Below are 144,179 nucleotides of genomic sequence, written 5' to 3' on the forward strand. Positions count from 1 at the left end.
TTGCGTGCACCAGATCACATTTACATCCTGTTCCTTTGGACCCTTCTTAATTTCATGCCCTCATCACAATTTCATGCCCTGCTTTGTTCCATTCCGAGCGTAACCGTGACTAACGTCACACTTTTGCCTTTTTAACAGCTTCAGTCTAGTGACTTAACAAGCAACAAACACACTGACTGACATTGACTGTAAGCCCAAATCACCTTTGTTTACTCATTGACAAATGCCATATAGTTATCATGAGACCCATGTGACCTGTGTGCTGACTTGGCCTGTGTCCACAGTTCTGTCTGTCTTTACTGATGCTTTACTACGGTACGTGTGGCTACGTGAGCAACATGTTCCACTGAACAGGCTAAATATGTTTTTGAATGCGGAAGCACTGCCGCATCCAGCAGGTCAAGATGTTCCTAATGTAGCCGAGACGTCCTGAGAGACAGTGTGTAGTTAAAACACTTCTCCTACACGAGTCTGCAATGTAGGCCTGATTAAATTAGGTATCAAAAGATTCTCCACATTTAAAAGGTGAAATTCCTTTTAAAAGCATGTGAATTTTATTTTATATTTTATTTGAAATCTTCAAATACCTAGGGCTATAACACATGACACTTCGGCCTAGATGGTTTAGGCCTAAGAATATAATATAAATATGTATGTATGTATGTCTATGTATAATTGAAAAATAAAAAAGAAGAAGAAATATAAAAAACACATATTATAATTTCATTTAAATGACCTATTTCCTATTTTCTATTTAAGTATTTTATTTTCCCAAAATATTTTTTTTAAAATTACTCATATCGTTTTTATCCAAAACATACTATTGTAATTCCAGATTATATTTTTTTTGTTTCACCAAAAAAGCATAAAATAAATAATTATTATATATAGTTTATACATAGTATATTATATATGCAATAGGCTACTAGACAAATGCGTGTGTGTCTGTGTGTGTGTGTGTGTGTGTGTGTGTGTCTAATATATATATATATATATATATATATATATATATATATATATATATATATATATATATATATATATATATATATATATATATATATATATATATATAAGATTAAATAATTTTTTGGGCGTGTTCAAAAATCCCATTCATTTTCTTTAAACCTGCCAACTAAGAGGCGAGCGCAGTCATTGATAACACTGTGACACATTCCTGTGGAACATAAAGCATTGCATAACACTGCGCAACAATATCAACACAAACTTTCCCCCGATTCCTTCTAATGATGGGTGGGTGTGTCCACCACGCCACTGCCTCGCAGCGATTGGCTGCGCCACCTGTCAATCAGTGGGCGTGTGCGCTCGTGTTTTCACATACTTCTTCCTTACCTCAAGACTCGAGCGTCAAAATAAAGCACTAACACACAAAACGAGGACAATGAGGGGCGCCGACCGGTCCAAAAACACACCGAATCTGGATAAGAGGGGTAAGGAGCACGAGGTTATGGCTGTTCTCTGGCGCTAGCAGCTGGTGTTTTGTGCGCGAGGAGGAAGAAGTAAACAAAACTGTCACGTAGGCGCGTGTGCCTTGGACTCAAGAGTCCACGAGCCGTTTATTTGAACCGTTCATTATACATATGGCCTGTTAATAATACACTCGCATATATGCTTATACATTGCTGTAAACCATGCATGTGTTCTAACGCTGAGTTCGGTGTAATGCACTGAATGAATTAAATCAGCACAGTGTTTGGGGTGATGTACTGCATGCACTGAAATGCACAGGGGGTTTATGTGGTCGATTTTAACTGTGTTGTGAATCGTTTTATGTCATTTCTCAGTATTGTTTGTGTTGTGCATGTCATTCATGCAGTACAGGAGTGTTTGAGGAGTTGAGGTCAAATCATGGCCATGTTTGTTGGATCACTGATATGGAGGTAAACTGCAGCTTGTCAGGTTGTAAAAATAGAATATATGACCTAGAGAAAGAAGACAAGAATCGGAGAGATTGCGTTGTTTCTTCTTCTTCTCCTCCAGATTTGTTTAAATGACGGGAAAATAAGGAGGTTGGTGAGTAGTAATTGCTAACAATCTGGGCTGGTAATTAGATGGCTGTAGTTTTGTACCCCATAAATGCACATTGTGATGAGAATGACAGTTTTATAGTAGTACTAAAACCAGTATAATTTAATATCAGTGATTTTATGACAATTTATCAAATGTTGTATACCAATATGAGACAAGATGAGCAGTATTTTCCAGATAGGATTATGAATTGTTTGTAGAATGATATCAGCGTATTCCACACCCATTTTCCCACTTAGCCACACCAGACCTAGTTTTCTTTGGAAATCTGAATGCTGAGTAATGAGTTCAAAATGACTAACTGTGATTTGATAAAAATCTAGAATGAATGTATGATGATCGAGGTTCTGTGGTTTACTAGTTCCTCATGTACAACATCTCAATCTCAGTTGCAAGATTTACTTTTAATTTTTTCATTAAATAAGGACATTAATCAGAAATGTTTAGGATTTCAGGAGAACAAATGTTGCAGTTAAGTAGAATACATTTGGCAAATGTGTAATTGCCCTTAATTTAAGATGTAGATGTTTAGATTTGCTGTAAAAAGCAATCTAACATTGTGTAGCCTCATAACCTTGGAGGATATTTGAACCCTATATTAGTGCAGGCTGTACACTTATATTAATATACGCTGTTTCTCACATATCACTGTTATTATCAAGCTCAAGTCAAATCCCCTACCCACAATCCACAGGGTCTCTAGCCATGAAAATATCTCTTTCTTGCCATCTAGTGGTTGACGTGTGATATGTGCATCATGTCTTTGGCTTCGCTTTCACTTCGAAAATGTAAGAAAGAAAAGATTCTGCCATTTTTTTTATCCTTATAAAGTGTTTTATTATAACTGTCTGCAATAACATTGTTTTCTTTAAGTGCACTGTTGTAATGTTTAAGTTTAGGCGGGGTCTATGATCTGTTACACTGCTCGTTTTAAAGGTGAACTTTGACCTAATTGGCGTTCTTTTGTATTTTGTTACGGTTTTATTAAAAGTGTTCTCTGTAAATCCAAATGTTATTGTTAAAACAGGTTTAACGAGATAGAGAGCAGTGACTCACAGTACCACATCTGGTAAAATCAGACTGTCCAAGTTACAACTTGCAGGTATTGAAGATGTCCAGGATTGGTGTGGCCAGTATTGATTTGTTTGAACAGTTTAATTGTACACTTAATTTAATTTAGAATCCAAGTCTCAAACACGTGTTTAAAATGTAGTATAATCGATTCAAAATAAATACTAAAGTATTCAAATAATACAAAAATAATAATATATAAAATGTCCAGTACTACAATGTTTTAGAAACAATAGAGTAACTTTAACCCCACAAAACCTGCTGTATCATATGTGATGCATCAATTTCTAGTGCAAAACCTTGCTGGGAAAATATGTTGTTGTAATTAATAATAATAATAATAATAATAATTCTGTATATTTATATAGTGTTTTTCGAAGCACTCAAAGCACTTCACATTGTCAGGGGGTACCTCCTCATCCACCACCATTGGCCTTTTATTACATTTATATTATACTGTAATTATACTAATATCCAGCTTCTGGTTTTGGTACACATGCAAAATCTTTAAGAGTTTGTATAAAGTAAGCCAAATAATCATACAACCTCAGGCCTTTTTTTTTTTTTTTTTTTTTTTTTTGAGACATTTGTTCTCTTACAATAATTGAATAATGACAAAAAAAAAACTTACCAAAAAAAAAAACAAATCTTTGGAGATGCAGCAACCTTGAACGACTATTATTTATTCATCTAAAATAACAAGACAAAAAAAAAACTTTACACCAGTTATGTTTGAAATAGTATATATTATAATTTAGACTGTTGTATAGACCAAGCCGCTCAAACACTTATTTTTGTATCATTATGTATGTCCTAATCACCGTATATTCGTCTGTGTTAATCAGTCACTATGTAAAAATACACCAGGTATTACGGTAAAGTGTAAGGAGTGCGCATCTTCCGCTGCTGTTACGGTAGTGTTGTTGTCTATCAGTTCAGCGCTGTCTTTAGTGCGCACTGATTGTTATGGACGCTTGTGTGGAGAGACGACGGATATAATGAATGTAACAAAGGATAGTCTAACCCGAGAGCTCACACAGAATCCTTTAAAGAAAATCTGGGTGCCATCCTCCACTAACGGCCTTCCAGACAGACACATCAGTCAAAGGAAGGGTGAGTGTGGATGAAAGGATGACAACCGGACACTGAAGCTGCAGTCAGATGCGGGTTAAAGAGGCTTTCTGATGCAATGATTATATGATGATACAATTTAACGAGGGTTTGAGCTGGACTTAAATCATTCTAGAAGCGGTTTGTTAATTGCATTTTATATTTTTTTATCAAACGTGTCAAATAGACTACATTTAATATGAATTAAAATGAATGATTACGAGTTATATTTATATTAGTAGCCTCTAAAGGGTTCAGTAATAACAATTTAAATTGTTTAAATATTAAAATAAACTATAAAAAAAGTATAATATTATTTATTTATTATTTATTAATAATAAAAATATATAGTTTAATATATATATATATATATATATATATATATATATATATATATATATATATATATAAGCATTCCCATGATTATGGAAAAACTGTAAATATGATGGAATTTTTAAGCTCTACATTATCTCTGTTATGCTGTCTCTAAAATATTTCAGCAGCCAAATAATGCTTTTGTAAAATTGCTCTGTTCTTGATTTGTTAAAGAAATGTTTTGCCTCTAAAAAGTTTTTTTTTTTTTTTTTTTTAAGTATTTTTGTGTACAGATCAGAAACACCATATCATTTTCACCTCTTTTTAAATTGCAGGATTATATGGAAGTTGATATGATAATATGCGGTTTGATGAAGAGATACCGAAATGACTTATGCTCTACAATGACAACTCACAGACTTTATTAAAGCAATAAAAAGGGTCACCTTAACTGCACATAGATTAAAACATTTCCGTTCTTTACACCATGCGATGTGATAATCGACAGTTCACCTGCAGTATATAGAAAGAATATTATTGTTAAACATCTCTGTTTTTTGTCTTTCAGTATGCATGACCAACTGCCCCACACTTATAGTAACTGTTGGCCTACCAGCCAGAGGAAAGACATACATCTCCAAGAAACTGACACGCTACCTCAACTGGATTGATGTTCCAACAAAAGGTAAAATGCATAAAATGTAAAATATTTGTGACTTGAAATGCTGGACATGATTTTGTTGTTACAGATGTTTTGCTCATGCTGAAATTGGCCTGTCTTGGTGTTTTAACTTCGCAGAGTTTAACGTTGGGCAGTACAGACGTGAATGTGTGAAGATCTATAAATCCTTTGAGTTCTTTCGGCCAGACAATGAAGAGGGGCTTAAAATCAGGAAGTAAGACATTGATTTTTATAAGCGGCAACCATTCAAAATGTGAAATGAAACTGCTAGTTTAAAAGAAAAAATCTAAAACTGCTTAGAAGCTCATGTGATTTCTTGTGTTTTCTAGGCAGTGTGCGTTGGCAGCTCTCAATGATGTACGGCAGTTCCTCACAGAAGAAGGCGGCCAGGTGGCGGTAAGAAAAACAACACGCGTATAGAATATATAATCTTATATTCAGTTGCAGTGTAACAGTTCCTTTTTGTATGCATGTAACCATTCTCCTTTAAAATCTTTAGGTTTTTGATGCCACAAACACAACAAGAGAAAGGAGGGAGACGATCCTCAGATTTGCCGAGCGGAATGGTTTCAAGGTGCTGGATATGGGATCATTCATCTAAGCTGTGTTCCTCATCTGTTCGCTCTTTTAACGCACTCTTTTCACACCCCTCAGGTTTTCTTTGTGGAATCTGTGTGTGAAGACCCAGATGTTATTGCAGAGAACATTGTGGTAAGTCTCAGATCTGCTGAATATCTTCAATACCTTTATCTTACGTCGTTTTTTCGACTAAATTTGTGGTCTTGGTGTTCAGCAAGTCAAGTCCGGCAGTCCAGACTACACGCACTGTAACACAGAAGAGGCCGTCGCAGACTTTATGAAGAGGATCAAATGTTATGAGAACTCTTATCAGCCACTGGATGAGGAACTGGACCGGTAAATGCCATGTCGGTGCTGCTGAATCCAAATCTATCAATCTATGAATCTCACACTGTTTTTTTGGTGTGTACAGGGACCTTTCGTTTATTAAGATCATTGATGTGGGGCGGCGGTACCTGGTGAACCGGGTCCAGGACCACATACAGAGCCGAATAGTGTACTACCTCATGAATATCCACATCACGCCCCGCTCCATCTACTTGTGCCGGCATGGAGAGAGTGATCTGAACATCAAAGGTCGTATCGGTGGAGACTCAGGGCTCTCGGCCAAGGGAAAGGAGGTCTGTTTGCATTGACTGATCCGTTTGAGTGAAACTAACAAACACAAAAATGGCTTGACAGTTTTAATATAAAATCAGGACAGAAAATATTATTGTATCATAATAAGATTCTAATGTTATTGTATACAACTGTTTAAAAGTTCGGATTTTTTATTTTTATTACTTTTGAAAAGGTTCCCACTGTCCTTCTGACTGCTGCGCCATTTCTTTCGTTTCTTTTTTTATTTTTACTTTATGTGTTTTCCTGCCTGTTATATAGGTTGCATTTATATTTCTGTGTTCGGTTTTCAATTGTGGCCAGTGGATTTGAAAAATAGTGAAGTGAAGTGAAGTGACATTCAGCCAAGTATGGTGACCCATACTCAGAATTTGTGCTCTGCATTTAACCCATCCGAAATGCACACACACAGAGCAGTGAACACACACACACACACTGTGAGCACACACCCGGAGCAGTGGGCAGCCATTTATGCTGCGGCGCCCGGGGAGCAGTTGGGGGTTCAGTGCCTTGCTCAAGGGCACCTAAATCGTGGTATTGAAGGTGGAGAGAGACACCCACAATTCCATCCGGCCCGAGACTAGAACTCACAACCCTTCGATTGGGAGTCCAACCCTCTAACCATTAGGCCACGACTTCCCCATAATAAACGTCATAGTTTGATCAAAATTAAATCGATAGCCTAATAAATCATGGATTTAACAACATCATTTACCTCATCTCCAATGAAGGCTTCTGGACATAAAAAGAAAAGCCCCGCATGAACAAAATAACCACTAAGTAAAGATGTCAAACAAAATGTCTAGACATATGGCAAATAATAATAATAAAAAAATAAAAATAAAACCCGTGTTCAGGGATTTATTTTTTATTGATTTTATTGCCATGCAATGGTCATAGAGCTCACTGTAGCGGTGCCTCAGGTGTTATATGTTTTGCCCAATATATTTATTGCCCAAGGTTCACACGTACTCTGTCTGCAGTGCGTATACAGTAAGTTATATGTACGCGGTTCAGAAGCAGCAACGAGAGCGCATTATTGTAAGGCGAAAGCACATAAAAATCATGCGCGATCGCGAATCTTTCCGCTCGCACGCAGATTTTCTTTGCTCTTTTAAAAAAACCAGATGCGCGTGCTCAGATCATATTAAATCTGTTCGCACCTTTCTATTTCTAACGTTTTCTGTTCTCATCTTTTTACCGCGTGCAGTGTGAACGTTCTGTTCCGTAAAAAAAAAAAAAGGCTACACATCACAGTGTGTTAACCTGGAGTTTGGCATATGCCCAGTCTGCTCTGTTCTCGCGCTTCACTTAGGTGGGCTGCATCCTGATTGGTTCAGTTAACATACTGTGGGAGGCCGAGGCCACGGAAAAATATCGCTATAAAGCGATTTAGAAATTACGCACACTCAAGTCACGATTTTATGTCGATTTTGATTAATTGCACAGCCCTACTCTACACTAAAGACTAGTAATGATGCCTTGCCATCACAGGAATAAATTATATTCCAATAGAAAACTAGATATTTTAACTAGATATATTTTAATGTGTAATTATATTTCACAATATTAAACCTTTTAATGGGAGTGTAGAAAAATGAACATAAGGATAAGCATTAGATATTATAGTCCTTTATGATTCAAATGCCCTTGGTCCAGAAATGAATGGTGAATTTTAAATGGCGTTAAAATTATTTATCGGTATCGGCTGTTATCGGCCATAACAATGGTTATCTGCTTATTATAATCAGTACCACCTTAAATTTAAAGTTGTATTGTTAAAAATTAGGGGTGCTCCGATCACGATCGGCCGATCGTTAATGCGCATCTCTTCAGTAAAGCCGGTTTTCTAATCAGCGGTTAATTCCAATGGCTCTGTGTAGTAACAGCTGCTCTATGTGAAATCACGCACCTGATGGAATTAACCGCTGATTAGAGAACCGGCTTTATTGACGAGATGCGCATTAACGATCGGCCGATCGTGATCGGAGCACCCCTACTAAAAATTAGTTTTGGACAGAATGAACTGATGCAGAGACAAGTTCCCTGAAAAGTCCTGCTTCAGGTCAGATCTGGTTTCTTAAACCTTTTCAAAGAATCTATGTTTCTTTTGTGTTAGTTAATCATTTAAACCTCAGTTTTTTTTTTTCACTGTCCGTCTCAGTTTGCGAAGTCTTTGGGCCAGTTTATCCAGTCGCAGAACATCCATGATTTGAAGGTGTGGACGAGTCAGATGAAGAGGACCATACAGACGGCAGAAGCTGTGGGTGTGACGTACGAACAGTGGAAAGCTCTCAATGAGATTGATGCCGTAAGTCTCTTATTCCTGAACCTTAAACATGCTTTGTCTTTATTTTACGGATATTGTGTAACTTGACTCTTCAATCTGTGTGTGTTTAGGGTGTTTGTGAGGAGCTCATGTATGAGGAGATCCAGGAGAGATATCCACTGGAGTTTGCATTACGAGACCAGGACAAATATCGCTATCGCTATCCCAAAGGAGAGGTCCGTTTTTCTATCAGATCAGTTTTCTTTCAGTCGGTTGATTTTCATTTGAATTGATATCACAAGGGTTAATAGCCTTACTCATGATAGCGAGATGTATTTCATTATATTTTTATCATTTAGTGCTCTTTTATGTCCCAAACCTTTTATTACACTTAAACAACCATCACATAAATGTTGCTGGTTGCTAGGCGCTCTGTTAGCCATTATCCTCAGGATTACTCACCAGCTAAATTCTCAGAAATGGAGTAAACAAGTGTGCATTGACATTGACATTGTTCCAAAAAGGCCTAATTGACGTTATTTGACTTGTTTTCGCGAGCTGTTATTACTCTGACCGAGCACATCACACACCATAACCCTCAGCCCGCACATACTCACTTCTATTTGCTCCTCTCATCTGTCAGGTCGTGAGTGTGTCCGTTCTTCAGAGCAAGCAGTTCTCATTTAGATCAGTATCTCAAACCTGTTTACTCACAGAGCATTAAAGGACCACAATGTTCTCACTATATTAGATAAAGACTGAGTGCAAGGTCCTTGCGTCGTGTTTAAGTTTGCATGCATCTTTTTCAGTACTGTACGTAAAGGTGCGTGTGTTAGGACTGTGCATCATTCTTATATCAGTTTTGATTCATTATCATTTCGGTTTGGAGCATTTCAGCTGCTTGTCAATTTTAGTTATTAGAAAGGTGGTTGCACTTTATTTTACAGTACCTGTTCATTCAGTGTACTTACCTAAGAATGTACTCGGTAAGATAAAGTAACTATATTGGTTAAGTTTAGGTTTAGGTGTAAGATAAGGGTTAGTAATTAATTATTAACCAGTTATTGTAATTACTGTAAGTACATAGTATACACGTGGAACAGGAGTATAAAATGAAGTTCTACCAGAAAGGATTCTGTGAGCATATGATTTGAACTATTGGGAAAATTTAAACTGTGCATGATCAAAACAGGGATGTTTAATAGTAGGTCTCAAACTACTTACTATATAAATAGCTTCTTTTTTTTTTATAATGTTCAATATTTGGTAAAAAAAATATATATATATATATATATATTTAAAGATTTTATAACTTTATGTGCTTTTGTAATTTTATTAGTAAACATTTTTTATTTGTCTTAATTTTAGTAGATTTAGTACTTCATCTTCATTTTGCATTATTTTGTTTCAATTAGTTTATTTTCTTCTATTTGTATTCTGAGCGTTTCTATTCTATAATGATATATTATGTGTAATAATTGTATCTTTTCAATATTTTAATCACCTCCTAGCTTTTCTGCATTTCACTTCAAGGGTTATATATGACAAATTAAGTTTTAAAAGTACAAATGGTCAGTGTAGTATCACATATAGTGTATAGCACATGGAGCAGTGTCGTAATCGAGTCTTCTCCTCACAGTCTTATGAAGACTTGGTCCAGCGGCTGGAACCTGTGATCATGGAGTTAGAGCGGCAGGAGAACGTTCTGGTCATCTGTCATCAAGCCGTCATGAGATGCCTTCTGGCCTACTTTCTGGACAAGACTGCAGGTAATAACCACCACGACACCACCCATGAAGAGCTTGCAACTTTTCAAAACACAGTTCACTTGCTCTGATGATTTATGCATTTAAAATCTAATCTAAATCTATTTTTTTGGTGTGTTTTTTTAATTTCCTGCAGAAGAACTGCCTTACCTGAAATGCCCTCTACACACAGTATTGAAGTTAACACCAATGGCCTATGGTAAGACACCCTTCCCTAAGTTAACTAACCTGGACATTATTCTTCAAATACCGCTATTCCGGTCTTGATAGTGAATCTTTCTGGGTCTTCAGGTTGTAAGGTGGAGTCAGTGTGTTTGAACGTGGATGCTGTGAACACACACCGAGACAGACCATCGGTAAGACTCACAAACACACAGACTCGGAGCGTGTCAGTCAGTCTGGTAGTTAAAAAGCCTCTCCACCTGTTTTGGCTTAAGGGAAAGTGTGCAGTCAGTCTGTAGTTATGCTTGAGAGCTCTTCTGTATAGTAAAGTGATTAAGCTTTGAGGTCTCCTGAGCCTCAGCTGTCACATGAAAGATGTAGTGTTGGGCTCACCGATGATTTTAGTTACTAGCATTATTATCACATCATGTAACAATTCACCTTTTTGGGGGGTTCACATATTTTCTCTGTACTGATGCTTTTTCATTTTTCTTCCCCCTGTCTTTAAAACTGATTATATAAAATTGGGGAACACTTTATTTTAAGGTGTCCTTGTTACAAATGACATGTACTAACTATTATAATAATAATAAATAATGCATAATTACATGCAAGTAACCCTAATCCTAACCCTAACCATATAGTAAGGAGTGTACATGTAATTAATGAATAATACTCAGTGCATAAATGTGTAATTACACCATAACAGTGACACATAAAAATAAAGTGTAAGCACTCATTGTTTCAGTCTTGTTGTCATCTTGAGACGTGTGTGAATCGATGCAGGTTTTTCGTGGTTCTGTTACATCGTCGTCACCTACTTCCCTCATCATCTATCAATGTGTGACGTCATTCCCTGTGTTTGCTTCAAACAGAACGTAGATGTGTCACGGCAGCCAGAAGAGGCTTTGTTAACAGTGCCAGATCATCACTGACAATTCCCCATTCCGCTCTCTCTCTCTCTCTCTCTCACACACCATTATCTTTCTTAGGAATGTAGACATGCTTCCATTCCTAAAAGCATCTACTGTATTCCCGAAAATCAGGAGACATTTTTTACAGCCCAGTAAATGCATTTTGAATTACAACTCCGAAGTGAAGAACTCTGATTATGTATGGAATACACCTTTTTTGTTGTTGTTTTTTATGACAACGTGTCAGTACTAAATTGCACTTTATCATAAATGCGCACTGATGATTTTCAGTCCCTGCTGCACATGAATGTAACCGCTGCTATGAAAACACCAGTCACTCCAGTAGCATGTGATATTTATTTATAGTGCACATATTAACGCATATCCACATTTGATAGGGTTTTGGTTGGTTAATATGACATTATTTCTTAAAAGTAATAATCCATCACTTAATAGAATGTGTAGCATGTATATAACAATGGTCAAATTTGGTTGAAGCAGAGCCTTATCTTGGAAATAAATTTTAGGTAATTTTAGAATTTTTACACAACAATAGTACACTTTTCAGCTTTTTAAACACTAAGGAATGTTATGATGTATAACTCTTCTTCTGGTAACTGAGAAGGAGAAATCTCTACTGTAATGCCTATTTGCATTGCTAATAAAATGTATTTGAATAGTGAAATCCTGTCTCTCTTTACATTCACCCACAATGCTGTGTCACTGAAGGGCAAAGACAGAACAGCTTGTAAAACATAACTGCACCACACTGCAAAATTTGCAAACCATAAATGATGTAACATGAACATGACAAAAAAAAAACAAGAAGATATTACAGAGAGAAAAGGCAGTGATGTGATTTATGTCAATGGACTTTGACCTGAAGTCAAAGGTCAGTATTAAGATGGAGAGATAGTTAATCATATCACCTCACCTTTGGTCACATGACCTTTGACCTCCATGCTGATTTATTGGTTTACACGTGTGTATGTGTGTGTGCACTGTTTAAAACAAGTTTGTCAGTACCAGTTTAAAAAAAAAAACATTTAAATATAATAGTTTTCTGTTGATTTTCTGTTCTCTTCCTAGAATGTTAATGTGCACCGTACTGCTGAGGACGCCCTACAGACCGTCCCGCCTCACCTCTGACCTACAATCTCTCTTCACTACACCGAGCTCGGGTTTACCGTTACAAAAGTTCAACCCTGCCTTCAGACGGACCCCCGGTCAAGTTCTGGTCTGTCACATTAATCGGTTAATTCGTTGCTGTGAGATTTCTACTGGTGGTATATAGTATATGGTTTCTCACTCCATGTTTTAAAAGAGCCATAATCAGTTTACATGGCATGAGAGACACGTAGCCTGGGAGATTTTGTTTTTGCACTTAAGGGGTTTGGGGAAATATGCGTTTGGATGGATGATACTATGGCTCTTATATGTATTTGATTTATACATATATTGATGTCATTTCTACATATGGTGTGTGCAGGTATGTTATTTTGCTGCTCCTCCAATAGTGCTCTCTTTTTGTCAGTTCTAGAAGGTTTTCTCTCAGTTTTTTGAGGGATGGATGACAAAATTTGTTTGTGTGTGCATGTGTACTTACAGATCAGAGAAAACACTCATTGTGTCAAAAACTGTATTATGTTTTTTATTTAGGTTCTTTAAGAGTTTAGATATAAATATCAACCTGGCATTTAAATTCAAACACTGATTATTGATTCAAGTGCTAGTTATTTGAAATCAACACTGACAGATATTCAGACAGGTCTTTTTTATATCATGTACATTTTAACTGTATTTAAGAATATTCTGACTTTCCAACAGTGATTTTAACTGCATGTTTCTGAGAAAATGGAGTGCTTTGTGAGAGAAACATAAGCTGTTTGTTACATTAACAAATTTGGGAACAAGATAAAAGTCTCAGTATTTGTATTACCATTCATTCATTTCCATATTTATGTCAAGGTTAGAATGGATTATGAGACCCTTTATAAGTTTATACGGGTCTGTCCGGTGTTATCTGTAATGTCCAGTAAACCATGACTGAATTGTTGCCTCAAACCATGTCCAAAGAGTGCTGTGATATATACTGTGCAATTGAAACAGATCTTGACTATTTAAATGAGATTTTCTGGAGTGTGACTAGTAGTATTGTTATGACTATTTTGGTGTCAGTATCACACTAAATTAAGAAATTAATGTTTTGATGTAGTAGTGCATCGATAGTAAATAGTCACAGATTTTAATTCGTTGAATGGACTCAATGGACAAATTATTTTCATACACCATGTTGACACGACAAAGAGACAAATATTATGAAATTGTATCTCATCCTTGAATAAACCTTTTGTTGTGATCTTGGCTATATGTTGTAATGTTTTTGTGGTGCTGCTACAGAAACAGCACAGTGATTTTAATATTGAAGGTTTTGAATGATTATGATTTTTTTTTTTTTTGCTATATATATTCCATCTCAAATGATGTTTTTGATCTAATCCAGTTCACAATTAATAAAAAAAAACGCTGCCTTCGATATTAACACGCCACTCAGCAACTTGCAATTGTTGATTAGAAGGAAAACCTGGAATGGATCTAAAGAGAAGAAATGGAACGCTTTGACCGGAGAAGGAGGAATCTCTGTCGCTCCGCTCCACTATTATATATTCTGTACTCCAGACCGTGTTTTCATCTTTTACTGTCTATGTTTTCATCTACGCCTTGCTTGGTCACATTCTTATTCAGGCTTGATGCTTTGGCTTCTTTGAAAATTGGAAGTATTTTATTTGGCTGGCAAGAAACATGCGAACTAACCCATTTAGCCCGAAACCGTGCCTAATGACAAAAACACAGCTGATATTGCTTGTTTCCATATAAAGTAGGTTAGTTATAAATATTTAGCTGCCATTTTTTGCAACGTTTTATCCTTTATACTATTAATAATTATACCAGGAAAATCATCTCATTCCTCGCATACTCACAAAAACAGCTGCGTAGCACCTGAAACAGACAAAATGCAGTTCATTTAAATATTTGGGTAGCGTTACTTATAAGCTATCACGAGATGGCGCTATTGCTTTGGAAAGCTGTGGAAAGTGTGTGCGTGTGTGTGTGTGTGTGCCTGAGTGAAAATAATAGTATATTTAATATTTTAAAAAATGTCTGATTATGTTATTTTACTGTAAAAAAAATGCAGATGCACGTTATATCAAAAAATTCATACATCTCTAATATATATTATTTCAAAAGAGGCACAATCAGAAAACAATATTATTTGACTAAACCAGCACCCACAACACCAAGATCCAAGAGAAAATAAGGGTGTCTTTCGGGTTCAGTTGTTGACTGTTAGCAGGACAAAAACAAGTCATCCTCTTTATGAACTGCCAAATGGTTTTGGCCCTGTGTTGTCGGAAATATCTGTCCTCTCGCAGAGTGATACATTCCTGTCATTTCTCACTGACTGCTGCTCTTGCTGTAAGCTGCTGTATGACCACAGGTTTTCTTAGGAAGAGTGAGACTGCTGTCCTAAGAGATGTGTCCGCAGTAAATGACTCTTTTGGCCTCGTGGTGTGTTTGAGATTTAGGAAGAGGGCCACAGTAATAGATGATCACTAGAAATGTGCAGAGAAAAACAGAATAAAAAAAAAGTCAAAACAAACAAATAGTAAATGTATTCAATTTATTCAAATAGCCTAAGTAATAAGGGAAATACAAATTAACATAAATGCAAAACAATGGAGCGCTATGGGATCGTTGGAAATGTTTAAAGAAAAGGGTGCACATGGTTAATGTTAATGAACATTCATTTAAGATAAATTTGATCTACTGTGTATTTTTTAGATAAAGTAGAAATTAAATATGCTTCGTAATTATAGGACATGTTTCAAAGCAATACCTTTTAATTATAATCATAAGTGTTGTGATATTTCTGTTCGTTGTGTGCTGATGGTGAAACAGAGGAAGGACATGGGCGTTCTTCTTCCTGAAATCAATAAGCCTCTCCACAACTGTTTGTGTTTTTAGCTCCAAGTCTTCGACTGCACACACAGACCTATTTCCTCTCCGTGAGGACTGTTAACAGATCATGAGAGAGAATACACAGTTTCCCATTGGTTAGGAAATCATGAATCTCATAACAGACAGGATGAGGGTCCTACAGCTGATATAAGACATCAGAACTAAAAGCAACAAATACACTATCATTCAAAGGTCCATATAATTCAAAAAGAGGTTCTTATGGTCACCAAGACACATAGTTGTCTTTTTATATTAAGGTTGAAAAGAAATGATTTTACCAATAAAAAATGATGCACACCATCTTTAACTGTTGTGACCGAAACAGCACAACAGTGTTTAGAAAGAAAAACACTTTTATTAGAATCGGAGCCCTTCACATCTGTTCGTCTCAGCTGATGACACTGGAATCCCCAGCCTTACTGTTCCCTGCAGCTGTCACTTATCCCACAGGGCCTTAGACATGCACACCATAAAAACACAGGACACAAGTTTGTCAGTTGACTTTGCCCTGTACAATGCATCCCACTTATTTCAGCATGACTGCAGTCCTAAAGACTTATGGGTGGGGTGAGCAAACAGCAGAGCACTTAAGAATGTCATTATTCGAGCTGAGAAACCATGTTGTGTTCTCCTTAAACAAATCACTGGAGTGAAAGATGGCTCATAAGAGCTTATTTGAGTCATGACTAGATTTGCATATTAAATGCTAAGCAGTACCTAATATAGTAGGCCTAGTTGTGAAGTCAAATAGCCTATCGTATAAAAGATTGGATTTGGGTTGTGCATTTCTGCATAAATGAAATGCCACACATCATAACACTGTATTTAAAGTTTTCAAATCTATGGTTAAAATGATACAAGAGGGAAAAAAATGCAAATTACAATTCAGTATGCAAAAACATATATAATAGATACCGATTGTAATTATGCAAATATTACAGTGACCTCATTGCTGTCAGTTGAATTAATGCTAAACCCTCTAGCAATGCAAACAATATAAGATTCTTTAAAAAATCTCAAAAGTAAGTTTACAAAATATATAAAGGTATATATATATATATATATATATATATATATATATATATATATATATATATATATATAATAACCCATTCATAGAGAGCCACTTGCCTTGTTTCTGAATGAATCAGCCATTTGAACGAATCAGTTGAATCAATGACTAAATTACTCTTTTGCCGCCACCTACTGGTGGTTAGGTTTCATAATTAAAGTGTCATTGCGTTTCACCAAAATTTCTTATTTGTATGTTCAAAATGTATTATTTAAAACATTAATCTTATAAAATTATTTATGCATTTGAAATGCATTTTTTTGCACCTCAGTCTGTGTAAATACATCTAATTACACTTCAGATGCAGCTTCTGTTTCCTCTGCAGTGGAAAGATGAAGTTTGAATTCATTTGATTGGTAACAAAAACTAGTTTCTCATCTTAACTGACATAATTGAAACAATGTAAATATTTGTGAAAGATCACACATAAAGTTAGGGGGGAAACTATAAACTCTTAATTGTCCAGGAAAACTGCAATCAGCAATTGTGTCATCTCTAATAAAAAGCCAGTTTAATGGCTGCATATCAAGCCAGGTAATGAACTAATATGTCCACGAGAACGACACATTTTATTACTATATTACAAACACACCCAGTATGCTGACAAAGTACCGAAAAACTTGTTCAATTAAATTTATTAATACATTATATTGCATTCAAAATTTGAGTGCCAGGACGGTTTACAATAAAGTTAAAATGTTATTTCATCTGTACTGTACATTCAAGACACTGAACCATTGTTTAATAGGGAAAAAAAGGAAGAAGTCAGATAAACATCACATCGTCTGTATTGCACTCAGACCTGAAAAGGCAACCACTATATAAGAGAATGTCCAAAGATGTACCTCAAAATAAAATGCTTCTGCTAATCCTCCAGAAAACATTTGTGAAATACTACTCTCAGTGTAAATTAAAACAGAGGTATTTATTGATGGGAAAAAAATCATGATTGGCTTGAAGGGAATTCTCCCTTGGGGAGATCCCAGTGTCCCAGTCCCTGCTGGTGTCCTTTGGGAAGGTCTGTTTCCAGATAGGGTCACAACTTCCTGACTGCACAAAACACAAAACAGGATATGGCTTGCCTCTGGTGAACCTCTGGGAGCAAATACAGCGGCTACCAGTAGAAAACACCACCACAGTTTTTATTTTAGCTATAGTGGGATAATGCAGGTTCTAGTCCAGCCTGCAACATGTTCCCTCTCTCTAACCATTCCTCTTACCTTTCTGCTGTATTTGTCCACTTTTATGGAATAATCTGCACTATGAACATGTTAGATGAATATTTAACATGTTTAAAATGCAAAGTCATCGTTTTAAATGTCTATCAATATATACATATGAAACATCTCACCACATTTATATAAAAAGAGCTTGACATAAATGGTCAATATTTTGAATTTGGATCATATTCAAAGCAGAACAACATGAAATGTTCAACATCACAGTTGAGTAGGCTTTATACTCAGAGGCACATTTAAGATGACTTCACCGCTCCACTGAGTCCATTAGTCCGTCAAGCGCTCCCGTAAGTCCCTTGTGATGATTCCAACTGTAAACATTTGATTTGAATGAACATAGATGCCTGTGTAATAATATATAGCATGACTTGACTTATTACAATACTGTCTTTTCCATTTCTTAAGTGCAATTCAGTTCTGCAATGGTCCTTTTCTTGCAGTGCAGTCATCCTCTTAATCTGTACAAGCAGCAATAATTTCATGCAGAAATAATACTAAATCTGTAAAGAATTACAATTTCAAACATTTAGTGACAATGGACTTCAACTCTGAAGAGTGGTTTTATAGCTTATTTAAGGAGTTATTGAGGGCAACAAAACAAACATCCAGAGTAAAACTGGGTCGCTTACTCTGTTCATAACATTATAAATGTCTTTGATAAAATATTTATAGCCTTTTAAGTGATAAAATCAGGGAAGGGTGATGTTTATGCATAAAATCATGCAGCCATGAACAAACAACATAAAGCATCTAGAATTTTTAACAGCTCCTAATTGTCCCGATGTAACTTTAAGAAACAGTTCACCGAAAAATTATAATTTGCTGAAAATTTACTCCCTCTCGGGATATGCAAGATATAGATGAGTTTGTTTCTTCTTCTGAATAATTTTTATGAAATGTAGCATTACATCACTCGCTAACCAATGGATCTTTTGCAGTGAATGGGTGCCGTCAGAATGACACAGCTGATAAAAGCATCACAATAATTCACAATTCATATGACTCTGGTCCATATATTACCATTTTGTGAAGTGAAAAGCTGTGTGTTTGTAATAAACAAATCCATTATTAAGATATTTTCAAATTTATTTATAGCTAAATATGAGTCTCTATCCATAATGTAGCTTTTTCTAATAAAAAAAAATTGTTTTGTCTGAGAAATAAGCTCCTTTAACAAGCAGAAACGGAACACATTATAGATGTAAAATTGTGTCAGGGCAACAGGGGATGGATTTTTTTTCATTGTAGTAAACATTATGGATTATGGACTCATATTTTGGCCGGAACCAATGGTTTTGAGTAAAAATTCTTTAATTGTTTATTTCTTACAAGCATGCAGCTTTTCACTTCACAAGACATTAACTGATGGACTGGAGTGATGTGGATTACTTGTGGATTATTGAGATGTTTTTATCAGCTGTTTGGACTCTCATTCTGACGGCACCCATTCACTGCAGAGGATCCATTGGTGAGCAAGTGATGCAATCCTACATTTCTCCAAATCTGTTCTGATGAAGACCCATTTCATCTACAATTGAGCTAAATATTTGAAAATGTTCATCTTGGATGAACTATTCATCCAAGATAGTCATGGTTTCCTCAATAAATATTGGAGATAAAATATTAAAATAGATAAGCTTTTCTCAGATAAGCTTTGGTAGGCCAACGTTTCAGAGGGTTGTGACTGAGGTAGGGTCTTGGTCAGCACAGACCTTATTAAAAATAGCCATGCTTTCCATTTCTCCCTTCAATGTGGGGAGAGATTCTCTGGGGATAATCCAAGATGAAAATAAACAACAATCACCCAAATAATTTCACACTGAAGTGTGCTGGTTAACAATCTCAGATGTACACCCCGAAATAGACCAAATCTCCCACTACATCTAGTAAACATGTGCAAAGCCAGACGGACGTAGATCTATTGTCATCGCTTTCATAGTACATTCAGCAGGCACGCTGTGGATTCTCCTGGGAATGCAGTCTCTAATCTGATGGGCAGAACGACGGCGTGCGTTCTCTAGCTCCTGAAGAAACACAGTGAATCTACGGCTCAGAGTGAGTAGGATTGCCACTTATGCTTGTTTAGAAAACTGATTGCTGCTAGATTTGTCCCTTTTTGAGGCATCAACTTCACGCAAAGACAGCTGAGAAAAAATACGTACACTTATTACCTCTCCAAAGCAAGTCAGAGGTGATGTTAGACATTAAAATTAAATAAATTATTCAAAAATTCTAGACATATACATAAATACTGAAAGTATAATCCAGAGCAGTATATTATAATATCTGTGTACTTGCTCATAAGATGATTTAGGTGAAGTATTGAGTACTTTCATGTTAATTATGAATTATAATTATTTGCCAGTTGATCCTTAATCTGCATTTATGAGCGTTTGAAACTTTCTGTTAGATATCTCTCATATTCCAAAGTTTCCTAAAACATCCATGCCACCAATTAACAGTCTATCTGGCACAAAATAAACCTTTTCAGTGTGCTCATTATATCAAAATTCCTAACGTCATCTTTCATTTTAAAACAAAAGTGGCTACTTCAAGAATTGCAAGATTATTTGTCCAGGTTCTGGGAAGCGCTGATCACTTTGGTTGCTTCTTAAGTGTATCCCAGATTCTCCATCTCGCTACGGTAGCGTTGCTCGGACACTCTGCTTTTGTGCTGCTTGCTCTCCAGGTGCAGGCGAAACTCTGCTTCCTCACTGGCACCTGAGTTACACATGGAGCAGTAGAACTGCCCGCTGGGTGTGACGCACATTGCTAGGTCTCGCGGGATACGCTGCCTCGGCCGTGGGTTGTAGTAAGGGCCTGAAACAGCATGGGAAACATGTCAGGTCGTGTGAATGAATGAAACTTCAAATAAATGGCTGCATGACTAAGCTTATATTACAAGGTGATGAAATACACATTGAAATGCAAAGTCACGCTGACTGGGGTTTAAGTACAAAAATTTTTTCCAAAATAATTAATTTACATTTTTAGAAGAAGTTCATACTTTTTGTTCAGCAAAGATCAGTTTTCAATATTTTTTTTTAATGCAAGTAAGTGACAGTTTGGATTGCAAGCTTTTAACAAGAATAATAAAAAAGAAGCATGTTTCAATATTACAAAACCTATTAAGTTGGAAAATCACCATACTTACCTAATTAATACACGCATAATTCAGAACTGAGGAATTTTTTATTTCCAGTTCACTCTGTGAATCTCAATTCAACTGAAGTAAGCAAGATGCAAATTAAAATTTAAGTACATTTTAAGATGTTTATGTAACTCCAAGAACCACCTATAGAAATGTATATTATTTAATTGATATATCTCAGCTAATTTATTTTTTAACTCTGGCACACACACTTTGAGGCTCATCATGTGTTTATTATAAGAGCAGATGTCCTTCACCAGAGGGAAACATCAGTGCATCTCCGGGAAGAGCGATGCACTTGGTTTACAAATGCACAGTTTCCAGTCAGAGTCTAAAAAGTATTTTTTAACTAATACACATATTATTTTGAAAAAGCATATATTTAGTTCTTTTTTCCATTGATAAAATAATATGACATGCAAAGCTAACGGCTTCACTGATAGAATGCTATAGCATGTGTTTTTGTGCGTATGTGAGGACAGGAGTGCGGGGCAATGGGGGCAAGCGTGTGACTGAGATCTGTCATCGTGTGGGTGACGTTCTTGAGCCTGGGCTGACGTGGGGTGGAGTATCGGCTTACATAGACCAAAGCCTTGGCGTCTGGCCTGCATTTAGCGAGACTAGCACATTGTGCTACATTAGCACAGGCTGGCAAACTAACACGCACAGCTGCTGCCAAGGCACTGATCGCAAATGGAGGTTTTGCCCCAGAGCCTGGACCACTGAGCAGAAAACAGAACCCGAGGGATCGTCTCAGGGCAAGATCAACATGATGGCAAAAATCTGTCTCTCCTAAACTATCGGTTGAGATCAGACAGAGTACCTGGCAGGGCAGTGTTGATATGACCCCTACGGTTCTTCATTAATCTGTACTCGTATCCTTCTTTCCGTGGCCGTCTCTGAGCATTGGACAAGTCTCTGGAAAACACATGATAAGAAAACACAATTTACCATTTAGTATGGCTAAGAAATAAAGCTTATGTTTTTCAGCCTTTTGATGATATTATATGCCTTTATATTTATGTAATTGCTATTATGTAATTTCTTACATAAACATTTATTTTTCTGAGATGAATCCAAATATTTTAGTGAAATAATCTAAGCAAGAATAATAGGTATATATACATATATATATATATATATATATATATATATATATATATATATATATATATATATATATATATATATATATATATATATATATATATATATATATATGTATGTATATATATATATATATATATATATATATATAAATAAATAATAAATTCATAAATCTGTAATAATATTTCACAACATTAAAGAATATTCTATTTGAGCAACACAAAGAAGATGTAGGAACCCTTTTCATGTATATTCTCAAATATAACAATACAATTTGAGAATACTGCATCAAAACCTACAAAAATATTTACTTAAATATTTGAATATATGAACAAATTACATGTATATTCACAAATAAGTGCATCGTTCATTCATTCAGATATAACAGTGCAATTAACAATATTGCTGCAAAACAGTAATATTTACCTGTAAAAATATTTTCTACACATTTCAAAAATGGAATCAATCGAAACATGCTATGAAGAGGTTCTGTGACCAATTAAATGATCATTCAAATAAATTGATGAATCATAGTTTTGAATAAAAAAAAAATCTTTTTTTTTTCTTTTTTTTTATCAATAAATAAGCTAATTTGCTTTGTTTTGAAGGGAAGGATTTAAACCTAGCTTAACTAGCCATAGACATGTTAGCTCAGATACAATCAGACGTTTGGAGTATCTTCCTGTGGTTGTTATCAGGACAACCCAACAGTACTATTAAAATGCGTGCCCCACTTATCAATGCAAAAACAGCCTGAAGATAAAGTTAACAGGAAAAACGTCTTCCCTTATGCAAAACGTCCTACTAGTTGATGTAAAATGTGTACAAGGATTTTCTTTTTGTCAAGATTTGAGGTTGATATTCATACAAGTGCATAAGTTATGCAGTCTGCATAACTGATGTCTCATTAAAAACACCACCCTCAAACATGGAAAGATTTCCCACGTTTAACGGCTGTCTTATCTGGGAGCGTGTGGGAGTGACAGACTCACAAGGACGTGGCGTTCTGCTGTGCCTCGGCCAGCCGCAGTCTTTTGGCGTGGTTCTTGCCCTGATAGTGTGCCTGGGCCACAGCAGGGGAGCTGAAGGAAGCGTCGCACAGCTTGCAGTAGTCATTTTCCGTGGCCAGTATGACTCTGCTAGCACCCTTAGAGAGTGGCTGCAGACGGGACAATGACAGTACAGCTTTCAGAAAGAGTAGAGCGTTGAAAGGTGTGCGTCTACACCGGGACGTCTCTGATTACGATCTGAGTGAATGGATGCTTGCAGAGTGACACCGCATGATCAAACTGCACTTAAAGATATTCCCAGATATCCAAGATAAACAATTGTTTTAAATCGTAACGATAGTTCACAATATCACTGTTTTATTGTATTTTAATCAAATAAATGCAACCTTGGTGAGCATTAGAGACTTCTTTCAAAACATTGAAACATTTTACAGACCCCAAATTTTTCTGAGTGATGATGCAAATTAATCGCTGAATATGTTCATCAAAATGGACAGGTTAAAGTCTAATGGAAATAATCAAATTTACGAACTCTAAAGTCACTTTTGTGGTGTTTATTTTAAAGATGTGACTACGACAAAACAACAAGAACAATCAAAAACTTACGTTTCAAAAACTCTTCATCTGCCATTGGTCAGAAAAACAGGCACAGTGTAGTTCCTCCCCCAAAATTCATTCAGTCATTAATTGACTGAGCCTGTGTTATTATGGCTCCATTTTCCCTTTGCTAGCTTCCCCCCTCACCCCGTTCACTCAAATATGCATCATTGCTTCCGTTGCACTAGTGCCCACTGCTGGCGAAACCCAGCATTCTGTTTGTATACAGGTGTGCTTGGGCTGTTTCAAATATTTTTTTTAATAATAATATATCGCAGGGTTGTTTGGAGTGGGGGTAAATTAAACATGATCTGCAATGTTGTCAGTCACATTGCATTGTGGTCTATGGAGCAGCCTGGGGTGTACATATGAATTAGACTCACTTCCTCACTCAAAACCGAGGTCTTGAGGGTCTGTCCATAAAAACTTCACAAGAAGTAAAGCATTTGGTGACACATATTGTCCAGCCCTATTTGCAGACAGCCTGTAAAAAAAACACACTTGCTTGGACAAAAATGCACCAGATAAGAGTCATAAGTACCTGGTTGGCAGTCACATTTGCAGAATCTGTGGGTGGAGTGGCTGAGGGTTGCTGGGAAACAGGCTCTACCTCTGGTATTCTAATTGGAGGTGGCTGCTGGCTACCAGCATAAAAATTGCGCAGCTTCTTACTGTGGTTTTTCCCCTTTAGACAAAACAAAGGACTGATTACATGCTTTCTTCTTCATTGCAACAAAGATTTAAACCAGTATTTAGGCTCTCAAGAAAAACAACTAACTGAAAGAAACAGAAAGTGAAAGTAAAATTTCCTAAACACAATATAAATCAAGACAAACTATTATTTTGGTGTCATCAGGCATTGTGCAGTCTAAAACCACTTTGTTGACATTAACAGAATGTAAAACCGTTCACTATTCTCTTATCATATTTACATAACTCATGGACCATTACAGGAATTTTCGATTACCTGATAATGTGCCTGAGCCTGCTGGGCAGAGTTGAGAGTGACGTTACAAAGCTTACAGTACAGAGGCTTGCAGAGCTCTTCCAGAGTGGCTTCCTGGTCAGCACCCACTGCCTGAGCATCTTCTTCAGGGGGCTTGGGACTGAGGACGGGGGGCACTGGGATGGGTGGGTTAGGCGGCAACTGGAGATGAGGGGGCGGCTTTATGGCTAGAGGAGAGCAGTGTGGGAACCGCAAGGGGTCCGGCGACATCATCACCGGTGGAGGACTGAGGTTCTGGGCCGGGGTCATGACCTGGAATTGCTGAGGTGGCGGCTGACATATCAAACTAAGAGGTGGCTTTAGAACGGGGTCTGGACCTGGAAAGTCAAATTAAAGCAAAATTAATTTAAGTGTCAGAGTGGGTAATACACTTTTAAGGGCCTTTCACACAGAACGCATTTTTGTTCCAAAGCTCTGCCTCTGATTGTTTTTAAATACTAAAATGCATTGAGCTCTTAAAGGTGACAAATCATCTAACTTTTTCTGTGTTTAAGTGCTATAATTGGGTCCCTGGTGCATCTACCAACTCAGAAAACATGAAAACATTTTTTTTGGTAAGCCTTTCTTTGCAAGTGCAAAAAAAATGAGCTGCTGAGATTTTGCTTCCCTTGTGACGTTGAAAGGGGATCTTATTATTTTTGCCTCTTAATATGCAAGTTTCTACCCACGGCCCCACCATTGTGTTTTCACAAGCGACAACGGTGTACCAGTTCTGATGCAATGGTGAAAGTTCGAGCACAGCATGCTGCTAACGGTTCTGTCTTTGGCTGCACTGATGAGCCCAGAACATTATTCGGAGTACCAGCCTCAGAGCAGACAAGAGAGCAGTGGTTTATTGATTTATTTAATGCATATTACGCTGCTGTCTGTCAAATAGATCTAATATAAACATGTGATTTCTTTCCCAGCCGTTTACCTTCAAAGATATAACTGACTATTTTTGTAACTTGTGTGTTTTTAACAAACTTGTGTGTATTTGACAGTTTAAGTTCAATAAGACATGAAAGAGAACTCAGTTTAGTACTCACAGAGAGACATGCATGGAAACAGTGTTTCTGCTTCCACTCAAAATAGGTATGTTCAAAATGATATAATAAATTATATTTTGAGCTGAAACATTAGACACATTTTGGGGACACCTGAGACTTATATTACATATTGTCTTTATTGACTTTTACATAGATCTCCTTTAAGAAATACAGTTTCTAAAAGGGAACTGTGCCATAGGAGATTCCTTCTGTGCAGTGGAAAGTTTCCATGGATGTAAAAGTATCATTCATGGAGCAATAGAGGCCAATAGAGAAACATTATTTTTGTGAAGAATGAAGGATGAAATCTTGCTAATATCTAAATTTTTTCTCACAGCAGTGAGATTAAATGTAGAGAAAACAAAAGGCTTTCTCCTGCTTCTTAAGTGATTCTTCTGAGAAAAAGACTCCAGTACTCTCACGTGTCTCTTCTAGTGTTTCAGAAGAGGTCTCAGTGTTTTCAAGATAGCAAAGTCTGAAATCAAAAGTCAGATATTTTAATATGAACTCAAACAAATACCAACACATTCCTTCAAAACCAAATGTTCATATTGTTTGTTTGTTCACATCTACATTCCTAAATATTTAAGTGAAACATAGCAGAGTTCCTCTGCTACATAAAACAGAGATGTAAAAGCCACAAATTAGTACTGCAAATGATTCATTTTAGTAATAGAGCGGATATATGAGTGAAAGAGTGAATCTTTGCCATATAGCGTCCTGCAGATGTGATTAGGGCTGACTCCTGCCTCGTGAACTCAGCGCATGTCTGGTGCTTCGGCAGATCTGAGGCTGAGCGAGAGGGGGGTTGGAGAGTCAGCTGTTTCGTGGCTGTGTGATATTTCCAGTGTATCAGTTCTGACGGGATCATGACAACAATGATTCAGCCGACTAAAATAGACATGAGAATGTGCCAAATGGTTCTGTTTCCGGTTGCTTGGACAGTGGCAGCATCTTGGAATTCTTAAATACCCCAGTGTTTATATCCATAAATGGAGCTGTTAATATATTTCCATTTTAAATGTTTATTTTCAATAATAAAAAAAAATCTATCAGGTGATTATTTGAATGATCTTTGTCTGGTGCAATTGTGCTAAGATATATTTTGCTCACACTCTTGCAAGTCAAGATATAGATGAAGATGATATTTTCTTTAAAGAAACTGCTTTGGAAAAATTTAGCATTAAATCACTTGCTCACCAAATGATCCTCTGCAGTGAATGGGTGCCGTCAGAATGAGAGTCCAAACAGCTGATAAATGCATCACAATAATCCACACCACTCCAGTCCATCAATAAAAGTCTTGTGAAGTCAAAAAGTCTTGTGTTTGTAAAAAAAACGAAATCATCAGAAAAAAATTAAAAAGGTACAATTTCAAGCTTCTGGCCAAAATTCCAGTCCTAATCCATAATGATGCTTCCTCCGATTAAAAAAAAAGTCAATCAATTGTTGTGCTTTCACATGAAAATCCACCCATGTATTTGTTTACAACTGTTTTGGGTAATAAAGGATCAAGGATCACAGGAAAAAGAGGATCCATTCGTGAGTAAGTGATGTTATACAAAATGAATGAAGAAACAAAGTCATCTTCATCTTTTTAATGGTCAGAAAGTAAGTTAATTTAGGGCATATTTTCATTTTGGGGTGACCTATACCATTAGAAAACTGGACTATGGTTGCTTTTTGTGGGTCATGCATTGGTCTAACTATGAAAGAATAAACTATGAACTTTTAGTCTTACTTGTAGTTGTCTCTGCATAATCATTTCACTATTACATAAAATCCAGTGGCCTACCCTTTTATATTTCTCTTTTTTTGACCTGAAAACAAACCTGATATCTCTTGGTCATCAGAGAATACAAGCCCAGAAATAGGTCTAAGTAGAACCTACAGTCCCAACTCAAGGTCAGCCACAAATTCCTGCTCTCTCCATTCGGATTAAATCCACTGATTTTGGAAGCAATGCGACGTTTAGTTGGAACACGACAACAAACATCTGGTCTTTCATCAGGACAAGGAACAAAGATTTTTAGATTTAGGGAGGATTGTTCTCGTTGGGCATCTATAATGCAAGGTACGCAGGGCACATGAGAAGGTACAGCAGTACTATCACTTGATGCTCCAGGTTGTTTTACACCACTCACTGCTGCAAAACACTACTAAGCTGTTCGTGCATTGTACAATTGTTCTTTGACAACATCAATTATTGAGAGCAGAATAAATGCATTACATGCATGGTTGCTCTCTGTGCACATTTGCAATGATTATTACGATTACACATTTCATCCTTCTGTTTTGGCAGATGCTTTTCAGTACTTTTATCAGAGCTGTACGGTGTCTACTTCATCCAAACAGTGCTATCATGTAAAATAAATAAAAATTTACCATTTTTATTTCCTCTATGGCCTTTTTAATTAGATGTCACATGAATCCACTGCCAAGGACTCCTCTTAAATAAAACCCACAGTAGTAACCTTGTGTTTTCTGAGGACATGGATTGCAAATTGTGACGCTATGGACTAAACTGGGACGTTAGCCAAAAATCTTCAATTACCTTAAATGTCCCTTCATATATGTATTGGTTTCATATGTAATCTAGACTAAAGTGTGACAATGAACATGGGCAGAAGCTACCAGATACCTTTCTCAACTTGCCTCATACTCTATTCTGCATAATTTCCCATTTAACAACAAAACAAAAAAAGTATAAATCCATGTTCAGTGAAATTTTTTTTTAATCTTATATGCATTATTATTATTATTACTTTTACTTGATCTAATGCAACCACATATCATTCATGCAGAGTTTACGCAATATATCAACATATAATAGAAATAGAATGGCATAAAATATAAAACGTGTACCTGATGAATTTCAGTGAGATTTGAAATATGTTAGTCATGTACATAGTGTTCCATTAACATTTGATGTGCCATGGTCATGTGGCAATGCAGATAGGGATTTTCATTCTCAAACTGTCAGTGGTTAGTCTGACATCAAGGCTCTTCTTCTCATAAATCTTTCCATTATTTAAAAATAAAGATAGGTCCCTAATTAAGTCCTATTTCAAACCAATGCAGTGCATAGCAAATTTGATGCAGAGCATCAGTTATAACGCAATGCAAGGAAAATCATTTCGGAAAAATTGTCCGATCTTACCTGTCATCCGAGGGAAATAATGGCTGCAGTCTCCATAGTTTACAGGCTGGGAGGTGTAGATATCGCAATAGTCAGTACTTGGATAAAAAGCATCCCTGTTCTTTACATTCATCGCCATCTTCCCTGCATCCTTCCTAGCTCTCTCTGCTGCTCAACTTCTTCAGACGTGCGTCGCATGCTTCAATCGTCCAGCAGGGGGGTGTTTTCAATCGCTAAACAATAGAAATACGTCGGAAATGTTGTATAAATGAGACAGAGGGAGATTTGAATTATAATTCATGCATTGAAAAACGGTATCCGTAATCATACTTCCACTGGTCGCAAATATAGTGCAATTTGCATTAATGTTTCCCTCAGCCTAGTTGGTACAGTCCATCTCCTATCGAAGTGAGAATCTGATTGACGATTCAGCAGCACGCGCAAAGAGAGGATGTGCGAGCCAGTGACTTTAACGGTGTGTTAAGTTGTCAACTCGAGGTACTGTACTTCATTACAATTAAATTTATTACTTAAATACATTTGTACTTTCCGCGAGTAGTACTGAACATGATTAGTTGCATTTTACTTATTTTATTGCATTTACTCAATTTCCAAGGCTACTTTATGCTCATTTCGACGTTCAAACTACAAAGTAAATATTTATTTGGAATAATCAACAACAAATTTAAATGACATATTAAAATTAATTGGGAAAACTTATTAAAGTATGTCACAGTTTTATTTAAGGATGTTTTAGCAAGGTCCTTGACTACGACTTTTAACTAGTCAGTCATTCATAATAATAATAATAATAATAATAATAATACAGAGGATAATTTATTTGTATTTTTACACTAAATAAATAAAAGCATAGTACTGTCAATAAACAAACTATCTATTGTAATTATAAATATTTTATTAAATATGCAAGTATCCATCCTAAAATAGCACAGATTAAATAAAAACAAACAAACAAATAAACTATATTTATATAAAGACAACGATGAAAAAAATTGCTTATGCAGTCTAATTTATTAATATTGTAATATTTTTAAACATTTTTCTATTCATTTTCATTCTTTAATACATTCAACATTTATTATTATTTATGCAATCGCAGTTCTTGTGTGCCTATAGCATCAAGCAGTCTGTTTTTGTGTATATGCAGCTACATCAGCATACATTTGAAGTCTGAAGATGGCATAAAATATCATATTTACGATTTCTAGGGATTCCTGACAAAGATTCACACGTTATTTCGGTTGTTTAGTACGTGTTTGATGAACATATGGCTAGATACCACAGTGGGATGATCGATTTGAAAAAAGGGAGTTCACAGGGTTTGTCGTCCTCGTTCGTGTCCCTCTCCCTCTTCAGCAGCCAGTCACTGATCCCTCGCACCTATCCGGACACTTTGGTGCTCGTTTATTCACAGGACCTCCCTTATACCATCGTGACAGCGTTCCTGACGACTTTTATTCAATCCATCGGATATTGGACATCATGTAATTCGTCTTTCTCCCTCAGTTATGAATGCTTTGTGTGAAAACACTGCTCGCGATCCTCCTCCGCCGCCGCTGCTGCTTCTGCTGTTGTGATGATGGAGAGGCGGTGCGTGTCAGAGCGGGGCGGCTAGAGGCCCAGCAAAGCCCCGCGCTGGATTTACTACCCTGACCGAGCGACTGAACACCAACAGCGGATTACCTCACAACAACTCATCGGTACATACCCACATTAGCTATACCCATGAACGTGAGATATCTGTTAATTAATTCATTGTTTGAATAACAACTCTGGTGGTCTTTATAAAATATATGCGTCGTTTCAGAGTACAATCGAATGAAGCGTAATTGGCGAGATATTACAGCATATTTGATCTGAAAGTTATCGGGTTAGCTATAGCGGATTAGCCTAGCGGCTAGGGGGGCTAAATGAATCAATATCTTATTGTTTAAATAAATAAGCTGTCTTTAATGACTTAATTACACGTCAACCGATACTTTGTCTTATTTTGGAGTTTGTAAACTCTTTGACAAATATAAATGGCAGGTTTTTTTGTCTGGGTTTGCTAGCTGGCTAATTATGTCAGGTAAGTTATATGAGCTTTCCAAATGTGTTGTTTGCTTTAATAAGTTATATTATGTTTATAATATGTGTTTTAATGGATTTAAATACTTCAATCGTTTCTTATTATACATTTCAGTTTGTTTGTTGTTTATGAAACTCTTGTTTAGCGGTGTAGCAGTAAGCCGGTTTGTAGTAATGTTTCTGCTCTGTCATGATTCAGGTGTGTTTGTTTTGACTAGTAGTTTCAAACTAATAAACCTAATATAATATTAAGCTATTGTAATAAACGTGTGTATCTATAAATAGTTAATTTTAGCAAGTGGTTCTTTGTCATTGTGGCTTAGTCTATTCATATGCAAGAATGATAAACCTCTTAATCATATTATCTTCCCATCTCTGTCACTCTGAACACTGCTGGAGGTTTGTTGTTGTTGTTGGTAGTGTTGGCATGGGCATCGGTTGAGCTGTTTTTGCTAAACTGAGCAAGCTAGTCCACTTTTTCCACTAGACACTGAATGTTTGTCCTTCTTGCTGTTGTCAGTATAATTTAGTGGATCTGACGAGAAGTTATAAAGCAAACGGATCAGATGGAGGTCTGAGCTATGATGGACATTTACTTTTACAAGTGCCCCTAACATCACAATAAGGTAAGCAGAAATACCAAATCTTATGAAAATAATGATTCCTCAGTTTTTTCTTTCTTTCTTTTTTTTTTTTTTTTTTACTGTGAAGAGAGAAAAATGAAGCAATCAAAAGTGTGAGAGCATGAAGTGGTTACAACCGTGGCGGTACTAAGATTCACAAAGCTCTGTAATAAACATTTGCATGGTGTTTTACATGAACAAACTGGAAGAACTGCATAGGAGCATAGTCAGGACAAAGATCTGACGTGTTCATCTTGCATGGCCTAGTTTTAAAATCCAATAATTTCAGATCACACATTAACATGGTGAGAGGTGCTGTTTGTCAGACGAGTGAATGGCTTTCAGCAGTCTTACACCCAGGAGATGCATAAGTGTGTCTTTTTGTTGGCACATGTTTTCAAGGAAAAACAAGTCATCCTCTTCAGTAAGAACTGCCAAATGTTTTTGGCTCTATGTTGTTTGGAAATATCGCTCCTCTCTCACAGAGTGATACATTTCTGTCATTGCTCAGTGATGTTGGATTGTACTGAACTTCCTGTAAGCATGTTTTTTTAATTAAGACTGATGTAAGCGATGTGACTGCATTAAATGACTCGGTTGTCTTCATGGTTTAGTACTAGTGTGTGTGTGTCTTTAAGGTACCATTCAAAAGTTTGGGGCTGGTAAGATATTTTACGAGATATTTTAAGATATTTTAAGACATTCTAAGATGTTTTTTTTTTTTTTTTTTTTTTAAGAAGTCTCTTATGCTCACAAAGTCTGCTTTTACTTGATACAAAATACAGTGAAAACACCTGGTTATTTGTTGTTGTAATATATTTGTAGTGTATTTCTGTGATGTAAAGCTGAATTTTTTCAGCATCATTATGCCAGTCTTCAGTTTCACATGATCCTTCAGAAATCATTCTTATACGTCGATTTACTGCTCAAATGTATTTTCAATATTGAAAACAGTTGTGCTGCTTGATATGTTTGTGGAAACATCTTACAGACCCCAAACTAGAGTATAACACAGGTTAATGAGTAGCATCACCATTGTTATGTTCAAGTTTATTATGCTTGTTTGTGATCAGTGTCCCTGTTTGTAACTGACTTTGTCTCTCTAGACCTAATTTGTTTGTTGGACATGCTGACTTGTTTATCTGAGGTGTAGTTTGCAATGCTGAACATTGTGTCTTATCTGTTGAGTTTATTAAAAACAGTGCATGATGTTAGACATGTTGCCAAAACAAACTTTATTTGTCCTGTTCCCCTTCAGGAGAAACAGCGGTTGGAGATTTTTCTTCCCCTATTAAAGACTGTGAGGACTTCACATCATGCCTCCAAGACCCTCCTCGGGAGAACTATGGGGCATCCATTTGATGCCCCCCAGGATTCTGGTGGACTGTCTACTGCCCAATGGCATGATCCTGACACTAGAATGCCTCCGGGAGGCCACTCTCATCACAATCAAACATGAACTGTTTAAGGAGGCTAGGAAGTACCCCCTCCACCACCTGCTGCAGGAGGAGACCTCCTATATTTTCGTCAGTGTGACGCAAGAGGCAGAGCGTGAGGAGTTCTACGATGAGACGAGAAGACTTTGCGACCTTCGGCTATTCCAGCCCTTCCTAAAGGTCATAGAACCTGTAGGGAACAGAGAGGAAAAAATCCTCAACAGAGAAATCGGTAAGACCACACATGGGCTGCTTTTTCCTTTATTTACTTTATGCATAAGTTGAAACAACTTAAAAAGCATTTTACTAATGACAGATGTAGCAAATTTCCCTAAATCCCTTTTTCTGAAAAATGTGCACTACCATTCAAAAGTTTAGACTTGGCAACATTAAACTGATCAAATTGACAGTAAAGACAATTATAATATTGCACATTTAAAATGAATTCTGTTCTTTTGAACTGTCCTTTCATCAAACAATAAAAAACGTGTTGTGGTTTCAACAAAAATATTAAGCAGCACAGCTGTTTGCAAAATTGATAGTAAGAAGAAATGTTTCTTTTTTGAGAAGTATATCAGCATATTAGAATGATTTCTGAAGGATCATGTGACACTGAAGACCGCTGATGCTGATAATTCAGCTTTGTGTCACAGCAATAAATTGCTTTTTAAAATTCTTAAAATTTCTATAAAGAACAGTTATTAGTTATTGTAAATTTTAATGCTATTCACGATGTTACGGTTTTACTGTATTTTTACTGACCCTAAACTTTGAATAGTAGCGTTATTTGATTCAGGAAGTTATTCTCTCTTCTCTTCTGATGCTGTTCTAAGATGGTGGTTTTTTTCTGTGTGTGTGTGTGTTTCAGGTTTTGCCATTGGCATGCCGGTGTGCGAGTTTGATTTAGTGAAGGATCCTGAGGTGCAAGATTTTAGGAGAAATATTCTTAATGTCTGCAAAGACTCAGTAGAGCTGCGAGATGCCAGTGGGCCACACAGTCGAGCGCTGTACGTTTACCCTCCGAACGTGGAGTCTTCACCAGAGCTTCCAAAGCATATATATGGCAAATTAGACAAAGGTAGGCTTGTACTATTATTGGAATGTTTCTGGTTATTTCAAGTTGTGGCATGTTGTCAGTTACAGAATACTGAGTGATGCCTGATCATGTAAATTAAAAAAGTCTTTTTTTGAGCTATGACGTTCTTAGTTCTTTCGAAGTGAGAACTTTCTAGGCACTTCTGCTTATGAATTACCAGTGTGATTTCTGTGGGCAGAGATTGCAGAACTCAACTGCAGAACAGTGCATTCCGATTCTAGGTCCCTTCCTGGTATTATATATAAATTTACAATACAAAATGTATACATTAATCAGTGTTTTCCCCCCTTTTTTTTTTTTTTTTTTTTTTTTTTTTTTTGACCAGTATTGTGTTGTGTCATGACTTGTATGTGAGCATAGAAAATAAGAGCTATTTGAATATACTGCCTAATGGAAAATTGACTTATTTTGAACCAATATATATAAAAAAAATAAATGTTTTGAATTCGTTTTTTTTTTTTTTTTCATTATTTTTCAGTGGATTAAAATGCATTAGAATAAAGTAATTAAATATAATTTTAAGAAAATATAGTATAAGTATAATCAATGATTTTATATTTTATATAAATTTTTTGTTACCATGCTAGTCTTATGCTAGCACATTATTGAAGAGGTACTTTAAAAATATTTGTGCATGCTGCATGTACATTGTTTAATTGTGCTGCCCAACGGCTTGCTATGCTTTGATTGTGTGTTTATTATTACACACTGACGGACCAGTCGACACTATTGACTGTGGTAATAGACAGCATGCCACAAATGCTGCACATTGATTCTGGGGTTGGAAAGGACATGGAATGTTTCTTTTTATGGGTTGTAGCCAATAGTTAAGACTTTCCTGGAATTTTTGTGTTGCAGCCATTCTGTTTTCTTTCTTACGTGGACGGGCTTGTGTTGTAGTTGGAGTAGTCATGAAGCATGTGATGCTTGTTTTTGATTTTGCCCTCTGTTTCCTCTTAGCCCGGAGGAATGTATGCACAACTACTCCATTACATTAATTCCCTGACAACTTCATCGGGATGTGTTCAGCCTTCAGCTTTGCTTTTTTACACACTCGGTTGCCATGTGGGATTAATTGTTTGTTCTCACATGCTTGATGCCCGAAGGAATCAATTCAATAATGCTGTTCCTGTTAACGCTCCAATCTTCTTATTTGTGCGCTAGGTCAAATCATCGTGGTTATCTGGGTGATTGTTTCTCCCAACAACGACAAGCAGAAGTACACACTTAAGATCAATCACGACTGCGTACCTGAGCAGGTGATCGCCGAAGCCATCAGGAAGAAGACAAGGAGCATGCTGCTGTCAGCCGAACAGCTAAAGATGTGCGTGCAAGAATATCAGGGCAAATACATCCTGAAAGTCTGTGGCTGTGACGAGTATCTGTTGGAAAAGTACCCCATCAGTCAGTACAAGGTATTTAGACAATTTCAGCCTCACTAAAGTACCTCAAACGCCAACTATTGCATACGTGTTTTTGAATAATAATCTGTTATTCAGTGAATGAATGCAGCTTTTGCATTACTTTTTTTTTAGTTCTCATGCTGCTTTTATCCAATACATATTTATGGTTTGGGCACTGATTATTTAGCCATCTGAAATGTCTGGTCGTCTCAGATTTTTCAAGGTTTTGGCACTGGCCATTTGTTTGTTTCAGGCTTTCATTATCTCAAAACCTGCCAGTACGCAGAATGCTAATGAATAGTCTCAGTATCCGGCTGCATTTGAAGTTTTGTATTATCCCAACAAAAACCACTGCCAAAATTAGAGTTGAGGACACTAAAATAGCTCTGGACATTTTGGCTGACTTAACGGTAAATGAGATGTGCTGATTATGTGGCTTTATGAACGAAATCTCTCTCTGTTTATCTCTTTCTCATTCTTTCAGTATGTACGGAGTTGCATTATGCTGGCTCGGTTGCCGAACCTCATGCTTATGTCCAAGGACAGCCTTTACTCTCAGCTGCCTATGGATAACTTCACCATGCCCTCCTACGCCCGCCGGATCTCCACCGCCACGCCTTACATGAACGGAGAGGCCTCCACCAAATCACTCTGGACCATTAACAGTACTCTGAGGATACGGGTCCTCTGCGCCACATACGTTAATGTGAATATTCGGGACATTGACAAGGTGCTTAGCTGATGTCTTTTTGTATTCTGAAAGTCTTTTATTATACAAAGAGCTTGGGAAGTGTTTGGTAAGATAGCAGAAGTTTGACATTGTGAAAGAACAGGAAGCTGTTGGTGTGTTTCTTTTAATAATTGTTTGACCTTTCTGCTCTAGCGTTTTCTTGAGGCTGTTTGCTCATAGGTTTTCACCTTTTTGTATCAGATTTATGTGCGGACAGGGATCTACCATGGTGGAGAACAGTTGTGTGATAACGTCAACACACAGCGCGTGCCGTGTTCAAACCCAAGGTACTATGTGATCACTTGTCCTATCTGATACAACTGTTGAGTCATTACTGAGAGAAAGTGTCTGCAAAACTGAAATAGGCTTCCATACGTCTTTGTAATGTAGTAAAAACCAAAAACACCCCACCTTGTCTCATTTCAAAATATCCCCCTCATTTATGCTAAATTCACTGCAGAATGTGTGAGTGGCATTGTACCACTCATGTAAACCAATAGGTCCATGCTGTCAGTGGGTAAATAGATTTACTTCAGTCTTGTAGGACCTGGCCTTATGATAATTAGTCATATTCATTTCTCCCGTATGCCAGTGATTGCCCTCAGTGCACCAGAGGTTGCCAGACCCCTGATGTCATGCTTTATATTATGACTTCTAAAAGTGTTAGACATTTGAAATACAGAATGATACATTTAAAAAATGTACAACATGCTGACATTATCTCTGTTTCCAGGTGGAACGAGTGGCTGACCTATGACATGTACATTCCCGACATCCCCCGGGCGGCTCGCCTCTGTCTCTCCATCTGCTCGGTGAAAGGAAGGAAGGGGGCAAAAGAGGTAATGACTTACTTTTCTGTAAAGGCAAGTCAAACGCTGCGGCTTGTTTGCAAGTAGACGAATGCACACGCATGAAATGGGTGTCAAAGACTGAGATGGAAGAAAAGGAATTGTTAAATACTATAATGACTACAAGTAAAACTAAAAGGTATATAAGTAAATAGAAATGACAAAAAGCCCATCACAAAATAACTACTGGAAAAAATTCAGAAAGCAAAAAAAAAAAAAAGCCAAGTCAGAATAGTAATAGTATATAAATTACACTCAAATAACTGCAGTTCAGAATGGTTATTTACAGTGTTTTAATAGTGCTTGCTTCAGAAATGAATGTTTAAATATTCTTCTACAGGAGCACTGTCCACTGGCTTGGGGAAATGTCAACCTGTTTGACTATACACACACACTGGTCTCAGGAAAGATGGCACTGAACCTGTGGCCAGTACCACACGGCCTAGAAGACCTCCTCAACCCTATTGGGGTCACGGGCTCCAACCCTAATAAGGTTTCCTCTCTTGCTTAACCTCTTTGAGCACTAAACCAGTTTAATAAGCTTTAATACGATTCATCTGTGTCGTCTCATCTGAGGTGACATGGTTAATCAAGAGCGTACCGTCTAAATCTGTTTAATCAGTGTTGTGTTTATTATTTGAATTGGTTATTTTTTTACTTCCAAGGAAAATCTTAGTCTAATGGCCTTAATACAGAATTCAGTAGTGTAATGGGTTAGATTCTAAAACTGTATTTAGTTGTTAGTAAAGTGTTATTTAGTTACTAGAGTTTGGCTGTATTTTTCATTTATGTATTTATTTATTTTTGCTCTAGGAAACCCCATGTCTAGAGCTGGAGTTTGACCACTTCAGCTCACCAGTTAAGTACCCTGACATGGCCACGATTGAGGATCACGCTAACTGGATAATATCCAGGGAGATGGGATACAATTACTGCCAGTCTGGACAGGTGAGCTTACAGACACGCATCCTAATTAATTAATTATAGTGACACACTTCCCGCTGCTATTAATACCTTTTACAAGCCTGTGGAGCATGAGAAACATCTCTGCCATTGTCTACAGCACCTCATGAGTCATTATTTCAATTATTAATGATCATTTTTGTAATTTTGTAATATAGCTCAGCAGTGACCATAATTTATTATTATTTCTTTTATTTTTGTATATGAAGTATTTGTCCTGGACATTTATTTACTTTCTCAAAAAATGTTGTTGTTTCATCTCTGATTCATCATTTTGAACTACTGCTTTCTTGTTAAAAATAACTGATGCATCACTTCTACAGAACCAGACCGTGTTGTTTAATTATAACAGAGGTCTGATCAAAATAGTCAAAATAATATTAGTGTGAAATATAAAAATAACTGTCAGCTGAATTTTCAGTCTTCATTGACACATGATATAAAATAAAATGGGGAAGAACATGTCAGACATTTGTAAATATTGGGATATTTTAAATATTAATTAGTAATTGTTAACCTTTGATTCCTTGGGTAATTTGGGTTCCTTTCCATTCGTTCTCTGTTTATTAATTGGGTTTCTCGTCTGACTAACAGAGCAGCAGACTGGCCCGAGACCATGCCATGACGGAGGCAGATATAGAGCAACTTCGTCAGCTGAGCAACAGGGACCCACTTTCTGAGATCACGGAGCAGGAAAAAGACTTCTTATGGAGACACAGGTAGTCCAACGCCCTCTCCTCATAAGTTCTCCTCATTTTGTTGTTCATTGGGACAAAAGTAAATGTATTTTTATTTTAAAGTTATTTAAAACAGTATTTGTGTTTTCTACTCTAGGCAGTATTGTGTAAATATTCCAGAAATCCTGCCAAAGATTCTCCTGGCAGTGAAATGGAATTCCAGGGATGAAGTTGCACAGATGTATTGTCTTCTTAAAGACTGGCCCGCAATAAAGCCGGAACAAGCCATGGAGTTGCTTGACTGTAACTATCCTGATCCAATGATCCGAGACTTTGCAGTCCGGTGCCTTGAGAAGTATCTGACTGATGACAAACTCTCGCAGTACCTCATTCAGCTGGTCCAGGTAAGACCATTTAATATATTTAGTTATGATTATAAATTTACTTATTGTGTTTACTTTAGGGCTGCCCTCGACTCAGGATTTTTCTGGTCGACTAGTAGTCGTTCATTTTAAGCATTAGTCGACTAACTGCAGGTTTATTAATAAACCATTTAAATCATTATAATTAGCCTTTAATTGACTCCATAGCCTAATAAGCGCTCAAGCACATGCATAAAGCTTGCCACAGCACACCGGCAGAAGTATCATTTAAGAATGTGTCAGGGAAAAACAGTAAGAAGACTGCAGTAACATTTTAATAATTTGATAAACTTGTGCTTTCTTTGTTTTCTGTTTAAGAGATGAAGCTGGCGACACTGACTCGTCATCTTCACAGTAGTGGATGCGCATGTATGCATGTTTCATACAGATAAATAATTTAAGAATATTTGTTTTACATTTTAATTGGTTCATTTGAAAGTAGTCGTTTCACTCTCTATAGATAGGCTTTATTTTTTTATGTTTGTAAGGCAAAGATACACTCAGAGTTTCATTTTCAAGTTCAAAGACCGAGACTGCAGAAAGCTTTGCTTTCATTAATTTACAAAAGCACAATATTTTTCTGAAGAGTCTTTACAGATTTTAAAGATGTGTTACTCTTATCTGTATGAACAAAAATGACAGCGTAATTTAAGAGTAAGTGTGCCTCTGTCTGTCCTGTAGTGAGCGCTCTTCTACACTCCACACAGACAATTCAATAGCGCACATTACTCTCGGTTAACATTAGACTGAGCGGCTCTCTAAAGTTGCTAATACTTGCATATTTCAGACGATAAGCCATATTTGAGGTTGATGAATGAAAGGCGTTTGGATGTCCTGCCTGATGTACTGTATTACCGTAGTCTAGCTGTTAAAGATCTGTTCATCACGGACTGCGAGACTTCGCCTGTGGAGTTTTAATTACTTTTTTTTCTGTGACTTAGCAACTTAATAAAACTTAAATAGAATCTAAAGATTAGTCGGCTATTATGGGGCAGCCCTAGTTTACTTGTTTTTTTTTTTTTTTTTATGTTTTACTTTTCATTTGTTTAAGGTTTTAAAGTATGAGCAGTATCTTGATAATCCACTGGTGCGATTTCTGCTGAAAAAAGCTCTTACCAACCAGAGGATTGGGCACTTCTTCTTTTGGCATTTGAAGTAAGCAGTTTCCTCTTTCTGTTCTCTTTTCTGTCAGGTTTTTCCATATGCTGACCTAAATATCCTGATGTTTTTGAAGCTCCAAATTAAGTTAAACTGTAACCTATCTTGTTGGGTTGCAGGTCAGAAATGCACAATAAAACAGTAAGTCAACGGTTTGGTCTGCTGCTGGAGTCGTACTGTCGGGCATGTGGCATGTACCTGAAGCACCTGAGCAGACAGGTGGAAGCCATGGAGAAGCTCATCAACCTCACAGACATTCTCAAACAGGAGAAGAAGGATGAAACTCAGAAGGTAAACTCAGCCTTTGACCTTCTCGCCTCACCCATAAGTAGACCGGTGAATGGGCACGTGAGGTTATATTAGGAGACTCCTTACGCACACTGCAAATGAAACCGTAGCTGTTGGATTAGATTTACAGAGGATACTACATCCACTCTGTGAGGTGATCCTTTAAAAGCACTCAGGCATTACCTTAAACCTCCCACTCAATGTTGTTAACGTAATGTACTTGAGCTTAAAGTTTATTGGCCAATTAAGTTGTTTTACGTTTGCTGGAAAAAACCTGGATCAGGTTTGAGGAGGCCAGTGGCTTGTCTGTGCTTCAGTGTGAGAAACTCCTCATTATGGGGGCTAAAATGTGATACTCATTATTTGATGATCGAAAAATCATTTAAAGAATTAGTAAATCACTTTGGGAAGTACTATAGACAAATAAAAAAAATGATTGAAATTAATTAAAAAAACAAAATAAGCAGCTGTTAGCATGTTGATAAATGGATTTAAAAAATCTGCAGTTTGATGATAATTATTTGCAGAGATAAGTAAATGAGAAATAAACATCAATGGAAATACAACTTAACATTTAGCAGTATACATGCATTTATTATTTGTTTTTGCCATGAAAGTAGCCTAAGATTCTGACATGGCATTAAATCAAAATATACTACTACTATTAAAATGTAGTAGTAATTAATATGGAAAAAAAGTTATCAAAATTAAAAGTAATTTTTAATATATGATTAAAATAATGGATAAATACATTTTTATTTTTCATTTAATTTTATTGCACCGGTCCTCTTGGTGTAGTAGGAAATCAATAATAGGGCAGAAGGTAATAGAATAATAAATTATAATTTTTTTTAAATGAAAATCATTAATTGAGGTCATTAATTTCCCTAATGTTGACCTTAGAAAATATTTTTGTGTGTATTTGTTTCGATTTTTCAGGTGCAAATGAAGTTCCTGGTAGAGCAGATGAGGCGACCGGACTACATGGATGCACTCCAAAATTTCACCTCTCCACTCAACCCTGCCCACCAGCTGGGTAACCTACGGTCAGTACCAACCTGCGCAGCATTTACAGCTGAGAGAAGCTATTTTCACTTAGCAGGGGTAGCACATGGCGGTTTTACTACAACATTGATTAACCGTGGCAGGATGTTACAAAATCTGTGCTGTTCTTTTGAACGTACCGTTCATAAAAGAAAGAGAAAAAAATCAGTTTCCACAAAAAATGGTAAGCAGAACCACTGTTTTCAACATTTATAATAAGAAATGTTTCACAAGCAAATGAGCATATTAATGTTTTCTGAAGGATCATGCGACACTGAAGACTGGAGTAATTTAGCCTTGCATTACAGGAATAAAGAATATTTTTGAAATTGAAGTAGTATTTCACAATATAATTTTTTTTAACATAATCACAATATTATAATTTTTTTGATCAGATAAAATCAGCCTTGGTGAGCACAAGAGACTTATATATCTCTCTCGAAAAAAAAAAAAAAAAATTAATACGCTTTATTTCTAACCTTGTTTTTCTGTTTGCATGGTAGACTTGAAGACTGCAGAATCATGTCCTCTGCCAAGAGACCGCTCTGGCTGAACTGGGAAAATCCTGACATCATGTCCGAACTTCTCTTCCAAAACAATGAGATCATCTTCAAAAACGGGGATGGTAAGATTTGTATTCTCTTTTTTCTTTTTCACTTTAGCATCAATTGTCTCTATTTTTATTATGGTAAAAAAACTAAACCTTTTCCATTCCTTAGACCTGCGGCAAGACATGTTGACCCTTCAGATCATCAGAATAATGGAGAACATCTGGCAAAATCAGGGGCTGGACTTGAGGTAAGTGGGCGAAGTGGTGAAACATCTTGCCTGGTAACCAAAAACATTGTTCAGCCTAATAAATAGTAGTTAACCAGATAGCAATGTTAAGTTGTTCTTAGTTTCCTGCAGCCAAGATGTAATTAAGATGCAATGTTTTGTATTAACTCTTGTATTAACTTTGGTATCCCAGAATGCTCCCCTATGGCTGCTTGTCTATTGGAGACTGCGTGGGTCTCATCGAGGTAGTGAGAAGTTCCCACACCATCATGCAGATTCAATGTAAAGGAGGTCTAAAAGGGGCGCTGCAGTTTAACAGTACAACACTGCATCAGTGGCTAAAGGACAAGAACAGGGGCGAGATGTGAGTGGCGATTATAATTATTTTTGTTAATACTTTCACCATTTAAATTCAAAATAAATGTACAATGCACAATTCAAATATACAATAACAAAATGATCTGTGTTAATAGGTACGACATGGCCATCGACTTGTTTACACGATCCTGCGCTGGCTATTGTGTGGCCACTTTCATTCTGGGCATCGGTGACAGACACAACAGTAACATCATGGTGAAGGATGATGGGCAGGTACGAACCTGATCTTTAGAAGCCTTAATGCAATCGAAACAGTCATTCATTATCAGTATTCTCATATTGACTTTGCCTATGTCCCTGCCTGCAGCTGTTTCATATAGATTTTGGTCACTTTTTGGACCACAAGAAGAAGAAGTTTGGTTATAAGCGAGAGCGAGTGCCGTTCGTCTTAACTCAAGACTTCTTAATTGTGATCAGCAAAGGAGGAACCCAAGAGTGCACTAAAACCAGAGAGTTTGAGAGGTGCGTATGAGCATGTTGGAAGCATTGCCAATTATTTTCCAGTGTGAGCTTAACAGAAACAAATCCTTTGTGTTTCAACATTAACATAGTAATTGGCAGGCTGCTAGCTATCCGAGACAATTAGAGATTGAGTTGAACAATAGAGGCTTTCAAATGGGTCTCTCGGGCTTCCATCCCAGCAGCCTTTCCTCCTCCAACAATACTCTGACAACCAGCCGGCTGCCAAGTTTCCTGCCTCTTCTCCAGACTTCCGCTTTCTAACAAATCTCCGCTTTAGTCAGGACTCAAAGGAGGCTTCAAAAAAGCAGGATTTGTTCTCGATCACTGTGTGTCAGAGGAGTAGACGTCCATGTTTCCACTTGCAAAAACTAAACCACTGGTGAAATGGTCTCTGGTGGAAAGACAGGATTTGAGTTCAGCTCCAAAAAAAGGTTTTGAGCTCATCTGAATAGTTTTTTTTAAGCATAAAAGAATATTAAGGGACATTTTAATGTTTTCTCCTTTTAGAATTTTGCCAACTTAAATTTAGTAGCTTTATCTATAGAACACTGCAGGAGTGAAGAACACGGAAGTAAGAATCACTCCCCGACAAAAATCAAATAGGATATTTTTTTATTAACTTTGGGATTGTTGCAGAAAAATAGCTTTTTACATAAAAAAAAGATTTTTACATGTTTATCAAGATTATCTTTACAAATGAACACAATGTTGATGCTTTATTGCAATCACAAAAAATAAAAAGCTAAGCTTTCAGTTTTTATCTCAAATCTTGAAGTTAGGGTTAAGGTTAGGGTTAGGGTTAGCCTGAGTTAGCATCGTTTACAAGAGCATTTTAGCAACTGGCTTTTCCAAGATAGCTTTTAAGAAATCACTCATGTATTTTAATTTGTAGAATAAAATTTTTAGTATTGAGCATTTTAACATTTCAGGCATTTAACCAAAAACCTATTCAAAAAAACCCATTACTGCTTTCAAAGCTTGGGACTTTCTATAGATGCAGCAGGGAAGCTGAACGTCTCACTGTCTCCCCCTACAGGTTCCAGGAGATGTGCTACAAGGCTTACTTGGCTATCAGACAGCATGCCAACCTTTTCATAAATCTCTTCTCCATGATGCTGGGCTCAGGCATGCCAGAGCTGCAGTCCTTTGATGACATCGCTTACATCAGAAAGACCCTGGCGTTGGACAAAACTGAGCAGGAGGCCCTAGACTATTTCATGAAGCAAATGAATGACGCTCACCATGGTGGATGGACCACAAAGATGGACTGGATCTTTCACACCATCCGACACCACGCCCAAAACTGAGCCCACACAGATCCCAGCCCACTGGTGGAATTTGGGGCCGGGTAACAGGCAGAAACAAGACCCTTTTTGTCGGACGCACTGCCTGATTTATGCCATGGAGAATCATAGCACCCAAACCTCATGTACAAATGACCTTCAGAGCACTAAAACAACCTGGAAGGATGTAATTTTGTGTCCTCTTGTTTATTTTTATTTTCCCCATGTGAGGCATCTCTTGCCTATCATCGTCCGGAATGGTTGTACGTTATAGTTGTAGTTTTGTCCCGGTTTTTTTTTCTCTCACCACTTTGTGCTGCTCTTTTCCTGGAGAGTCAATTCTTCTTCTTATTAATATATATATATTTTTTTTTCAGTGGAAAACAAATCATTGAAGACAAAAAAAAAAGTTCTGCACTCTTCAGGAGCTTTTGTGGGGATGTTCATGTCTTCCTGTTTAAAACTACAAATGCCTTCTAATATGCACGGAACCTCTGAGAACACTAGAAAAACAGGGTATGAAGCTTTCTGGTCTGCTACCTGGCCTTTCCTCTCAAAACCAACACTAACCCTCCCGAAAGGCAGCCCGAGGCGTAGCAGTATGAATCTGATGGTGCTGATTTTCGAAATTGCGCTCCTGTTCTTTGAGTTCTGTTGGTTTGTAATAGATGGATGATAAGGTTTCGTTCTCTTTTCTTCCTTATATGCACAGTGAGCTAAAATGATAGCCTGAATACCTTATTATGCACTGGACGTGAATATTTTTATTTCCTTTTTATTGCGAACCCACGTTTTGGCCTCAGAGTAGCAATACATGGGTCTCGTACTCCTTATACAAACGTTTCAGAGACATCTGTAATGACATGGTTTGTGTTCTCAATATGCACTACACAATAACAGCACAGGTTTCATGACAGAAATAACTAGAACTATGAATTAGGGTTACGTTATTGGTATTTTGAGGCCAGTACTGATGGTGATAAGTAAATGAGTGCTGATTTCTGTAATTTTACTTTAAACACTATTTACCCAGAATATTGAGTTTGAAGCATTTAAGCAATGTTCATTTTTGACAAGGTTGGCAGTCAGTGGCCGATATATATCAGTTTATCACTAATCAGGACATAGAGTTTCATTTTTATTCCTTACAGATAAATGATGTTTTTTCCAGTTCCAGTGTGCAAAACATCATGGTAATCCAGGTTATCTGCTCTCTGTGTTTTCGTGGTTGTCCGGTGCGATTGAGCTGGGTAGATGATAGATTGTCCTACCAGATGCCCTGGCAGCGTGCAGATATGAAGCCTTAATGCCCTTGAATAGTATGAATTGATATTCTTCTTCATGTGCCCTTGCATGCCACAGGAAAGCAAACACTTGCATTGACGCAGAGCAGTTACGAAAGAACAAAATAGCTTTTCTCTCCTTCAGTTGAGTAGCTGGATCTCTGGCTACTTTATTTCACTACGCTAAAGCTGTCAAGACCTTCTCTGTTCGCCTGACTCGTAGTTACGGTGTGATGCATTAAAGGGTTAGTCCGCCAAAAAAATTATTTATTGTTAAGGTTGGTAACAAAACAGTTTCAGTTCATATTGATTTTTTATAGAATGGGCAAAAAATACGATGAAAGTCAAGGGAAACTGAAACAGCATTGTGCAAAATATCTTCTTTTGTTTGAAGAAAGTCAGTCACATTTTGGGGTTGACTATTTCTTTAAGAAAGATGGTGCTATGTATTTAAACATAGATAGATTCTATAGACGAAATGGATGTTTTAGACGGTGAAATGGCTTTTAGATGCTTCAAATAGATGACAGTGGTAAAATATCATTTACCGATGACACTACAGTACAGTGCATTATAATGACTACACATACATTTGCATACACACATGCGTGTATATATATGACACATTCTGTTCCCCCTCATTGTCTCTTTATTTTTTCATTAGTGCAGACAATGTACAGTGAATGTTTCGTGGTGCAGGATGTCTTGAATGTGGCGTTACAGGGCTGAGCAAACTAGAGAAAAAGAAAATTAAGGTTGTTTTTTTTTATTTGACATTTTCAAATGAACTTACTAATGAATACCCTTTTGAGTCAGGTTAAGTGCCTTGTTTAGGGCCGTAATGGCAGTGTTACGCTCGAGCTGCTCGCTTCGCCCGTTGGATTAGCAGCTTTCTGGATCACTTTAACAGGTCCAATCCAAACAAATAATCACACATTTAAAGAGGAAGTTCACCCAATAAAACATTTACTCAACCTCATGTCATTCCAAACCTGTCTTTCTTTTTTCTGCAGAAAACTTAGAAGATTTTTCGAAGAGCCCAATCGACTTATATTGAAAAACAAACATTTTTCTAAATAGATTACATGTTTGGAGTGACATGAGGTAGTTGTCTTTTTCTCATTGGACACAGATCCAGATTTTCTCTTTCTATCTCTCCTTGGCTCTTGTCGGTAAATCCAAGCCCTTGTTGTGTTTTTGCATTACTTTAAAGCTGTGAAAATGTACATTTACTAATGAGGTGCAATCGTGCTGTTTAAATGGCTATATGGCTACTGGCAGGAAACTCCTGAGCACTATTTTTCTCACCGTTTTATGTACATTGTGTTTTCCTCAAAAGGAAAGTTTGTGATCATACTTGCAAAACCACCTGAGATATTAGTGATCAGATGAAAATCTGATTGATCTCCGTAGGAAAAACTGAAGGAAACAACACTTATTTCCATGTTACAGTCTGACGAGGTCTTTGCAGAGCTGAAATTCGGTAACATCTAACAATGCAATCATTGTTTTTCTACTGTTTTTAAGTTTAAAATGGTGTCCTAATACTTCCTATTGTAGTATTCCACATTTATGCATTTTTTTTTTTTTTGTAAACTTTGTAATTCTTATATGCAGTAAACAAATGAACAGATATATACTTGTTGTCAGACTGATGTATGCAGGTGGTTCTTGCACTTTGTATTCCTCTGTACTTTGTTCTTTCTTTCTTTGCCTTCGGACGCTTTAGTCTCCTGCATGTGTTTTTAACCCTACGTGCTCATTTACTGCCTAAAACTGAGATCAGCTACGCTTGAGCTTAGTCATGGCAAGCAGCCTTATGTTAGCTCTCTTAAAGCCATTTAATGCATGGTTCTGTTCACTACGTGTGCTTTTGTCTGTACAGGTTACAGATCTACTTGGGCTGGACCCGCTAAAAAGCCCATTCACTAATGTCTAATGTAATCAGCAGCTTTCTAATTTACTTTTTAATCATTTAAATAACTTGGAAACAAACTATTGAGATGCAGGAATTCTTGAACCTTTTGTATGACAAAGGAAAATGAGAAAAAAGGAGTTAAATGACAATAAGTTTCATTTGTTGTACTTGAAAATCATCGGTCGGAACCATCTTTGTGTGTCGACTACAAAGCCGTCAATGTTACATAGCACTGAAGGTTTACCTACATAGGCAATTTCATACCGATTGTGAATGTTTCAGTGGTTTGTTCTGGAGTCTCTTCACAGTTAGAAACTCTAATACACCAATAAAAAGAGAGATCCATTACCATTTAAATTCAAAGTATAAATTTGTTTGCTATTATGTGAAGTCTAAAAGATGGAGGATATAAAAAAAACCCTATTTAATGGAAGGTCAAAGCAATTTTTTGTTGTTGTTTTTAAAATGCTTTGAGTGGTTACATTTCTCTCTGTGTATCGCTGTTGCATTTTACTCATTTATGTGTTATGATGTCAGAAAGATAGTTTTCTTTACTATCACTATTATACAATTATATATAGCAGGCCAAATACATTCTTTACCTCTTTACAACCTTGCATGAGATTTAAAAAAAAATGGAAAAAAGAGAAGTTAAAAAAAGTTGCCCTAGTATTTTTTTTTTTTTTTTTTTTTGTAAGATCTAAAGGGTTTTTCGGCCTACGACTGCACCCATCACATCTATAAACTGCCATCAGTTACAAAGCCTCATCTTCATTTCTATTCAGTTTCATTGTGCACCTCAGTTCAAAAGTAGCTTTGTATCCAGTCTGTCTTCAATATTTTGAGTGTTATGTGACTATGTACAAATAAACGTATTTCAAGAAAATGCTCATGAATCTGACTAATTATGTTCATGCATGTGAATGACTTTGACATCGACTGTTTCCGCTCCTGTTGTAACTAGACTAGGAAAGTTTGAGACAAGCTCGATGTACACTTGACAAATCCTTGCCTAGAAGTAAAAAAGCTGATGGTGATGGTGAAACAAGCCAGACAAAGATTTAGTTTGAACTGTCACACATTTAACTTCTAAGTTACTGATTAGTGGCATAGAAATATGTATTAAGAATCTTTTATATATATATATATATATAGGAATGTTACATATTTAAAAAATAAATTTCTTTAAATAACAGTAAAAAAATATTTTAAATTATTTTAAGCATGATGTGTGTGTGTGTGTGTGTGTGTGTGTGTGTGTGTGTGTGTATATATATATATATATATATATACACACACACACACACACACATATATATATATGTGTGTGTGTGTGTGTGTGTGTGTGTGTGTGTATGTCTTTTACTTTATCAAAATGTCATCCATAATGAAATGGAAATAAATCTCATACATTTAAATTTGATGAACAAAACAACATAAAAAACACTTGTCTATTATCTTTTTTTTCTTCTTTTTTTAATTTATTTTATTTTTTGAAAAAAGTTGTTTGATTTTTTTCTTTATCTATGGCACACTTTAAATTTTTGATGTACCACGTGATTGCGAGTCTTTTATTATGAACTATTGAATTTCCGGTGATGCAAGACGCGCATGTGTTTTGATGTCTCGTGTCTGCGCCATAGACTGTGTAAAAAGGCCTGTACATGTCTTCTGTCTTTACAAATTAATTATTTCCCTTCATTCTTTGGTGATTCGCTGTTACACAGTTTGCAGTCAGCAGAAGTGCAGGTGTCGGATGTTGTCGCGCGTTGCTGAATGCGTCACGTGACGGCGGTAAGTCTCATGTGCAGTGACATGCCATCCTGCAGCAAGATAAATGCGTGCATACTTACAGACCCTCTGCTGCTGACATGCATTGGAGCAGACAACTCTGAAGGTTTATTGTTAGAAGTTATTTTTAAATGGACGGTTCATTTGAACTGAAGAAACTGCACCATAACATTTTTATGAAATTGGGTTGGGGTTGAGTCATATGACAGATTTGTGTAATAAGTTGAACTTTGCTGTGCCTCTCAAAACAAATATAACGCCGTTAGATTGATCTTGTTCAAATGTCACTGATTAATTCCAGTTTCTTGCACTTCAGGTGTGATTGGAGAAGTGTCAACACAAGACGGAAGATAGGGCATCCTGCCCTATTTTATTCATGTAGAAGAGGATCCACGGGTGTCCTGCGGGTGCTGTCAGTCACCATGGGAAGGTTCAGTTCTTTTAGGTCCTATCAGATCGTGCTTCTCTTTGCTGCAGCCCTGGCAGTGGTGGCCTTCTACTACTTTGGCTCTGAAAAGCAGAACTTCTCCAGCACTACAAAACGGATCAAAGAAACACAAGTGAGCCACAACACCAATCGTGATGATGCAGATCTCTCCATAGACATCCGGTCTGGACGTCCAGAAAGCAGAACGGGAGATGGAGAAGAGCTGGAGGGAAAGCCATCACGCTTTCATGCTCTCATGATGTTCACCAAAGTTAACAAGAGCTTGAACTTGCAGCAGAAGTTTCGGGTGACCATGCGCTCTGTGGCCAAACATGGACGGTTCCTGGAGGATGAGGTGCTGGTTCTCCATTATGTCTCTGATGCTGGAAGTCAGGAGCTGGGGAAGAAGATGCTTCCTGAACTTCTGCTGGGTGCGACCTTCCAGTACGAGGTATGTTCAGCAAACCTTCGTGTTTTGCAGTGTGTGCTGATGTTGGATGATGCAGCATCGGCTTCCATTTAGTTCATATCAATTTTGTTTTTACAGTTGTTTTTGATTATAAAAAAAAAAAATCTTATTATTATTTGCAGTAGTTGTAGTAGTACTTGGGTCAAAGATGAAAAGTGTTTCAAGCATCAAAAAAATGTAAGTGTAATACAGCTCTAAATGTAGTCCCCCCCCCCCATACATTAGAATGTGTCCTGTTTAACTTTTATATTTTTTCTGAACAAAACATAACAACTACCATGCATTTTTTACTATGATTTACAGAAGACACCCACTAAAATTTAATTGTTTAACAATATTTCAGTACCAAAAAATCTAGTAAGGTAAACATGGATCGTTTGATGACATATAGGGCCGAAACGATTAATCGACATTATCGACAATGTCGACAATAAAAATATTGTCAACAAATATTTTTGTTGTGGAGTATTTGTTAGATTTAATTTGACCTAATTTGGAACCTGCAATAATGCGGTTTGACCAAGACTGTAATTCAGACCTCCTCGATGCAATTCAAGAGAAGAAGAGATACAGCGCTCGCTCAGCGCTGCTTCAGAGAAACGCATCCGAGCCGAATCGAATGCCGTTTGGATATGAAAATATATGAACCGCGCTTTCCTCTCAATAAAGAAATAAACAACGACAACAACAAAAATCACAGCAAATTCTATTGATTAATCAGTGAAATAATCAGCGTTAGATTAATCGACTATCAGAATAATCGTTTGTTGCAGCCCTAATGACATATTAAAAGACTAGATTTAAGCATCACAGTGCAGCCTTCAAATACAAATTTACTTTAAATTTTAAATCTTTCTAGTTTGCTCATGTCCTTCAAAGCACTAAGTTTTACCGATTTGTCAGCAAGACATTCATTTAAAATATAATAATATGTAGTATGATCACACATTCTTTTTTGTATTTTAATAATTTCAAATCACTATAAGTATATTGTTTCATTTATACATAAATATGTGTGTGTGTGTGTGTGTGTGTGTGTGTGTGTGTGTGTGTGTGAGAGTGTGCGGAGATTTGGGATTTATTTGCAATTTTTATTTTTTACATCAGATGAATGTTTAAAGCACTGACAGCCAATCAGGAACCATTCCACTTTAAAGAGCTCGAGCATTTAAAGCCACAGAAGATAAACCTGCTCAGAGAATTTCAAATTCAGAGAATTTGCATAACTCTGAATGACAAAAACATTACTCTTATATTGCAGCTGGCCATCCATTTCAAACTGTGAGCTGGACCAGTAAAGTTAATCACAATTATTCCAAAAATCTCACATTTCACTGAAAGAAATTTGTTTTTGTAACCTATGCTACCACACCATGAAAAGGTGGAATTATCAAATGTTTAAGAGCAATAATCTCATTTTTTTCTTGCAGCACCACACAGTCTTTATGCTGCCATCTGATGGTGGCACATGCTGTTGAATTACTATCAGTTTTTTTATATGATTTCAGAATGGCTTCTTGTTCCTGTCACACTGAATGACTTCTGATAAACTGCATTTTCCGGACAAAAGTCCCCTGGTTATTTAAATACTTAAAAAAAAAAAAAAAAAAAAAAAAACATTAGACATAGTCATTTTAATATAATACAGTCAACACTTACTTGAAAATGCCAAGACAACAAATGTATGTTTTAACTTGGTATTATATGTTTATTTAATGGTAAAATCGAAGTCCAGACCATTACGCTGTGTGACAATTTTACACTTTGGAATTTCCCCCATATCTTGACATTTTATTTTCACCAGAGTTAGATAAAAATATGAAAGCAGACTCTTTACTTGCATTTAACATGTCTTTTTATGTATATAACATTACTTTGGTAAACTTAATTTGAATCGGACACAACAGTAAATCATGGGGCTAATTTAAATTTTTGGGTGAACAATCTTTAATGGACTGATATTATTATTTTTTATTTATATAAGATATCTAAAATTATATCTAAAATATTTAAATAAAAATAAATATATATTACATGAATAGACTATTATTATTATTATTATTATTATTACAATTGCTATTATAATGTTATTAATATAATATGCATTTCATATTAAATTGTATTGTATGAGATCTTGTAGCTTGAGTTGTCAATAAGATTTTTGGTTTGTAACATTTAATCGGAATGTGTTGAGGGTTTTCTTGTTTAATGCATGAAGGCATGTTCTGCTTTTTGGAAGCACAGCAGGTGGCAGTGCAGGAAAGCTGAAATCAGACCGTTGCTCTGTACACCTCATCTACAGGACAGGAGGTCATGCAGCAGACGTTTCCTTTACATCAGCTCCCAGAATAACAAAACACAGCTCTCATACAGCACAACTCCCTCAGGACCGCTGTATACCAGATACCAGCTTTTTTTAGTCCATAAAAAACAACTATGGGTCATTCTGTGAACACACAAAAACTATAACATCAAGATCTTGTTTTTATTTGTGTGGATAGAAACTAGACAGGCATAATTAGGCAATTAAAAGTCTTTGTAAACTCTAAAAGAAGAACTTCATTTCATGTTCACTCGTTGAACATTCAAAGAGAGTTCACACAATAATGATGGTTTACAGACCCAAATGGTACATTGTGAAGTTATTTCCACTGAAGGCTCTCATTGGCTGCGTGTCGGTCTCATGAGGGCAGTGTTACTCTTTCACAATAGCTTTTTGTGATTTCTCTTTGAGCTTCAGGATCTTTGGCCTGATCCTGCTGGAGAGGATTTGTCTTTAGTACCTTTAAGTAAACTTGGCTTAGTTCAGACAGACAGGTGGGTGGGTTGTCACCTGACTTTTGAGTTTCAGGTTTTTATGTAAATGCAGAATAGCGTCTCTGTATTGAGCAGACGGCAGTGTTTCCTGCCTAGCAACAGCACTGCTGGAGGCTGATCCCGGACTGATGGATGGACGATGCTGTGAGACTATGAGTACCTATGTCATTATACACATTTGTGTCCTTACAAACCATATATACCAGTACACACACACACACACACACACACACACACACACACACACACACACACACACACACACACACACACACAATAAAATAATGAGTAGAGTATTTGGCTTAACGCAACATCCAGTAATCATCATCACTACCCACCCCAACATGTGCTGTAACATTTTGATTAAAGCAGTTTACACACACACACACAACAGTAGCTGCCTGTTTTAGTTAATAATACATTTTGATAATAATGATTGTTATATTGGAGTCATTTTAGTACTTGTGGAAGACATAAGTGGTACTTTATATTACATAAACGCGTGGAATATATACATTTATTTGCAACTATCTGTTGTATTAGTAGTAGTGGTGGTAATAAATATAATAATTATTGTTGTTATAGTATTGTTACTACTATTCTCATTGTTCTTATATTGTATATGTAGTACATGATTATTTATATAATATATTCATAACAAACAGTGCACATAAAAATAATAGAACATTTGTAGTTGTGGTAAGTTTTGATGATTATGATTATTCTTGATTAACTAATAGTAGTACATTATTCTGTATTTTGTAAACTTGTTATCACATGGTTGGCGTGTGGTTATTAGGGAAGACTGTCTTTGTCTGTGGCTGTAGACTGAACTGTTGTCTGGATGTAGCCTCTGTAGCGCACAGACGTAGAGCGTGTGGAAAGTTCCACTATATTGTGGGCTCACAGACTCCCACACAGTCTCATGACATGAGATGAAACCAGTGTGAGCTTATCGGACATGTGCTCTCAGGGAAAGCATGACAGCTCCTTCAGCTGCTGCAGGGGGTCATTATGTGTCATTCTTTGAGGAACTGAATTGAGCGTGTGATAGATTGATGATTTGATCCTTTCAGTCTTTGACATCTGTGTGTTTCAGATTGACTGCACTGGCACATTAAGGCAGATGACGGTCACACATAGCATATGTCGTGGCCACACTAAACTACTTTGAAAGAGCCAGTTTCTTTCAAAAAACAATCTTTTTTTGGACATTTATCATGGTAATCTGTACCATTACTATACTGATCATTTAGTACAATGTTATATATTAACTTAAATTACCATATTCAGATTCTCTGACTGTAGCATGGTGTTTTTAGTCTAAGTAATGCAATCATATTCTCAGTGAATGAATGTTGTCGTATTTCCCACACAGAATATTCAGGTTGTCAGTAATATTTAAGCAAGCATCCAGTCTCATATAATGAAGTACACTCTCTTTATTATAGACTTTCACACCTCCAGAACTATTTGGAAAGTCAGAAGCGCATAAAATGACCAGCAGGCTCTGTTCCGCATCCCCATGGGCATTAACACTGTCAGAATCCTTTCATTTAATATTGCACAGCACTTCATGTGCTCATAATAGAGATTACACTGAGCTCTGTATGCGGCTCCGCTCTTAAACTCATGTGAATTCCTGGAAGAGTTAGCCGGTCCCTGCAGTTACCCCGTCTATAAAATGAACCTACTGCTTACTGGTGTAGTTTTTGTTCCCATTTATTAGTTCTTTTGAAATGAAATGACAGCTTCATTGGAACTTGAATGAGTGTTCTGTTCTCTTTGAAGTTTTTTAAGCAAAATGGAGTTTTGTTTCCTCTATTATTTCTGACTGCTTCTGCATTATTTACTAGTGGCTTTAAAGCACTTCACTTACTTAAAAAATTCAGGGCGATATCACAAATACACTGTGATTAAATATTCAACGGATTGTTCCCAAACTTGATATTTTTGCAGCAGATTTTCTTATTTTGAAGCTTGACTATTTTTGATGAGGTACATTCCAATCTAAGGTGTTCTGTGCAGTGGGAACACACTGAGCGAGGAATGCATTTACATATAGACAACTTGCATTGCATTTTAAGGTAAACTTTCTTTTTAAAGTCTGGGATTTGTAAGGTGTTTTTTTTTTTTTTTTTTGTAAGAGTTTTATTTTCACAAAGACTATTTATGTATTTATATGATCAGTAGTATAGTGAAATTTTATTTTAATTTAAACTGTATTTTAAAATGTAATTTATATTTGTGATTGCAAAGCTGGATTTTCAAAAGTAATCAATGTTGAAAACATTAAAATCTTAGGCATTTTCCCCAGGATTCTGTTATTTAATATAGTTCTAATGAACATAATTTATTTGAAAAATAAATATTTTGTAATATTCTAAATGACTTACACATTGCAAAGTTCACTTCACTTGGCAATTCATTCATTCAGACTGATTAAATGTTCAGTTGACTTCCATTTAAAAGAAATATTGATCTTTTCCAAAATACTTTTAGATGGAAAATTCTAATTCCTTACTTTTATGTGGAATTTGTGGAAGTTTTCAGGACAGCAAATGTAAATTATGCTTCATTACATTTAATCAAACCTATTTAACATTCTGTATGTCACATATTTCAATTGTAATTTTTCAGAATTTTCTGAGCCCAAAGATAAAGGTGAAGAAACTGTTGTGTGTTTTTTTTTTTTCAAGGAAACCTGCCTTTACTTCCAACAAATACTTGTTTAACTGTACTTTTGCTCTCCACAAAAATATCAGCTGGGTTCTTTGAGCTTGTGCTGAATTAGTGCTTTTGTTCCATCAGACTGAAGGTGGAATTCTAATCCTATGGCAGAAACATATATTACCCTTGGAATCAAAACCTTAATGGGAAATCTGTGATAACTGACACCCCCCACCCCACCCCCCAAACATCAATCCTCTTTGTGCAACCTAGTGAGAGATACACATTATCTGATTGCATGAGCCAAAGCCTTGCATTGCAGAGCAGGATTAGGGGTCGATTGCATTGCGGACAAACACAGGTATTGTGTGTTTTCAATGGATGGAACAGTAAAAGACGACTGTCAAGGTTCAGTGAGCCAAACAGCGAACACCTGATGATAATCATGATGCCAAAACCCGAGCGAAGGGTAGAAATACAGCTCATGCCTGTCCACCCAGTGTCACAAGGGTCACAAAAATGCCCTTGTCTAACACAGATATTGTCTATTGTCTGTTCCAGGTGGTGTTTCACGATGTAGGCGCCCTTACGGAGAAATTATTCCCCATCATAGAGGCTATGCAGAAACACTTCAGTGCAGGTTCGGGCACATACTATAGTGACGCCATCTTCTTTCTGTCGGTGGCCATGCATCGCATCATGCCTACAGGTGAGCTGCGACTCGGCATGGAAGTTGTTGATGGGCATTTTTTTTTTGTGTGTGTGTGTGTTTATCGAAGTCGTGACAAATTTTCAAAATACTACAATTTCAAAACAAGAATAATGACTGGTTCCAAACATGGCGCATGATCTAAACGGGTTGTCTCTATTCTCTTAATGAGTAACGCGTCTCCAGAGAGGACACGGAGCTGCTCTTGCACGAGCAAATAGATAGACTAATTCTGATATGTGCAATGACTATCCATTATGTAGGCATTTTTATATTAATGTAGCCTACACAATAATATTATTTTGCATTGTAATACTTTACTTTTACATATTGGCATGTTTGTGTGCTGCTGTGCCTCCCTGTGTGTTTAATAAGCAGCGTGTATGCCCGTTGTGGACCCGTATATACTAACGCGCTCTTTAAATAACAGAGAAAAAAACATTGCGCAAGACTTTAGACCAGGTTTGAGTTGGTCTATGGCACAGTCTATTTTAGTTCCTCAAGATAGCAATGTGCCAATAATGTGCCTGAACTTATTTTTTGACCAACATGCCTCTGAGCGCACAAATGGATGCAAATGCATTTGCCATTTTTTGGTAGCTAGTGTCACGTAAAATATGTACTTTTAGCACTTTAAAAAAAATTAGGGTCTGTTTTTTAAGTCATAATTAATATCCTGAATAAATTAGGGCTAACCCCCAGAATCAGTCTGTGGCTGTGAATGGATTTGGAAAGGAGGCCGCTGATGGTGTCAGATGTGTCACTCACTCACAGGTGCTGATCTGGCACATGGCACGGTGCTGGCCGGGGGAGGGGACGGGACGGGGCGTGGCAGTCGATCATTCTCTGTGACACTGCTGCTTCACACTCACAGAGCCATCGGCCGCTCACTTACTCTCACATTTAAAACAAAAGGCTGCCCAGGCATCGCTTGCTGTGCCAGCTGAATGCCCAGATGGGTTTACTGCCAAACTAAATACAAATTCCCTGGAGTCTGCTGTCAGCCGAACAAATCGATGGTATTGTGAGAGGGAAAAGACAGATGAGTGTTGGATAATGCTTTTAGGCTTGTGGCTTTGACACCGGATACTGACATTACTTTGCTTTCGTAGAACTTCACATAATATATCATTTTAGGAAACATAATAATCTATAGGAACGACATCAGCTGACATTAGGACATTCTGGAATATTACTGAAAGATTACTGGTTGTTTACTGAATTTACATAAAGACCATAAAAAGTGAATATTTGGCACATTTCCTACATAGCGGTGCTAGTTTAATATCTCTCTGGTGATCTGTGGAGCATTTGTACATTTAAAAAGATATTTAAAACAATCCATTCATTTGGATTACATTGTTTTAACATAAATTTAACTAATAAACTTAATGTGATGCATGTTTTACATTCATGAATGAGATTTATGTAATAGTACCAGTAAATTGAATGTGTATTTAAATATGCAGCAACTTTTAATATGCAATAATTATATATTAAACCTGGTTTATATATTTATATATTATTTAGGTATCAGTAAACTCAGTTTGTTTCATACATCTCATACATTTTAATTGTTCCACAGCTGGCCATATTTGTTCCATATTCAGTTTTGCTTTTAAAATGAACAGATTGATGTTAAGCAATTTAAATGAATTCATATAGAAAAATATTGTTTAAATAAATGTTAATATTTAAAAATAAATGTTTACTTATTTACAGCATTGTTGTGTTCCTGATTATGATTAATCAACATGTATTACAATATATTAAAATTAATGCACCCCCAAAAAGAATGCAAAGTGCTTTGCATCTTGTACAAGCATTATTAAAATAATTTTTTTATTTATCATTTTTATTCATTTAAAAACTATAGGGTTTTTTTTTTACAGAAAGATCTAAAAGTGCAGTTATTTAATGGAAATCAAAAGCATTTAAAGTGTGAAAAATATTAATTGTAACATTCTAATATCCTACAGTCTCTCCCTTGTTGCTCGGGAATTGTTTTCTTTGGCCAGTCACCTTTAAAGACACTACGCGTGAGTTCACCTCACTTCAGTCAATACTGCGCCAGAATGCCCTAAAGATGTGGCACCTGTGGAAAGGTCTGAAGTGGCACAACAACACTGAGAACCTAGTGGACCCTGGTAAATGGAAAGATTAGAATGTATAACCATTCCACGAACTGAGATTCACTGAAAAGCGCTGCCTGCTTTTCAGTAAGCCCTGCAGGGATGTTTTGGGCGATTTGTTTGCAAATGTATCTCTGGCGATTTAGTCAATTCTCACCGAGGAGACATAATTCATATTTGAAATGAAATGCGCTGGAAGCATAAGATTCGGAAATCAATAGCTTGTTGCTCAATAGTGGGTTTTGTTTCTATGTTTTGTTCCTTTGAAAGCCAGCATGCTTTCATTGCTGAATGTGTTGCTTGTGATGTCTGAGTTTAATATGTGCACCCTCGGTCAGAAACTCCCCCCTGAGTTGTTCACTTTCTAGCTTGATTCACTGGGTCATGTAGAACCTTTGATTTCACTGTTGCGCCATTTATATCTGCGGGGTTTCCAAAGCGCGCTGTCGCAGTGCTTGTGTGTTTGTTGGTGTGTGGAAGGCTAAGAAAGGGATTTGAGAGCATGGCCTGTGGGGAGAATGAGTCTTGTGCTTTTTTACAATTAAGTTGTTTCTTGCACATTTTGAATTTCTGGTTGAGACAAACAGTTTGCAGGTTGACAGGAAGTAGGTCAGCTCACCTTATTGTTCTCGCACAGGTCAATGTAATAGAAATTATCCGTGGGTGTAATGTGTATGTATAATGAGTCGTATCGACTCTATACTGACCATAACTGAATCCATTTATTTTTTGTGATCTGTATAATCAGTCATTTTATTCTTTTATTATTCAAACAGGACAGTGGAGAGATGACAGAAAAGTATTGGGTAGAGAGAAGGGAGTGGGATCGGCATTGGACCTCAAGACGGGACTCGATCTCGGGTCGCCGTGAGCACAGATACGCTGTATATGTCGGAGTGCTACCCATGAGTTTTTAAAGATTTTAAACAATTTAAAGTGTTTTAAATCAACACTAGTCGTCAAAAAATGAACACTAGGATATTTATATATTAACATTAGCCTAGATTAATAAATGCTGTAAAAAAAAAAAAAAGTAGTTTTATATGGTTACTTACCTACACATCATTACAAACCCGTAAGACTTTAGAGCAAAAATGAAGATATTTTTGATGAAATCTGAGAGATTTCTTACCCTGCATAGTCAGCAAGAAAACTACCATGTTTAAGGTTCAGAAACAAAGTAAGGACATTTTTAAAATAGTCCATGTGACAGCAGTGGTTCGACTGGTTTAATTTTATGATGCGACAAGAACACTCTTCATGCACAAAGAAAACAAAAGTATTCAACAATTCCTCTCTGCCACCATTCATGAGTGTAGCACATTCCATAAGAATAGTTGAAGTTGCGCAAAGTTTCTTGTTGTAATTCTAACTTAACTCATTATCAACTCGCCTGTTAAGTTATTTTGAAGGCTCTCCACCTTCCATACAGTGGTAGTTCATAATGACCACAGCTTGAGTGTTCCTTCCACTGACAAAATAACATTGTTCATGCTTGGAACAACATGATGGTGAATTTTCATTTTGGGGCCAACTATTCCTTTAACAGTTGTCTTTAATTTCCTTTTGACCCACTGACTGGCTACTCAACCCCACCTCCAGGAATTCGTCCTGATTTCTCTGTATGTCAGGAGGAGGTCTGTCTGCTTGCATGAGTCTCTCCGTCTCTCCCGCCAGGCTTATTCCGGTCATCGACTCTTTACCAACAGAGCGGTCAATACCAGCCCGCTGAGAGACTGAGTAAGTGAGCCCTGAGCAAGAGACTGACACCATCCGACTCACTTGATCCCTGGAAGACCACTGGCCCACTGAGCTAAAATGAGGGTTTTTTGGGGGGTCTAAAAGAGCAAGATTAGCTGCTCAGTCCATAAAAAAAAGGATTACATGCCCAGCTATTTAAAAAAAAAAAAAAAAAAAAGGGCTCTAGTTTTATGTTCTGTCATTGCTGTGGGGGATTTGGCTATTCATTAAAGGAACGTTGAACCTGGAGTAGGGAAGCTATATTAACTGCTTAGGCCAAGTGACAATTGGAGCTGTGAAAATAATTGGCCCTTGTTTCAAGTGGCTATGAATCTTCTCTTATTGTGAAGCATTGCCATGTTTTCGCAGCTCGTGAGGGAACAGAAAGCTTATGTTTTCAGACTCTATGGCTGCCTCAAGAGCAATGTGTTTGTGAACAAATTCTGCTGCTTTCAGTTTCTGTAGCAGTCGTTTCTATAACGTCTGCTGGAAAAGAGATCAACAAGAACATCTAAAGGTACAACTTTAAGTGTTTATTCCCAGTAATGTCTTTGATTTCATTGATCTTGTTAGACGTTTCAACTCAACTTGCTATGCAGGTTTACACTGTGTGCTAACCAGACATGAAATGACAGGAAAGGCATTCAATCATGAAACCGATCCACCAATCAGAACTGTTCTGCCTGTTTGTGAACTAAAGCAGATATTGCTAGGTCTGCAGCTGAAGAGCATAACATTTAAAACGCATACACTGAAGTATCTGACTTTTTTCCTGGCTTTTTTTATGGTTGATTGATTGAGAAGTTAAAAATGTCAAAACCAACCATATCTGGGTGATTTGTAAAACCACCTCCGATATTGTTTTATCAACATTTAAACTCAAAAGGTGAAATGTGTTCCATGCTTTGAAGAAAAAAAAAGACTTTTGATGTACTTAAAAAGAAACAGCTGTGATATCTAAGGCAGTCAGTTTTGTGTAACTCATTTGACTTGTCTAGAATTGAGTCACTATTCTAAGGAGTTACTGTCAGACCTAAAACACGCATGCATCTGGAAAATCATCATTTTGAAACTTAATTTATATGTAATTTATATTTGTCTGTAGGATCATTAATAACTGTTAAAAAGGTTACTTTTTTAAGTTTTAAAATTAAACTTAACCTTTAAAAAAAAGAAACCATTATTAATGATCCTGTAGTCAATCATGTGACTCCATATGTCTTCATGCAAAGAGCACACCCTATAAAAACAGACACATTTTTCCTGGAAGAACATTTTATGATTATGTGGAAGCTCCATTTCATGTGAAATGTTTTTTTTTTTTTCAGAAAGAGGTTTCCATTTCTATAGGATGTGATCTTTCATACCAGATTTTATCTCACCCCATTGCATTTAACTATTTACCACTTCAGATATTTTTCTTGCTGATGGAGAATTGCCAGATACGACCAGGTTTTAATGTCTTAAAAAAGTTGACCTACTTCAGTCTATATCACTTACTGCTGTTTTCACTGAGGAAGGCAATAAAGCCATAATCCACAGAACAGATGGAATTCCACCTGCTCCACACTTTTAGTGATAAAGTAGATTACTTTGTATTGCTATTCACCTCTAATAGGGTTTCAAATTGTAAATACATAATTCGTTTGCACGAGGATTAGTGTATATCTCTTAAAAGTATGTCGAGCTTCAGCGCCCCTAGTCATTTAGATGACCAGGCTATTTTTGAGCATGTTCAACTGTGTGCTCCCTTGGCTGTAAACGTGCTGGGAATGTCCTAGATGTATATACACTCAGCTAAAACTAGACATTTTTGTTTATAAAGCTTTGTAGACATGTCTCCAGCACCCTGGGCCACGATGGAGCTGGTGAACTTCATGTGGTCCTGTTTCTTGAAAGTCTTTATCGCTTTAGGCTGCAGAGGCCCAGTAAAATGAATTAGTGCAGTGGTTAATGCTTCAAAGGCTCATTTTAACGTGCTTGCTAACACCCTCAGGTGCACACCAAGCCTCTGTGGCTCATCATGCCCAAAGCACTTGTTCCTCTTTTGATCTGGTGTACTGTGACGCATGGGTTTTATTTTTGGAGGTTTGAAGTGACTCAGTTTTGGAGGGTAAAAACTGAGGGTTTTGGTGTCTTTTTTCAAACTGGGGAGTTGAGGTTGGTCTTTGGGATTTGATCATTTCAGATCTTTTTCATTTCCAGAAGTTTCAGGACCAATGGTGACACCAAACTGAATCATAAAATACTAACCGTTTACAACTATAAGACTATAAAAATGTTGCTGATCGCTGTAGCAGATAATTCTTATGGTCAATATTATAAATAAACATTGCCTGTTTTTGTTGATAGTTTTAATGGTGCTCTGCTAAATAATCACATCAGAATTAAACATAGATTGTTTTGGTAACATTTCTTATTTGTTAATATGTTTAATTTAATAAACTTTTTTTTTTTTATCAGCGTTGAAAACAGTTATTTTTTCCAGTATATTTTTGTGGAACCTGTGATAATTCTTTTTTTCACCACTATTTGATGAATACAAAGTTCAAAAGAACATAATTTATTTAAAATATAAGTATTTTATAACATTATAAATGTCTTTACTTTACTTTTTTTTTTACTTTTGATCAGTTGCTGAATTAAAGTATTGTACTGTTGAATAAAAGTATTAATAAATATTAAATTTTCTAGTGTAGAGTGTACTGTGTGTACTTTTTTTTTTTTTTTTTTAATCTCCATACAATGTGGATGTGCTTCCTGTTTCATACAAATTCAGCACTTGTCCTTCTTTTATCATTGCTCATGAAGTGTTTTGTCACCAGACTCTGTTTGGATGGGAGCGCTGAGATTGTTGATATTGATTTGTCCAGTTTTCGGTGCTTGTTTGGAGAGACGTCGGTGTGAAATGCTTTGACCAACTAAACAGCTCCGGCTGGCTGCTCTCGTTTCATTGTTCTAATTACAACAAGCATAGTTTGGGCCCCGTATGTTTTGCTTTCCGAATGTGTGTCATTGTGTGCGCGGCCTCTGCTGCACAATGGTGTGTCCAGAATGTTGTCTTGAGGGCTTTGTTCGTTGTCCAGTGGGCTCACGCGAAGGCCGTGAGGCCATCCTACATGAGAAAACCCTTCCGGATGATGATGTTCCGTCATTTGTTATTTCAACTATGTTATGGGTTTTCTGTATTATAGAGCACGTAAAGAAATAATATAGTATCTCTGATACATTGCATGTAGCTCTGTTCATAATTCACTTTTTGGTGATTGTTAATTTCATACAGATTTGCTTTACTTTCCCTTTCTTTTGCTCCCTAGAACTGAAGCGCATTGTTCAGTTGGACCTGGACCTCAAGTTCAGAAGCAACATCAGAGACCTCTTCCAAGAGTTTAACCGTTTCCCTGCTGAGGCTGTCATTGGAATTGCACATGAAATGCAGCCAGTTTACAGGTATCTGACTCAGCCCTGTGTATAGTAAAATACAGTTATTGTGCTCACTGTTCTCACATTTATATGCTCCTCATTGTTAAATCTGCTGCATTCGTAACAAAAAATATGAAAAGAAGCACTGCATGATATATCGGTATCGTATCGGTTAATGCTGAGAATTTTTTCAATGTTTGTTTAATTTGTTGTTATTGGTCAAAATTGGACATTTAATTGTATAATTGTATATTTACCCAATTTATAATTTTTTGGTTTATCTTTGCCATCTAAAATAAATCTTTAAAAATATTAGGATCTTTATAGCTGTTAAATGTTTTTATAAAATAGAATTAAAAGAAAAATATATCTATACATATTCCCTCAATTTATTGCTTATCAGCTATAACTAGAAAATATTTGAATATAATATGCATTCTAATGTCTTTAGAGACATTAGGCGGTGAGTAAAACTGCTTCAAATATCTCTGTGTTGTTAACTTAGCTATCGGCGTGTAAGCACATCAAGTAAGCAACATGCGATGTTGTCATCAAACTGCACTTTCCACATGTACAGCTTAAAAAAAAAAAAGACGACAAAGTGGAACTTAGTCATTTTCCAAAACCGCTAAGCAAATATATACAGTTTCAGTTCATACCACATAGAGACATTGTTGCTGATGCTGCTCTTGTTAAATTTCAGCCTCTGGATCTGATTCTGGATCATAAATATACGCTGAATCTGACTGTTAGCCATGGTTTGTTTTGGTTGGTTTTGTCCTCACGGTGTCCCAGCTTCCAAACGCACTCAACGCAAAAGCTTACTCGCGCTCGTGATTCTTTAGCTCCGCCCACACGTCACGCCTCCAGCCGGTCGTGTTTTTCCAGGAAAAATTAGTATAGATTATCTTTCTCTAATGAATATAATAAAACTAAAGACTTTTTGGAGTTATGAAGGATGCAGTACTACTCTATAGGTACTCAAGATTAACAGGATATTGAGTGAAAACGAGCATTTCACCCCCCCCCCCCCCCTTTAAGTGAGTGTTTTTACCCAAGCAAAGTCTTTCAGAACCTGACACCTTGTAATTCTGGAGACTCCGGGAAGGTTGCAGTTTTGGGAAACAGTGGCGCTGGAGACTAAATGCTTCCTAACGGTTTCAAACCTAATTCTTCACATTAATTCTTAAAACTTTTGCAGTTAACCTGTTTTCTTCTCCACCTATTTTTTTTTTTTCTTTGCAGTTTCTGTATTGCTTTCGTTTTGAAAATATTTCATGAGGATTTAAGACCTTTCAGTCTAATAATTTTTCATCAGGCTTTCAGCTGTGTGAGCAGCTAGTGTAATTTCTAGATAATTATTAAGATAATTAATTTCTAGAAATAAGCTATGCTGTACTGATGGAAAACTAGTCCCTGTGAGAGTTTTTTTCCCCACCACAACAGAGTGCAGGTTTTCCACAACAGTTCTCTCACTACACTCACACAAAACCACGTAAACAATTGAGAAGGAGATAATAGTGCAATCGGCCATCGAGGTATCTGTGGTACATCAGCAGCAGGAGAGCTGGGGTTTGTTGATAACATCTAACACCTGTGCCAGCACAATGACCCACAAGGCCACTGTAATTAACTTCTAACTCTTTTCCAAGCCTTCTGCCCGACTGGCACAGGCCTTCCGCTTTGTTTGCGACTTCTCTTTTCCACTGATGCCGCATGTTTGATTCTCCTGGCTCTGAGGTGCGTAGATCTTTTGGTGTTGTTGTATTGGTCTCTCTGCAGCTGAGGCAGAAAGAACACACAGCAGGGCTGAAGATAGATACCGCTGTTTCTCTCCAGAACACTTCGTTAGCTGGTGAAGAGCTATTTCATCTAATGTGCATTTTAGCTAATGAAGTGAGACTTAGAAACAAATGATACGCCAGACTTTTTTAGGCTGTTGTGGGTGTAACTATTTTGAGGTTCCTTTCAGAAAGTCTTGCTCACTGGTTTAATTGTTTTGCTGGTTGTCTTTTAGAGTTTCTTTTTTAACGTAAGTTGGTTGTCATTTATCCAGAGGAACTTGATGAAGCAACGTGATTAAGCAAAAAGCTTTCCAAAACATCAATGATTAGTATTTTTGTCTTGTTTATGGGTAATCTATATACTAAAAATATATTACTAACTAACAATATATATACAGTAGATGGATTACCAACAGTATATTTACAGTAGATGAATTACCAACACTATATTTACAGTAGATGGATTACTAACAATATATTTACAGTAGATGGATTACCAACTGTATATTTACAGTAGATGAATTACCAACTGTATATTTACAGTAGATGGATTATTAACAGTATATTTACAGTAGATGAATTACCAACTGTATATTTACAGTAGATGAATTACTACAGTTTATTTACAGTAGATGGATTGCTAACTATAGATACAGTAGATGGATTACCAACAGTATATTTACAGTAGATGGATTACTAACTATAGATACAGTAGATGGATTACCAACAATATATTTACAGTAGATATATTACCAACAGTATATTTACAGTAGATGGATTACCTACAGTATATTTACAGTAGATGGATTATTAACAGTATATTTACAGTAGATGGATTACCAACAGTATATTTACTGTAGATGGATTATTAACAGTATATTTACAGTAGATGGATTACTAACTATATATACAGTAGATGGATTACCAACAGTATATTTACAGTAGATGGATTATTAACAGTATATTTACAGTAGATGGATTACTAACTATATATACAGTAGATGGATTACCAACAGTATATTTACAGTAGATGGATTATTAACAGTATATTTACAGTAGATGGATTACCAACAGTATATTTACAGTAGATGGATTATTAACAGTATATTTACAGTAGATGGATTACCAACAGTATATTTACTGTAGATGGATTATTAACAGTATATTTACAGTAGATGGATTACTAACTATATATACAGTAGATGGATTACCAACAGTATATTTACAGTAGATGGATTATTAACAATATATTTACAGTAGATGGATTACTACAGTATATTTACAGTAGATGGATTACCAACAGTATATTTACAGTAGATGGATTACTAACTATATATACAGTAGATGGATTACTAACTATACATACAGTAGATGGATTACCAACAGTATATTTACAGCAGATGGATTACTAAACAATATATTTACAGTAGATGGATTGCTAACCATATATTTAATGTAGATGGATTACTAACAATATATTTAATGTAGATGGATTACTAACAATATATTTACAGTAGATAAATTACCAACAGTATATTTACAGTAGATGGATTACCAACAGTATATTTACAGTAGATGGATTACTAACCATATATTTAATGTAGATGGATTACTAACAATATATTTACAGTAGATAAATTACCAACAGTGTATTTACAGTAGATGGATTACCAACAGTATATTTACAGTAGATGGATTACTACAGTATATTTACAGTAGATGGATTATTAACAGTGTATTTACAGTAGATGGTTTACTACAGTATATTTACAGTAGATGGATTACCAATAGTATATTTACAGTAGATGGATTACTAACAGTATATTTACCGTAGATGGATTACTAACTATATATACAGTAGATGGATTACTAACTATATATACAGTAGATGGATTACCAACAGTATATTTACAGTAGATGGATTACCCACAATATATTTACAGTAGATTGATTACTAAACAATATATTTACAGTAGATGGATTACCAACAATATATTTACAGTAGATGGATTACTAACAATATATTTACAGTAGATGGATTACTAACAATATATTTACAGTAGATAGATTAGTAACTGTAGTGTGTTACGGACTACATGACAAAAATTGTAGTTTGCCCAATTTAGGTAATATAATGGGCTACTTTTTGATTACCTTTTTAAATAGGGTTATTTTGTACCATATTGATATTAAAATATAAGAATAAGAAAATCTGTCCCATTCGTTATAATTAACAACATGAAGTGCATTAAACATTACATTAAACATTAAACATTACATTACATAAGGTCTCTCTTTTTATAAATATATACATACTAAGATACATTTACTTGTAGAATATATATGAAATTAAGTCCTTGTTTATATTATTATTATATATTATATAGGGGTGCTCATCTCGTCAGTAAAGCCGGTTCTCTAATCAGCGGTAAATTCCCTCAGGTGCGTGATTTCACATAGAGCAGCTGTTACTACACAGAGCCATTGTTTACTTTGAAGCTGCACAGATCCACGTTCATATCTACGCAACTAGTCAGTTAACAACAGCTCTGTGTAGTAACAGCTGCTCTATGTGAAATCACGCACCTGATGGAATTTACCGCTGATTAGAGAACCGGCTTTACTGACGAGATGCGCATTAACGATCTGCCGATCTCGATCGGAGCAGCCCTAATATTATATTTTTATTATATAATATATTATACATTTTAGGTATTGTATCATTAATAGTAGTTACTATTTATCCATTCCTGGATTTATACTTCCAGTTGGATTGAACCTACAACCTTTTGGTTACTGTCCCAGACCTTTAAAGTCAACATGAGATTTAATTGCATTGCATTTTTCTTGCATAATTTGGTATACAATAAATTTAATTAGAGAAACCAGTGCTTGTATCCATGAGATCATTAAAATTGAGTGAGGTAGTTGGAAGGTAATAGGTGCTATGCCACGCCACCCTTCTGAAACTTAATGCTACTTTTTGAGGAGATTTATCATATTTAACTCCTATTTTGGTTGCCTGTATGGAATGTGTGAGGCAGGACAGAAAAAGCTGTGTGGAATGTGAAGATGTGCCAGATCTCAGGCTCATTGGAGCTTTCATATCTCTGCTGTTAGCCTCTCCCTTCCACAGGCCTCTGTCCCGTCCAAGGCACAAAATGTTGCCTGGCAGCAAGCCGGCGGTCTGGAATCCTCACTGAGCGAACGGCTCTGAATGAGTGCAAACACCGAGCTGGGAATTGTCTAATCGGATTGAGAGCTTCGGTATGTAAACAATTACACACACCCTTTACCTCCCTGTGGAATTCATACATAAATGGTGATTTGTTCACATTATTGCTTGGCCTGATGAGTAGATTAGTCGTTCTGAACAGAAGTCTTTCTAAACACACTGTGAAGACCTTTGCAGTTTTACACTGGTTTGATTTGGTGCAAGTGAGCAACATTGCAAGATCATGTTTTGATGTTGTCTATATGTGGTTTCTTTCGACCAAATGAATGTGGTCTGTAGACATGTCTCAATAACCAAAGGCCTTCCTCCAGCTGTGTGTGGTGGTTTTTCTGCACATTCTGCACACACAGATTTCACGCTATGGCTGCATATTAAATTGCACCATTTGCTCCTGAATTGAAAATCCCCTAATCTGCTATATTCTAATCTTAATATTTGAATATTAAAATCCAGAGAGAGAAATTGAGGTTAAAGGACAAATAAAAGGAGTGAGGACTGCAAGTAAGCCTATTCAGATCTGTGTTGCGCTCCATAATTTCAGCATTTTAATAAGTGCTTTAAACTGGCAGTTGAAGAAAAGTAGTAATTGCTTTTGCTAGTTACCATTGTCTTTATTGTCTTTACCATTGGCTTTTTATTAGTACTTATAGAGCACATATTCTGCATGACCATATTCTACATCCCTATCCTACCAATACCTAAACTTAACAACTACCCTACTAGATATTAATTAAGCAGCAAATTAGGAGTTTGAGGCAAAAGTCATAGTAAATGGTTTGTTAATAGCGAGAATTGGACCCTAAAGTAAAGTTACCAAACTTATAATATAGAAACACCTCATGTGCCTTTTGAATTTGATAACAGTTAGCCTTATACATAATAAAAAATAGAGTAAAACCGTAATATAGTGAAATTTATTTCAATTTAAAGCTGTTTTCTATTTGAATATATTCTAAATGTAAATGAATGTATGTTATTTATACCTGTGATAGTAGCTTTAGTGTCACAATATCCTTTCGAATTCGTTTGTTTGTTTGTTAGTTATTGTCAATGTTAAAAACAGTTGTTCTGGAAATTGTGATACCTTCTGAATTCTTTGATTAAAGAGTAAATTAAAATAATAGATTACTTTGAAGTCTGTTTTGGTTAATTGAATGCATGCTTGCTAAATTAAAATAAGATTTTAGTTAAGAGTAGTGTTGAAGAGTAGTGATGTTAATAATTACATTTGTGTAATTATCATCTCTCATTTTGTATTTTTATTCATTTTTTGTTTGTTAAAAAAAAGAGCCCTGATTAGAATCAAATAATTGCAATTGATCCCATGATTTTCTAACTTTAGAAATAAAACAAATTCATTAAATTGCTGCGTTATATAAAATATTATATTGATTATTTTTATTTAAGATGGCCTTTTAACTTTGTTAGAATTACTTTATATAAAAGGTTGTTTTTTTATATATATATATGAAACAATACTTTTTTTTTTACACTGTTGCCAAGCAGGATTTCTAAGACAGGTGGCCACGTGTGCTCTCAGAAATGCTTTGTGATGTCCAGTGTGTTCCTTTTGAACAGTTTTCACTGTGACTGAAGCTTCTGTGCCAGTCTTCTTTCTTCTGATCATACCACTGCTATTGATGTTCTTGCTGTGTGTGCATGCTTGTCCTGGAGAAACCCCTGGTGTTTTGTTGATGAGCACTTGTCCAGCATCAATCGTTTAAGGGGTGTTCTTGTGTCATTTTCTCTGCTGTAAAGCTGTGAAGGGACTGTCTGCTGTCTACATTAATTACAGCAGCAGCATGTCCTGTCTTCAGACTGCCATCTAAGGTGCTGTCAGTCTGTGTCACTTTTACACATGTTTAAACACACTTAAACCTCTCGGCTTCATAGGCTATGTTTACTTCTTCCCAAACACCATCACTAAATGTCGTCTTTCCAGCAAGGATTTTGCCATGTTTCCTCAAGCACAAAACAAATCTGCTCCTGCTGGACATGGTTTGTTATTAATCTGGGCATGTGCAGATTTGGCCGTCCAGACCAACTGTCCCTGTGCTCTCCTGCTTGTCTGATGAAGTGTCTAAAAATGGAAAATTAAAAAATGTATGGTAATTATCATTACGTTAAATTATTCTAAAGAGAAGGTGAACCCCCCCCCCAAAAAACAAAACAAAAACAAAACAGTATTTTTGTGTGTGAAGATTATTTACATTTTTACACCAATTATGACTGTCCAACATTAATTTTAATTTTCACTACAAGAGTTTCTGACTAATATTTTACCTAAAGTTTGCATATTTGCTAAGAAGACAACAATGTCAGCAAAAAGCTTAAGATGAAATATGATGAAAATATTGAAAACAATTTGATGGAAAATGTAATTTTATGGTAAATCATAACATTTTCCTGCAGTGCACTGTATGGAAACACATTCCCACCATGAAAAAAAAATCAAACATCGGTAATTATAACATCATAGTATGACGTTTTAACACTTAAGTTCACATAAAAGTAAAAATTATGAGATAGTCATTATGACGTAAGTCAAACTTAGGCCAGTTCTGATTTGTCCTAATTCATATTTGTTAGTTTAAATTATGAGACAGAATGTCAAAATAATGAGATACTAATTCATGACGTGTAATATTTTGATTTATCTCATAAATAGAAGTCAGAATTATGACAGAACTATGAGATACTAATTAAGTTTTGTTATATTGGTGATATATTTGAATTTTCTGATTTCGATTTATATGAATTAGTATCCCGTAAGTTAAAATTTGTTTAAATTTTTTTTATTTTGAGCATTTTCATCCCATAAATATCTCAAATTTTGACATTTTTGTAATTATTATGACCATGTATGCTGTAATTATGATTTACTAAAGAAGCCTGTTTAGCCACTGCATAAAAATTTAAGATTCACAGAATTGTGTGATATAAACTCACACTTGTCAGGATAAAGTCAGAATAGCGGAATATAAACACAATTACAAGAAAGAAAAAAAAAAAGTCTGAATTGTGAGATAAAATTAACTTTTCATTTTTCAGTTACATTTGGAAACAGGTTTCCATAGCTTCAATACAGATGTTAGATATTGTTAGTTGATAAATTTAACTAGAGAGAAGGTTAAATGTCTTGGCATCCAGAGTAAAACCCTGTTCACAGTTGCATAATTGATGAAACTGTGCATAGATAAAGAATCACTCATATTTTTAAAATGTAGGCTAAATTTGCCTGCGAATATCCACTGAACTGGGCTGTGTGTTTTCTTGTTTTTCTGTTGTGGTCTTATTCAGATTCCAAGTAGTCTGTCAAACCTACTTCCGCGTGAAATATGAAGAGATCAGAAGCTTTATTCTTCCAGTATCATTGTTTTGATTATGAAAGAACATTCATTGGAGTCATACCTACCAGTCATTAAAATGTTCCAGGTTTATTTTTTTCCTCCTAAGGAGTTGTGGGCTTATGCCAGGCTTTTTTCTTTCAGGACAGGAAGTGATTGCAGAAACAGCCAGGCCTTGTTGTAGTGCTGACAGGACTTCAGTCTATACAAACAGATTTCTATCAGTACTCACATGTAACCCAAGGGCTTTGTTCAGCTTCAGGGTCTGCAAATTAAGACCCATGTCCAGTCTGTAAACAATCTGGCTCCGGATCTACGTCACTTACTGCATCTGTGCCCATCCTGCTCTCACTTACTGTATTTGGCACCACGTCATTACCGCTGGTTTTTCCCTAGTGCTCTTTCTCTGCTTTGAGCTCTAACCTGGTTTGGAAGCTACTCTTGCTCTCTGAACCAGTTATCTTGACAAAAACATGTTAGGACTTTTGATGAATTGTGTTTGGATGTAAGCTGAGATGTTGCAGAGAAGCTGGTGCCGTACCATCAGGGAACATAGGGCCCTATGAAATGCACTTTATTTCTTCCCACATTCTGTGGTTTCTTTTTTTAATATTCCTTGATTCCATTTCAATGGTTTAATTAATATTTTTAATGATCAAAAATATGTTGTCAGTTGAAAAACCATTTTTTTCCAGTAAGCCTAGATTATCTGTTTTCATTTTTCTGGTTTCTGTGTTATATGATTTAATAAAAAGGTATTATCAAAATTGTGGTAATAAGATAAATGCATAAAGCAACTTAATCTTTTGACATAAAAAAAAAAGATATATCTTCAAAAAATAATGTTCAAAAAAGTTTTTGTGAAGTACATTGTACTACACAGTAGCAATATAATTTCTATCAGAATTTCTTAAACCTAACCAAAGTTAAACCAAAATGTTGTTTTGTTTTGTTGGGGTGTAGGAACATGACTTCATTTTTAAACATGTAAATGTGTATTATTCATAGACAGCTATGATCCATGTGCATTCAGTGAGTGTTATTATGGAAACACCATCCGACACAGATCAGAAATCTCTCATTGTTTGCTTCTTGCCATAATTTAATCTGAATTTTATACCAGAACTCATGCAGGTTTTCACGAGTATTCATTTCCCGTTTTTCCTCCATCAGGCTCGTATCTTTCCTGTCTGTGTCTCCCTCGTTCTCTTCCCCTCCAATCACTCTTTTCCTCCGTGCCACTTAGTTCCTGACATCTAGAGCTGAGTGTTGATGGATTGGGCTTCCCGGGGCTTCGTTCAGCAGTTGCCAACAGCGATGAAATGCTCATCTTTGATGACGCATTGAAATTCAGCTGGCTTCTCAGAGTTTATCTCAGAGTCTTCTACGTTTAATATTTCACAAACCCGTTGCATAAGATCCCTCTTCCCGATACAGTTCACATACTTTGCGGGGAATTCCAGCCAGTCTGATCTTTGCTTGCAACACTGATTTGATAGTAAAAAGCATCTTTTGTGTTTGATATTTATTTGTTGTTTTGCAGGTACTGTGAGATTAAATGGATGAGTACAAGCTTATCAAATTATATGTCTTTTAAGCAGTAGTTGACCATTGCTTTGAACTTTAGCCAAAGGCTTTGTCGAGATTAAAAGCAGTACGTTGAATTTCAGGGAGTAAACATTTGAACTTTGGTTCCTGTTCCAAGAGGTTGGGGGCAGCTGTGGCCTAATGGGTAGAGACTTGGACTAGTTACCCGAAGGTCAGCTATACTTATGAAGATCTCTGCACTGTAATATATGTTGCATTTCGACATTGCCAACTTTTAAATTAAGTTGACAGTAAGTAATAAACAGTATTGGGTAGTTGAGTATTGTGCATTTTTCCTTACCACTATTTCTTAATAATTGTTTAAGGATTTTAATTGGAACTGGAATCAAAACCGGAACCATTAGGTGGAACCTGAAGCCACGCCCACCTAGCGCAACGGCGGTGACAGCAGAGGCTATCCACCTGTCACTCTAGTGGCCACGTCTTTAATTATGCAAAACTTTAATGCTTAATATAATTTAAACGGATGAGCTATAAAAAAATCCCCCCCCCCACACAGTTGTCATGAAGGGTGTAAAGTTGTCACCAGGCTGTAAACGTGTTTTTTTCTGCTGTAAAAGTCCACGAGTCCAATGATGTCCCTCTAGAAAATGTGTGAAATATGAGCTCTGTGTAAACGGCTTGGTTTCAGTTTTGATGTAAACAACGTCTTCTCCACATTGTTGTTCTCTTTTTCATCACAGCAGCGGTGCATCTAGTGGCTGGATAGGCCTTCAAGAAAATTATAATGCAATGAAACTTACATTGTCATTGCATCTCGTGCACCACTGATAAAGGTAAAAATATACTTGGGCCGTCCACATCCATGCACCATCTCCATTTTGTCATCAAGAGAGCTCGCAGACAGCCACGTACAACATACTTTTCCGTTTTTATTCAGACTTTTATTATACAGTGTTCATTAGGCATTATGTGAGGGCATTGGAGATGACAGCATTGTTTTCGTTTCTGAAACGTGTTTTTGGCACACAGAAACCTTTTCTGTTCATGTAAAACACAAAGAACTCAGCACAGGTTGTTCTTTCATGTTTTGAGAGCTGCTTTTTGACATATTTCAAATAGGTGCCTGACTTCCTTTGCTTGAGGCCAATAGCAGATAATTTCCCGGTGGCAGGTGCGTGCTGAAATTCAAGACTGGTGAGACACAGACATCCACAATGATTGAGGGCAAATGGCAGAAAAAGATGAAGAGATGAGAGAGTGCTGCCTCAGACGTTGCCTTAAGGGCTGCTCCGACTGTAAACCAACTCTAAAGCCAAAGCCAGTCAGATTAGAATATTTGAAAAATGTTCCTTTGCTAAAGGAAACCTATTATGCCCTTTTTTACAATATGCAATATAAGTCTCAGGTGTCCCAGAATGTGTCTATGAAGTTTCAGCTCAAAATACTAAGTTATTATATCATTTTGAAAATGCCTACTTTGAGTGGACGCAGAGACCAGCTATTTTTGTGCATGTCTCTTTAAATGCAAATGAGCTAATGCTCCCATTTTCCAGAATAAGTCTGTGCCTCTACAGCTTTCTCCTCAGATACTGTTCCTCGGATATGTTAAAAACATCTGTTTGGTTATGATTTCTTGCTCTGAAATCATGTGTTTTAAACCATATTAGTTTAAACTTCTGATATGTGATTGTCTGGTGGTTATGTCATCTTTAAAACCTTGAGTTAGCAATATAAAGTAACAGGGTAAGTGCAAAGCAGCAGTCCTTCACTTAAAGTGAATTTGTCAAATCAGCAACACTCCATTTTTTTTTTAAGCTTTGAGTGTTAACTTATTCTTATAAATTTGAATATTAAATTAAATATTAAAATGTTTTCAGAAATATGTGTTTGATATGGACAGGACAACAGTTCTGATAAATAAAATGCCCTCCTTTCAATGGGTGCCTTAATAGGGTGGTAATTTTCTGTCACCTTTTTTTTTCTTCTTGTTATTACACTGGTACTAAAAACCAAATCTATTAGCATTTAACTTGTTTTTAATAAAGGAGAAAGCTTTGAAATACTCAGGCAGTGAGCAGCTGATTGCTGAAGTGAGTGGCTTTTGCACACAAACCACAGTGTTTTTCACTGCAGTACCTCTCGCACTATATGAATATGAAAAAAGCACATAATGCTGTCATTTACTAGTCTCTTTCTAGAATTAAACACTTTAAAGGAAATGTTTATTTCATGTATAAAAGCCCACAGGACCTATTAACAACTAAGATGCAGTGGAAATTATTGCCTCATTAGTGGTGTTTCCTAAGGGGAGCTTAATTGTTACTGCTGTGCGTACTTTACAGTTAGGGATTTGAACAAAACTCTGACTCTAAATATTAAACAAGATTTGCATCTTGCTGCACAACCAACCAGTACACCCTAGCAAATGTCTAGCATTTTAAAAGTAAAAACCTTGGTTTGGTAAAACGTGAACATATCCAACACAAATTGTATTGTGAAATGATAGTGATTAAAATAACATTAAAATTTGTAAAATAAAATGAACGTATTTTCTGAGGCTAATTACTTAGGCAGCACTGTATGTATGCTAAACATGCACATTTGATATTTTTTCTTATATACATATAATCTATTTTCATCAATATAATATAATATTGAGTTATTTTATATGTATTTTTAAATCTATTATACTTTTATTATATTTATTTGTTTTATAACATAGATTTTCTTTTATATTATAGATCAATTTCATTTTTACCATACTGTAATATAATCTTTATATTAATATTTATTTACGTGCATTACTATACATCCACAATACATACAATTAAATAGGTAACACTTTACTTAGCCTTTATGTATAATGCATTTTAATTATTCATAAAATGTGCATTCTAATGCATTACATCTTGTCGTAAATAATTAAAACCGAATTTAAAATGCATAATGTAACAATTAATTGATCAGTGTTATAATGTATTAAATAGGGTTTAAAAAATTGAGACTATACAATACATTATAAGGTGCTTTACAAGTCATAACTACTTTTATAATGGATTATACATAACTGCATTATACATACAACTTTTTTCAATTGGAAAAATACAGTTGTATACTAGTTTGCATAATGCCATTATAAACGCATTTCCTTTCCTGAGTCATTATGTACAGCAATACACCATCCAGTTGTTAATGGTTATGAATTCTTCTAGATTCACGTACCTCCCCTCAAGCAGACAAAAAGGTCTTGCCACTTGTAGAAGACAATAAAACTAGGAATGAAATGTGGAAGTGCCTTCTGATATTCCTCTGGAGTTTATGGAGGAGGCTGTTAAACAGCAGGGAAAGTTGTTTGTATTAAAGCACTGATGCTGAGCTGAAGAGATGACACAGGAAGCTGCTATTCTGCTGTCTCAACCCACACTGTTGATGCACGCTTGCTTGGTGACCCCCGCTGTTTTTCTCTCTGACTTCACAAATTCCACTCAAAGACTGAATAACGCAACTATAATTGGGATTTTTCTGAAGCTTCGTTCATTAGGGACGGCCCAGGCACGCACTCATCCTTACCCAGAGTGCCTCAGCCATGCCCTTGCATCTGACATGCAGCATTTTGTCTCCTCGTGAATATTTCATTAGAAGAAGACACACAGAGAGTGTCCTAAATGTTCCGTGTCATTTTTTTTTGTAATATGCTAGTTCTTGCAGATTTTAGGGCTTGGTTTGAGGTTGCGTTCATCTTTATGTAAGGATTAAGTCACCTCAAAATAATGATGTCTTCATTTTCTCATGTCATTGCAGACCAGTATGATTTCCGTCTGTGGAACATTAAATGTTGAACAATCATTTTGCTGCTCTTATCCAATAATGAAAGGACAAAAAAAGAAAAGAAAGAAAAAGTAGTCCATTTAACATGCACACCCAGACAGGAATACATAGGATATAAAATAACTAAAAAATAAAATACAGAAAATAAAATGTCATCCTGTTATATTATAATTTATTATCCTATTTTTATCTTTCAATTTCAGTGTTTTTTGGAGGAGATGAAGAATAACTGTAATAAAGGAATAAGAGAAAAGAAAATGCAATTATTAATAATAGTCTCTTTCACGTTTTAATATAAATAAAAAAATTAATGATTTTCAGAATAATTTTTGCAGACCTACTTAAAGGCTGTTTTTTTTGTTGTTGTTTTTTTTACCTTTTGGACCATTCAAATGTCATTGTATGTTTCACATAGTCATACAGGTATAAAATGACAAATACAAAAGTGTCTATATACTGAAATATGAATATGTGGCTTGGGTCTTTCCTGCATTGCCCTTTTTATTTTGTTATTATTTTAATCTTTAAAGCTGCAGTCGGTAACTTTTGATGCTCTAGCAGTTAATAAACAGAACTGCTTGCGTCTTGCGGAAGAACATCATAGCCGGAACTACTTCTCTCTGTTTATGTCTATGAAGAATCACAAAGGTACTGGGTTACTCTGCCGTGATGCCCCCGAAGCAATCTAAAATAGTCTGAATATAAACACTTATTATAGGTGCACCCTAGTGACTCAGGACAGGCTAAAAACACGGTTTGGAAAATTGATTCATGGTGTACTCACTTATTATATACATTTTGTAAATTTTCAACAAATAAAAAAGTTACGGACCGCAGCTCTGATTGGTTGTTTCTTACCGGGACCGATGGTATTACTGCAAATGGCAATAGGACCACTATGAGGAGCCAGAGGAGCTTGTTTTTTTTTATATATATAACCAATCCAGGGTTATATGAGAGTGATGTAGAATCGAATGACTGCAGCGCCTGACAGGGTGCGTACGAGAGAGAGCCCCGACTGCGCGCACACTCACAGTCTTCAGACAACACGAGCGCTTCTTGCTCTCTCTCTCTCCCTTGTGCATATTAATCAAAATCATTAAACACGATAGAAAAAGGGCGAAACACCAAAGTTTCACGCGCGCTCGTGCACTCAGTCTTCAAACTACACAAGCGCTGTCCTGCTCTCTCTCTCTCTCTCTCTCTCTCTCTCTCTATCTCTCTCTCTCCCTCGTGTATATTAACCAAAATCATTAGACACGATAGAAAAAGGGCGGAACGCCAAAGTTTAACGTAGAGCATTCTGAGATTTTTCTCCATGACAGGCTGCTGGCTCCCACTGTTAATTTGTTTTTTGTTTTTGTTTTTTTGGAGAAGCACTCTCTGTATTAGCTTAAAGCCCTCAAGTTTACATTGGTTACTGTATTCTTTCAATTGCTCTAAACAAGTATTTTGGGTGACCTTTTTTATTGAATGCTAGACATCAAGTTGTTATTTTCATCTGAAAGAAGAACTGTGTTCAGTAAGCTTGTTTCAGTTACTGAAGCCCTGCGACTAGCAAGAGCAGCTTCAAAATCCTCGGTACTCATCTTACTGGACCTGTCTGCTGCTTTTGACACTGTTAATCACCAGATTCTCCTGTCCACCCTCAGAAAGATGGGAATCTCTGGAACTGCTCTCCTGTGGGTTAAGTCCTACCTCTCTGACAGATCCTTCAGTGTGTCTTGGAGGGGTGAGGTTTCTAAGTCACACCACCTTGCTACTGGGGTTCCTCAAGGCTCAGTACTTGGACCACTTCTCTTCTCCATCTACATGACATCTTTAGGATCTGTCATTCAGAAGCATGGCTTTTCTTATCACTGCTATGCTGATGACACCCAACTCTACTTCTCATTCCAGCCTGATGACCCGACGGTAGCTGCTCGCATTTCAGCCTGTCTGAGTGACATTTCTAGCTGGATGAATGACCATCACCTTCAGCTTAACCTTACAAAGACTGAACTACTGGTGATTCCAGCTAACCCTTTGATTAATCACAACTTCTCTATACAGCTGGGCTCGTCAACCATAACTCCTTCGAGGACAGCCAAAAACCTAGGAGTTGTGATGGATCATCAATTAAGCTTCACTGACCACATTGCTACAACGACCCGGTCCTGCAGGTTTGCCTTATACAACATAAGGAAGATTAGACCCTTCCTGTCAGAGCAAGCAGCCCAACTTCTTGTCCAAGCTCTTGTTCTCTCCAGACTGGACTATTGTAATGCTCTCCTGGCGGGCCTTCCTGCATGTACTGTCAAGCCTCTGCAATTGATCCAGAATGCAGCAGCGAGGGTTGTCTTCAATGAGCCAAAAAAAGCTCATGTTACTCCTCTCCTCATCAGGTTACTCTGGCTACCAGTAGCTGCTCGCATCAAATTCAAGGTACTGATGCTTGCCTACAAGACGACCACTGGCACGGCACCAACTTACCTAAACTCACTGGTTAAATCCTATGTGCCCTCCAGAAGTTTGCGCTCTGCAAGTGAACAACGCCTTGTGGTGCCATCCCAAAGAAATTCAAAATCACTCTCACGGACCTTTTCCTGGACTGTGCCCAGCTGGTGGAATGACCTCCCAATCTCAATTCGTACAGCTGAGTCTTTACTCATTTTCAAGAAACATCTAAAGATTCATCTTTTTCGCCTGCACTTAACCTACTAACACCAGTACTTTTCCTTTTCTTGTCTTTTTCATTTAATAAAAAAAAAATAAAAAAATTATATACACCTGGCTATGCGTTCTATACTAGACTAACTGAGACTTGTCATGGCACTTGTATTCTGTTATTGTTCTCTTGTTGACCTGACTGCTTCTATTGTTCTCATTTGTAAGTCGCTTTGGATAAAAGCGTCTGCTAAATGATTAAATGTAAATGTAAATGTTTTTATCAGTTAAATAATAAATGAATCCTTATTAGAAAAATTGTTAATTGGAATCTTACACTTACTCTTACTATTATTATTATTATTATTATTTATTTATTTTTTTTTATTTTTTTTTTAGCTTTTGGATTCCTCAAATTCCATATTACGTGTTCCACTTAAGAAAGTAAGTCATTGACCAAATTTTTATTTGGTGGATTGCCCCTCAGTGTCTTTTACACTTTAAAACTGCAGATCTAAATTTATGTTATCTGCCTTTTAAAAATTTAACTTTATAGGACAACCCTTTTTACAAAAGATTAGACTAATGATTTTATACCTGAACTTTCTGGAAAGATTTCTTAGAGGAACAGGAATCTCACAGAGCTTTTTGGTTCAGCACCATCAAATCATCCACAGGGCCCTCTGAGTTAATGTTGTAGTCATCTTCTTGTTTGCCTGTTGACTCGAGTTCTCTGAAATGCTCCCATGGACTGGAGTTGCACTAAATTGGAGTCTCTGGGAGAAAGATAAAAGCTTGAAGTTTGTGTCATCCTGTCTGGTTCTGTTCTCGTGCTGTAAAATGAACAGTCCAGGAGCAGCAGCTTCAGAAATCTCTTTGTTGTTTCTGTCCCAGCTTGAGCTTTTTAAAAGCAAAAGAGCATCTATGAACTTCGGTAGAGCCTCTGAGGAATTCCCTGCAGGGGGCATTGACTTGATGGATCAAAGCTACTTTGAATAAGCTTGGTTTCAGCACTTCACGGTTTTCGTTATGAGCAGTGCGTGGCCGTGCACTTCACCAGCCCACATGCTGCATCTGCACTAAATCTCAGTTCACTCAAAAAACATGCTAGAGATTTTCAGGATTTGCCACATAAGTTGAGTTCACCTCAAGCTTACAGCCTTGGGTCAATCTCATGTTGAAGTCTCGATGTAAAATTTCAGTTTTCAGCTCGGCTGTCTATGTATTTCAGAGGTATTTTTATGAAAACACATTTTGTATATTTTTGGTGTTCACCTATTTTAGCATTGTTCACATAGAACTGAGGGGTTTGGTTGTCTGATGTCGAACAGCGGAGAAAAACAAATGTTTTGGGCCTCTATGCTTTTTTCCGTGATTTATGCATACTATAACATAAAGATGGTTCCTCTACTGTTTTTTGTTTTACTTCTCTTTTCTTCAATGAAGTCTCTACTCCCTGAAACAGCACTACTGTCACACCCTAGTTATTAATACTTAAGCTAGAAACTGCTTTATTTGCAAAAATGCTTTAGGTTGAGAACAAAAACATGAGTAGAATCATATTTTTGCCCAGAATTGTTGTGAAAATATGCTATGCAGTTGCATAGGTGTTCTGAGTGGTTGTAAGTGCGTTGCTAGGTGTCAAAAGTCAAGAGATCACTCTCCTAAGTATGATATTCTGGTAGGCTATATAAATAGATTTTCTTGATTTAAGAAAATAAACAAGGTAACTGTGTAGGGCATGCTACTGCCAATCCAACAGGAGCAGGTTTATACTGGAAGCACAGCTTTTCCAAAGATAAACAACTAAAATGAATAAATAATAATAATTAATAATATTTTTTCACAAATTCTGTGTTGTATATTTCCTGGTAATCAAATGAACACACCGAAAGTGAGGATTTGTATTTAAAAAGTATTTTTGCAGATTAGCATTCACAGACACTAGTCTACCACGATTTGATTTAAGTGTGCTGACCTGTTTTTTTTAAATACATTTATCAAACAAATATGACAGATTCTGCTAAATTCTGTTCTATGACTGGATTCCATGCTTCTGTCTGCGTTTTTTGTATTGTAGAAATCATAGCTTTTCATTTCATCATTTCAACGTCTGCTGTTAAAAATGAACCATCCATTCATCAAATCTTCATGCAAAAATAAGAATTAGAATCATTGTAATGTGACAATCATATATAGGTGCTTGTGGATGGCGGGCGGATAATTTGAAGCAGCGGGTGAAGTTTGAGCTGTTCCGCACATGTCTACACTACACTGACCTGTAGTGGACAATGGACAATGGAGCGTAGCGTGCTCTGCTGGACAAATGTTATTACACCATTTAGAAGCATTTCATCTGCATAAAACCAGCATTCATCATTTACTCAGGAACTATATGTTCTGTAAAAAAAAAAGTTTCATATCGGCGGCAAATCTGTGGCATATTTGCAGAGACGGATATATCTGGGACAGGTTCATATCGGCTAAATAAATCGGCAAAACGATATATCGGTCTGGCTCTAGTTATTTGTTTGTTCACATCTGTAAATCTAGGTATAGTAAAGCTATGATTCTTTGCTTAAATTCTTCTTTGCATTGTCTTCTCTATTTTTCATAGGCACACTTTCTGGCAGTACCGCAAAGAGAATCCGAAGTCCCATGTGGGTGACCCTCCACCAGACGGTCTGCCCGGCTTCAACAGTGGCGTAATGCTTCTGAACCTCGACGCCATGCGTCACTCTACCTTATACAACCAGCTTCTGGAGCCCGAGCGAATGGCTCACCTTGCAGAGAAATACCACTTCCGGGGGCACCTAGGTGATCAGGATTTCTTCACGATGATCGGGATGGAGCACAGGGAACTGTTTTACCCACTGTCCTGTGGCTGGAACCGACAGCTTTGCACATGGTGGAGGGAACACGGGTATGGTGACGTCTTCCAGCTGTACTATCGCTGCGATGGGCCGGTGCATATCTACCATGGCAACTGCAATACTCCCATACCCAATGATTGAGGTTCAAAGTGCGCCTTAGAATGCCAACTTTCAGATCAAGCTCCTTTTGTTTGCACATCTTGAGCAACTTTACATCAAATGGACCAAGGCAGAAGGGGCTCATTGTTAGAGGTGCTAATAGTGCAGCCTTCCCATGACTAATCACATTTACACAATATAACACCACTGAGGCAGTTGGTGCCTTTCCAAAGTTACTGAAAGAAACTCTGGCTTAAATACCAGTTGTTTTTCTTTATTTAAAGAATGCAGTGAGGCTTTTACTCTCAGACGTCTGAGTTTCCTCATGCAGGTGTCTCATTAAATCACTCTTAGACAGCAGGTTGTGAAAGAGCCAATCAGAGAATCTTTTTCTCCTTCTAATTTCACTCTTTTTATTGTTTACAGGTGCAGTTGCACTCTTACAGTCACATTAAGATACTACTTATCTTCACTTTAAATGTAGAGAGTTGCTGCATATAGTTTTACTAGATTTATCTAAGACACATTTTCCACTCAATCGCAAATGTTTTTATGCAGTGATGAGGAGAAATAAGAGGGAAAGGGTGTTGTCCCATTTTCCTGAGTTTTTATGCGCTGATTTTGGAAAGCCGTTTCTCTGTGATGTGCAAGTGAATCTCCTTAGAAAGCCAAGATAACATCTCAGATCGGAGGTCTCATTCTTTTCGAGGTGGTCTGATCCTCTGAGAAATGTGGAAGTGGGATTTGCTGGAATACTCCAAAGGGAACAGCCTCTGCCCTGAGAGAAATATGCACTAGATTCGAGGGCAGAGCACTAGCTGTTGTGGTTGGCTGGCATTTATTGAGCGATGTTGCTGTTGGCGAAACTCTGCTGGGTTGTGTGAATTGCTCGTAATAACCTGTGTAATTTCAAATCAACAGGCCAGAGAGAAATAACTTAGTAATCAGGCCTCACATGTTTTGGCAGGCAGCCATGAGATCCCACTTTAAGCTCTTCTGTGTCCAGTATGGTGAGGTTAATGACTGCGTTTTCACTGAATTTGTCTTTTATTTCAGTGCAGTCATGTTATTTCTAGCTGTTTAGACAGGCTTTTGCCTGATCAAGTTAAAAGCAGTGTTTAAAAAAAAAAGTGTTTAACTAAAAAAAAGTGATTACCCTTTAATCTGCTAGTCCAATCACATGAAGAATTCATGCTTTTTTCCTGTTTTCTGTGTATTAATGTTCATTGGGTCTCATCCTTAAAGATGTGCAGAGCATATTTCGGTGTAAATCTTAATTTGTACATTATGATTCAAAAGCTAAGGGTTGGAAAGATTCATGTGCCGGTATTCACGTATATCACGATAAAGAACATGTACCATATTGTTATCATGGGCTCTTCAAAATATGAATAATTATTTATTACAGATTATGATTTTTTTGGAATGCATTTTAAGAATATGCACAACACTTCTGTATGATGCTTCAAATAGGCTTGCACACTAGTGACGGGTCGTTCATTTTGAACTAGTTTTTAAAGGCTTTTACGGGCTTTTTTGATGTGTTCATGTTTCGCGTGTAAACATTTTTTAATTTAATTTTTTTATAAAAAAAAAAAACAGTATTTTTCACACAATTCACCTATCTGTATACCTCTGTTTTCACTGTCATAAAAACGGGCTGATGACTTCCTTGTTCTATAAAGTCCCTCCTTCAGAAATACGTAATTAGTTCTGATTGGGCCAGCGGGTCCTGTGTTGTGATTCGACACCAGCTTAGCGCGCGCTGCCCTCCTGGAAACGCGATTGGGCTAGTTTTGAGAAGCAAGTGGGCAGGATTTTTTAGAAAACCTGGCAATCCTGATCTGAACCATAGACAGTAAAAGAACGCACGTGCTGGAGATGTACTTATATATTGATGAGATGCGCATGAAAATCACATTAGATTTTTTTTCACAGCCCGTTGCCCTTTGTGTAATAAGTTACAGAAACTGTTAAACGCACCAACTTAAGTAATAAAATACACTTACCAGTTGTGGTCCATAAAAAATAATGTTTTTTGAACTTTAAACCGAATAAACACATTGCATTTTATCTAGGCATTTAAACCATCACAATTTTTTATTTTATTTCGATTTTAATCACGATTTTGATAAACACAGACATGCTTTACAGTCATAAATGCATTCAGTATAAATTTGAAACCTATTTCCAAAAGAAAACCAATGAGAGCTTTATCAAAAAGTTGTAACATGTCGCTAGAACAGACAACTCAAATAATTACTAAGTAAAGATGTCAAACAAAATGTCTAGACCTATGGGAAAAAATAAATAAAATAAAATAAAACCCGTGTCCAGGGATTTTTTTTTTTTATTATTATTTTTTTCCATGCATTGGTCATAGAGCTCATTGTAGCGGTGCCTCGGGTGTTGAAATAGATTTACTGCCCAGGTTCACAAGTACTCCGTCTTCAGTGCGTATATACAGTATGTGTACGTGGTTCATTATTGTAACACGAAAGCACATTAAAATACGCACGCAGATTTCCTTTGCTCTGATACACGATGCTCTTGCCCGGAGAGAGTGCGTGCACTAAAACGTGTCTCCTCCATAGACTCTCGCTCAACTTGTCTCTCATAACTCTTTCTACTGCATGCTCATGCGCTAGATATTAAATATTTTCTCACCTTTCTATTTCTAACCTTTTCTGATCACATCTTTACCGCGTGCAGTGTGAATGTTCTGATTCGTTAACATGGGCTCGAAAAAAATCACAGACAGAGTGTGTGAACCTGGAGTCCTGTTCTGTTCTCACGCTCCATTTAGGCGCGCTGCATTCTGATTGGTTCAGATAACATACTGCGGGAGGTCGGGCCATTGAAAATCAGGCTATAAAGAGATTAAGAAATCACGCACACTCAAATCGTGATTTTATTACAATTTCGATTAATCACACAGCGCTAATTTTAACATAGTTTAACATAAATGCTCTGATTTCTTTAAACACTGATTAAATTAAATGTTTATATATATATATATATATATATATATATATATATATATATATATATATATATATATATATATATATAAAAAAAATCAGAGTACTTATTTGAAATGGAATGCTTGATAAATTTAATCCATCCTTGCTGAATAGAAGTATTAATTTTTGTTTCTAAATCTTACTAACCCCCCAACTTTCAAACAATAGGCTCATAAAGACTCTAACCTACTCTTTACCTTATTTTCAATGAACAACCCCCCCCCCACCCCCCACCACAAATGAATCTCTCAGGGAAGACAAAAGATCTTAGTATAAGGAAAATGTAATGAAACCTCCACAAACTACACTTCTCTGTAGTACAGGTTTTTCTTTCTACATAACCTCTAAGTACCGAATGTAATACACACACTTGTTGTGTAAAATATGTTTTCATAGAAATTGAATGTATTGATAAAATTCCAGACGTGAATGTGCATCAAATTTGTAATATATGTAATATATCTTTCTCTTTGTGGAAATATATTGGTGGTCTTAATAAAATGTCCTTCTGTTTCCTATAATCCTTTCACAATTTTCGTTCTTTTGTGCATTAGTCTACCTGTGTTTGCATGTTGTAGTATTGCTATATCAGTTTCATTTTGATATGGAGTTCTTATAATTGGTAGATGAGTTGAATTTCCAGGATGGGTTTCACTTATTTTACTATGCATCCTTTTGTGTTGTCCGGAGGCCTGTGTCCTTTATCCCAGTTTCAACTTATTCCAATTTTCACATCATTGTCTGAGCTGGCAGTGTTTTGCAGCATGAGTATAGAAGAAATCAAAGCGGTGATGTGACCTAAATTCGGTCACATCACAACACAGTCATCATGATTTGTCATGCTTGTTTGTCAGCTGTTTCTGAGAGTCTTCTTTGGTCCTCCTGTTCTGTGTCTTATGACCCGTAATGTTCTGTATGTACATGATTTATGTATAAAGCATCTTAGAGTAGCAGAAGTATCAACTTGATTAAAATCATCAGAATAGAGAGCTAATCTTCCTACCTCCCCAAAAGATTGCAATTCTTATAACTCTTTTCTGATTCATCCCTACTTTGTATTCAATTGTTCTCCTATCCTTGACTATAAAGCTTGTGTCATAATGCAGTCACGTAGTCCCTAGCAGTGGCAAATAGATTTTTGCACTTTCTGAAGACAGTACTGAGGTTTGCTTGTCTCTGCTTACTTAGTTGCCAACTTAGTTGTTAAAATGTGCTTTTCCAGTTTTTGCTATTGTGTTCTGAATGGTTTAAATTATAACATTTCACAATATTATAGTTTTTACTGTACGTTACTGGAATAATTCCAAAACATAAATTCAATAACTCTTACTGATCCAACACTTTTGACTCTCTATTTTTCGTGCTGTATATTATATTGTTGTAAAGCCTTTATTTTCTATATAGGCTATAGATTTTATTTTTATAATTAATCCAGAATTAAATTTTTTATAGGTCTTTCAAGTTTTAACATGAAACTAATTATCACAGTATCTGTATTGACCACAATTTTTTTTCGGTGCATCCCTAATTTATTGACATTTTAATAACATCCTTTCACTTTAACATTGAAAATCGTCAGTGTGAACACCCAATTGGGGTTTGTTTAAACCCTTAGCATAGTCATAGTGATGCTTGCTTTAGTTCTCACGATTATATTGCTGGTTATTAGTTGCCATAGAATTTGCTTTTATTCCTCAGGTATGTGTCTAATTGATCAACACGGATGCATCTTTGTTATTAACCTAAGCACTTCTGTCATATAAATGATTTCTGTACAGAGCATATGCAGTGTAAATCCTTATCTTGATGGATGAGAGCTCTTTGGTAAATACATTCACTTTGAGTAAACTGTAGCCGGGACTCTAAATGTGGGTCAGACTTGTCAAGCTCCGAACTGCGGTCGTTCCGTTCAGTAGCCTATATCATTACTTTGCCATAATTCAAAGCTCGTCGGCTGCTCTGTGCAACTCAATAAGCTGAATCACGTCACTCATGACATTTGTAAAGCCTGTGGGGGGCATGAACAGACCGAGCCCTCTTTTTCAGCAGGATGAAATGATGTTTTTTGTCCCCGTCTCCTCAGGCCCACTGGTTGTCAGTAAGATGTCGGTCATTTGGGCTTTACTCGCACTCAGAAAGCTGCAGGTGAGGGAGCACTGACCTACATTACTGTAGTACAATAACCTATTTTTCCACTCCTGAAATTGTATCCTGATATTTTTGTTTGTTTATTGTCATAGAAGCACCAGGTGCATCCGTTGATGGTTTGTCCTATAAATCTGGAAATGAGTTATATAAAATTTTGTGCAGGTGCATTATTATAAAATGAATGATTGTGAAAGTGTTTGTGTGATACTTTAGAACTAAATTTCCAGCTCAAGACATTCAGTTCCAGTTGTTTTCATTACGTTACTTATTCAACTGTGTTTTAATTATGCATATCTTAGTTCAATGAAAGTCGGTGAGGTTCAGTTTAGTTTTAGCCCCACTGGGTATCTTCTTTTAATAAATCTAGTTATATAATTTTATTAATGCATGTGAAAGTTTCAGTGTGATTCTTTAGAGCTAAATATCCATTATTCTGTGAAATAATGGATACAAATTAAATTCTGTCATTAATTACTCACCCTCGTGTCATTCCAATCCTGTAAGACCTTCTTTTTAAAATTTGTTTCCATTACAATGAAAGTCAATGGTGTCTAGTGTTGTTTTAAACCCTGGTGACTTTCATTTATTGAAAGAAAAAGAAAAATATCTTTGCGTTCCACAGAAGAAAGCAAGGTATACAGGTTTGTAATGACAAGATGGTAAATAAATTATGACAGAGTTATTATTTTTGGAGGACCTATCCCTTTAAGTAATGATTTTCACACAGTGTTATTATCCCACAGATGCATTGACAACACAGGACATCCAATTTACATGTGTTCTATTATTTGATAGCACAAATTCAAACTGGTGATGTGACTCACTGTTCTGAACATTGGGACCTTTGAAATTGAAATGCACCCAAATGAACATCATTTCACATCTTTCTTTTTTTCTCCTTGGAGCTCTGTGTGTTGGCAGAAGTGCTGTAGGGTACTGAGATTTCATCAGAAATGATGAAATAATGAAATCTCATTGAATCGCAGCACTGCCTAACATCAAGGGGAGGTAAGAAAAGACAGGATGCATCCCTTTGAGAATTGGTTGACAAGTTTTTGAAATTAAAAATGAGAGAAAATGAATGCGCAGTAGGACAATATATAAGATATGTGATATCAAGTTCTATTGTTGTTCTTAACTTTTTTAGATAGATTATAAAATAGCAAAAACATAAGGATTTACAATGAGTGAATGTTCAGACCAGAACATCACAAAGACAGGTGTGCTCTAATGAACATATTTAGAGACCATACTCATAGATATCTTGAAAAATCTCATTAATAATGCAAATATTCATGCGTTTCGTTTCAATTCAAATAACAATTTCTTAGTGTTTTTCTTGTTGTGGGAAATATTGGCTTCCACATCTATGGTATGTGGGGGATCTCTCGAATTTGTAAGTATATATATATATTTTTTTGGAAAGTCAGTTAAGCCTCACTTAGTGATGGATATCATTGGGTTCCTTGCCAGATTAAATGAAAGCCGTGCATTGTACCCAAAACTAAGTTTCAAAATTTAAGAAATCATTATATGCAATCTTCAGACAAAGCGCAATTCTTCTCATCATTGTCACTCATTTATTGATACTGGTAAAGTCAACATAAAATAATTACTGTAACCTTTTTTAATACAATAATGTGTCATTACAAGACAAAAAAAATGTGGGACAGGACATAGTTTTATCCATCTGGAATTAAATGGCTTTGTGAAAAGTAGACCTTATGTTCTAGAATAGATCCTGATGAAAGAAAAGTATTTTTTTAATAAAGATATTCATACTTTTGCACAGACCCATTCATTTGAACAAAATTATAGTAAAGACATATCTTTTTTAAGGATCCTTCGATGAATCAAAATTAATGTTTCTCGAGCATCAAATCAACATATTGAGATGATTTCTGAAGGATCATGTGACACTGAAGACTGGAGTAATGAAGCTGAAAATGCAGCTTTGCTTCTAAGGAATAAACTACATTTTAAAGTATATTCAAATCGAAATGTTATTTTAAATTGGAATATTTCATAATAACAAATGATTTGTTATAATTTAAATCAAATAAATACAGCCTTAAGGACAAAAGCATAAACAAATAGTACTGCCCCCAAACTTCTGAACAGTAGTGTAAATTGGAGAAGAGATCCGATCTGATGAATGTGTGTGTTATCAATAGCCTGCTGTTCTCACACATGTGCTTTCAGCTTGTTGAGTCACCGCTCACCATAATGACTGAACGCTGGCGGTCTGTTCCCATGTCAGTATGTAGGAGGAAATGGGGACATGGTGACAGAAGTATCACATCTATGGATCTCAGCCCAGACTGTGAGCCTCTAGCATTAAAAGGGTCTTTGAATGTCCTTGATTTTCTCATGTAAACGCCATATTTCAGGTACAGCTATCTCCGTTTCACTGACCTTTAAAGGTCAACAAATTAAGGTGTTTCTGTTATATAGGTTTCATAATCTTTCCATCACTGAGAAACGCTGCCGGAGCTGCGAGTGCGAGTCTCATGAGGTAACATCACACACTGCTTTCTGAAAGCTGACTGTGAAGACAAAACGCAGCATTCTTCAAATAATTATCTAATATTGCACTGGAGGCTTGAGTAAAGAGTGATCGCAATATGAGATGAAATATTCATGTCTGCAATTGATCTTCTCTGGCACCTTTTACTCTAACAAAACGCTCTTTAGCATATAACATATATATGCGTGTGTGTGTGTTCATAAGTTTGGGGTCAGACTTAATTTTGTCCAGTTACACAAAATGGTCTTTATATTACAATTTGTGTGTGTGTGCGTGTTACTGTTTTTAAGTTTGGGGTCAGTAAGATTTATTCCTTTTAAATATTTATATATATTTTTTTCTATACATCAAAGAATCCTGAGAAAATGTGCATATATTTTAGGTTGTAATAATATATCACAATATTACTGTTGTATTTTCAAAAACATGAGAAAAATTGTGCCAACCCCAAACAAAGCGTAAATGAATATATTTTAACTTTTGCATAATAAAACCAGGAATGTGCATTTTATAACTGAATATCACTAAACTAAATTGCACTGCTTTTATTTCGTTGTAAGCACAGATTATATAAATTAACTGTATTTTGGCCTTTGGGTTGCTGCTGCTTTAATTCGGATCTGATGGACACGGGACACATGCAGGTTGGTAATGGAAATGGGAAATGTTCCCTGAAGCAGATGGAGTTATTAGTAAATGGGGCAAAGACGGTTCTGAGTGCATGATGGGCTGTAAGGAGTATATACGCTAGTAAAAATTATGGTTGGATATGTATTTCACAGTTGCCTAGATTCACTCAGTCTGCCTGTTAAACTATCAAACAAAGTTGAACTTTATATGTTGAAAAAAGTTGATCTGTTATAGGAATATAATTATACACATTCATGCTCCTCCTTTGTTCGCATCAATTATCTCATGTACTTTAAAATGAGTCACTGTCACAACATCGCTGACCCTGCTGTCCTGGCCAGCGTTACTCTGATCGCTTTATTGTGTGGAATTGGCATCGTGGATGATATTGATGCTTATTTCAGAGTCTCAGAGTCTGCAGGTTCTCTGTGATGACTCATGGAGCTGTTGCTTGTGGTTGAACATCAGAAATGTGTCATATAATGTAGGTCAGTGTGACGGTCTGGGATAAACCACTTATGCTCCCTTGTGGCTCTTGCAGACATGATAGTTGGGAAATCAGATCTGCTGGAGGCAGATATAATAGGTATCAGTAGAGAATCCCTGCTGAAATACTCAGATGTTACAAATAATACACCGTCTTCCGTCGACATTCCACCTTTTCTTTAATCTTCTGTCAGATGCACCTCTTTAATCCACCTTTCAGATAGATCATGTAGCGATCCAGATGGATATGTTGAGTCTTTACCCTTATTGGTGTTCATTCATCAGAAAGGAGTTTGTTGTTCAACAGTAATATAGGCCTAAAACTAATGCAATTTTAATGTAAAGTACAATGTATATAATGTGTTTATTGTGTGTGTATATATACGGTAGGTATCATAAAGTGTTAAAAATACAACTGAGCAGTGTTCAGATATTAAATATCTTTAAAAAAAAAAGAATGGAATGTTTTATTCTCTGTACTTTGAATAACAGTTTTCTCTGTAATTCTTTTATATTCTCTCACTTACTTCAGTTTCTCTTTCTTTCTGTTTTTCTACAGTATCTTTAACAAACGCACTTGTCACAGAATCAATAGATGGCTTTCTGGTTTCACATTAAAGCTCGTCTTGTTCTGTCTGTGAGATGAGACCATGATTATTTTTTTGCACATTTCTGTACAGACACAAACATTGAATTGTCACAATGGGAATCTGCTATTAAACAGCATATCATAGGCTTTTCAGCTCAATTAAATTGGTAAGACATGTACAGTATGTGAAAAAAACATGAAATTATTTTGTTTCCAATTTTCCCCCAGCAACTATTGAAATTAGAATAGAATGTGAAGGGCACTATTCACTAAAAAATATCTGTTTTGAACTAGGTATGCAAAGAGGATTCATACAAAACCACTGCTATGACAAAAACCAGCATTTGTGCAACTGGACTATTCTACTACTGGATTGACTGAGATATTACCCTCGCAAACACTTTCCTATATAACATCAGTATTTATTATTGATATTTCAAATTTATGTCATATATTGTATATTTTATCAGTTTGATTGTTATCTCAATTCCTTGCAGCGAGTTGCCTTGTTTTGAAAACTCTATTGTTGATGGATAGTTAGACAAACCTTAAAGATAAGCATTGATTATACTTTTGCATGTATTTTTTGTCTGTTAGTTCTGTAAAAGTCTTCGAGCAGATGTATCACGCAGTGGGTGGCTTCAGCATCACACAGGTCAAGCTTTCACAGTGATTACACTAGAAGCTTCTGTACAATCTCTCGGGACACACTGTGTTACACAGAGACTCGTTCAGGAATCTGATGGAACAAGACCATCTGCTTTACCATACAGAACGAAAGCCCGTCTCACATTACACAGGACATGCTGTGTCATTTTTGTCACTGTTATTATGCACCGTAACTATTAGTTATAATTATGTAGCTTTCACAGCAGTTATATGCAGTAATTATTCATGGAAGTCATTCATGCTTTGAATTTGTGAGACATCTGATGTCTCATGATGTGTATGACCTGATTATTAGTCTTTAGTGAGTAATGATTCATATCTGACCTTCTGACATCAATCCGCAGATACAAAGAGAGGCATTTTCAGGGCTAGATGGCTTATGATGGGTCTTTTTTTTTATGAAATCTCATTTATTGTTTACTGCAGATTGTGTTCCAGTTAGATTCTCTGCAGTGGGATTATTGAGTTCGTTAGGTTCATTTTGTGAGCATTGTGGGTTATTGGAAGTTTAGTAGTCCAGGCTAATAGCCCAAAATACAGACAACCCCAAAACACACTTGCTATTGTTTCAAAAGCGACAACACGTGCAAGCACGTTTGTGCAAATCGCTCCAGCATTCATCTCTCAGTGACAATGACTTTTTTTTTTTTTATGAATAGTGATATTAGAGTTCACTGGGTTTCAAATGAAAACACATTTTCCAACACTGTAAAAATATACTATTTGGAAATTGTAAATAAAACTGAGTATTGGAACATTTTACAAGAAAACAATTTTCAGATTTTTTAATTCACATTTAATTCAGTGTGTTAAATGATTTGCTATTGCTTTGTATTTGTTTGTAGAATTTACTAGTAATTTCTACGAATTTAAAAGTAGCTTCAAAGTTAGACACATGGATGGATGGATGGATGGATGGATGGATAGTTTCTGAGTAAAAATAGTTTTAAAGAAGCTTCAAAGATTTAAAAAAATTCAGAAGGATGGATGCATGGATGGAGGGAAGGATTTTTATTCATCTCATCTTAATTAATTCATTATATGGACCATGACTGAAGAATACTTCATTACCCAAAATACATTACGTGTGTTCAGTTTCATTGAATTTCTATTCAGTAATAACAGTAATAATTCTTCTTAAGCCATTTCACAGTTCAGCTTTCACTCTAGATTTATTCTTTTTATGTCATACTAAAAGGAAGAATACATTTGAAAGTTCAAGTCGATAAGTGCATCTTAACCCTGTCCTTGTTTGCAGATAAAAGATGCTAAATAAAGAGACTTTCTTTCGTCCTCTCTCATTCATTCATTTCCTCCACTCTAAACTCTTCAGGGTTGCTCACTGTATTGTCTCATCCACTGACACACATTTCTGAATCGATGACCTACATAAATTCTCTTGTTATGTTCTTAGAGGACCCCCTCCCCTGATATCTTGCTTTCATTTCTCTCTGTCCAATTGATTGTTTTATTCCATTCCAACTTACAGGTGAACAGCAAAGAGGATTGTTTAATCATTCTGATTCCATTAACGAGTCCGTAAATACTTTTGAGAAGGCACCAAATACTTGTGCTATATTGCCTAATACTAACTGGCACATACAATGATTGAGCTAACGTTGAGCTCTGATTCATGTTATTTGTTTAATGACCCACTTTTTTAGCCAATCAGTAAAATATGAATCACATATTGGGCTTATTTCTTAACCCAGCGGTGAAAATATATTTTTTATTTTTACAACTAAGTAAAATTAGGTTGTTTAATTTAGTTTCAGACTAGTTTTTCTAGATTTTTATTTTATTTCACAATGTGGGAAATTAATTTGCAAGTATTTCATCTTCAAAATCAACCTTTGAATATGTGTTTGCAGTGTGCGTACACAATCACCCTACAATGATAAAAATCCACCCACTCATTTTTTAATCCCCATAAATCATAAGCAGTGTCTCAGAACAAGCTGTTCTCAGAATCTGTAAAAGGTGATGTCAGATGTTACAGGCCTGCCCACGACTGTTGACAGATACTTAACTTTTGACAGAGATTTTCTGTTTTTGTTTTATTGTTTGGGTAATATTAACTGCGTAAACCGCAGTATGTACCGTATAGTACACTGCTGTAACACATCTAATATAATCATATGATTTCTTGATGTCCCTTCACAACAATAACTGACTGTTGTGCATTTGTGTGCATTTGACAGTTTAAGTGCAATAAGACACAAGAGAGAATTTAGTTTAGTTTAGAATTTAGTAAAAGGGGGCGGGAAGCAGCAGCTCATTTGCATTTAAAGACACATTCACAAAACCACTCAAAATAATATAATAAATAACCTGTGGGCTGTTTTGAGCTGAAACTTCAAAGACGCGATAACTGTTTTTCATGTCTCCCTTCATTATCTTCTAATGATACCACGCTTCTGCGCTGAACGCACTATTCAGATTCTAATGTTTCACTGAACATCGCGGCTTGAATACACCCATAACAGAAGACAACGCAGCGAGACTGTTCAAGTTTTTTTATTTTAATGTTTGCCTCGCGATGAGAGGAATAAAACATAATTCACCCAAAGATGTGATGAGGATTACCTCAGGATTTGAAAAAATCAATGAAGTGCTTTATTCAGCAGAGATCATAAACATGAGTAAGTCTCTTTTTATTTATATACTTGTATTAGTTTTTACATAATGTGTAAACATTTTACTAGTTTGACTTTTTCCAAACTATAATTCCTGACTAAATGTTTAATCAAGTCAAACATTATGAAGTTTCAATAACAATATTCACTATACCATTCAAGAGCTTGATGTAAATAATATAAATGTAACAAATAAATGTAAATGTAACAATGCTTTTCTTTCAATTTATATAAAAAAAACTTTTCCACGTTAATAATAATAATAATGATACTAATAACAGTAAATGTTTTTTCTTTTTTTGTAGAAAATCAGATTGTTAAAAGTATTTCTGTGTGACTGGAGCAATGATTTGCTTTGAAAGTCAGCTTTGATTGTTCCTAATAAACCTGCAGTTAGCACTCCCAAGTGAATATTAAATATTTTTGTGGGATAATTAAATGTATCTAAATAAACTACAAACATAAAATTATATAGATTTACTTTATCCTCACATTCTTTCTTGTAACTCCTCCCTCTCAGTGGCACAGCTGACTGAGAGGTTCATTATGCAGCTCATTATGCAGGTCTTTGTCTTCTCAGGTGTAAATCACAATGATATTCATGATAGTTGACGCCTAGAAAATTTTAATCAATATATTGTTTTCTGTAAGTGAGTAAACAAGATGATTTTCATGTAATTTAGAAAGAAAAATTATAGGCTACAAGCTCCAGTTCTCAAAAGTCCCGGGAACCAATGTTCTGTATGTGTTGTATTGCCTTATTCAAGTGATTTAACATTTTTAGTTTTTCACTAACCATGCATAACATTTTTTTTCCTCATAAACACAATCATGTACATATCATGTACATACAAGTTCACAAGTTCATCAAACAACCGCAGTAAGAATATTTCATCAAGCACGGTGAGTAATGGCTTCTCCTACAATTGTTATTTGCACCTCTTGCCACATGTACAGTTTATCTATCTCTGTCGCTGATGAGGGATTCACATGTGATAAATGCAGGGAAACAGTTAGGCTGACAGAGAAGATTTCAGAATTAGAGACACGCATCCAAACTTTAATTGAGGACAGTAAGAATGTTAGGGCTCTAGATATGGCTTTGGATGCGTCTAGCTCAGGGATTCCTGTACATTGTCCGGTTCCAGCAGAGCCCCTGCAGCAGGGCAACTGGGTGACGGTGAGGCAGCGTAGTCGTGGGTCAAAACACCGCTCTTCTGTTCCGATCAAAACATTAAACAGGTTCTCCCCACTCAGTGATGCACCCACTGAGAAACCTGATGAAAGTGCTCTAGTTATTGGCGATTCTATTGTACGGAACGTGAATATAGAGACACCAGCCACCATAGTCAAATGTTTACCGGGAGCCAGAGCGCCTGACATCTTGGCAAATTTAAAAGTGCTGGCTAATGCTAAACGTAAATACAGTAAGATTGTTATTCATGCCGGCGCTAATGATGTTCGACTTCGCCAGTCGGAGATCACTAAAAATAACTTTAAAGAGGTGTGTGAACTTGCAAGCACGATGTCAGACACTGTAATATGCTCTGGTCCCCTCCCTGCTTACCGTGGTGATGAGATGCATAGCAGATTGTCATCACTCAATGGCTGGATGTCTAAGTGGTGCCCACAGAATAACATAGGTTATATAGACAATTGGACGAGCTTTTGGGGCAGACCTGACCTGTTTAAAAGAGATGGTCTTCATCCCTCCTGGGGTGGCGCCACTCTTCTGTCTAGAAATATGGCAAATAGTCTTAGTGTTTATACTTGACTAACTGGGGCCCAGGTCAGGAAGCAGACAGACTGGCTAAACCGACCGTCTGCTAGCTGCCTCCCGTCACAGAGGTCAGTTAATTCTCAGCACATAGAGACTCTTTCACCTAGATATCACACTATAGAGACTGTGTCTGTTCCCCGAACTAGAAAATACAAAAAACGTCCAAACCAAGTTAAGGTTAACAATTTAATTGAGGTTCAACAAATAAAAAACAAATGCAATATGGATAAACAAATGATAAAGATTGGCTTATTGAATATCAGATCCATTTCTACGAAAACACTTTTTGTAAATAATATGATAACTGATCATAATATAGATGTGCTCTGCTTGACAGAAACCTGGCTAAAACCTGATGATTACATTATTTTAAATGAGTCCACCCCCCCAAGATTATTGTTATAAACACGAGCCGCGTCTAAAAGGCAAAGGGGGAGGTGTTGCTTCAATTTATAATAACGTTTTCAGGATTTCTCAGAGGGCAGGCTTCAAGTATAACTCGTTTGAAATAATGGTGCTTCATATAACATTATCCAGAGAAACCAATGTTAATGATAAATCCCCTGTTATGTTTGTACTGGCTACTGTATACAGGCCACCAGGGCACCATACAGACTTTATTAAAGAGTTTGGTGATTTTACATCCGAGTTAGTTCTGGCTGCAGATAAAGTCTTAATAGTTGGTGATTTTAATATCCATGTCGATAGTGAAAAAGATGTATTGGGATCAGCATTTATAGACATTCTGAACTCTATTGGTGTTAGACAACACGTTTCAGGACCTACTCATTGTCGAAATCATACTCTAGATTTAATACTGTCACATGGAATTGATGTTGATAGTGTTGAAATTATTCAGCCAAGTGATGATATCTCAGATCATTATTTAGTTCTGTGTAAACTTCATATAGCCAAAATTGTAAATTCTACTTCTTGTTACAAGTATCGAAGAACCATCACTTCTACCACAAAAGACAGCTTTTTAAGTTATCTTCCTGATGTATCCGAATTCCTTAGCATATCCAAAACCTCAGAACAACTTGATGATGTAACAGAAACTATGGACTCTCTCTTTTCTAGCACTTTAAATACAGTTGCTCCTTTACGCTTAAGGAAGGTTAAGGAAAACAGTTTGACACCATGGTATAATGAGCATACTCGCACCCTAAAGAGAGCAGCCCGAAAAATGGAGCGCAGCTGGAGGAAAACAAAACTAGAGGTATTTCGTATTGCTTGGCGGGAAAGTAGCATATCCTACCGAAAAGCATTAAAAACTGCTAGATCTGATTACTTTTCTTCTCTTTTAGAAGAAAACAAACATAACCCCAGGTATTTATTCAATACAGTGGCTAAATTAACGAAAAATAAAGCCTCAACAAGTGTTGACATTTCCCAACACCACAGCAGTAATGACTTTATGAACTACTTTACTTCTAAAATCGATACTATTAGAGATAAAATTGCAACCATTCAGCCGTCAGCTACAGTTTCGCATCAGACAGTGCACTATAGACCCCCTGAGGAACAGTTCCACTCATTCTCTACTATAGGAGAGGAAGAATTGTATAAACATGTTAAATCATCTAAACTTACAACATGTATGTTAGACCCTATACCATCTAAGCTCTTAAAAGAGGTGCTTCCAGAAGTCATAGGTCCTCTTCTGACTATTATTAATTCCTCATTGTTATTAGGACATGTCCCCAAAACCTTCAAACTGGCTGTTATTAAGCCTCTCATAAAAAAGCCACAACTTGACCCCAGAGAACTAGTTAATTATTGGATGACGAGTAATTTCTTACTGCTAAATTCAGAAAAAACAGAGGTGTTAATCATAGGGCCTAAAAACTCTACTTGTAATAACCTAGAACACTGTCTAAGACTTGATGGTTGCTCTGTCAATTCTTCGTCATCAGTTAGGAACCTAGGTGTGCTACTTGATCGCAATCTTTCCTTAGAAAGCCACGTTTCTAGCATTTGTAAAACTGCATTTTTCCATCTCAAAAATATATCTAAATTACGGCCTATGCTCTCAATGTCAAATGCAGAAATGTTAATCCATGCATTTATGACTTCAAGGTTAGACTACTGTAATGCTTTATTGGGTGGTTGTTCTGCACGCTTGGTAAACAAACTACAGCTAGTCCAAAATGCAGCAGCAAGAGTTCTTACTAGAACCAGGAAGTATGACCATATTAGCCCGGTCCTGTCCACACTGCACTGGCTCCCTATCAAACATCGTATAGATTTTAAAATATTGCTTATTACTTATAAAGCCCTGAATGGTTTAGCACCTCAGTATTTGAATGAGCTCCTTTTACATTATACTCCTCTACGTCCGCTACGTTCTCAAAACTCAGGCAATTTGATAATACCTAGAATATCAAAATCAACTGCGGGCGGCAGATCCTTTTCCTATTTGGCGCCTAAACTCTGGAATAACCTACCTAACATTGTTCGGGAGGCAGACACACTCTTGCAGTTTAAATCTAGATTAAAGACCCATCTCTTTAACCTGGCATACACATAACATACTAATATGCTTTTAATATCCAAATCCGTTAAAGGATTTTTAGGCTGCATTAATTAGGTAAACTGGAACCGGAACACTTCACATAACACCGTACTTTCTACATCATTAGAAGAATGGCATCTACGCTAATATTTGTCTGTTTCTCTCTTGTTCCGAGGTCACCGTGGCCACCAGATCCAGTCTGTGTCCAGATCAGAGGGTCACTGCAGTCACCCGGATCCAGTACGTATCCAGACCAGATGGTGGATCAGCACCTAGAAAGGACCTCTACTGCCCTGAAAGACAGCGGAGACCAGGACAACTAGAGCCACAGATACAGATCCCCTGTAAAGACCTTGTCTCAGAGGAGCACCAGGACAAGACCACAGGAAACAGATGATTCTTCTGCACAATCTGACTTTGCTGCAGCCTGGAATTGAACTACTGGTTTCGTCTGGTCAGAGGAGAACTGGCCCCCCAACTGAGCCTGGTTTCTCCCAAGGTTTTTTTCTCCATTCTGTCACCGATGGAGTTTCGGTTCCTTGCCGCTGTCGCCTCTGGCTTGCTTAGTTGGGGTCACTTCATCTACAGCGATATCGTTGACTTGATTGCAAATTAAAACCGACACTATTTCAACTGAACAGAGATGACATCAATGAATTCAATGATGAACTGCCTTTAACTATCATTTTGCATTATTGAGACACTGTTTTCCAAATGAATGTTGTTCAGTGCTTTGGTGCAATGTATTTTGTTTAAAGCACTATATAAATAAAGGTGATTGATTGATTGATACGTGCTGCTCACGTATTATTATATCCCAGTATGTCCTGATTACAGTGAGACTAGATTTTAGCCATTTAGATGTGTATAAAAGAACTGAAAAAAGCACAAATGTCAGAGCATGACAAAACTTCTCCAAATATACCCGCAGACCTCAGAGGGTTAAAGGTCAAAAATCTGTAGCTGTGAAAAATATTTAGAATTTTTATCAGTATATAAACATTTATTGATTTTCTACAACAAAAACGTGATCATATATATACATATACATATACATGTACATATATGTGTGTGTGTGTGTGTGTTAGAGTAAACAGCTATTTGTTTGATGTTTTTGTTGTCTAAGGTTTATCTGATGTGTCAGTTTTCTTATGTGCCTGTTTTGCATATGATTTTTGGCCTAATAATATCCTGTATAGATAAATAGAAACATCATATTGTGCAATATGGTGATCTGCACCAAACCACCAAAGATTACCGATGTGAGGCATCAAGTATTGACCTCTTTAATTGTCAGGTCGGATAAAGTTTGGATGGCAAGGAAAGCAACATCAATGTTATTAGCTATTTACTGTGACATTACACAGAACAGGTGCAAGCTACTGATTACAGATTGTATTATAATTTTTTGTTGTTGTTAATTAGTGGTGCATAATAGTAAGGAATGAACTTTCATAACCCCTAAGCTTGAGTATCAAACGTTTCTATGCATTTTCTGCACCTTTTGTGCTCCAGACGACTTATTTTCCCTTAGGCATACAATAAACATAGATTTATTCTACATTTGCATCATTAAAATGCATTTGATGTCTCTTTATTTGTTATTCATTTCATTTAAATGGCTATTTCACGTCTTTTTTGTTCACGTCTAGAGAAGTTCACGTCTAGAGAAATTGAATTACACAGCTGAATAATTTAGTTCAGAGATCTGAAGCCTTGGAAACACAATCCTTCAGACTTCTTGAGGTCAGTTTTATCAAGTATACGCTTGGTTACAGCTGTAGACGGAATGAACCCAGTAGCCCCAAACCCACAGACAAAAGAACTATAAAAGTCACCTGTGCTTTTGTTCAAATCGTGCAGACTGTAATGAGGAAAGGCAAAAATGGTTTAAAAAAAATACTGACATGCCGACTTTGAAGTACTCATTATACGTTAACAAAGCAAAGACAGGAATAAAACAAGCTTTTCATGCAAAAGTGGGTTAGATGATTCAAACTGAAGCGTAGGGTTGTGGATAAAAGAGAGCTGCAGCAAAGCTTCAGTTTCACTCATTTAATAATAATAAAAGCAGTCAGATCTGACATCTAAGCGCAGACATTGATCAGGCAGTCAAAGTTGAACGGCGGGATCAGCTACAAAGATAGTTTCCCTTTCACAAACACTTCCTTCATTTCTCCACACATGGAAGATGAGTTTCAAACACAGCTGGGTGTTTTTCTTCTTCTTCTTCCAAATATAAGCCCCGTTTCCACACTATTACTGGTTTATTTAACTTGTTGGCTAACAATTTTCAGAAAGTGTATATACATGCACTGAAAGGCGTGGAAGTCTGCTTTTCACCATGCCCCTACAAGACTATCCACAGTGGTTTGATAAGATTCAGGACGGGTATTCTGACTGCCTTTTTTGCCTGTATTTTAGCATTGCTGGGATTAAAGTTTTAGCTTCGTGAAACACTCCGTGGTCAGTTGTTCTTCAAGGTGAATATTGAGGTTTGCTGTCACTTCTGCTGCAGCTGTTCTATTGTTTGGACATGATTGGTTTCAATGTACAATGGTCCCTCTCATTAACTTTCCATTTTTTTGCCCACTATTCTTCTTCACTAATGAAGTCTTGCCATCTTTTGTGAATTCATTCATAACCATTGCACTTAAAACACCAAATAATTGGGCTGTTAAGGATACAGATGTTTCTGCTAAACAGGCTCCTATGATTTACCATTTTTGGAGTCACCCATTTCACCAAGCACTTGGTGTACTAAACACTATATTAAACTGACGTACAAACTAGAGAGTAGACAGTAGAAAGATAAATAAAAGATAAACGCATCTTTTTTTCAACTGTAGCCTAAACAAATGATATTAACCCCTGTATGTATTAATTGCGGTCCACATATTAGTGCAATGTAAAATCCATATCTAATCGATTCTATTAGGGCACATTCTCGATCTCGACTGCCCCTGCATGGTTGTCCTATATGTTTCTAGGTTAGCTCAAATCACTGAACACACACTGTGTTTGTGAGTTGTCAGCTTTATGTGTGTTGGTAATCATCGGAACGCTGGATCGATATTCCCTGCCTCCAGGCGAGAAAACTGGGTCATGGCGGCATCTTTTCTTTCCATAAAACTCATCCTTATTCTAACTGAACTCTGAATTAATTCCATTTGGGTACGATACTGTACAATTCAATTAAACTGTTGTTTTGATTAATCCTTGCTATATGTATATATAATAATCTGCTTTTGAAGAACAGTGTGATATAGTCTGATTCCAAACCCCTGCTCACCATCCCCCTGCCGATGTTAATTAGCACTCGGGCAGACGAGAGCTCTGCAGAATGCCAGCTAATTTGAAGGGCCAGAGGGCTGGGCCAATGCACTTTAGCCCTGTAATTTTCCACAGTGTGGCAGCCGTTTCCTAGAACAGCCATTCTGTACTGTACAAAGGAAGAGGATGCAGGGATCTCCACGCTACCCACTCACAGATCACTTCATTCAGGGCCATGGTGACATTTGATGTAGTTTGTTCAAAAGGGATGAACATATAGTACACTTGTTTTTGTTCTGTACAGTACAGTTCTGTATAGGGGCCTGAATCCAAATGCGGCCGGCTGTGTTCATTTATGATTTGCATGTCATGCATTTAAAAACATGCAAAGCATTATGCATAGTAGACATGAAGAAGATGACGAAAGCCCAGTGTTATCATGTTTGTTTTTATTTCTACAATTTATGAGCTGTGAAAAACATGCTTTTTCCGTATAATATCCTGTGGTCAAAATAAAAACCGTTGTTGTCCGTTGTTGTCAACAAACATCAGATATAAAAGCAATGAATCAACAGTAAATTACCAGCAATTTCGAGCACCTTATTATAGTACTTTCTTTGAAATCAGTCTTTCCAGCCAATCAGTGTCCATTGTGAATGAGTATTTCTCATTTATTTGAAATAGAAAACTTACAGTTCTTCTTAGAAGCACTCATGGTTTTCATTTTAGTAGATTAAAAACATTGAATTATGGTTTTGAGGTATTGCTGACATCAGATGCAGCTCATTGAAAGTAGATGTGTCTTCAAGGCTAATAAATCAATACTGTTTCTTATTCATTCTTTTGTTTTATTTGCCTCTGTTCTTCCTTCCATTGTCACAGCCTAATGACCTCCAAGAAGGCACAATAAGAATTAGCACTGACATTTTTATTGAGAAAACGTGTAGCCCCTTAAAATCAGCCTCTGTCTAAAAGATATGCATTATCTGGTCTTTATGGAAGTATCTGCATTATTTTTTTTAGCAAAGCCCCAGAGGTGAATGAGACCTAATAAAGTGGACAAAATGGGAAATCTATTGAAAAGTAAAGTGAAATTGTGTTGTGTCCTAGCAAAAGGTCACTGCATGGTCTACTCAGCCATGCATGGTGACAGCCACTAGTTACCCAGCTCCCAGAGTGCCTTTTATTAAACTCTTAGCATTGCACTTTCTGATATCTTTAAGACTGAGAATTGAGTTGGTATAGAGAAGATAAATGATATGTAACTAAAGGATCCTTAAGTCTTCTGAAGACATGCTGTAAAGTAATAAGTTGAATATAGAACCGAGTAATTGAGTAGTTCTAAGCCAGTCTTTATTCACAACATTTACAAACATCAACAGCGTGAATGGAGAACGCTATGATCTGAGCTGTTTTTGGTGTGCGTCGTGGGATTCGAGATAATGGAGATGGAATGTAAATGCACAATTTACATGATTGAACGAGCATAAAAAAAAAGACTTAATCTTCTATGACAACTTGCATTGTTATTTATCATTGAGGCTAAGAAAGCAACACAACGCTGCAGACAACAGGTAGCTAAATACTGCTATTATTGCTTTTTCCATGTTCATGGAGTAAATATTTTCACATGGCTTTTTAAAAATGTCTGGTAGCCGGTGTTTCATATGCATTTGGCCAATCAGTGTACACATGCATCACTGGTTTCTATAGAACTGTTTTAGACCCCACTCTGGAGTAGGAGCAAATTTAGTTCCCCAAAAGGAAGATCCTGGAACTAAATGCATTCAAAAACACTTCTGCCAGTAGTTCTAGGAACTATGAAAAGGTTCCTTCGAAACGGTGCGAAAGCCCCTGTTGAGTTCCTTCAGAGTCATGAATGAATCAACTGATTCATTAAAAAGATAAAAATAATAATTACAATGATTCATGCACAAATCTGAAATGGCTGCTTCTGCTATGAATGTCAAGGAAAGCACCACTTTTATGATGCTTTATGCTGCTTTTGGTTCTGAAGCCATGAGGAGTGTATTCTAACTTAAATTTAGACAACACAAATGTGCGTATTCATTGAATTGCATGGAAAAAAGACACTTATTGGATGAATTATTCCTTTATGCAGGGACTAATTTATGATTCAGTTTTGGTGAAGCATATGCAGATTAGATGACATCACTTCCCAAATTGCTTTCTACAACAATCAGCTATTTTAACACACTGGGTTTTTCACCCAATCTTTTATTCATCATCTGCATGGACAAAAGTGTGTCATAGTGCTCGACTGTATGCCTGCCTGTCTCTTGTTTGATTTCTCAAACCATTGATGGCAGATGAAGCAATCAGAAGGATGGGAGACGAGGCACGTGTCCCGCGGTCCACCTGACGTCTGCGTGGAAATGAGCCACCTCCACAGGTGCCATGGTGACAAACGGTAGCCTTTCATTTTTTAACCTCCATTTTCAGTACATCCAAGCCAGGCAGAAAGAATTATTTTTTCAACAAAAGATGGAAACTAATATGTTCTGAATGGACAGTAACTGGACGAGGGAGAAATAGGTCATGAAAAAATGAAATGGAACTTTTTTTTTTTTTTACATTTTAATGCAGTTTTTCCTCGTTTAAATATCTAAAGCGAATAAATTAGGGAATAATTGGGATTTACTTGCGGGATGCAATAGGATCAGTCATCAATATTTAGGCTCATTTTCACAGGAAAGAGAAATGCTGTAGATTTTAAAAGTATATGTCCAGAGTTATTTTTACACTACCACATAGCAGCCAACACCTATTGACTAAAAGCTAAAACAGCGAATTAGATTTTTTTTACATGGTAAAGACGTGTTGTATTGGGATAGACATGTCCGTAAATGTGCTCTGAGCCCCAGAGCAGACACGTGTTGTGGCTTCCACGTGTTTCCAAACAGAATCGTGAACATGGACAATAGATCAGGAGAATTTGAGCTTCACTCTGTTGTTTAAATTGACCGTAAATGCAGTGTTTTTCCTTTTTCTCTCAGTCGTTCTTTATACAGGAGCTGTTGTGTCAGGTAATCAGAGTATTACAGAATCTGTGCAATATGGAAACGTTTGAGAATGTAGAGTCAGGGGACGGCACCAGATGTACAAAAATAGCTCATATCAGCAGATGTTGTTTGATACAGACTAAGCAAGAGCTTACTCTTCATTTATGTCTATCAAATTTTCATTCACTTGTTTGTTCTATCTTGTGTTAGTACTTAGTTTGTTTATCTGTCTGTCTGTCTGTCTGTCTAAATTCAAAATCAGAGAACTTTGAGAATTTACCAATTATAGCTGGTTATTCATATGATATTTTATACTAAATTGGTCAATCATAAAAAGGCAATAAGCAAATATTCAGTTTATATTTAGTGTATTATTGCTTACATGTGCTACTTTTCGAGAATTAAGTCTCTTATGCTCACCAAGGCTGCATTTGTTTGATCAAAAATAAAGTACAAATTGTAGTTGTGTTATATAGTAGTATTATTAAAATTTTATATGTTTTAAACTGTAATTCATTCCTGTGACGCAAAGCTGAATTTTCAGCATCATTGCTCCAGTTTTCATGATCACATTATCCTTTTGAAATCATTTTAATATGCTGATTTGCTGCTCAAGAAACACTTTTTATGTGTTATTAATGTTAAAAAGTTCAGCTGTTTAATGTTTGATATTTTTTTCCCGGTTTCATTGAGGAACAGAAAGTTCAAAAAGCTTATTTATTAATGGAAATTATACCAAAGTCTTCTTGTCACTTCTTGATCAATTAAATAAATTTTTGCTTAATAAAAGTATTAATTTCTTAAAAAAACAAACAAACAAAAAACACAACTATGGAATATATAAAGAATTTATAATTAATTAATTAATGTAATGTAAAATTTTTAATTTTTTAATTTTTTAATTTTTTAATTTTTTAATTTTTTAATTTTTTAATTTTAATATATAAAGAACTTTTCACTTGCACAGTGGATGTTTTGAGGTTCCTAGTGAATGCAAGTTGATAAATGCCCTGTCCAGCATGTGCTCAACTAATTTAGCCTTAAGAGGGAAGTCATCTGCTTTCCAGAACCTCATCCGGAGAGGGATGTAGAGAGACACATTGGCTGGTTTCTACTGGGTGGCACCAAACCTAATGAAGCTGGCTGGTGTTCTGTTCTCTCTGTGATTGGCAGCAGTTGTAGTGTCTACACATCTTGTCATAAAACCCTATCAGGTTTTGTTTGGGTCCATCAAAAAGCAGCAGAACACTAAAATAACCTGTTTTATTCTTAACATGTTTTTCACCTATTGCCAAATTTAGTCAGTGTTGTGTTCTGATGAGAGCTAATATGTGCACATAGACAAAATTTGCATTGGTTCATGCAGTTGATTTATGATTAAATGTAATGCTTCTATCTATCACTCGATCTAGGAAATTTGCATTTTGTGCTAAGTACTACAAATACATTTACAAATGTCTGATATGCTTAAAGTCAGTAGAACAACTAATTTTGTGCTTAATGTACTTTAATTGTGCAAAAGTACAGCTAAGACCCAAATAAAGATATACTGAAGTATATTTAATTTTGCTTAAGTGGAAGTAATTACACTTTAAATAGCTTGCAGAGATCATACAGTCCTTATTAATAGTGATATTAAAACACATTATAGGCATAATAATGTGCACTGTGCTCCAATATTCCTAATAAAATGTCAATCTAATGTTATATCAGTAAGTCTTAAGCGATATGTCAATAAATATGTTAAGGGATTTGATGTATACTTAGTATGAAAAAAATGTATTTTATTAAACTTGTAACCAGGTTTTCCTTCAAGGCAGGGTCAATATTTCATCATCAGCTCTTCCTGAAATCGAAGTGATAGTATCTGCTGAGAATTAGAGCTGTAACCTCTCAAGGATATCACTCTCTGATAAAACTGCCTGCTGTGTCATTCAGAATCCCATGCACATCCGGACACGAGTGTGGATACAAAAAGGGTTTTTCCTCTGAGAAGAGTGCTGATGTCTGTGTTGTTCCCATGTGTTTTAAAAAGTAAAGCCCTAACTTTTTCACTATAGGGCTTTGGGATGATATGAAATGTTTAATGAGTTTAAAAATGTATGCAGAGTCACGATTAATCTTGAGGAGTTCATTAGATTTAGCCATTTGTAACTGCTTCCTACATGCAGCCTTGAGTTTATTGCATAGGTGTCAGATCGTGTTAAAATGTCATGAAAATTATAGCATTTATGTCTTTTTGTCTCATACCTTAGACACTTTCATAGATTTCTGTTGACAGTTCTGACGTTATTGTTTTTGAACTGTGCACTTTTTGTAGTTCATAATGGTCTATTTGTATTCATCCTGCTGGAGCTGGCAACATTAGAACTTATTTAAAATGCATTAGGCCTGATGCCTGCATCAATGTTTCCACAGACAGCCGATTGCTCTGCAGCGGTCAGATCAATACCGTCACAGGAACAGTCAACGCCTCACTCAACCGTGTGCTTGTATGTCTGTGTTTTTCTGCGCAGTGGCTTCTTTAGAAATTTCCTAGCTGAGTGTTTCTGTAAATACATGATGCTCTTATTCATGCTCTATTTAGATAAATCTCTATAGGATGAATAACTGAGCGTGAGATTGAATGATACAGGGATAAGTGGCAACATTTGAATGCTTTAGAAGGACTTCTGATAAATAATATCCACAATTATTATAATTCATTTTAATGCAGTCACTTTAATTGTAATAATAATGAGGCATTATGAATTTATGACTTTTAATATTTAAAATGTGAATTCATATTTTCATAATACATCGTGTCAGAGTCACTCAGAATACATTAATTAATTATGCACATCAATATTAGCAAATTTGGCTTATTTTGCATCTTCATCCTTACATATGCAGAGCACACACACTTTATCTACTCATAGAAGTTTGACTGGGACATTAATACGTGAACTTTTCTTTGTTCATTATTCATGGTCTTGAATTCCAGAAAGTTGCAGTATTGAGTCAGTTCATGTGAAACACTGATAAATTCTGAATTACGTCTGACAGGGTTTAGAGTCTGTTATTGCGGTGAGTCAGATTTGCTGATGAAAAAACCAAACCTACTTATCTGATTTTTACATTCTTTTTCCAATTCCGGTTTCATGTTCATTCGTTGACATTTTAGTTTTGACATCTCGTAGCCCTACCACTCAGTCTGTCTGGATTATTTATTATTCAATACTGAAAAATATCTGTGAAACATCAGTGCAAGACACTTGAGAAGGCATATATAGTAAGGTCGGTGCTGTTGGTACTGAAGTGTGTGAAGCCTCAATATAAGGCTTTGTGCAGTGGGCTGCATTACGTTCCATAATTCAAACCAGACTCTTGAACTCCAGTGAGACAATGGCAGTTGTACATTATCTGGGTGCAATAACCCCATTAACATCCGGCTGTGCTGTGTGTGTGCTGAAAGCATGAGTCTTAAGCCTTTCTGGCTCTGGTAGTTTGGTTGCAATGCATATTTAAATTACGGCTTTACATTTATGTTTAGTTCATGCGCTAACAGTTGCATTCTTACTAAAGGCTTAATACACAAATAAGTTCACGTGTTTTGTTTGTGATGAATTTCGCAGGAAGCCAAATGAAACCACAGTGTTAGCATAAGCCATCGATTCTCAACTATAGGGGAGACACAACTTGTGTTGATGAAATTGTTAATGTTGATTATGGTAGCACTTTATTTTACAGTCCTGTTCCCCATGTATATACTACGTACTTATTATAGTAATTACAATAACTATGTAATAACTAGGTACTAACCCTGAACCAAGCCCTAAACCCAACCCTACCCCATGTATTTACCTTGTATTACCAACACTTTCTTAGATAAATACACTGTAAGTACACTATAAGTACATGTTAGTACACGTACTGTAAAATAAAGTGCAACCGATATTATAGTACTGTTAATATTGTTACTTATAGTTTTTTTTTGAATATTGTGTTGGAAGGTTGGACCTTCAAAATGGTTGAGAACCATGAACTATTCTGATGCATATCTACTGTCAGTATAAAAAGTGTTAAGTCTGTGAAAATGTAGCAGTGAGTCATAATTCATGTTCATTTCAAAGATCATCTGAATAGGTGAAGAAATGGTTTAAGTAGTCATTAGCTTAAAGAGTCATGAAACATGTAAACACTTTTCAAGAGAATGCTTACAGGTAATTATATATCAGGTAATGTTCATTCATGTTGTTTTCTTCTTGGTTTGAAATCATAAATGTATACATAATAAGTGAATTTTTGTTTACATTAGATTTTCTTTTTTTTACAAAATTCTGGTCTCTAACCATAAATCTTAGGGTCTACGGTTGTGCTCTAGTCTCATAATCGCCAAAAAATATGACTTCTGGAGACTTTTTAATGAAACGTGAGCCCTATAGACTTTGAGTTTGACAGCCCCAGGAAAAAGACATTCATAATGGTTTAAAATGACATGAGAGAGAGTAAATAATGACAGTTTTTTGTAAGAGAGTCCAGTTGGCCCGTTTTATAGCAATTGAATGTATCAGTATTCAAACTGTACTTGCTAGAAAAATCGCAATAGATATATCCTCACTTATGTGTTTTATTAATTCCCCAATGCTCTGAATTCCTGCAGCATACATCTCTGATCAGAGAAGCAGGAAATTGCTGCTCAAACAGATCAGATCCATCAGACAGATTTGAGGAGGCTCTGAAACTGCAGGATTCCAGAATCAGTTTGAACAGACTGTCCTATTCCACAGCCTGAAACCTTGATAGGCCTCATTGAACATAATGTTAATATCTCTAAAGTTCAGAAATGGTGTGTCATTCCAATTTAAATGCTGAACAGCATATTCCCTGATAACTGGTGTCAAGGGAAATCATCTTTCTGTGTAGATAATTTTAGCATGTCCTACAGAAGTCTTGTCGAAAATGAATCAAATTATCTTGATGTTTTGACATTAAAGAGTTGATGAGCTATTAACAAAAGCACACAGACCTTATCTTTCTGTCCAAAAAGACCATCTATTTAAATAAGAAACTGAACACAGAAACTTGCATGAACTAATGACTGAACTTATAGAAAATGGTCATGTAATGTGTGGTTTTACGCCACAAAAATAAGAATAGTTGACCAAAAGGGTTGTCTTAAGTCACAGTGTCACATATTTCCTTTCAGAAGGACATGAGGCCCAGGTGTGTGCAGAAGAGCCGTTTTCATGTTACTTGCACCATCTCAAGGCTTCTTTGTCGTAAGTATGTTTTAAAATACAAAGGCAGATACAAAAAGAAAGTAGGTCAAGGAAGACCTGTTCCTGGTAAATTGTGGACGTGACGTTTGAGATGTCGACGTACTGTACCTTTGTGTTAAGGAAGACCTTCATGGTGAGTTCAACCTATTTGTTTTGTGTCTTCAGACAAACAGCAAGACTTTATTCTCAAGCTTTTTTTTTTTTTGCCCTATTAGAGTATACAAGAAGACGACAAAAAATCTTGCATTAATGTAATCTAGTTCTATGCTTCACACTACTTTCCCTTGGGTTCACATTCCTATTTGCATGTTTGCATTCTTAATCTAGTGATACACTGCATTTTTGGCAGCCTATTTATTTATAAAATCTGAGATCCAAAACAGTGAGGTTAAATTAGCAACTTTCCAATGGTGCATTTTGACTGTCAGTGTCTATTTTGTGCACATAACTTGGTTTAACTACAACAGGTAAACAGGTCAGGTTGTGGGTGCTCAGACTGGATTAACAATATTGATTTGTAGATTTTAATCAATACAGTTTGCTGAACGGACTCATATCTCATGTTTCTTCAACTGTTTCATCTGTGGAAAGACGTCTGTAAAATAGCTTGTAAAAATGTCACTTATTGTTGCATTTCCATCAGGAAAGCAGTGCAATGTTAGTTAGCTAGAAAAAATTATTTTAGAAAAGAGCATTTTTTAAAAATGGTGTGTATTGATGTCTTTCCGTGGTTGAAACAAGATACCCTCTGATATTCATTCATGTTTATTTCACACCAAAACTATTAAAAAGGAAGAGATGATTGTTTCACATGCTGCTTGAACTGAGGCAGAGATCTATCACAACACATTAAAAACTCACAAAATGGTATTTATTGTTTGAATTTCTAAAAAAATGACAAAATTGAAAAGTTAAGACTTTAATTTGTACCTAAAGTAACCTGCTGTGTCTTGTCTGTCAGCAGTCATCAATGTCCTCTTTGCTTCGCAATGTATTTTTCACTGCGTAAGAACATGATGTGTAACGTGAGGGTGTGGTTATTGCAAAGGATCAATTAAAATATTTGTAAAACTCAGTTTTTATTTTAATGTTGATAGAATTTTCCTTTTTCTTTTTTTTAGATAAACTAGACAGAAGAGAAAATGTTGGGCAGTTTTAGCAGGAACTGGAATTTTCTCAGATGCTGAAAGTTTATGTGACCATGTAGAATCCTTGAATATGTAATATTTCACCTCTGATCTTATCAAGGATCCCTCAGTTCTGGATTGATGTGGTGCTTTATATTGTGGTGTGTTTTGTGTAGTGTTGCTCTAGGCTAATCTGTATCGTGCTGTTCATTATCCTGTGTGCCATTTGTGTGTTCCTCTGAGCCGCGGTGTGTGTGTGTGTGTGTGTGTGCTGCATACGGTTGCAGTTACTTAAGAGAGCAGCATGAGAAGATACCGAAGCTCTCCAGGAGACGTGACAGTCATGCTGATCTGCTCTCCGGTGCGGTGATATATCTCTACCTCCCACACTGACAGCCCTTTCCCAGAGGCCCCTCTCTGCCATTTAATATATTTATGCCTGCCTGATGCTCTTCAGACGAGGTGGACATTTATCACGGCCTTGGATATTTTCTGAAGCTGTCAGTTGTTTCTGCCTCTCCTCAAACTCAGACTAAAATCCCAAAGTGGCTTGTATACATTTCTGTATTATCAGTTACACTGAATGATAAATTTGCAATGCTGCTGTGACACCTCTTTGGAAAGAGTTTTCTTTTATTGTAGCTTGAATTAGTTTGCATAGCTGAGCATTGCATTGAGACTTTGAGAACAAAGCTCAAGTACGATACATGTGCAGGTAATCGGAATTTGAATGAGCTTTGGTGTGTGTGACTGACAGTTTATCTATACACGAGGACATCATTCAGGATGTGCCTAATCCCACTTAAATCTCTGCTCTGCCCGTTAAAACGGAAACATCACAACACATAAGTGCAGAAAAAGCAGGTTTTCTTAACTGTCGATGGTGGATGGAAAATGGTGCATCTGCTTGAATCAGCTGGACTGTAGCGTGGCCTGTCAAACGCTGTCTCTCGCTTCATCTCGCTCTCTTTTGCTCTTTTCTGACAGTGGGATTATACCCAAGGCTCAGTTCTCACCAATCATGCAAAGAGGTCCCAACCAACTGGATTTACCAGATTAACTGGATTAGGAGGCCTAACTTGAATCATTTTGGAAAAGAAAAATATCAGTGGCAAGCAGAAGTTGCATTGTGGTTCTGTCACACAACGTGCAAATATAATTTGCACTGTCTGCTCTGTCATTTTGCATAGTGGAAGTGTAGAAATGTAGCATTTCCTTATGTCAGTCATGAGAGAGAAGTTATTTCATGCATTCATGCACATATTGTGCTGTGTGCAAAACTGCTGACTCCTTCACTACATAATGTCACATAGTTCACTATACGAGGAAGGAGTACACAAAATTGTATGAATTGTATTGTATGAACTCCATTATAATATTGCACAGTTTTTATGATATTGTCATTTAATATTTTTAGATGACTTTTACATGAAAAAAAAATTATTTGTATGTATATTATTTAAATGTATTAAATAAATGGACTGATGGATAAATAAATAAATGGATTTTAATTGTAATACTCTAAAAATAGGATTTTGCTGCCTTTGAAAGGTTTAGGAGGATTGGTCTGCTCAGAAAATATACATCCAGGTCATATTTCTTCAGAGGAATAAAATAGGACATTAGAAAATAATGTTTCATTTTGCTCAATGCAATAAATGGTATAGTTTTAATGGTATAGTGTGTTTGTCTCACACATATGTTGTGCAGAACTAAATAAAACAAAACATTGTAATAGAGTCATTTGTAAAGTACTATAATAACGTAATTAGAATTTAATAAGAATAATCAATAGCAAAAATTAAAATTAATAATTGATGAAACCTGCAAAGTAAAACATGTTAAATTACAGCAATAAACTGATGCCACAAATGCAAAAAAAAGAAGAAGATTAAATTAAATACAAATACAAATAATAGTAATAAAAATAATTTTGAAGTTGGCTTTATTTACTTAATACCAATTTTTGATGAGAAAAGTGAATTTGAAAAGTTGTTGTAAAATCTTTAACTTTGTCTGGATGAAGCTGTGGACCTCCCAGTGTGCTTCACAGAGAATGTGTCGTGTGTGTGGTCAGGTGAGAGTGATAAAAATCGCAGCTCTGCACAGAAATGTCATTGGAGTGATTTACTGTCTCTTACTGTGGCGCTGTAGCTCATCTGCTACACTTCTATAAATAGGGTAATGCAGATGCTTTTCCCTGTGACCTCAGAGCTTACAACTGATAAATCCAACTTGTTAGTAAGAAAATGCAATGGTTTGAAGCTGATCTCTGGGATGAGATAAATGTACAGATGCACCATTCTGTTCACCATTTTATACTGTGTGTGCACATTATATGGCATGTGCAGACAGTCAAAACACTGAGAGTTACATTGAAACAGGTGAATCGAGGGCGTGTTTGTTGTTTGTCCTCGGTTTGCCCGGTTGTGAACTTTTCTCCATCATACACACTCTCATAAAGCATTTATTAACTTACCTCCCGCTTCCATTTAAGCCTCTGAGATCACATTAACTCTCTTAAGGAGCTCAGAAGACACACTGTGTAAACAATACTGTCATTGGCCAAAAGATGTGAAGAACACAGCCATAAACTATCCACAAGACTGGCTTGCTGCTGACGTCAGTTCAGTTCACAATCAGCAATGAACCTACGTGCCACTTTCCTTAACACCTGGCCAGCTACAAGTAGTTATGGTAGTTTGGTATCAATAATGATCTGTGATAGAACTAATGAGGTTCTAATGGTGACATTTTCATTTTTTAACTTCTTTTATGTATTATAAATCTAAAATGTATTTTTCTATGCAGATTATGTATGCTGTATGCATGATCTGAAATAGGGTGACAGCATCTAAGTAGAGCATACATTTTTTTTCAAGTTTTATATTTCATTATAATAATATTTAATAATAATTTATTTCATAAGTTTGGGGTCATTAACATATAAGTATTCTCTTATAAAATGCTTGCAAGGCTGCTTTTGTTTGATCAAAATTACTATAGAAAATTTAATGTGGAATATAACAATTTGAAACAAGAGTTTTCTCTTTAAATATATTTTAACATGTGACTTATTCATGGAAAAGCTGAATTTTAAGCAGCCATTACTTTAGTCTTCAGTGTCACATGATCATTAAGAAATCATTCTGTTATGCTGAACTGAACATTTCTTATTGAAATAATAAGAAATGTTCAGTTCCTTAATCATTTTGTGAAACCATATGGGATTATTTGATGTAAAGAATGTCAAAAGTAATATATTTATTTGAAATAAAATCCTGCATAAAACACGTTTGTTATGAATTATAGTAGTTTTACTGTAACAAAACGGTAAAAATACCGTTAGGCAGCGTGCATGGACTTGTAAGAACACTTTTGAGTGTATTTGTTTTTGAACAAGCATGTTATATTGTTGATGTTTTACACATATAAAACAGGCCTACTGGTGTGAACACACATTATCACACAGAGACTTTTTTGTCTGTTCTAAACCAACAAATGCTACAGAAGAAGAAAGAGTTTACTAGCAGAAAGAAGACTGTCTCACCTTTAAATAGCAAGCCTTTAATTCTCAGGCAGAATGGATTGTCATTGCTTTTGATAAGAGGCAACCAGTGCTGTGAGAATGGCAGACAAACAAGAGAAACCATTAGAAAAAGGCTTTCTCTGAATGCAGCCTGCCGCTGTTACAGTGCTGCATTTCAAGTGGCTAAAACAAAAAAATAAAACCGCTTTGGAAGCTGGAGGCATGCTGCTTCTCGCACTCTGAGAGCAGCAGCAAGCATCACTCTGACTGAATTATACAAAGAGAGCGTTGAGTCATGCATCATGTGAACTGGGCTTGTTTCTTCTGAACGCTGAGTAATCTCCCCATTGCTCAGTGACAAACACTTCTAAACCTTTTCGGAATTTTAATTAAATAATTTTAAACAATTCAGAACAAGAACATTTCATCTTCCAAAAGCCTGAAAGCCATTCTGGTAGTCCCCCCCACCCAAACACACACACACACATACACACTTTCACACGTGAGTGTGCTTTCACATTCCTTGTGAATGTTTTGAATTCCTATGAAAGATGAGTTTGCCGATCCATTTTCCCACTCAATGATCAGTCCATACTGTTGTAGATTGACTGCTTTTTGCTTGAATGTCCAATGTTTAACACTGAAAACTGTTCGGACTGGAATAATGACACGGGCTATTTATGATTTGAGCTTCAGAGGAAGAACTGTTTATGATTATTTACTATTAATAGAGCTTGTGCCTGCATATTGCAAGCCAACATACCTTTATGTCAGCATATTAGGAATGTACTGTATATGTCTGTGCAAATATGTACCTGTCCTGATTCACGTAGCACCAGACTGGCGCAGTGTACTGTGTACTCATCAACTATTTATGAAGAAATGTCTTATGAATGGAAAGAAGACATGAGCCAAAGGAGGATTCTTCACAGTCTGTTCCATTCTTATTGACAAATAGGTCACAGTGTGAGACAGATTCAAGTAACAGTGATCTTACTTTAAATCAGTGTATAACAGATTAATAATCCGAATTTATCAATAATATCAGAAGTTTAAAACTAAATTACACCTGATCATCTATAGCAAAACAAACACTTTCAGTTTTCACAGCTAGGTGTCGCTGTTTTAGTTGTAAGCAAAACCAGTGCTCTCTGAGATATGTATCGTTCACTTTTTTTAATACCAGTGCTAAATGTTACATTTATTTTGAGTGTATTTAAAAATGTGCTCTAATATGGGGTTATATATGTGCCAAAATTAAACAAATCCAACCTTTTGCAAATAAACGCTATGATGATGATCAGATTTTCTAGGCGTCTTCTGATTCACGTTTTGTTAATGATGTTGTGTGTCCTGTAACATTTAGAATAATAATTAAAAAAATGATCTAAGCATGTAGTATTAATAGCATCTAAAGGCAGATGGGAGCGATCCATGGAATTGCCTGAAACTGAATTTCTTTCCTGAGTATCATTTATTTAATTCTGCAAAGCCTCTTTAGCCTTGGAAAAGTCTCCATTAACATACTTCCACATAAATGATGCTGTTTGATACAGGATATGAAACAGATTCCAACTGTTTGTGTTTATCTGTTGATGTTCACTAGCTGAGTTCAGTAAAACAACTGAAATGATCAAATTTGAGGTATACAATCTTGAATTTTAAAATCAGTTTGATTTATGTTAGATATAAATATATTTATATGTATATTTATAATGATATGAAATCTAGATGTATTTATATTGAGATAAAATTTGATTTAGTAATTTGGTTGCTTTACTAAAACTGAGTAGCTTGTAAGAGAAATTTCTCCTTTTGAATCTTCTTAAGTAAATCTTTTTTTTTTATTATTATTATTATTGTATTGCCGCTGTGTCTCGCCATAAGGCCAAGGGGAATTACAGTTTATCTGAAGATTCAATTTTGCATTTGAGTCACTCTAATGGATGGAAACATACAAAAAGATAATGGTTCTAACATGAGAAATTCCATTGGTGTGGGAAATAATATATAAACGGGAAAAAAATAGAAATAACAGTTTTATCTGTATAAGAAATTATAGCAAGTTTTTTCTTCTCATGTTTGTGTTGTAGGATGTCTGAGCCAACATCAGACGATTATCCTGCTATGTTTGCAAGAGTTTTAACAGCCCAAGAGGACACACACCTGACAATGACTCAACCACGGCTCACCCAGCTTAGACAGGTCAGGGCTAGCTATCTCACAAGACTGGGATAAATATAAAAAGCACAGAGACACAGTTTAGCCTGATTTAACCTGTCTGTTCTAATCTTTATAGTGAAAGACAGAGCTCTGCTGTGATAGGCTGATCTTTGTAGCGATAGAGAGAGCTCTGCTGTGATTGGTTGATCTCTGTAACAATAGACAAAGATGGGCTGTGATAGACTGAATTTAATAGCTATAAGCAGAGCTCTGCTGTGATAGGCTGATCTCTATAGCGATAGACAGAGCTCTGCTGTGATAGGCTGATCTCCATAGTGATAGACAGAGCTCTGCTGTGATTGGCTGGTGTCTTTAGCATTATTCCAACTTCAGCAGTAACAGGCTGAGTTCTGTTGGACCCTGACAATGTATTGCACACCTCCTGTGCAACAATTGCTGTACTGTACATCTAGTTAATATTTTGGTGCCCCATTACAATGCGTCTGTAGCTGGCTTACAATATTATTCCAACAACAATTGTTCAACATGATTACACCATCACCAGCAGATTCTTAAAGGGATAGTTCACCCTAAAATTAAAATTCTATAATTCTCAAATAGTCATTATTATCTCATGTTGTTCCACACCTATCTGACTTTCTTTTCTTTTTTCTTTCTTTTTTTTATACAATGGAAGTCAAAGATTAAGGATATCCATATGTAGGTTTGAAATTGACATGTAACTTAATTTCTGAGTGAAATATCCTTTTATTGCTTATTGTTCATCAGACCATTTGCTTGAGGAAATGGTGCTTTTATTTTAAGCTAGTGGCAGACCAGCATACAGTGTTTTGTTTGCAGACATGTGTCTGTATTAAGTTAGGACAGCTGCCCCAGATGACACCACTCCCATCATGCATCATAACTGCACCATGCCATTTTTAGTAGACCCCATAATATTCATGAACAATGCACCTCATATTAGCCAGTGCTCCAGAAATGACAAAGAAACTGAGATCAGGCATCGGACTGTGCAAAGAGGAAACCCTTGCATTTGTTTTTATTCAGGATAACAGTGAAAGGTCAGAGGTGATCTACTAATTAAGATAACTTTGCTTCAGTGGAATCTGAGGAATTCCCCTCAGACCCTTGAAAAAATAAAGAATCAGATAACCATGTTCCTTTTGCACACTTTTCCATTGTGGTGAGTTAATTTTATATGTCAGTTCTACTCAAACATGTAAACAAAAAGGTCATAAAACCTTTTGAATCCAGCCTAGTGACCAATAAATTAGTCCTCTGAATTAGCTTATGCTTTACAAACACACTAAGAAAACTTATATTTGCATCAATGCATTGAGCAATCATCTTATATTCTCTTAGTGAGATTACTCAATGAGATTTACTGTAACACTACAGGGCCTTGAGCCCCTTTACCCTTTGACCTCCTGGTTATCTCTCCTTCATCTCAGCCTGTTTCCTCCAGATTGCTCTCTATACTCTTTCCACTTTGTTTCTTGACTGTAGAACATCTTATAAGCCCTGTCTGGTGAGGACCTTTCATTGTATGAGTCAAAATGAAACATGTCGAGAATCATTTTGCTGGTTCTGTTTATTCTTACAGTTCTGCGCTGTATTTAAAGGAATAGTTCACCCTAAAATTTCAAATTTGTTTATCATCAGTCAACAACCTGTGTTAAATATTTATTTCATTCTTAAAGAATGTTTCAACTGTTTTTACAAAATATATACACTATACGTGTCAGAGTAAAAAAAATTTTTTTAAAAATCGATTAATAATTTTTACAACAACTGAGTATTTACAAATAACAGACTTATTACCAACCCCAAATGTTTGAATGGTACTGTATATACTGTATTTATTTTTTTATTTTTTTATTTGAGTAAAAAATGACTTTTTGTCTGAACTGTCACTTTAAGACTATTTGCCTTGTGCAATTAGCATTGTAATTGTAAATTTCTTCTGGTGGCAGACAAACATTTACCTTTTAAAAACACAGTCGGTGATGTGTGTTAAATAGACAATCACAATGTACAAACTATTGTGATGACATGACATAAACAAGTGTTGCAACCTCTTTTTTTCATAAATTAGTAACATTCACTGAATGGAGCCCTTCCAATGATTTTCCAAGCAAACTAGCGACCCCATTGTCTTCCTTCTAAAAACATTCATTGGTCATCCAAATAAAAAAGAATACGCCTCAGCAAGCAAGGTCTGCTATTTATATCTATCTTGTCTCTCTCTCTCTCTCTCTCTCTCTCTCTCCTAAGTTTTGTAAGTTTCTGACTTCCTTGACAACCTACTCTTTGTTTTCAGTGGCGTTTGTTAAAGTTGAGAGTGTGAAGAGCTTACGACCTGGAGGTTGAACAAAGAAACTCCTCAGTTTGGAGAAGTTCACAGTTCCTGAGGAACAGGGGCCACAGAGCAGTGCTGCCAAGAGCATGTGAGCAGGGTGTCTTGGTATTGCTGTATCATCACAGCCAGGTAACACTCATGTTTTTTTTTGTTTTTTTTTGTGGAGCTTAAGTCTAGACATCATGTCCTAGCCATTGAGCTTTTATTCTTCTGACAGAAAAGCTATCATTAAATAAAAAATGCAAGCATAACATTCCCATTCATGTCAATGTTAGTTGCAGAGCTGGCAAGAGCCAATCACCTGTGCCATAATAGCCATGTGAATTTCAAAATGAAACACTATTAGAATAAAATAATCAAATATATATAATATAATAATTGAGCTTAGCGTAACATAAATTAAAATAATAGAAAATTTGTGTGATGTAAATTACTTTCAATAAACATTGTGCTCCAAAAATCTGGGATTTATTTTATTTTATTTCAGAGCTGACAACTGTGCACAAGTGTTACTATTGATTGATTCCCATGCAATCAATCATTTTCACCCTTCTTGCCCAAGCTTGCTTCAACTAGTGTGAAAACACCATCAGTTTCCTTCTATGAGACAGGAAAAAGGAAAATGTGAGAATATAAGAAAATATGTATTAATCACATTAATATATATATATATATATATATATATATATATATTTAGATGTACATTCAAATAGAAAAATGAAGCTGCACAATTGCATAAATATGGAATCATATATAATGGAATAATGGAATCTGTCCTGAATTGATCTAGGTTTATGAACATAATAGACACATAAAAGCTTTGTGGTACCTGTTTTCATGCATCAAATATTTGAAATGGCCTCTTTTCACAGATCCATTAAGCATCCATCCATCCATTTTTTTTAATTCACTTTAATGTTGTTTTTACCATGGGTGGTTGTTGTTCAAAAACGGAACAAACTAACAAAACAAAATAAACAGGAGACCTGCACATTGCATTCCTGGCTGATAGCAGCATTGACCCTGAGAGGACTCTTCCTGTTACGGTCAGTTAGATCTTCCTCTGCCGTCTATAAATAAACCCTTCAGTCTCACCCAGTAACTGTGGTCGGGGTTCAGCTTTATTTAAAGGTCCTTTAATACTCCTGTGCTCTTTTTAGAAGTGCTCCTTTGTAATTGCTCAAAGGACAAGAGGCCCCACTGCATTTTAGTTGTACTGACACGTGTGGTACTTTGTAAACTTAGTACTGGGGAGTTGTTATTAATGCATTAACTCCAATCTATTTACAGCGGCCCAGTGCTTCACACGCAGCTACTGTGAAAAAAGTTGTGAAAAGGAAAGGCTATTAATGTCCTAGCATGAAAAGAAACCCAGCTGAACCCAAGACACTATCTTACAGCTCTTATAAATGAAACCACTTGAAATCTAAACTTTGTTTGGATTAGATTTGATCTGATATCAGTTAGTTACTATATCAACAATTATTAACTTACGATGTGTGTCGTTTAATGAGCTGATTCAGACAGATTCTGTACTTCTGTTTCTACTAGAAATATATAAACAATATAAATATATAAATATAAATTCTGTAGTTAGATACACATCCATATGTCAAGATAAAAAAAGGGGGAAAAGTCAGTTTTTTCAAAACTAATAATATTTCTCAATATTAATTGTTACTATGTGCTATCTGAATATATATACATACTGTGTATATTGAGTAATATATATATTATTTTTATGTAATAGTTGATCTATCTTTTAACATATTCATAGCACAATCTATCTATACTCTATAAAAGATGAACTGTTTTCAAAGCCACTTGTATAGCTCAGTAAGACATGCAGCATCACTGAAGTTCAGTTCTGTCGCTCTTATTTCGAGGCAGACTAAATGAGGCTTAGCGTGTTAATGACACACTCGTGCCGTGAGTCTGACACCAGTGATGATGTGCTGTTCACAACACCTGTATGCTGTCAGAGTTATTCATATGTCAAAACCTATCACTTGTTTATAAAGGTGCGCCAATTCAACAGTTCTTTTCTTCTTCTTTTAATACTGGTGCTGAGTCTGATGCAAGTCTAGTGCAAGAGACACTCTTTGCATTCTCATTATGCTAGCAGACTGTCTATTGGCTAGAGGTTTTGTTTGTCTACTCGGTTGCTAGGCAGAGGTATTGTAGTCTTTGTGCTTACCGTATATGATCCCATATATATATATATATATATATATATATATATGTTTTTATCAAATTAAATCTAATATTATATTGTGTGTATACTGTGTATATACAGTGTTGGGAAGATTACTTTGAAAATGTGACATATGATGATCATATATAGTGATTTGATATATATTATTAAATTAATTAATCAGTATATCATAATTCATTTGATTATATTGATACAGCCCTAGTCAGAGGTTTTGTTGCAACCTGATGCTGGTGTGTGTGAATAAACTTGCTTTTTGTTCTCTGTTGTGTTCACGTGTCTTTATCAGAGGCATTTTGAAGAATGCACTAATAGCTTCCCACGCTGCACTGCTCTCAGAGAGCACATGAGCCCGCCGGCATCCTGCTGACAGCAGATCTGAGAGAGAGAACGAGGATAGTGATATATCCCTTTATTACAGGCCATGCATCTTTTTAATATGAAGGATAACGATTTGTTAAATGAGTTAAATAAATCTGGACTTATTAACGCTCGTATCCAGTTACATGTTAATGACAAATGAATTTTGAATTCTGTGCAACTGGCTTTTTTTTTTCTTTCTGTGTGCTTGTGCTGTTAACCGATTTGCATAATTTATTGTATAATAAGTGCTGAAACAATGCTTAAAACATTCCTCATTTTCTTCTGGACAGAATAGTCACATTGAATGCAAAAGTCACATTTTATTTTGGGTAGAGCACAGGATCTTGTATGCAAATTTCCAAATTTTAAGCCAAGGTTGTCCTTGCCCTGGAGAGAAGTCACAATTAATCAAGATTACAGCTGGAAATACATTTCAACAGCAGGAGGTGCTTCATTCCATCGCACACCGGCCAAACCTGCTCACCTCATACATTCATCATACCTGAGCACTGAGCCAATGTCTTGTGGTAAAGAAATGGTCTGTACTTTGTGAAAGCTAATACTTGAGATCCAGCTACGATTCTCAGAACCTGTAAAGTGACAATTAGTGAAGAACACAATAGCTTAGACAGTCATCCGTCTTGTGATTGCCTAAGTCTGACAATGCAACATATAAAAGATTAATGACTCAAATACCTCTTTTGATTTCATCAAATGTGACCCTTTGACCTTGCTGGTGCTTAAAATGGACATTTAACGCACTGATATGAAGTGTTTACAAGGTTAACTTGTAACTGTTGAGTCATTTTCTAAGAAAGTGTTAGAGGTTTCGCAGGTTGCTGCTGCTATGCCTGGTCAATCGCTGAGCGGTGTTGAATCTAGTGAGATGGAGAGACATGCCTGACTAGAGCTACTTAGAAACTGGGATGTCAGAGTTAATGTTTACTTTGACATTTCTTTTGTAAGCTACATGTGTGTAAAGGAATAGTGCACCCAATAAAGAAAATTTGCTCAAAGTTTGATTCAGCCTCAGCCTAACCAAGATGTATATGAGTTTGTTTCTTGTTTTGTAACAGATTTGGAGAAATTTAGCATTACATCACTTGATCACCAATGTATCCTGGATGGGTGCCATCAGAATTCAGAGTCCAAGCAGTTGATAAAAACAACACAGTAATACACATGACTCCAGTCCATCAATTAATATCTTATGAAGTGAAAAGCTGTGCGATTGTAATACAGTATTGTTCAAAATAATAGCAGTACAATGTGACTAACCAGAATAATCAAGGTTTTTCGTATATTTTTTTTATTGCTACGTGGCAAACAAGTTACCAGTAGGTTCAGTAGATTCTCAGAAAACAAATGAGACCCAGCATTCATGATATGCACGCTCTTAAGGCTGTGCAATTGGGCAATTAGTTGAATTAGTTGAAAGGGGTGTGTTCAAAAAAATAGCAGTGTGGCATTCAATCACTGAGGTCATCAATTTTGTGAAGAAACAGGTGTGAATCAGGTGGCCCCTATTTAAGGATGAAGCCAACACTTGTTGAACATGCATTTGAAAGCTGAGGAAAATGGGTCGTTCAAGACATTGTTCAGAAGAACAGCGTACTTTGATTAAAAAGTTGATTAGAGAGGGGAAAACCTATAAAGAGGTGCAAAAAATGATAGGCTGTTCAGCTTAAATGATCTCCAATGCCTTAAAATGGAGAGCAAAACCAGAGAGACGTGGAAGAAAACGGAAGACAACCATCAAAATGGATAGAAGAATAACCAGAATGGCAAAGGCTCAGCCAATGATCACCTCCAGGATGATCAAAGACAGTCTGGAGTTACCTGTAAGTACTGTGACAGTTAGAAGACGTCTGTGTGAAGCTAATCTATTTTCAAGAATCCCCCGCAAAGTCCCTCTGTTAAAAAAAAGGCATGTGCAGAAGAGGTTTTTTTTTGGCAATTTGCCAAAGAACACATCAACTGTCCTAAAGAGAAATGGAGGAACATTTTGTGGACTGATGAGAGTAAAATTGTTCTTTTTGGGTCCAAGGGCCACAGGCAGTTTGTGAGACGACCCCCAAACTCTGAATTCAAGCCACAGTACACAGTGAAGACAGTGAAGCATGGAGGTGCAAGCATCATGATATGGGCATGTTTCTCCTACTATGGTGTTGGGCCTATTTATCGCATACCAGGGATCATGGATCAGTTTGCATATGTTAAAATACTTGAAGAGGTCATGTTGCCCTATGCTGAAGAGGACATGCCCTTGAAATGGTTGTTTCAACAAGACAATGACCCAAAACACACTAGTAAACGGGCAAAGTCTTGGTTCCAAACCAACAAAATTAATGTTATGGAGTGGCCAGCCCAATCTCCAGACCTTAATCCAATTGAGAACTTGTAGGGTGATATCAAAAATGCTGTTTCTGAAGCAAAACCAAGAAATGTGAATGAATTGTGGAATGTTGTTAAAGAATCATGGAGTGGAATAACAGCTGAGAGGTGCCACAAGTTGGTTGACTCCATGCCACACAGATGTCAAGCAGTTTTAAAAAACTGTGGTCATACAACTAAATATTAGTTTAGTGATTCACAGGATTGCTAAATCCCAGAAAAAAAAATGTTTGTACAAAATAGTTTTGAGTTTGTACAGTCAAAGGTAGACACTGCTATTTTTTTGAACACACCCCTTTCAACTAATTGCCCAATTGCACAGCCTTAAGAGCGTGCATATCATGAATGCTGGGTCTTGTTTGTTTTCTGACAATCTACTGAACCTACTGGTAACTTGTTTGCCACGTAGCAATAAAAAATATACTAAAAACCTTGATTATTCTGGTTAGTCACATTATACTGCTATTATTTTGAACAATACTGTACATGATAATACTTTTCAATGTTTTTATCAGTTGTTTGGACTCTCATTCTGGCGGCACCCATTCACTGCAGACGATCCATTGATGAACAAGTGATGTAATGCTAAATTTCTCTATATCTGTTTGGATGAAGAAACAAACTCATCTACTGTATATTTGTAATAGCCTGAGGGTGAGTACATTTTCAGCAATTTCTAAATTTATCAGTGTACTTTTCCTTAAATAACATATTGATGACTTTTTTGATGTTGCTCTAGATTTTTTTTTTTTACTTTAAGATGAATGTGCTTTAAATTGCCCAGACCAAAGCACCCAAAATAAGTGGAAGTCCATTTACATCCAACCTGTCTGTCCTAAGAGATTAGACTTTAGGCTTTGAGAAGCAATGGTCTGATTCATAGTACTTAGTTTAGACTCTGTTCCTCAGCTCCGGGAGACTTTTGGAAGCCACAGTGAAATTTGAAAGCTGTGATCTTAAGAGTTATTTTCACCTCTCAGCACTGAAAGTGTTCTGCAAGAGTATCAAAGTGCTATATGAGAAAAAACAGAACAGGAACGTGAAACTCAAATGACGGCACATGAGCTTTAAAATAAGGTCTGTTTCACACTGCATGCATATGTAGCACAAATGCTTTCTGCAGCATAACTGCAACAGCAGATTTGTGTTGTGCTTTTACACTGACAGCATCTCTGCCAAGGAAACTGCAGCTCCATGCAAAAAGTACAGTGATTTCTAGGTTGGGATTCTGTTTATTTTGATCAATTACACAAAATAAAATATGTGCAACTTATGTGTGCAATGTGAAACTAATGTTAAAATATAGGCTATCGTATGTAATAAAAATTTTAAATAATATGAATGACTCAACCTGATTAGGTTACATATAAAGTAAGACATATTTTCTACCACCATAAATATTATTATTATTATTTTTTTTGGTTTCAAAGCATTTATCACATGTGCTCTGTTTTTATTTCCATCCCTTTTTTTTCTTACATGACCAACACATGTTGATTATTAAGCCTCTAGGTCAAACAGCAACATACAACCAGCATTTGTTTTCCTCGCTGCGTTAAAAGATGTAATAATTTCAGAGAACTCCATATACTGACTGTAGTTCACTCAGGTTATTCTCTGCTGCGGGCCTTTATTCAGCACACATACCTGTACAGATGTTCCTTAACAAAGTCTGGTGTGTGCGATGCACCAGATAGCAGTTATCATCTGGTGTGATGATAATTCTGGTGTCAGAAATTTTAAAGCCGATTTATTTCATCCTTCAAAAACCTTCTTCCAACTAATAAAGTATGTTCAGTGATCCTTAAGCCACACTGACTGCAGCTGATATATTAAGTGAACTTAAGCTATGGGAATTAAAGTTCTGAAAGTGAACTTCAATGACCTACTTCTCCTTATATATATATATATATATATATATATATATATATATATATATATATATATATATATATATATATATATATATATATATATATATATATATATAAAATATATATATATATATATATATATATATACACACACACACACACATATATATATATTGTATAATTTCATGTTAAAAAATGTAATTTGTTCTCTGCTGCTGGAGTGAAGCAAAATGAGGCGAGAATGTGTTGCCATTATAAGCGTTTTTGGACTTGTCTTTTCCACTTAATTTGCCACTTTAGGAAGTTAAAAAGATGAGTCAACGATATCTTTATCTTATCTTAATTTTAAGTTTACTTGTATTTATTTATCGGTTTTTGTTTATTTTAATAGCAATATCTGGCAACACTACAACACTGGCACTTCACAGATCAAGAGCATTGTCGAGTTAAGTTAGCATCCGCTGCTTGTGTGGAAACAGAAATGTGAAAATGAAAGTGTTTTTTTTTTCTTAGTTTGCTTATTTTTCATAGCTCGAAAACATTGTAATCATTCCCAAACCTTTGCAGTTTTTATATCAGCAACCATAAAAATGAAATGACTTTTACTTTACGTTTATAATGTGATGTATTTCAAAGTAAAGGCAGATAATAAGGAAGAAAAGGGCTGTAATATGGAACTTGATTTTGTATTTTGGAATTGACGGATCGTCTGAATATCTATTTAGCTATTACATGGCATTTTTCCTGAAAAATAGGATAAATGCTGTCATGTCCATCTTGATTTTAAGGACTGTGTATACATTTAAATCTATATATTTTTGTTGGGGTGAAATTTATGTTTTATGTTCCAGAAAAATCCCATGGACAAGTTATTGCTGACAAGATAGCACATTTGTACGGTGCCCATAAGGTAACATGTTCAGTTCACTTAGAAAGAAATGATTATATTATTTATTTTAGAAATTATTACATTATTTAATTATTATATTAACCATAGGCCTTGGCTTCTGGGGCTATATTACGTGCGATAGTCATCATTCAAATTAAGTTTATCGTGAATAAATGTTACATAAAGTGCATAATATAAAATAGGCCTACAAGAAAAATTTTTTTTTTGTATATTATTATTACCCTATTATAATTGGTTATATTTTTATATTCATTTATATACATTTTTACCCCCTTCATTTCGATCTCTTTTCTGTAAACTTCTGTAAATATTAGCCTGTAAATACTCAACATGCCAATAAATTGATTATGCTGACTGGAATTTTTGCTGGAATGCAGTTTAAATGTAAAAATCAAAACTTTATGGGTATAACTGTCAGGCATTTATTTATAAAATACATGGTAGGCTAGCAAGTGCCAGCATAATTATATAAAATGTTAATTAGGTAAAGCGATACACAAATTGAAAGGGGAAATAAGCATATATAACAATAAATATAAAATTATAGCCCTAATAAGTGAATTAAATGATAATAATAATATACAAATATGAAATTAAATGTTTAATATTAATAATAAAAAATATATATATATTTTTGATAATCCAAGGATGGTCAAGCAGGTTTGTTTACGGCATTGAACTTGTGGCCACGAGAAAAATATGTCATTACCTCGAAAAAAAAAGATCTTGTGGCCATGACATAATGTTTTTGGAAGAACTTTCCCTTTAAGCTAATTTTTTTTTCTCATTTGTATGTCGCTTTGGATAAAAGCGTCTGCTATGTAAATGATTAAATGTAAAATGTAAATGAAAATCACGTTCCCACAAGTTATTATATCGTGGCCATAACAAAACTAAGTGAAACGAACATGTCACCTTATGGGCACCATACCCAGGCACCGTATCTGCTTCAGTAACCTTGGACTGAATATAAAATCTGAATCCTGCCGTATTTAGTCAGTGTAAAGATCTGACAATCAATTGGAACTTGGAACTAAATTGTGTTTCACAATGATTTCCAGATATTATAACACTTCAGTTTATGTCACACATCCTTCTTGAACTTTGACACTGATAACAATGTCCAAGATAAGCCAGACAGTGATGAACTCCTTGTTATTATGGGTGTATGTTGAAAAATGTTTAGCGGGTGAGTCAGACTAGTTAACATTAAGGAAATATAATTTCAGTAAGGTTTTCATTAAAAGTGAAGTGTTTCATTTCTGCGCCAAAAATAATGAACACCCCATCAATAGTCATGTACCAGACTCATGACATTGGTTCACAGTATTTGCCACAAAGCAACATTTTTTGGGGGAAATACACTTATAAATTGCTTCCTGTTTCTGTATAACAGAAAAAGTATGTTAAAACTAATCTTCACCTTTCAAAGGGAAAGTTGAAAACCCCAAAAAATGAACGTTCTGTCATCATTTCCAAATATGTATTACTTTCTTTGAAGACAAAGATAATTTGATTAAATGCTTTAGTGTTTTTTTATTTATTTTTTTATCTATACAGTCAAAATACCTTTTTATCTTATTTTTTTTTTTCTACGGAAAGAAAATCACAGGTGTGAAGTTAAAACGGTGTGAGGTTGAATGCCAAAATAATTTTCATTTTTGGAAGAACTTTCCCTTTAAGCTAAAAAATAGTCCAGCTTACCGACAGAAAGAGAAAGACAATGGAGATGGGAGAGACAAAGATGGCAAACTAGATTATGAAACACAAACAGCGGGGTCATGCAGGGTTTTCCTGCAGACAGGGACATTAATAAATCTGAAACTGCACTGAGCTCTGATGATGAGCTAGATTTTCTCTGGGAGACACACAAATGGCACATTGCTGATGACATTTATCAAATGATAGCTGAATTATCACACGCTGAGATCAAACGGAGACACTGAGGGAGGACAGCAATTTATACTCCCTCAGAAGCCATTTCATTTATTTGCGTTCTCCCATTTAAGGTGACGTAGCCTTTGATAAGGTGTACAGGCCTGAGAAACTGTAATTACGATGGTAAAGGTCAGCATGGTGCAGTATCTTCGAACAAATCTGGGCTACCATTGGTCTAAAAGTGATAGCGGGTTATGAACTGTGAGTGTAAACGGGTGAGTTACCCAGCTGTCTCCCAGCGACAGGAGATTGTATTCAGTGGAATGTGTGTGTGGATGTAAAAAGGTGTATTCTGGTCATTCAGTAGCTAAAGGTGTTATCAGAGGAACAGGTAAATGTGATTGTGAATCTCTTAGTTGCCTTTAACTTTGTTTTAGACCTCAGTTTACCTGTTTGTTCCAGAATATGTTCCTCTCTCATAACAATTTACTTGATTTTTCTGTCTTATTGAGACTAATAAAGTACTGAAAGTGTCCTGTCATGCTTGTTTTATGGCATTGCAACACTGCTACCTACAGTGCCTTTAATCTGATTACAAAATTAATCACTTTTATGAATAAGTTCTTTGCGGTGAATCAAAAACAAAAAAAAGCATCTAGTGCAGTCCATTTCAAATGATTCTTATGTTGTTGAACCGAACTAAATTGAATCAATACTGACTTGACTTTAATTGAACTGACTAAATAATGGCATTATTGTCCATTTCAGAGCTACTGTGTAGCTCAATTGAATTTGTTTTGTAACTGATGAACTTAAAACTGCTATTGAACTACATTGAATAAGCTTTGAACTGAACTGAACTGAATTGAATGACCCTGCTGTCGTCTGTAGAGCTGCTTTACAGCTGAATTTGAATTTGTTTCATAATTGCTGAATTTATTGTTTATTTTGAAGCTGCTTTGAAACAATTTTGCTTTATATAAAGCACTAAAAATAAATGTGACTTGATTCAAATTGCAATGTGATTTATGAACCAGTAGTTTTTTGTGAATCAAGCATATACAGTACAACCAATGTAGTCTGATTTCTGAATAATTGACTCTAATGAGTCAGAACTGTAATGAACTGTCTCATCGTTCATCAATACAATTAAATAAAATAAAAAAACGTTCCAAAGTATTTATTCCTTAAAAGTTCTCAAATAAATTTTACTGGAACCCTTGAAGAACAAGAACAGTACCATCCTTTTATTTTAATACCAGCTATACAAAAATGTTAACATAGCATTGTTATTGTTTCTTGTGTCTTACCATCTCAGTTAGTGCCACATGTTTACTGGACAATGTTACAGTAATCATTTGACACATTTGTCATTAGAAAAAGGTCTGGGAGGAAATTGAATTTAAACACAATAAGATTGAATTAGTAACTGTTGTGCTGTCAGCTACAGTGTATGACAACAACCTGCAGGGAGCATTTAAGCTCTCGGGAGACGAGACAAGACAAGAGGGACATTAAGCAGGAAAAACAACTGTTAAGGTTTAACACCACTGATGGTGAGTCAACCTGACCCCCTCCTTAAACATTTGCCTGTTCCTCTCCTGACATCTCAGTCTGATCTTATTACACCCCGTCACAGAGAGCCCCCATGCAGACTTGCACAGAATACATTTTCAAATTATCTTGTTAAGTTTGTGTTGTATTTTTTTATATTTGTATTTTAAACTCATTGTTGCCACCAGCTCTTATTTGGACCTGTGATTTGATCCATGAGTGCCATGCTTATGTGTGCACTCATTCTCAGTTTTTAAACACAATCAGGAAGAAAATGGATACATTATTGGACACAAAAATGTTTTTTTCTGTATTGCATTTGTACACAACCCTCCCGTATCTGGCGGTTCAGCAAAGGAGGGTTGCTTTAGATTTGAGAGACTCATACCTGGAGGCACTCTGAAAACATATTCCTCTTTGATGTCCGCTTTTTTCAGGTTTTCAGCAGAGCTTTTCATACAGACATTGTAGTCTGGAGGCAACAACTATATTGTGACATTGACGTGTATTTTTAAATTATTTAATTGGTTGAAAATTCCTGCACATTAAATAAAATTTCCAAATTAAAATATATATATTTTTAATGATTTTGAATTGTTGTTATTTTATATAAATTAAATCATCTGCATAAATTATTTCATTATTATTATTATTTTAATTTTATTTTTTGCATAATGGAAGAGGGCGTGCTGGGAAAATATGTTGAATTTAGTTTTTTTTTTAATTTGATTTAGAGACTAAATATGACCTGCGCATCTTCTTGAAGGTTTTTGTGAGATTAAAAGTAATCTTTTTATTATTATTATTATTATTATTATTATTATTATTGTTATTATTATTATTATTACATTTAAATTGGCAAAAATTTCAAATTGGCCAAATAGTTTTTTTTTGTTTGTTTGTTTGATTGATTTGATTTTGATTTATTCATTCACTCATTTTAGAGAAAACATTTTGTAATAAATATAAAAATCAAATGCGTTCATTTGCAATTTGAAATCTGACTTCGACATCTTCTCGACGAGGTTTTGTAAGATTATTCACCCAATTCACCTAGTCTATTTTTTCCAGTTATTCCTCCAGTAAGACTCCAGCTAAATAATTAACTGAATTTAATCTTAATTAATATTCTGTCCATTGTAATTAGTCACAATAAGGCTGCAGGCTTTCTTTGTTAATCCTAAAGCCGACAGACGGCTGGGCGGAGCCAACAATGACAGTAAGGTGTTTCATGCCATGCTAATGAGGATGGATGCCCTCAGTGTAACTTAATTTAGTGTCTCATTTTGGTGTGTTGCCAAATGGGGTAAAATCCCCAGCTGTGTTGGGACTACATCGCATGTGTTCACTCATTTAATGGATGCCTGGATGATGTACAACCTGTGTAAAAATAGGATGCAGAAGATGTGAGGCATCAGGGACTAATGTTATGAAAGCCGGGGGATTTCTAATACACTAAAACTCAAATCTGACTGAAATATTTAGCTTTTGTGCTACAGTAGAAATAGGTTGTTTTTATCAGTGCATATGCATTTGTCACAAAGCGCAGTGACACTTTCCCATTAAATTCACAGGTTTGGATTGAGAAAAGGAAGGAAAGGAAGATTGAATCTTCTTTCTCGCTCTCTAGAGTATTTTTGGATGCTCTCTGATGATTTCCCAAACTTGAAAGTGCGCTCTATTATCAGCTCCGTGTGTTTATATAACCCCTCTCTCTAATGAGAGGTCATGGGCATCCATAAAAGCTTTTATAGGCATTAATTAAGCTATTTCCTGTGCCATGGCCTTAAAGCTGTTGAGAATGTGGTCATTAGCTGCTAAACAACTTGATGAGTGGTGATGAAATTAGGATGTGAGCTCAGATCAAGTGTATGTGTTGTAATTATGTCATAGTGATTGTGTGAGTGGGGGTCTTTGGGGTCTCAGGTTATGTTATGTATCTTCTGTTTATTGTTGGTCATGTAACTCTTGTAGAATATAGCTTCAGGCAACATGCTCGGCTGAATAATCTTGATAAAAATAACTGAAATACAATAGCAAGGCCCAGTTACCCACAAAAAACATGTCAGAAGCACTCGTTATTCAATGAATCTGTCATCAGTCCTGTTTTGGTGACGGTGGGTTTGAAAGCGTTCATGCGGTAGGGTGCACGGCCAGGATCTGGGGCAGGGGGTTGTTTTTAGCTTCAGATTTTCGGCTTTATTGCTGCCAAAATTCTCCATGCAGCTGCTCATTTAGAGGGGTAAAGAAAGAATACATGGATAGCACCACCTTCTTTTCTCTTGCGCTTACTGTTTCCTGAAAAATCAAAACAGGGTTTGGTGTGACAGCAGAGAATTACATTGTCAATGCTCTGTTCCAGTTTTGAGGTTGGAGACCACCTGGATGTCCAGATAAACACCAAGAGATGGTTAAACAAGATTATGCAAACTGCATAGAACACAAGCAATGTTTTTGTTCACTGTGGGGTGTTTTAAAGGCTTTGTTATTGCTGCTGGCTTTGTCATAAAGGAATCACCTAAAAATTGCCTTTATTTGTTTTTAGGGGTATACTGTGTTTTATTAATTATTAGTTTGTTGGCCAGGGTACTAATAGCCCATAGATTTCACATTTTTAACAGGTTAATGTTGCATGGGTAAAATAATAAACATTTAGATTTACCTAAAGTTGTAAAACGAGTTGGTAGGGAATGTGAGGCTGAATGTGACTGCAGAAAATACTAGCTAATGACTCATTCTGTCATCGGGTAAATATGTTCTCCTATGCTCTCCTCATACGATTCTCATTCATGTCCTTAACAGAAATGCTGCAGGATGAGTTATGTGAACTGTGCGGTTACATATTTGGGTTTTGGGGTTTTTGCAAAGGTATGAGCGAAAATAACAGTGACTGCCAGAAAGCCTAATATAACTACCTAGTGCATTACCAGCCTTGAAAATCTCCAGCCTTGTATATGACTGCAGACAAGAAAGCATTCAAAACCTATTGAGAGAAATGCTTTTGATTGTGTTTGCTTGTGTGTGTGTGTGTGTGTGTGTGTGTGTGTGTGTGTGTGTGTGTGTGTGTGCATGCAAGGGCCTTTTCTCTTTGTTTAGTTTTTTTTTTTCAGTCATTAAAATTCTGAGAGGCCGCATCTTGTATAATTGTGCAGCTTTGTAATTCCTTGAAATTAAGCAATGATTTCTAAAGTCAGATGCTGCAGCTTCGCATACAATCTTTGAACATAAAGGTGTGCTATTCTCATGTGCAAGCACTTACTACAAAATGTCATGGTCCTTTACTTGGGACATTGTACCATTTCATTTCCATGTTAATTGGGCACATTTAATATTGGATTGTGAGCTTGTGAACTTTCTGTAATGAAAAATAATATAGGCCTATGTTTTTAATATATGTTCATATGCCATTGCTTGTGCATAAGGTGTTCACAATGCAGCTCTGTTGATATTAATTTTACACACTGGTCTCAGTTTCATTATTGTAGTGAATAAAGTAGAGTAGGCACTTTCTAGACAGTGCTCAGTGATGATGTATTTATTTAGATCAGGGTAAGAGCAAGAACATGGTACACAAACTTTGTGTCAGACTGATGTGAATTTTCCACTTCTAATGGGTTACATCATCCAGTTATGCTTTTAGGGTGGCTGTGGCTGACAACATGATCTATTCTCTTCATATCCAAATAAAAGAGGTTAAATGCGATTAGGACGTGAATCAAAGGGATTTTGTGCTGGCAGGCTGATTGTTAAAAAATATTAACCTGATAAAGTGGGTAAAAACACAATTTGTTTAGGCTTTTGGAGGCTGGGAATAGACACCTCAAGGGTTTTCACTAAAGGCCAGTTTCAGGATTGGCCCAGTTTTGGTGGTCTTATGAAACTAAGTGTCCATTGTTTTGCAGCATCCGCTAGCTGTCATGTTTATGAGTGCAACCAGGTTGATACGAATGTAATTTCATTTAGTAATGTGTAAGTTAATCAATATAACAGGATGAAAAAATATCCTAGTGTCATTGTACTGAAGCCAAAGTTAATTATTAAAATGCTTACTTTGTGTTAAATTAGCACAATATTGTTTTTATACCCGCTTTAACGCACTCTAAATATAGTAAATATGAATAACTATTAATTTTATTCTGACTTACTACCATGACTCATTCTGTTTGTTTCAATTTGTGTTGTACTTAAGGTCAAGGGAAATTTGCAGCTCTGAGAAACATCAGCGCAGAGGAAAACTGCAATGTAAAAAAGCTGCGAAACTCCCTGTAGGTGAAGCACATTTTCTTCTGCTGTTCAGCTTTACTATTACTGACCCTCGTGATCTTGGCTTTGCTGAGGAAGATGCCAGTTTTACACTTTGTTCCCCACAGAGATCTCGACCTCGTGTTGTTCTGCACGTAGTTGTGTGAGTGAATCAAAATGCAGCCAAGTTGTTCTGAAGCACCGTGGTAATGTTACAGATGGCCGCTCAGTGAGGAGTCCTGGCATGCAGAATTATGAAACGCCGACAGATCTCATCTGGGTTTTATTCTCCTTCCTTGTATTGTTTTACAACTGTGCAAGCTTTTTAAACCACTTTTTAAAACCATGTACACTCTGAGAACACATTGTATAAATCCGTCATTGAGGCGGCACATCTATTAAAATGACTAATATATACACTTAAGGTAGAGTTTTTAAGGTACTAATGCTGTTTTAAGGGGGAAAAAAAGATGTACCTTTGAGCTTTTGTACCTCAGGGTAGTGCCTCGGTGACACTATGTCTTTGTAAAATCATCTCTTAATGAAATAGTTCACACAAAATGAAATCCTGTCATTAACTCCATAGCTTAATGTCTTTTTGTGTTTTGTGGAAAAAATAAAGGTGAGTAAATAATGACAGGATTTTTGGGTGAACTATTCCTTTAAAAACAGGAATTCCAATTAGAATTGTTACATAATTACACTCTTGGATTTGGGAATTGGGGCTAAACTCCAATTCAAAACCACAAATACAAGTCTTGCAGCCTCTTTCTATTCAGCGTGCATCTGTCTCTGTGTGTTTCAGTTACTGTAAGCGTCTATATTCTGGGAGTTTTTACTGTACTGTAGTTCTGCAAAGACTGAAAGTGAATGTGGCACATTCACACTAGTAAAACTCTCATGTCATCATCAGCATTCTTTTTTTGGCTGAAGTGTGAAACATTATTTTTGTTCATAGGACAAGTCCGGACTTGTTTAATCCAGTTTGTTACAGTGGCTTCTCGTATTTAGTGGAGGCGTAACTCTATATCATTCTGATGGGGTCAGAAACAGCTCTGTTTCCATGAGGACTGTCATGCATTCCCAAAAATCAACTGCTACACATCTTAACTATTATGCAAACTACATATTGAGTGTTTGGAGAAAGATTCGGAAACCAGAAGGACATTTTGAAGGCCACAGTCAGTCAGATGTAGTTTTAATTGTTTTGAAATGTTGGCAGATCGGGGGCATTTCCCACTTTGGTTTCCTCCGGCCATGAGGCTGTTATATTCATCCCATAACTCCTTTTACCCTCTGTGAGTATTCTCTTACAGAAATTGTTTGTGTTTTTTGCTTCAGTTGCAGTTTGCATAAAGGTAAAAGCGTATTTCCATTAACATTTTCACCTAGTGCTTTGTATGGGTTTTTGGAAGTTTTTCAGCCTTGAACTGATTGTACATCAGTTTTAAATTGACTGAACGAATCTTTTTTTTTTCAATCGGTTCTTTTTGGTGAACTAGTTGAACCACTTCACCAAAACGAATTGCACTGTCTGAGCATGAGCAGCACACATCTACAAGTTACTCATACTTGACAGTCAGTCTGACTTAAAATGTGCTAAAATATCAGCATTTATGATCCTATGATAGTGTGTTTTGATTGCTCATTCAATGCTGTTCTTTACTGTTCTACTCAAGAAACAGCACCTATACACTTTGGATGGACAGATGGTGAGAAAACAGCACATTGTCATTGTGTGCACTATACCTTTAAGGAGTTGAAACTTTACACTCTCTAATCTAATTGGAGAAAGAGAAGTATATGGAGGGAAGTTGTGAATACTTTTTTTTCTTCAGTTCTATTTATGTGCATTTTGTGGCTTTTATTTTGAGAGTACAAGAAAGTATTGGGGTGGAGAGAGGGGAGTCGGATCAGCAAAGGACCTCGAGGTGGGAATCGAACTCGGGTGGCTATGTTGACGCAGTAATCACGAGGCTACTGACACTAACAAGTCTTGAGTACTTGACAATAATTGAGGCAGTGCCTGTGAGATGTGTGTGAAAATGTCATTTCCCTCACAGCAGAGACAGTCTGAACCTGTCGCACTGGTAAAAAGCAAAGTTATTTGCAACATTACGGGTGTGACTTCAAAATAAGAGCATGTACAGTATGTGATCAACACAAAATAATAGAAGTGAGTCACACCTAACAATATGTAAAAGGTGCGTTCAAGCCCTTCGGTGTGAGTCGTCTTCTGAGTTGGTACAAAATGGCAGCTTGTACTTTCAAAGACACTAAGCCTGATTACATAAAGCAGTAAAAACATAAGGAACGTAACTCATTCTGCACCATCTGTGCTCCAGACATGCATCAAACTGTGTGGTTTGTTTTTCTGTCAGCAATCATGGCAGCAAGTTGTGTAGGAGCAAACACTACTACATCTAATAAAAGTCTAGCTGACACTGATATTGTACACACAAACTGAAATGACCTCATTAACTGGCTAGATTGATCCATCTGCAGCTCTCGGCCGCCTTTCTCCCTGCCAAAGGAAAATCACGGCACAAATCCCTTTGGTGCTAAATCGCCTCTCAAAGCCATTGTTTCACAGACATTCCTCCGACACTCAAGTCATTAGTCAGATGGACTGAAGTTGTTTTTTGACTAGCTGCTAGCTGTCCGCTGATTTCCTCTCTGCTGTTGCCGTTCTTGATCTCTGCTCAACCTCCAGTCATCCACAGAGACCTCAGACCGACACATCTACTTCCTGTTTACACTCTGTGCAGTGGCCTGTGCATTTCAGACTGCTGGGGGTACAAAATTGGGGCTTATAAGAAAAAGAGGAAGGATTTACAGACTGTTATAAAGTTGCTGAAAGCTTGTACAGCTTGTAAAGAGAAATGTTGCAAGCACGTGTTGGTGCAATTTTAATGTGTTTAGGTTTCCTCTGATACTTTAACAGAGAATGAAAAACTTTTAATGTCTGAACAGTTTTTAGATGGTTTGTATTTGCTCAAAAGTATACTCTTGAGTTTGTTTTAACTTTGATTTATGAACATTAAAGTTTGTAAAACTGAATTAAAGGAACATGTACAGCTGATCATTATTGCTAAATAAACACCAACAAAGTAATGACCTGAAAGCGTTTTGTATCAAGTCAGCTCAAAGGGGAAATATGAATAATCAACCATAGCTAGTTATTAATATAAAGATCTGCTGTAAGTATTTACTTGACATGTCAGTGTCAACTGTCTGTCAATTCTAAGAACATTAATTTCATGGTTAAGGAAAATAACTTTCTTACTGTACAATAGCCTACTACTCAGAGCTAATCTGCATGATTAGGGACTTCAGTTATGAGCAAACAATGAACAATCTCAAGTGTGATACAATTAAGACTTTATTAACTACAAAAACACGCAAACTAGTCTAACATACACACACACACACACGTTTGTTTTTGTGAAAAGTAGGGACATCCCATAGGCGTAATGGTTTTTATAATGTAGAAACTGTATATTCTATCGCCCTACACCGACCGTACACCTAACCCAAACCCTCACAGGAAACTTTGTGCATTTTTACTTTTCAAAAAAAAACTCATTCTGTATGATTTATAAGCATTTTGAAAAATGGGGACATGGGTTATGTCCTCATAAGTCACCCTCTCCTTGTAATACCTGTGTCATACCCATGTCATTATACAGAGTTGTGTCCTGATATGTCACAAACCCCCCCTGTAAAAGCTGTACGAATTGAGATTGGCAGGTCATTCCACCAGCTGGGCACAGTCCAGGAAAAGTTCTGTGAGAATGATTTTGAGCTTCTATGGGATGGCACCACAAGGCGTCGTTCACTTGCAGAGCACAAACTTCTTGAGGACACATAAGATTTAACCAGTGAGTTTAGGTATGTTGGTGCAGTGCCAGTGGTCGTCTTGTAGGCAAGTACCTTGAATCTGATGCGAGCGGCTACTGGTAGCCAGTGTAACCTGATGAGGAGAGGAGTAACGTGAGCTTTTTTTGGATCATTGAAGACAACCCTTGCTGCTGCATTCTGGATCAATTGCAGAGGCTTGACAGTACATGCAGGAAGGCCCGCCAGGAGAGAATAACAATAGTCCAGTCAGGAGAGAACAAGAGCTTGGGCAAGAAGTTGGGTTGCTTGCTCTGACAGGAAGGGTCTAATCTTCCTAATGTTGTATAAGGCAAATCTGCAGGACCGGGTCGTTGTAGCAATGTGGTCGTTGAAGCTTAACTGATGATCCATCACAACTCCTAGGTTTCTGGCTGTCCTCGAAGGAGTAATGGTTGATGAGCCCAGCTGTATAGAGAAGTTGTGATGAATCAATGGGTTAGCTGGAATCACCAGGAGTTCTGTCTTCGTAAGGTTAAGCTGAAGGTGATGGTCATTCATCCAGCTAGAAATGTCACTCAGACAGGCTGAAATGTGAGCAGCTACCATCAGGTCATCTGGTTGGAATGAGAAGTAGAGTTGTGTGTCATCAGCGTAGCAGTGATCAGAAAAGCCATGCTTCTGAATGACAGAATCCTAATGACGTCATGTAGATGTAGAAGAGAAGTGGTCCGAGTACTGAGCCTTGAGGAACCCCTGTAGCAAGGTGTTGTGACTTAGAAACATCACCCCTCCAAGGCAGACTGAAGGATCTGTCAGAGAGGTAGGACTTAACCCACAGGAGTGCGTTCCAGAGATGCCCATCTTTCTGAGGGTGGACAGGAGAATCTGGTGATTAACAGTATCAATAGCAGCAGACAGGTCCAGTAAGATGAGTACTGAGGATTTTGAAGCTGCTCTTGCCAGTCGCAGGGCTTCAGTAACCGAGAGCACAGCAGTCTCAGTTGAGTGGCCACTTTTGAAGCCAGATTGGTTGCTGTCCAGAAGGTTGTTCTATACAAGGAATATAGAAAGCTGGTTGAACACAGCTTGCTCAAGTGTTTTTGCAATGAATGGAAGAAGGGATACCGGTCTGTAGTTTTCAAGAAGTGCTGGATTTAGAGATGGTTTCTTGAGCAGTGGACTTACCCGAGCCTGCTTGAATGTTGGGGGAAATGTTCCAGAGTGAAGAGAGGAGCTGATAACATGAGTAAGCGAAGGTATGACTGAAGAAGAGATGGCTTGAAGGAGGTGAGTGGGGATCGGATCAAGTGGACAAGTAGTAGGATGATTGGACAGGAGAAGTTTGGAAACGTCCATCTCTGAGAGTGGGGAGATGGAGGAGAAAGAGTGTACGTCGGTCATTGTGAAGTTGTCCTCAGTCTGCGGTGTGGAGAATTGGTCACTGATGGTTCTTGTCTTATTTGTGAAGAAAACTGCAAAGTCATTCGCTGTAAGAGTCGATGGAGGAGGAGGTGGAGGCGGATTAAGAAGAGAAGAGAAAGTCTTGAAGAGTGTCCGAGCATCACAACAGTTGTTGATTTTGCTGTGGTAGTAGGATGTTTTAGCCGTGAAGACATTTGCAGAGAAGGAAGAGTGGATAGACTGATACACACTGAGGTCGGTGGAGTTTCTTCATTTTTGGCATTTCCTCTCTGCAGGCCTGAGTTTAGAGCGATGTTCACGGAGAACCTCGAACAGGTCCATGAGGTCCAGTTGGTTGCCTGATTTGTGATTCGCTGTAGTAGACACTCACTTGAGATCAAATGAGGTCAAAACAGTACTCTTCACAGGCAATGGTGAATTCATAGTAAGCTAAACTAGAATAACATCATTAATTTGATGGAAATGTTTCACATGAGCGGTCACTATGAGTACAATGTTAACGTAACACATAATCTGTGAAATGAGGAGCATGGCTCAGATTACCTATTACAGTCCTGAAAGTGGGGATTTCTTCATCCAAGATCAGACTGATTTATTCTGGTACCATTTATATGGGCTGCTAATCTGAGATTACTTCTTTATTCGCTAAACTCAGGTTAGTTTTTTATCGTACGATTTAAAACTTTCTACTGCTTGTAGGAAGGCACATCCTTCCACAACATACTAAGCAGCACAACTGTTTTAATTATTATTTTATTATTATTAATAAATTAAATGTTAGAATATATTAAAATAGAATTCTATTAATACATTTATTTTTAAATCAAATGCAGCCTTGGGTGAGCACAAGAGACTATTTTTAAAGACATTAAAAAATCTTTTATCTGTAGCAAGTTACCAAATAAGTAAACTTGTAATATTTAACTGCACTTGTCACTTTTTTGTGATCATAAGATCGAAATATGCATTACAGGAGACAGGGATATGGGACAGGAGAGCAGGCGCCCACGCTGTTCTCTATCACACCTGTTTATCTAGTTCATTTCCTGTGCTTGTTCTATGGTTCCTGTTTTGCATCAGTCTCTCTCCCAAAGCTTCCATACTCCCTTCAACTCCTCCTCCCTTTGTGTCTTCCTCCATCCCTTATTCCCTAACTCTCATCTTGGCTATAAATCTAAACAATGTGCATCTGTTAAAGCAGTCCTGCGAGCCACGTTTGAGCCAATGACCTGCGAAAGGCAAAGCTGCGTGGATACTAATGAGTCTCAGTCAGCATGCTGAATCCAGTTCAGGGACCGACTCATCCCTTTCCCTCCGTTCTCTATTAGAGAGCAAAAAACAAAGCTGAAGAAAGCGACGCCAGCTGTTCTCCCTGTCCCAGCACGTTTTGCTTGAAGTCAGCGCCCACAGCTGAAAGCCTCGGCTCTATTTTTAGCCCGTGTTCTCTTGTTTACTGAATGCGTGTTTTGGTTTGGACGTTTGCGTTTAGGGTGTGCAGGGGAAGTGGGCGCTTTTGCTGTGTCCTATTTCAAGCTAAAACTATTAGAAGGCCTTCTTTAAATGAATGGACAGTCTTTGTAATGGGTCTTTCCATGCTGACAGTCCAATACTTTCCCTGCTTTCAGAGCTTCCCAGGAGGCTGCACACTGTGTCCCCATTAGACTAGGAACAGAATGTGGCTAATTGGTTTTGTTTTTCAGTTACTGTTTTTACTTTTAGAAGCTTAACACAAATGGCAATCCTCTTAGTAAATCGAACTGTCCAGCTGTACTATCAGTTGGGGCAGCAAAAAAAAAAGAAAAAGAAAAAAGAAAAAGAAAAAGATTCCAGCTGTGTTAATATTTGTCTATTCAGTTATTTCCATTCTAGGGACTTGTGAGAGCAACATAAAAGGGCTAACTTTTAAAATTAAAAAATATTTTGAGGAAGATGTCTTCTATGGTCACCGAGGCTGCATGTAATCAAAAATAAAAAAAAACAATAAAAATGATTTACATTTAAAAAAAATTTTTTTTAAATGATTTACATAAAAAACTGAATCTGTTTAATAATCTGTAAAATACCGTTTTTAAAATCATTAACAAAATCATCACAAAATCATTATACAATGATCACAGAATCTGTAGAGAAAGTCAAAAATATTGCTGAAATGTTCAAAGAAGTACAAGAGAAAATCATTCTCAGGAAGAGACAACTGGGTATAAATTATGGAAGTTCAGTCGTTTTATTTTCTCTTGTTGTTCAAAACCTTAATGATTGTCTTTTATTCCATATGTGGAGCACAAAAAATTTTTTTACTGAAAAAATAAAAAATAAAAAAATAATTCTTATGTATTGAAAATTATTCATTATTGAAATATATAGGCTATATAAATAAATAAATCCTCCAAAAATGACATTACAGGAATAA

General features: G+C 36.3%; 4 protein-coding genes across 10 annotated transcripts; 3 read left to right on the forward strand and 1 right to left on the reverse strand.

Moving 5' to 3' along the window:
* The first annotated feature begins 1,299 nt into the window (after window positions 1-1,299).
* LOC113110934 (6-phosphofructo-2-kinase/fructose-2,6-bisphosphatase 4-like) lies at window positions 1,300-13,894 on the forward strand. Of its 3 annotated transcripts, none has more exons than XM_026275226.1 (14): window positions 1,300-1,451; window positions 5,114-5,230; window positions 5,345-5,441; window positions 5,557-5,623; window positions 5,727-5,801; window positions 5,882-5,938; window positions 6,021-6,142; window positions 6,219-6,426; window positions 8,589-8,735; window positions 8,825-8,929; window positions 10,333-10,462; window positions 10,596-10,658; window positions 10,751-10,815; window positions 12,625-13,894. In XM_026275226.1, the coding sequence occupies exons 1-14, from the start codon at window positions 1,403-1,405 to the stop codon at window positions 12,682-12,684; spliced, it is 1,362 nt and encodes a 453-aa protein (XP_026131011.1). In that variant the 5' UTR covers window positions 1,300-1,402; the 3' UTR covers window positions 12,685-13,894. The 3 variants fall into 3 exon arrangements, with proteins under 3 accessions (XP_026131011.1, XP_026131010.1, XP_026131009.1); XM_026275225.1 differs by lacking the exons at window positions 1,300-1,451; window positions 12,625-13,894 and adding exons at window positions 3,740-4,233; window positions 11,497-12,390; XM_026275224.1 differs by lacking the exon at window positions 1,300-1,451 and adding an exon at window positions 3,742-4,233.
* A 3,018-nt stretch (window positions 13,895-16,912) lies between these two features.
* On the reverse strand, window positions 16,913-30,339 carry LOC113110937 (zinc finger matrin-type protein 3-like). The gene is made up of 7 exons (XM_026275231.1): window positions 30,204-30,339; window positions 28,925-29,136; window positions 24,698-25,053; window positions 24,272-24,415; window positions 23,116-23,282; window positions 21,840-21,934; window positions 16,913-20,685 (listed from the first exon to the last, which is right to left on the reverse strand). Exons 2-7 carry the CDS (start codon window positions 29,040-29,042, stop codon window positions 20,477-20,479), a joined length of 1,089 nt encoding a protein of 362 aa, XP_026131016.1. The 5' UTR covers window positions 29,043-29,136; window positions 30,204-30,339; the 3' UTR covers window positions 16,913-20,476.
* LOC113110936 (phosphatidylinositol 4,5-bisphosphate 3-kinase catalytic subunit alpha isoform) lies at window positions 29,315-48,668 on the forward strand. 4 transcript variants are annotated; one of them, XM_026275227.1, is made up of 22 exons: window positions 29,315-29,401; window positions 30,431-30,624; window positions 31,512-31,617; window positions 32,873-33,282; window positions 33,919-34,128; window positions 35,311-35,561; window positions 36,034-36,279; window positions 36,481-36,566; window positions 37,013-37,118; window positions 37,468-37,620; window positions 37,941-38,075; window positions 38,685-38,809; window positions 38,925-39,171; window positions 40,241-40,344; window positions 40,467-40,638; window positions 41,575-41,681; window positions 42,183-42,304; window positions 42,399-42,477; window positions 42,650-42,820; window positions 42,930-43,047; window positions 43,142-43,296; window positions 44,333-48,668. In XM_026275227.1, the coding sequence occupies exons 4-22, from the start codon at window positions 32,931-32,933 to the stop codon at window positions 44,601-44,603; spliced, it is 3,210 nt and encodes a 1,069-aa protein (XP_026131012.1). In that variant the 5' UTR covers window positions 29,315-29,401; window positions 30,431-30,624; window positions 31,512-31,617; window positions 32,873-32,930; the 3' UTR covers window positions 44,604-48,668. The 4 variants fall into 4 exon arrangements, with proteins under 4 accessions (XP_026131012.1, XP_026131015.1, XP_026131013.1 ...); XM_026275228.1 differs by lacking the exon at window positions 29,315-29,401 and having other exon boundaries at window positions 30,443-30,655; XM_026275230.1 differs by lacking the exons at window positions 30,431-30,624; window positions 31,512-31,617 and having other exon boundaries at window positions 29,347-29,401.
* A 696-nt stretch (window positions 48,669-49,364) lies between these two features.
* Window positions 49,365-83,666, forward strand: LOC113110938 (xyloside xylosyltransferase 1-like). 2 transcript variants are annotated; one of them, XM_026275232.1, is made up of 5 exons: window positions 49,365-49,574; window positions 49,888-50,449; window positions 56,516-56,663; window positions 63,853-63,985; window positions 82,967-83,666. In XM_026275232.1, exons 2-5 carry the CDS (start codon window positions 49,994-49,996, stop codon window positions 83,361-83,363), a joined length of 1,134 nt encoding a protein of 377 aa, XP_026131017.1. In that variant the 5' UTR covers window positions 49,365-49,574; window positions 49,888-49,993; the 3' UTR covers window positions 83,364-83,666. The 2 variants fall into 2 exon arrangements, with proteins under 2 accessions (XP_026131017.1, XP_026131018.1); XM_026275233.1 differs by lacking the exon at window positions 49,365-49,574 and adding an exon at window positions 49,581-49,677.
* Window positions 83,667-144,179: the final 60,513 nt, after the last annotated feature.

This window comes from Carassius auratus, chromosome 11, assembly GCF_003368295.1.
Source record: "Carassius auratus strain Wakin chromosome 11, ASM336829v1, whole genome shotgun sequence".
Taxonomy (NCBI): Eukaryota; Metazoa; Chordata; class Actinopteri; order Cypriniformes; family Cyprinidae; genus Carassius; species Carassius auratus.

What these genes read in the sequence shown, in the direction of transcription:
- LOC113110934 (XM_026275225.1), top strand. Translation starts at nt 4,119, where the DNA reads ATGAATGTAACAAAGGATAGTCTAACCCGAGAGCTCACACAGAATCCT. An exon ending in ACACATCAGTCAAAGGAAGG is followed by an intron (nt 4,234 to 5,113) that starts GTGAGTGTGGAT and finishes TTTGTCTTTCAG; the next exon opens with TATGCATGACCAACTGCCCC. An exon ending in GATTGATGTTCCAACAAAAG is followed by an intron (nt 5,231 to 5,344) that starts GTAAAATGCATA and finishes TTAACTTCGCAG; the next exon opens with AGTTTAACGTTGGGCAGTAC.
- LOC113110936 (XM_026275227.1), top strand. Translation starts at nt 32,931, where the DNA reads ATGCCTCCAAGACCCTCCTCGGGAGAACTATGGGGCATCCATTTGATG. An exon ending in ACCCCATCAGTCAGTACAAG is followed by an intron (nt 35,562 to 36,033) that starts GTATTTAGACAA and finishes TCATTCTTTCAG; the next exon opens with TATGTACGGAGTTGCATTAT. An exon ending in ACCTCATTCAGCTGGTCCAG is followed by an intron (nt 39,172 to 40,240) that starts GTAAGACCATTT and finishes CATTTGTTTAAG; the next exon opens with GTTTTAAAGTATGAGCAGTA.
- LOC113110938 (XM_026275232.1), top strand. Translation starts at nt 49,994, where the DNA reads ATGGGAAGGTTCAGTTCTTTTAGGTCCTATCAGATCGTGCTTCTCTTT. An exon ending in GCATCGCATCATGCCTACAG is followed by an intron (nt 56,664 to 63,852) that starts GTGAGCTGCGAC and finishes TTTGCTCCCTAG; the next exon opens with AACTGAAGCGCATTGTTCAG. An exon ending in GAAATGCAGCCAGTTTACAG is followed by an intron (nt 63,986 to 82,966) that starts GTATCTGACTCA and finishes TATTTTTCATAG; the next exon opens with GCACACTTTCTGGCAGTACC.
- LOC113110937 (XM_026275231.1), bottom strand. Translation starts at nt 29,042, where the DNA reads ATGGCGATGAATGTAAAGAACAGGGATGCTTTTTATCCAAGTACTGAC. An exon ending in CAAATGTGACTGCCAACCAG is followed by an intron (nt 23,283 to 24,271) that starts GTACTTATGACT and finishes TCCCGTCTGCAG; the next exon opens with CCACTCTCTAAGGGTGCTAG. An exon ending in CAGCAGAACGCCACGTCCTT is followed by an intron (nt 21,935 to 23,115) that starts GTGAGTCTGTCA and finishes TGTGTTTTCCAG; the next exon opens with AGACTTGTCCAATGCTCAGA.